Source organism: Aythya marila (genome assembly GCF_965140915.1).
Source record: "Aythya marila genome assembly, chromosome: 1".
NCBI classification, from domain to species: domain Eukaryota; kingdom Metazoa; phylum Chordata; class Aves; order Anseriformes; family Anatidae; genus Aythya; species Aythya marila.
In genome coordinates, this window is record NC_139042.1 from 175,667,680 (window position 1) to 175,811,858 (window position 144,179).

General features: G+C 38.5%; 1 protein-coding gene across 2 annotated transcripts; it reads left to right on the plus strand.

Annotated features, from left to right (window-relative positions):
- The first annotated feature begins 328 nt into the window (after positions 1 to 328).
- ADAMTS20 (ADAM metallopeptidase with thrombospondin type 1 motif 20) lies at positions 329 to 96,738 on the plus strand. Of its 2 annotated transcripts, XM_082781352.1 has the most exons (39): positions 329 to 492; positions 687 to 1,033; positions 14,157 to 14,319; positions 19,550 to 19,812; positions 30,014 to 30,097; positions 30,806 to 30,930; positions 31,831 to 31,871; positions 32,194 to 32,299; positions 33,330 to 33,476; positions 34,117 to 34,258; positions 35,470 to 35,574; positions 41,977 to 42,122; positions 43,513 to 43,694; positions 43,791 to 43,927; positions 45,171 to 45,288; positions 49,107 to 49,202; positions 50,850 to 51,016; positions 51,134 to 51,263; positions 52,333 to 52,459; positions 53,137 to 53,347; positions 53,902 to 54,066; positions 54,707 to 54,871; positions 56,664 to 56,786; positions 58,112 to 58,219; positions 59,417 to 59,581; positions 59,778 to 60,068; positions 60,434 to 60,595; positions 61,909 to 62,085; positions 81,318 to 81,485; positions 84,356 to 84,529; positions 89,003 to 89,173; positions 90,028 to 90,228; positions 90,362 to 90,491; positions 90,633 to 90,727; positions 90,816 to 90,910; positions 91,347 to 91,480; positions 92,035 to 92,126; positions 94,245 to 94,349; positions 95,016 to 96,738. In XM_082781352.1, exons 1-39 carry the CDS (start codon positions 402 to 404, stop codon positions 95,103 to 95,105), a joined length of 5,739 nt encoding a protein of 1,912 aa, XP_082637478.1. In that variant the 5' UTR covers positions 329 to 401; the 3' UTR covers positions 95,106 to 96,738. The 2 variants fall into 2 exon arrangements, with proteins under 2 accessions (XP_082637478.1, XP_082637479.1); XM_082781353.1 differs by lacking the exon at positions 30,014 to 30,097.
- Positions 96,739 to 144,179: the final 47,441 nt, after the last annotated feature.

Sequence of the window (144,179 nt, forward strand, 5' to 3'; positions counted from 1 at the left end):
CCCCGCCGGCCGGCCGGGCCCTGTCCCCCCTCAGCCTGCCGGCGGGGCGCGGGCGGAGGAGGCGCTGCGCGGCGGGCGGCTGCGCTCCGCCATTGGGGCCGTCCTGCCCCGGGGGCGGCCCCGCTTTGAAGCTCGGCTCCGGGGATGGCCCCCGCCTGAAGGCGGCCGGGCAGCCTCGCCTGCGGCGGCTGCGGCAGGGGCGAGGGAGAGGAGGAAGGCGGAGGGAGAGAGGGAGGGAGGGAAAAAGGGAAAGGCCGGGCCGCCCTCGCCCACCGAGGAGGAGGAGGAGGAGGAGAAGAGGAGGAGGAGGAGAGGAGGGGAGCTGGGGGCGGCATGAGGGAGCCGAGCGGTGGCAGCGGCTGAGGCAGCGGCCCCCGGGCGCGCCGCGGGCGGAGCGAGCCATGCGGGCGGCGGGGTGGCTGGCGGCCGTGCTCTGCCCCCTCGCCCTGCTGGGAGCCGGGTCGCGGGGGCTCCGCTTCCACCCCGGGCAAGGTAAAGGAGCGGCAACAAAGGAGGAGGCGGCCGGGGGGTGCCGGGGGGCTGCGGAAGGGGCCGCGGAGCTGGAGGGGGGGGAGCTTCTGGAGAGCCGTGCGGCTCGGTACTGTCAGCGGCAGGGAGCGGGCGGAGGTGGCTGCCGAGCTGCCCCGGGGAGGCTGAGTGTCCGTCTGTCCGTCTGTCCGCTGCAGAGACCTTGGTGAAGCGGCTGTCCTCCTACGAGATCGTCACGCCCGTGCGGGTGAATGAGTTCGGCGAAGCTTTCCCTCGCACGCATCACTTCAGCAGGAGGAAGAGGAGCTCGGAGGACCCGCCGCAGCCCTTGGCTTTCCGCACGCACTACCAGCTGGCTGCCTACGGGCAGGTCTTCCAGCTCAACCTGAGCGCTGATGCCGCCTTCATCGCCGCTCAGTACACCACGGTGCACGTCGGGGCCCCGCGGGAGCAGGTGACCCCAGATCTGCGCCACTGCTTCTACCGCGGGCACGTCAACGCGCAGGAGGCGCACATGGCTGTCTTCAGCATCTGCGGTGGCTTGGTAAGCGCCCGGGTTGCTCCCTTCTGTCTCTGTTCACGCTCTTTTCCCTCCCCAAAAGAAGTGTAGGGGGATGCCTTCGCCACGGAGCTGAGCTGTAAGTTCTTGGGCATCGCTCCAAGTAGTCGGTCGCGAAATGTCTTGGCGTTGGCAGTGTGTGGTCATGATGAACCGCTTCTGGCGGGATGTACAAACGCTGCTTTCAAAGGATCGGTTGCTGGCCTGCCGTAGAGTTGGTTGATGTAACTCTTGACACTCACGGCATTATAACGGAGGGAAAAAACCATGCATCAGAAGCTCAGTAAGCTATTGTTTTAGCAAAATGCTGCTGTGAGTTGGCATCAGCTATGTGTCTGCAGCTAGATGGATGTGATGTGGTTATGAGTGCGAAACAATGGTGATTGAGATGATGAGAGAAGAACTAGTATTGATATTTTTCTTCCTGTGCTTTCAGTCACCCTGTAGCCATGTGTCATGTTCCAGTAGACGCACAGCAGTGCTCTTTAATCATCTTTCTGTTGAAGTGAATGGGAAGATCCCTATTGACTTCACTGGGAGTGTGACTGTAAAATGCTTCTTTACTTAATTGAATTGAGCAAAGGAATCAAAACTCCATTGAAATACGTTCTTTACTGTACTTTGATAGTATCCTGTGTATTTTTTCCTAAAGGTATAATGAAGCAGTAGTACCACACAGCTGTCTGTCAAAGCCGTTGTACTGTGTTGGTGCATTTCATAGTTTTGTATCTAGAGACAAGACTTCCATGTGCCTGGTGACAGGACAAGGGGGAATGGGCTAAAGTTGCGCCAGGGGAGGTTTAGGTTGTATATTAGGAAGAACTTCTGTATAGAAAGGGTTGTTAGGCATTGGAACAGGCTGCCCAGGGAAGTGGTGGAGTCACCATCCCTGGAGGTCTTTAAAAGAGGCTTAGATGTAGAGTTTAGTGATATGGTTCAGTGGAGGACTGGTTAGTGCTAGGTCAGAGGTTGAACTCGGTGATCTTGGAGGTCTCTTCCAACCTAGGTGATTCTGTGAAGACATGATATCTGGTGCTTTACTGTATTACTGTTTATTGAAATGCTGAGGACAGATGAGTGACAGCTACAATTGTTGCCAGACCAGCCATTCCTTTGCAGTGCTTTAAAATAGTTGCACACCTTAACTATACAATGTTGTAAACTTTCCTGTGAATGACACTTGAGGTTGTGACAAGGTTTCTATTGCAGCCAATGAGGAATGTAAAGGTGCAAGACTTATTTCTGAGAAGTGAAAAAATCTAGTAGTATCATAATCTAGTTTCTTTTTGGTAGCATATAGAAGATAGAATGGAGTTGGCTGGATGGGTGTGGGCGAGAGAGATGCATATTAAAAGAAGGCAATGCATGTGGTGGAAAAGAGGATCAGAAATAAATGGTACTTCCAAGAGACACCTCTACTGTCTAGTGCTTATTCTTGGATATGTGGATAAAGGCCATCTTGTCTTTGAGTTTGAAGCCTTTAGACTTGGGCTATTCTGTGGAAATTACTGAAGAAGCAAGCATTCTAAACCAGTAATTCTGAATTAATCACAGTTTTGCCTAAGTACCTTTCTTTACAAACAGGTCTCATTGTTTCACCTGCTTTATACAAAACCCAACTAGAACCTATACCAAAGCCCTCAGTATGTTGTACGCCTAGCTCAAAGGGAAGTAGAAAAGAGAAGGAATCACAAATAACTGCAAATAGCTTTTCATGTTGTTGTTCATTCATATACCATGGGACTGGGGATAGCATCATACTCTGTAATAAACATGAGAAGCTTAAAATCTTCTCCTTTCATGACTTTTATTGCCTGTTTTAATCCTCTCCCTGCAAATAATCTCTTCTTATTGCTTTAAGGAGCCGCATGTGCTGAAAATCATTTCTCTGAGAAACACGTACCTACCACACTTCAAAGCTGTCCCAGCTGCCTATTACTTAGCAGTTCTCAAATCTTCAGCACAAGACCTTCTTAGCTGTGGTAGTTCAAACGTCCCACTTCTCTTGTCACTTTCTCCACTTCACTTATACTGTGGTCTGTACCATGCATTCTTCCACTCAGAAATCCTTGAATGCTAGTTAACTGAGCCTTTTCCTCTTCTAGATGAGCCTTGTAAGCTTTCACTGCAGCTTCCAGCTGGCCCTCATGTCCTTCATTATTGTCTGTCTGTCATTAGGAGTTCCTTGTCCGAACCACCACCAAAGTCCTTGTTGTCCCAGAGCTCCCAGGACTTTCTCTCACTGCTTGTTTCACCTTTTGCCCAGGCAGACAACTCCTTGGGGAGCACAGCCTGTGACAACCCAGCATTGTGCTGCCTTCCCTTTGCTAATGAACCTGGTAAGGTTTTGAGAAGATGAAGCAGAACTTCACATGGTGGCTGGTGCACTTCTTGTGGTACATGACTGTAGCTCCCAAATAGGGATTGTATGAGGACGAGGAGGTGTTGCTGACACGTGCACAGAGTATGCTCCTAACCTGACTCAGAGCTTTCAGTCTACTGTTCTTCTTCATCCAAAGTCAGGCACTGGAACGGGTTGCCCAGAGAGGTGGTGGAGTCCTTGTCCTCGGGGGTGTTCAAAGAAAGGCTGGACGTGGTGCTAAAGGGACATGGTTCAGTGGGTGACATTGGCGGTAGGGGGATGGTTTGCACCGGATGATCTGGGAGGTCTTTTCCAACCCTAACAATTTTTTGATTCTGTGACTACCAGGGGAGGGAACTTCTTTGAAAAGGAAGACTGGACATAAAAGGAGGGGGGCAGAGGATTTTTTATTTCTTTTTTTCTGTGAAATCTTGTCCCCCCTGAACACATTCTGCACTCCTGGGCACAGCTGTCCTCATGTTTAAGGACCGTTGTCATGGCTAGAAAATCTAGTGAAAAGATATCTCTCTCTTTTTTTTTTTTTTTTTTTTTTTTTTTTCTCTCAGGATTTTTGAAATGTGTTTGTTTTGTGCATTCAACAAACATACCTTCAAAAATTACCTGGTCAGTTATTTATCTTTTATTGAACTGCACCCTGTTTTGTGAACAAATGCAAAGATTTATGTGGTTTAAGGACTACAGTTGAGGTAAGATGAGGTATTTATTGTGAGTTGGTAGAAACTGGACTATAGTGACTCAGCAACCCTGTATTATATTTATCTGAAGTAAAATCCAGTCTCTTCTTAAGATCCATTTTCTCCCTTGCTAAGCTTCAGCTTGGTGTATAGAAATTAAAATAGGAGGGGTTGCTTAGAATTACGAGGTATAATTGTATCTTCCAAACTTGCATCTGTGAGGCAGTTGCTGTAGACCAATGCTGTAAAAGCTAGGGATGAAAAAAGGATTGTGGACTTGGGGAAAATATACAGGAAAATTAACAATGGAATCTTAAAAATTTGCTCTGAAGATCTGCCTGAGAGTGATCTGAAGTTAAACTAGGTACTTGCACTCGCTCATTGTATGCTGTAGGCACCTGTCCCCAACCTCTGCACTGCCTGCATTGGCAGCTGCACTGCTGGTTCCCAAGTTCCTTCTCCTCTTGTTTGCATTCTCAGGTTGTGTTCTCCCCCTCAAGCTCTGCTTTCCCTTTTCACCCTCAGTTAAGCCTTTTTCTGAGTGTGCCAAGAGCATGTACGGCCCAGAGTACCGGTGGAGTTTTGCTTAATGGCTCCTGACACCCTGTATGCAGTTTTGTTGTGTTACATTTCAGAGTGTGCCCTGGGTTCAGGGATGCAAATGGCAAAGGGAGGTTAAAAGGTCAGCGGGGAGCCTGTAGTAATTGGTAGGAGGGAGTCTGTAATTAGGGAAGTTCGGGAGGCTGTCAAAGGCAGAAGGTCATTTGGAGTGATGGCCTGAGTGCCTAGCTGAACATCTGATCACATACAGGCATATTTCTTATATCTTGAGAGTAATTTTTGAAATTTCAAACTCTATTTCACTTTATTTTCCTAAGTTCTATATCTTTTTTTGCTTTTACTGCATTGGTCAGCTTTAACTTCCTACAGACATGGGAAACAAGATCTGCTGAGGATGTCACTGGATTCATGTGGACTAAAGTGACCTCTCAAACATTATCCAGACAGCAAAATCAGAGGTAAAAACGCTTAATTTAACTTTCAATAACATAGGCTACAAATTGATTGACAAATATCAATGAGTAAAGTATCTAGATGTGAGGCAGATATAATGAGTTTTAACTGGAACAAGCCTTGGGTTAACAACACGCTCAGGAGATAAAAAAAAAAAAAAAGAAAAAAAAAAAGAAAAAAAAAAGAAAAAAAAAGAAAAAAAGAGCTTTTTGAAGTTATTTTGCTTTTTATCCTGAATGCTATAGAAGAAATTGTTTAGTCCCTTGAGAAGCCTGGTATTCTTCCTTGGAGGTCAGGGATGTGTTGCCAGACTCTGGGGACAGCTAAAATTTGTTTTTGTGAACTGGGAGAATGCCTAAATGCCAAAGGTATTTGATGTGATTCTACTGTGAGAAGGGAAGTTAAGTAAAGAAGAAACCAACATTTCTTTGGGTGTCTCTGGGGTCTAGGGACCCCCCAGTCTCTGGGGTATAGAGAAACATCACATGCTAAGTGACTGGCAAAAATTAGGAGTACATGTGCATTTTCTTCTTGCGTGGATTTGCAGATCAGCTTCCTGCAGTCCAGGAAGGCAGGGCTGCTTTGTTCTAATGTAGCTTCTGCAGAGTAGTGACGTCTGCATGACAAACTTCTTCCTCCCTCAGGAGTTCAAGGAAGCCCCTTTATTGCACATCAAGCTCATATTCTTGCCATTCTCCATGTAGAAGTGAACTGAAGTGGATCTTTAAAATATGCTCAGTACAAAAGGCTGTGCTTATTTTTTATTATTGGGGATTATCGGATCACCTTTTTGGGAGTTCTTGAAAACAATTCTGTCTGCTGCATATAACTACAATGGTCCTTTTTTTTAGGGAAAGTAGGCAGTTCTGGAATTTATTTTAATGAAATTCTATTTTTTTGGTTTAAAAAATCAATTGTGCAGGAGCTATAAACTATTACTAGTATAGTCAGCATATAGCTTCTTTTGCAGTTGTAATGTAGGTAATGTACTCCTCCTTCCCATTATCGTTCTGGCCTCCATTGTTTTGTGCTGTGTGGTACTGGTAGCTTCAGTGAGTTAAACTACAGTGATTTATTACCAAAGAGAACATTTAACACTTGTAACTGAAAGATATGCTTACCTTAATGCAACTTAGCAGCTGCCACTTCAAAAAAGTTGCCTTCTAAATCTGAAAGGCAAATTAGTTTCCAGCATTCAGGTCACGTTTATAAATCTTCGCCACATACTAGTGTCTGTAGATTTTATCTTAATGTAGAGATTGCATCATAAACAAGGAATAAGTCATGTTAAAATGTCAAGAGAATCACTTCTTGTTTGGACAAACCAAGTCTTATTAGTGCTGACAGACTGACCCGACGACTTCTACTTAATAGTTCTGGTTTCACTTGTCATATAGGTGTACAAGGTGAGTCCTCTAGCCCTGAAGCCCTGCAATGTAACAACAAAAAAAAATCAGTGCTACCACTATAGCCCCTTGAGCTTACTTTATCCCTCACAAGCATGAAATGAGTTCAGGTATAAGGACCTTCTGTAAAAGATATTTTTTTTGATTGTTCAAGTAACATTTTTTAGCTAAACAGAATGAAAACATATTAGGAAGTAGGTTGAACTCCACCTTCTCTACAGTGGAAGGATCTGTGTAGCAATAGAGTACAAAAATCTCTTCATTTTAACCTTTCTTTATTTTTTTATTCTCTTCTTTTCTCTCTGATTATTTCTTCTTTTGCTTTGGCTTTTGCATTGTCTTTTGCTGTGGACTTCATTTCATTGCAATTTTTGTCTTTCTTACTTTGGTTTGTTTTCTACACAGGGACCAGCACAGACCAGCAAATACAGGCAGAATTAATGAAACTTTAAACTAAGAAAACATATGGGGGTGGGAATTGTACAGCTGAAGGTCTGTCACAGAAAATGTTTATCAGAAACAGTAGGCTCTGAGTATGTGTGTGTCTACTCTTTTGACCAGCCGTTCTACAAGAACTTTCCTTCCTCTAGGTGTGTCCCAGGTGGCTTAGCATCCTTGACATAAGATGTTCAGCAATCTCTGTTCTGCCTTTTGCCCACATCCTGTGTCTGGAAGCCTTCTTTCCTGACAGCTTCTTGAGCACATTCTATTTGTCAGATAAATTTTTCTGATGGCTGTGGCCTCGTCGCACTGCTACTTTTTACAGATCACAATTTTTAATTGGTTTGTGTTTGTGACACAGGTGGACTTGCTGGAAGGCTTTGTGCAGTCACAGAAGATTGGATTTGCTTAATTAAACTTCTGGGAAGCATACAGAGGGTGTTGTGCATGAACATAAGCAGTTGGTTGAGTTAGGGGAGGAGGAAGGACACATCATGTGGCCCTCTGTCACCAGAAGAACTAAACCACTGCAACTAATGCTTCCACCCCCTGGGGCAGTCAACAGTTACCTGTCATGGATCCCAGGATTGTGCGTGCTTGGGGGATGTTGATGGGCTTTCCATGTGAGATATCAGATCTGCAGTAGCTTCAGTTCTACTTTAATGATCTACTTTCATGTAGAAAATGGCAAGGTTATGGTAGCAAAGTTAGACCATGAAAAGAGACCATACCTTCTGGGTGTACATACATTGACAAAGGTTCTCCAGGTAACTACTGCATAATCGACTAAAACAAGGTGAAAATCTAGCCTTAGCCATGTGTGCTTGAGTGATAACTGCCTGGTGATGTATGTGAGGTTGAGGTTGAAAGGTCCATTTGGAGCTATTCACCTCCCCAGGAGGGTGAAAGGTAGTTCTGCGTGTTCTTAAAACATCGAAGCTAGGACCGTCTTCCTAAACAGGGATAAATCTCAAATGCAATATTGCTTCTCATTCACTGAGACAGGCAAGGTTACATGGTAGAGTTTCCTTCCAGACTCTCGTGTGGAGGATCCCTTAGGTCTGTGTTCTAGGGGAATACTTAGCTTGATGATAGCTTATGATAGCTTATTCACGTGTGTTTAAAATAACTAAATCTGTGTATATGTGCACTTCACTTTCCAGTTTCACTGGATGTTACAGAGTAACTACTTTTCTATAATGAAATCTGTAATGTTTCAGTGGCAAAAGCTGTTACATTCTTAAAAAATCAATTTGTCTGACTAGTTCACTGTAAATTTTATATAAAGGTAACAATAAATAAACTGGCCCTCTCATTTCCTTCCACTCCAATGAATCTTGTTAGTTGCTGCGATCCCTGCAGGCTTTTCTTCCTGCTTTTTCCAGCTGTCCTTGAGATTGTTACTATAACACTCTATAGTAACTCTAACACTCTAAGTTCTCCGCTATTTAGTTAGTCTGTTACTCCAGACTGTATTTAGAAACTTCAGAAATGCCATTTTACTTGGCTTCAGCCAGGCTTGTTGTTGTCTGGAATAGTCTTACCAAGAGATGCTCAGGGTACCTACCACTGGGTTTTCCACTTCCCACATGTACAGGCTTTCCCCTAGGCTGTTATGCAGAACAGAAATTTGGTCTTATTTGTGTGTTCCTGAGTGGAAGTAACCTGTTGGGGGGCTGCTAGGGCACTGGGTCCAAGACTACAGTTTTCAGTATGGTTAGATCAGGCATGATCTAAACACACTAGTAGGTAAGAGCCCTTCAGGATTTTACGTGGATCTTAATTATGTAATTCCAAATTGGAATTTGTATTCAGCCAGTGACAAGGGACCTGTCTTCCCAGATGAGGATACTTCTGAGCAAGGATGGATGGCTTTACTAATTCTGTTTACACGTGTGATTTAGTACACCAAAGGTATGATTTCTATCTACTAATGAAATCCTAGTGTCACAGAAAACATTAGTGTCACAGAAATTTATGAGGAAATATAAAGTCAGATCATACAATTCAAATGATGATTAAATATTCTTCCCCATTCTTTTTTTAGCACTTTATTCTATCAGTCTTTAAGAGCTTGAAATGTAATGGTGCTTCTAATCACTCCTAAAAAGGTGTTCCACCAGATAACATTTTTTCACTGCTAGGCAGATTTTTTAATGTTGTTTAGATGGTATATTTTTTACTATTTTATTACTATTTCCTTTATTATCTGTAGTTTTCATAAATGAGCTGGCAACCACTACATCTTATTGTGCTTCTACTTTATTTTCTGGTAGAAATCTCTCTTCCAGATGTTGGCACTGTACCATGATCAGATAACCTCTAATGCTTTTTTTCCTTCAGTGAACTAATTAGGCTATTCTTCTCAAGTCTTTCATTAGAAAACGTAACAGTGGAACAGGCAGAGAAGGGTGAAGGGCTTCTCACATTATTCAGAAGAGTTTTGAATTAACACAACACTGAACGAGAGAGAGAGAATAATACATAAGAAAGGTATTTTTTAGCTTACTTTGACTGAGAAAGTACCTGTGCTGTAAACTACTTGCAGATTTTGAGCTGGAGTTGAGAAGCTCTGCTATGAGGGCATGGAAAATACTTAAGTGTAGGAGCAGAGCTCACCTGGGAGGGAGTCTGCCAGTTTGGAGTCATGTTTTCCAGAACTTCAGTCATTTGGTTAGCATTTTTCTGAAATCTTTCCAATTTTGCTGTTGGACATATTAAGATTAATTCCATGTTTCTGAAACCTGCTGTATATCCCTTATGTCTTCCATGTGTTCTTCCAAGTTGCCATTATGCACAAGGATGTAATTTGTATATGGGTATGGTCTGTACTTCAACCATAAATTCTGCAATACTTATTTCTACTACTCTTGGAATAGAGCAAACGCATTGATTAAGACTATGGACTTTTAAGCCACTTTAAACCATGGAGACGTACCATAGAGAGTGAGTAGCTGCATCGATCCATTGAACCTTGATTCAATATAATGTGTCTAGCTCATCCAGAAGATTTTAAATCCAAGAAATAAATTCTCTTTCTCATGTGGGCTTTCTCATAAATTTCCTCAAATCTGTGCATACGCACACAGCTCTGGGTAGTGCTCACTCTTTCCTACTTTCTTTGGACCACTTATTTATGATGTGCAAGAGACTGTTTTCAATTTTGTATTCCACTTCCACTGAAGAGATCTTTTAAATGTACTTTTCCCTCTTTATCTGAGAACAGAAATAGAATGTTTAGGGCAGATTTCTTGTTACATGATTTGAGAGGCATCTGTGGCTGATAAGTAAATCCAGTTCATTTCTGATTTCATTTCCTGCAAATGCTTGGGCTCCTGTTTCAACAACCTGCCTCTGTACATCTAAGTGACTTTGTTTGGTTTATTTGTTTTTACCAAAGTATTTTTCATTTGGATCCCACAGCCCTCTTCCTTGTGAGTCTAACTCACAGTAACGGTTCCATTTGTATCTGCAGGATCTGTCACCAGAAGAAGCATTGCTTTTGTGAATGAAGGACTGCACACCAGGCAGAACAGCGTAGTTTGTAGACCTCTGTGCTCGGCAAACAAGGAGAAAACCATGTGTAGCTAATCAAAATCCAGCTTTAGTTTAAGAATTGATATTGGTGGTTTTAAGCTTAGCTTCTCTTAACTTTTTCTTTTGACAGAGTTGCGTTCTGAGATGCTGGTTTCCACTCATTAATCTGACTGCAATCACATATGGGTATTGCTGTCTCCCAAAGCTTGGATTTTTGTTAGTTCAGTATTCCACTCCAAATTTATTTCACTGGTGTTTGTTAAATAAGTTGTGATGTTTGCTTGGGTTTTAAATTACAGATATATTACTCTGTTCTTAATTCAGATCACTTTTTTTGTCTCTTACCCTTTGTGTTTTCACTTGCAATACTAAGAGTTCACTTGAACTTGCACAGGGGATGTGCAACAAAACAGTTATCATGGGCTGCTGCTGGGAGGTGTTCCTAACCAGTCAATGGCAGTAGTTACTGCTTGTGTATCCATATCCTGTTGAGGAGAGAAAAAACTAAGAACAATTCTGAAGGCATGAAATGTAATGGAGGATTCCTCCCTTCCAGCTGTCTGTCCAAACTTCTTGGGTTGTAAGCTTATGATGTATTCTTTTTTTCTTTGCTGTTTTTAACAAAAGAGAATTTGTTCCTTTGCTTTCTAGGCATTTTCTCTATTTAATGTAACCTAGAGGTAAGCACAGTTACTGCTACTTCTGAGTAGCTTGTAAGAGGGAAAATTACCTGCCTATTTTCCCTAGATGTCTTCAATGTGTTGACTGTTAGGACAGGATTCTGGATTTCAGTTAAGAAGATACTTGTATGAGTTCTGACTGAAATATTTAAACTATAAGGTGATGAAAGTTATGCCCAGATGTTGCCAGGCATTTGATATTGTGTATTTATAGTTAGGCCCCATGGGATAGGCAGGCATCAGAGAGCCTTCTGAGGTGCCTGAGAGTCTGGTTTTGCAGTTAGCTTTTGCTGATACAAAGCTTTTTATTTATTTATGTATTTATTTTCAGGAGAAATCATTCTCTGTTCCCAGGTAACCCTTGCTATTTTGCTTGAAAAATAATTTTCCTTGATAGGAGGCATAGATTTTACCCAGAAAGGCGTCGGTGCACTTTGCATTGCTGGTGATGAAGTGCAGTGTGGGAGTGCCCGAAGAGAAGAGGGGAAATCAGCAATGTTAGACTGACTTGGGTTTGCCATGATGCCTCGTGCTGACTCTCTCTATGAACTGGGTAGGTCAATGCATTCAAAAATGTAATTCTGAATTCCTAGGTAGTGTGCCACTTGTAGCATTTGACTGAGTACAGGGTCAGGAAGCTGAGTGGAGTTTTCAAAGTTATTGATCTCACTCAAAAACATCTTAGTAATTTTTTATTATTATTTTTTTGAGTATGAAATAGTAGAGATATAAACCCTTGTTCTTGAATTTCTCTCTCTCTTTTTTTTTTTTTTTTTTTTTTTTGATGAGCCTGAAAATGCAGCACAAACTCTTTCCTTGTTAGTTCTGTGCTATTATTCTCATACTTGGTATGTTTGTCATAGCTGAAACCATTTCTTTGTAAGATCTGAAAGCCTGTTAATTGGAAAAGCCATGGAAGAAGCCAATAAAGAACCTGCTCTAGCTGTTAGGAGTAGGAAGAAAATAAAATGTACATGGGGGAATAAAGTAGCAGCAGTAAAGGTTTTGCTCTTATTAAATCTTAAAAATAATCATAATAATAAAAAAGACTCTGTTACCTAAAAATAGGGCTTAGGATATGCCAGGAGAAAAGAATTAATTAGCATGTTTGTTCACAAATCTTATGCACCTGAACTTATGCTGCTTGGGTGGTTTGGACTTGGACAATTCAAATAAAAGCATCAATGTGAGTCTTAGCATCCCTTCTTACTGCTTTGTCCTTTATGGATAGGATATGTCCCTGTCATTTTGCCCAGAAAGTTTCACCTACTTTGGTCTAACTGACAAGCTGTAGCATAGCTGTTTTCAAGAGACCCTAGGTTTTGGAGACCCTTCTCATGACGGTAGATAGCATTCCCTGTGCACTCAGTCTGCAGTCCTCTGTTAACAACATGTCCTGAAAACACATGTGTGAAGAGACTGTTCTGAACACATTCAGGATCCAGCATGAAAACAATTTAAATGTTTGAAACTGAGGGAGGGGGGAAAGGGTTTCTACTGAAATGAGATTTTTACAAGTCTTGAGGGGGAATATTTAGTGAGGTTGGGACTCTTTTCCATGCTACGACAAAGATGATGCAGAGGCTCCAACCATGGTGTGTTTACAATTTTGGATGATACTTAACAGGTAGGATTACAGATAGTCTGACATGTACCTGAAATGTAACAGTCTTTTAAAAACAGAAAACTGGCCACTGCTAGATGGGCCCTGAATTCAAGGGGATAATATAATTCAGGTGTAATGCCCTGGTTACAAAAGTAGCCTGCAGCAGATTTTAAAAGACTTCTGTAGGCTGCTGGAAAACAAAACAAAACAGTTCTCACATCTATTCTTACATACCTTGCACTGCCACTCACTCTTCATTTGCAAGGTTGACTTGAATACCTAATCTCTTAATCCATAAAATGTAAATGTTTGCTGTTCTCTTAATGGATAAAATGCCTCACTAGTACGACAAAACAGTCAGCAGGATGAAGTGCACCCACTCTTTCTGAGAAAAAAAAAACTGAAATTCTCACGTTTTTTCCTCCTTCTAGTAACTGCACTAGCCTCAATTGTGTTTTATAAAACTATGTCCTCATTTGTTGCTGTGTAGTTTCTAAGCAAGGCTTACTCCTGTCCTTGCCTCTGCTAGTTACACATCTTTTGTTTCACATCTTTTCATAATCTTCTGAAATATGGCACTAAAGCCATAGGAAACCATGATTTTTTGTTAGAAGTGCAGAGAGAAGGACGAGATTCCATGTTAGGGTTTTGTAATTTAATGGATTATGGGGTGGTGGGAAAAGGAGCTTAATTTCTGTTCTTTTCCTTTGTATGTATGCCAGTGCTTTGGTTGGTAATCAAGTTTCTTTGGTTCCCAGTACATAGTTAACCATGTGTGTCCCCTAGGAGGAAAAAAAAAAAAAGCGAGAGAAGAAACATATTTATGAAACTGTCAACTCTGAATTCCTGAAACTAGTTTCAGTCTTTTAAAAATACTGAAAAGAATAGCCGGTTAACACTGTTGCTAATATGTGGACAAAATGCAAGTTTAGAATAAAAATGTCAATGATATAAAGGACAGGAAGGCCTCATCTAGAACTCAGACAACACAAATCCTGAATTTCTTGATGGCTTCCACTCCCTTCTGCACAGTTTCCCAGGTGATCTTGCTTGGGTATGCCTAGATTGTTTTGACTTCTCTGATCTTTGTTGCATTAACTCTGTATAAAGTTTACATATGTTTATGTAATATGTAATACCTAAGGTAGTCTTTGTTATGGTTTACACTGGTGGGACCAGATTCTGAAAGAGAAACTTTGCCTTACTTCCAGCTTCCACCTCTACAGCTTTTCTGAAGTTTCCTCTGTCTCGTGCAAATTTATTTCTATTATTCTAAAAATACTATTTTAAATTGTTTACTTCCAATAGAATTGCTTTTATATTGGTATTTTAGTGCAAATTAAATCAATTACTTCTCTTACTTTCAGATGGGCACCTTTAAAACACATGATGGTGAATATTTTTTAGAACCTCTCATGAAAACGGATGGAGGTGAACATGAAGATGAGCATAACAAACCACATCTTATATACAGGCATGAAGAATTTAATAAAAAGTATCAGAAATCCCATAAACCATGTGAAGTTTCAGGTATAGTCCTACTTTAAATTTCAGTTTGACTTTTTCAAGTGTTTGTGTTCTGATATCAAAAAAAAAAAAAAAAAAAAAGATTGTTCCACTAGAACCTATGCTTTTCTTTCACGTAGGCATGGCAACAATTGCTTTTTTTCTTGCCAGTGGCTAATTTAGATGTGGGAGAAAATGGGTATGTTGAAGTGTATCCTGATGTTTTAAGGACTTCTCTGTGGATTTATTTTTACACCTGTGTGTCATATGTAAACATTTAAGGAGCAGATCCACAGGAGTTAATGTTGTTTATATTCACAAAAGATCATGAATTTATTACAAATCTAATGGATAATACAGAACATCTGTCCTCCTTAAAAATTGAAGTAAATATAATTTTACCCATTGATACAGGTGTTTTCCTGCATGGATATTTTAATAATGTAGTCATACTACAAATCAATGTTTAGCGTTATTTAAATTAAGTAGAAGCAAGGGGGTATAACATACAAGCATACTGTTAGGATGTGTCACAAGTGAATGTGTCACATTCTAAATACTGAAATGTCATCTGCTTTGGGGTGTTACGATGTAGAAGCCTTTGAAGACCCTGTCTGAGAAATGTACTTCTGAAGCTTTGCTAGAAGTGCCATTTTAAAAACATTTGTACTGTATCTGAAGGATTTCTCATTTTTTAAGTCTATTGAGAGAATGCCTTTCTTCTTTTAATAGATGCATATGGGCTTCATTTAGTGGGCATCAAAGAAAACACAACTGGGTGGAGACCCAAAATAGGAGAAAGCAGCTTCAATTTGGTTCAGCTTGGCATTTAGAAACATCCTGTCTAATTAAAATTCTCCACTTTACATGAGACTGAAATCTGCATTTCTTGCACTTTGAATCTACTTGCATTTCAGGAATGTTTATGCAATGCCGAGTACATCTGGAGAAAAAAAATCACAGTCTCAACTATTACTTTCTTTTAAGGAATATCTGACCAGCTGTTTTCAAACATCAGTTGCAAAAATAGTGGAGTAGCTTGTGTGGCTAGTGATGGAATTTTGGAAAATTCTTAGATTGCATTTTGTACTCAGAAAAATATGTTGAATTCTGCTTTTCTTTAGATGGTGTTTTTTTTTCTGGCCTTAATTATGATAATCTTCCATTGAACAAATTCTACTGAACTGTATTTATTTTCCTGAGTCTGTTTTTCTGGAAGCTGTTGCTATCTATTTATTTGTGGTTGCCATTGCAGAAAATGGTGTTAGTACTTTGAAAGCCAGGCAACTATCAATAGAAAAATCCAGGAAACTATTGATTAAAAAATATATTTTCAAATGATGAATGGTATGTACCGAACCAAAGAAGAGATCTTTCAGGTTGTGTTCTTTTTCCTGTGCTGCGTATGATAGAATATGCTTAATATAAGCAATTTAGTGTAAGAAAAGGCTTTCCCAGCATTAGGAATGCGGTCATTTTCCCCTTTTCATGTATTGTATCAGCTACAAAATACTCTGAGCCAGGGATTACTGTAACTTATTTTGAGGGGTGGTGGACATTGCACAAATATTTATGGAGAAAAAACTTGTGTGGTTATATTTCTATTTTCCTAAGAGATTTGTCTCCTTTAATGCTAGTCTTGCCTGGTTATTCATTTTTTTTTTTTTGTTGTTGTTCAAGGAGAAATAGAGTATATATAGCAATACTTGTGATTATGAGAGTTTGTTGTTCTTTAGTTAATGGATTTTGATGAGGGGATATGGAGAGGCTTTCTATTGGGAAGTAAGTTAAGCAGTGGATGTTTGATCAGGTTGTGATTTATAACAATAATGACAATAGTGACCCGTCTCATCCAACTCTAGACATTGTACATCTGCATTAGTCATCCTTAGCCCCTTTAAGATGAATATCTTTAAAGAAGAGAAAGAGTCACTTTTATTTACTATCATTCATATGCTTATTTTGGACATCTTCTTTTGGGTAAGATGATTTGTTACCAAGAAATGTGAATTTCGTTCCACTGATGGTAAGGAGAAGCTGGATGATAAGACATAGATGTTTAATATACTCACATGAATTCCATTATCTGTGTCTAAAGAAAATTAGTATTGGATATATCTAAATTTTCTTTGAATCCCTCATCCATTTTCTTTTGTTTTAAACTGTTTCTTACTTGTTCATCAATACTGTATCAAAATGTTAAATCTTGACTTGCCATATTCTGTTTTACCTTTACAGTATTTCCTAATCTGTGCATATATTATTTGTTTTCTTAAAATAAATTACAAGAAACACTGAAAGAAGGACTGAAAGGAAATAAGATTGCTTATGCTACTGTAGCAAGTCAAGATCAACTCCTCCTCCATTTCTAATATTCATTTGTCAGATCTCTATGGAAACTACAGACTTTCCTAGACCTTCTATCCCTGCACATAACTGCTTGTGAAATAAGGTTTTCCTTATAACCTTACCTACAGTTACCTTGTAACAATTGAAGCCCAAGAGGTATTCAACTGTTTTTCGGAGTTGATGGTGTATTCTTTTCCTTGCAGATCTGAAGAAGGTCTGCTGGTAACATACTTCTCTTTGGAGTAAAAATACCCCTTTTTCTAAACCATTCTGTATGGATCAGGTGTTCAGGTTTCTTCATACACTTGGATTTTTTCGAGGTTTTGTTTTGTTTTTGGAAAAAAAAAAAAGGCAAAATTAATTTAATAAATTCTTAAGCTGTTTACATTAGTTTAATTTTTTTAAAAAATAAGAAAATTCCCCAAACACAAGGTTTTAGCAGAAGCATAGCCTAGGCTGAACAGTGTGGAAGGAATACCTTAGATGCATATGGATAACGCAGCAGTTAATACATTCCAATTTAACTTATGTTGTTGCTGTTGTCCATGTCTGTCCTGTCTCTTGCCTCCTCCCCTCCCCCCCAAAAAAATAAATCTATTGTTTCAACTTGTCATTGACTATAATCTTCGAGATCCTTTGCTTAATAAAAAAAAAATATGCTTTTTAACTTGTCACTTTTCATCCCATGCATCTCTGGCCAAACGTAGAACTTTGCATTTGTTTCCCATGAATTGCAGCTTTCCTTTTTCTAAACCATTGCCTTCATTTTTCTAGATCACTCTGAGATCTGATGCTGTTCTCCAACATGTGTAGTACTCTTCCCAACCTCTGACATCTGCACATCTATTTTTTTCTTTGTGAATAAAATATTTTGAATAGCAGATAGATTTCAAAGGTGACATGTCTCATTCAATACATCTTTTTAGTTTGGAATCAGACCATGGTAATTACTTCTAAAGATGTCTAGCTAATCTTTTTCACACTTGTTTCTAGTTTCTTTTTAACTTGCTGATGAAAAGTTAATTGGAAACTGCGCTATAAGCCCTACGCAAGTCAGGATAAGACATCTGTTGCATTTCCTTTATTCATAAATTCTGTTTCCTCAGTACAGGGAAACTAGAAGAATTTATCATAACGTTTTTGATAAATACAATAGCTACTGCTAATCCTTTTGGTTATTTATAAACACAATTATTTTTATTTGTTCGAGTACTGAAGTTGTCTTGGCTGGTCCACAAATTTGTCTTAAACTCTCATTGGAAATATGGGTGATATTTTGCACTTTCTCCAGTACTCTAGAGTCTCAGACACCTTTTGTACTTTACTAAAAATCATGTGGATGTGAGACTACTTCAGATAGTTCTTTTTAATTGCATCAGGCTCAGTCAGTCTGAAAATACCTGATATGTGTAGATACTCATTGACATGTTCCTTTTCTATGCCAGCCCCCACATTTCTTTCAAATTCCCTCTCTATTGTTAGTGCCAATAGTTTTTGCAATTACTGCAATTGTATTTCGTGACTGACTCTCAGGTGACTACTCAGCAAACTTAAAGGTGCTCACTGTTGTCCCTTTAGCGTCATTTTGGACAAGAGGGAATGGCCTGAAGTTGTGCCAGGGGAGATTCAGGTTGGAAATGAGGAGACATTTCTTCTCAGAAAGAGCAGTCAGGCATCGGAATGGTTTGCCCAGGGAGGTGGTGGTGTCACTGTCCCTGGGGGTGTTCAAGGAAAGGTTGGATATGGTGCTCACGGACATGGTTTAGTGGGTGGCACTGGTGATAGGGCGATGGTTGGACCAGATGATCTTGGAGGTCTTTTCCAGCCTTACTGATTCTATAATTTTCTGGCTGTATTGTGCCTGACTTCAATGGGGACAGACAGTTTACCTGTCAAAAGTAGCTTAAAATTTACTGATGAGGGCTCTTCCACTGAAATATGGAATGCATAGATTTAAATCCTCTCCAACTGAGAATGACACTGAGTCAGGATCTTTGTAGTCAGTACTGTAGTCCTTAGTCATTGGAAGGATGTAGTTATTTACTGGGACTATATTCTATATATTCTATACCCTATGGCTATATTGTGAGCCATATTCTTTAGTAGCTGCTCATTAAAAGGACATCTAGCCTCCAGAAAAACAGTGAGGACTGCTGCTGAGTGGCTTGAAGTATCTCATTAGGTGCTCAAGTTCCTGAGAGCAGTGAGAATTCAGATGTGCTTCTCAGCTAAGTATTTTCATGGGCTGCTGCTGAGGTGACTGTGATCAATGCATGGGTTTTACCAGGCATCAGAAGTCCCTGATGGCTGGAGTGCATGCTATAATTGGGAAGTGTTGCAATACTAAAATGCCTCCAAACTATATCTTTTAAACCCTGATTCAATATGATGAATATTAATAAAGCTGTCAATGAAATCACTCTATACAAATTTAATGATACATAAATGAAAAAGTCAACAGGGACTTGAATTCAGGACTCAGGTCTAGTCATTGTTATGGCTTGCTATGGTTGGTTTTATTGGTGTTAAAGGTTTGTGTGTAAAAATTGATATTTTAATTTGTTTCCTTTCTTGCACTGCTTAGATTGTAGTACTTATCTCCTTCCAGCCCGCCTGTTTGGATTACACTGTGTTCCAGGAACAATAATACCACTGTCTAATTCTTAACCAACTTTCAACAATTAATTTGTATATGGAGAGAGTAAATGCTAATGTTCAAGATAGCTATTTTGATGTTCCTATTACAGCATTCCATGTTTAATTTATTTTTTTATTCTTGCACTGGTTTCATTGGAAGTAAGCTCATAATTCCAATTTTTCTTTGTCTATTTTAGGCAGAGTTTTATCTACATATTTTTAAATTTAAAAACTGCATTCTACATTAAATCTTTTTTTTGCTTTACAGAAAACAAGCTGAAAGAAAGCACTTTACTACATCCAGACTTCAACAATTTAAATGAAGAGAAAAATGTTTTACAGAAGTCCCCAAGTATAGAGTATGCTTTTAAAAATTTATCTTTAAAGGATGGTGGCAATAATCCACATTCCCGGAAAAAACGTTTTCTTTCTTACCCACGATACGTAGAAGTGATGGTTACAGCTGACACCAAAATGGTTCGTCACCATGGGCAGAATTTACAGCACTATATATTAACACTGATGTCAATAGTAAGTAAAACTGAAGTTCATAATTATCAGCAATTTGTTATTTCTGTTCTGGTGTTTTCTCTTTTGCAACTCCCCACTCTTCTGATTTGACTGAATTCGATATTGAAAGAAAGACTACGTAAGTAAAAAAATATAGGGCCCAAATTTCAGATTCTGCATGTTTCCAGCTTCATGCAGTAAGTGAAATGTGTAGGTGAAATACTCTGACCCATTTCCTGATTTGATGTTACATTAAAAGAATTGCTAAGCTTCAGTGAGTTAAACATACAGATTAATTACAGCAGACACAGAGGTTAAAAGGCATTGTGAAAAAATGCTTGATTATAGTAATCCTACTTTTTCAAGTAACTTCAAATTAATATGGGTCAGATTTTGAGTTGACATTTGGTTCAAGGAAGAATTCAACACAGAAAGAGCTCAACTAAAAGTCACCTCTTATATTGGTTCAGAACTCAATACAACATGATCTGTAAAATCGAAATGTTTATTATGACATCCATTGAACTGTTTTTCATTAAAACCTGTGCTAAAATATTCTCTGTAATTTGTGTCCAAATCTCTAGATTTGTATCCTTACATAAATTAAACTTCTTCAGTAGATGAAAGCTGCATGTTTTTGTTGCAAATGAAGCTTGTAAATGAAGATACCTACACTTAGGTTTCTGTGGAGGTATCTGGTTTAAATAAGTGAGCTCTTCACTTGACCAGTTATAGACATCTACTTTGGATGAACAGAATAGCTCAGTAGTTTCCACTGAGCTTAACTAATTGGCACTGGATACTTCTGCAAAACAAATTAAGATGCCATAGGATATCCACCTTGGCCCCAGCTGCTGCTTCACAAAGGCGTGCAGGTCTCGTGTAGCCTGTGTTATGCCTGCTAGTTCTTTGCAGGTGTAAAATATCTTAAAGCATCTGAAATGACACTAGATACAGGTAGGTAGGCAAATGAACCAAGTTCTTCTCACCGTCATGACCAGCTGACAGAGGTGCTGTCACCTCTTACACCGATGTAGGCATCAAAGTTTAGAAGCCTTAATGTGCCACATTGATTTTTACACAGAAAAACTGTATATAATTTTAAAGAATTATGAGGGTGGGAAAAGGGGATTTTCAGACTGTAAAATTTGTGTTTTCTCCCAGTTGTGCACCTCACAATGAAACTACAGCAGCACTATAATCTCTTGTTAAATGCTGCCTTCATCCTGTGTGGTTGCACAGTTTGTCTCTGTGTCTTACAAAGAAAACTGCGTTTTTGAAGTTTGGCTAACATCTGTACCATGCTTAAATATTATTTTATTTTTTTTTGTAGAGCTTCTTATGTAATTTCAGAACTCTGCTATAATTACACAAGAGTTAGATGGAATTTTCTCTGACCGTTTTATAAGAATTATGAAAATTAAATGTATGCTGAATCTCATTTCAGGTTTTTAATAATTTGATATAGTCTTTGATTTTTTTAGACAAGTAATGCTGTGAAGGTCTGAAAGGTCATGTCTGACCAAAAAAAAAAAAATCACCTTTGGAAGATGTTTCTCCTCTTTAGCTTACAGTACAAATTTGTTTGAAAATCATTTGGAAACAGTCAGTCCCAAAGATGTCATTATTAGAAAAACTTTTTAATACAGAGTTATACTTCAAATCAAAATGAAGTAGTCAAAACATTATTTTAAAATAGAATCTGTTTTTTCTACAAAACCTACAGTTCGATAAAATGATAGATATAATTTTTGTTTAGAACAAACACAGTTCCTGCATCTGTAGAGATCATTCATTCAACCACTGTGCCTTATGTTTGTTTCCTGTCTTTTCACTCACATAATTGGACTTCTACTAACTAAATGGGGTATTCACAGTATAACTGCTTCTAGAGAGCCTATATACACTGTTTTTAAGAGTAACATTTAACATATACGTGATGAATGAAGCAACACCAGTTCTTTGCTATAAATCTTGTGACTTCATTCTTGCATGCATCTGTCAATACCGTAAAACTAGGGCTTAGGTAACTTATTGCTGTCTTTGAGGTAATGGCACACAACAAAAAGGCACCTTTAATGTGAATTTAATATCTTTATCTATTACGGTTTTCAGTAAGATGTATAACTAGCATCTTTTGGCAGCTATTAGTCCACATGCACATCTGCTAGTTCTGAAGGCAATCTTGAAACAGAAGCTTGTTTAAATCTTTGTGTAGAAATACTTAGTATAAGTATTGTAATGTATAAATGCAATAATTCTTGGAAATACATAATTGGACCCTAGTTCTGAAAATCTTTCTTCACTGTCTAGTTAATTTTTCCCCCAAGAGTACATATCCCAGCTTAATGTCCTCTACTTCTTTAAGCATTTCAAATAGTCGTAGAATTATTGAGTAATATAAGTTGTAAGGAACCTCTGGAAGGTCATCTGGCCTAACCCTCTACACACATACATGTTGCTTTGTCAAACAAATCCAATATATGCATATGAAGATAGTATCTTCACTATCATTTCTTCCTTCTCATGCCCCAGCATACTTATGCTTCAATAAGCTAGTAATAAATGTGGAGAATAGGAAAACAAGTAACTACCACTCGTTGCTATGTAATCTATATCAGAATTCATCAGTATGCAAGTGGGTATTTTCTTGATGAACTGCCTATTCCTGTTTGAAATAGAACCCTTATTAGTCTTATTTCATTACCCACAAAGGGAAGAAATGAAACTATTAAACTTTATCCTTTCTACTATTATACAGATAGCTTTGATTATTAAACTTAACTGGTACTTGTGTCTGGTCAAGCAATGTCTACTGTTACAGGAAATTGGCAGGTTGCTGGCATTTCAAATGAATCAAGCATTATATTTTGCTCTTATCATTCTGAAACTTCTAAGGATATCCAGTTTTGGCTTGGATTTTAAAGAAACCTAAAGTTTAAGCGTATAAATCCCATTAAATTTTAATGAAACTTAGATATCTAGCTCCCAGAAGAACCTTTGAGATGCTGGCCCATTTTTCTTCCTTTTTTTTTTTTTTTTTTTTTTTTCTTATTTTAAACATCAACAAAACCAGAAGAGTAAACTCGCTGCTATAGAATACTCTTTCTTTTTATGGGTGGAAAATAAGAACCAAAATATACTGCTAAATATTTTTAGGGTTTTAAGTGTCTTGTCACTCATCCAATTCAACCTGAAAAGGCTTAACTCTCAGCATGTGAGTAATCCCATTGAACTGAAACTGGAATGCATTTAAACTGGAATGAGTATTCATAGTATTTACTCTGTCTTGGAAATGCTTTTTACTACTGGTTGAAGGATGGATTTGAAAAGTACAAAGAATAGCTTTGCCATGGAAAGGCTTAGGACTTTATCAAAACTTTTTATAATGAAATACAATAAACAGTGGCATTATTTAATGTGAAATGATTAATAAAAAAATCTGCATTCACTTAACTCTCCATGTTCCTTCTTGTTCTTCTGAATGTTGCATCAACATAGCAGGTTCTGTCTTAATAGATTCTGTGGCTGGAAGACTCTGTCTTAGGCAGTTAGGTTGCAGCAGTTCAGAGTTCCTAACAGTAAAGTGAGATCTTAGAAAACAATTGAGATAATTGATTAAAATTCATTAAAACACTGGAGTTTACTATAAAAACACCAGAGACTTGTCACATCTGGTTCCATAATACCTTTTGTGGCACCATCCCTTTCTCGATCATGCACCTTAGTACTGACCCTTTTAAAAAAATTTACAGTTTAAATAGTTATTTTGGAGACTTCTTAGTCTATTATTAGTCTGCTTGCAGCAAGACCTGTGTAATCTCGCCTTTCTGAAAAGAAAATGTGACATGTAAAAACCACCTGGGGTACGGCTCTGTTGGCCAGCTCCCATCGTGGACTTGGCTGCTTGTCTGCCCGTGAGTGCCAGGGCTGCAGTATGGCAGGAGGGCGGCCACGCATTCATGGAGAGGATTGAGACAGCATCAGTTTAGCTCATTTAACTTGCAGGGCTTTTGTGGAATCATAAAATCATATTATTCAATGGTAAAACAGGACCATTATTAAATGGTATTAAATCCTGGTATTTCTGTTTTCATCAAATTCCTAATGTAGACTGCACATCTCTTTGTGCAGGGAGGCTTTTACTCTTTATTGTTGTTTTCTTTGATCTGAATAAATCTGAAAGATTAAACAAACTGCCATTGATATACTACTGTCATTTTAATAACATTTTATGTCTACTATAATTTACTGAGATGTAAAATGTGAGGCACTGAGTAAGAGCTCTTAACAGCAAAAAAAAAAAAAAAAGCTTCTAGTTTAGCCTTGTTTATACCATTTTTCTCCCTTCTGACAGCATAGTGGCAGCATATCAGCAGCAGCATACACCCCAAAACATTTTCTGCGTGGAAAGAATCCATGCCTCAGCATGCTGCCCCCTTTCATTAAAAACCAGCTGAATGATTTTGTCCTAATATATACGGCATGCGTTTGAAGAATGTTTTTAGACTTTCGTAGCAGTCCATGCCATGCAACTGCTAACATTTCAGCTTTCCATAACAGCATGGGAAAATAACCAGATGCAGGCTAGCGTTTAGGAACAGCTAATGTTATTGAATCTAGCATACAGTCATTATTTTTAAAATAGGCAGTAGACTGAAATAAATTGTAGGTTAATCATATTACTTTTGTATGAGTTGGCATCTGAATGACAAAATACATTTCTGAGTTCAAAATCTTGTGATGAGTGTGTTTCTCTACTGCTGAAAGGCTTCTACACTTATTTTACTCTTCCTTTTCACTCAGACCAGTGTATTGCTATTAATGTTGCAGTAACATTCAGTGCTTTTTATCTTAAGATAAGTGAAATCTAGAAAGCCAGCACAGAGCCATTTGTTCTTGCTTAAGCTCATTCCCGTACAAACTATATCTTGACATACAGATATCTCTCTCTATAAAAACACTTTTTGTTTTCTTAACTGACAACCCTTACAGCTGTTCCAGCTCCAGGGTGCCTTTTACCAAATGCTGTAGTGCCTCATCGTGTAATACTGTATTTTGAGATCCATCAGGTAACAGAGAGATGGAAATTCTGCAGCACGTAAGCAAGCCCGTCTTTATGATTCACTGCTCTTAGTGCTCTTTACTACTATTGTGAGCTAGTGTTGTTATTGTTAATTAGATGTTTAGTAATTATTCCTTTAGTAAACTGAAAGAAACTACCTGAAAAGGTAATTTCACAGGGAAGGATGCTTTGACATCTGAGCCATACGTGTTGCTGTTTGATGTGATCTGATTATAGCCTTGATGTGTGTTTTCATTCAAAGACTGCAGCTGGTGATGACTTAGTTACCATTTGTCAAGTTTTTGCAGTATTAAGGGGATATCTTTGCAACTGTCTTAGTCCCCAAGTTACAGATAGGAAAGAGCCCAGGCATTCCTGACGGGGTGACTCACCCTTTAAAAGGGCTGTGTTCTTTCTGTTTGTTTTCATCAGAGCACAACAGGGAGTCTGCTGGAACCTCTGCTTGAATAACTCAGGGGATGGTAGATTGGCGAGAACGGTAGGAAATGGCAGGAAAAAATGGTTTCCCTGAGCTGTGTAGGTATATCTGTGCAAGTTTGCATGAGTTATTGCTACCAGTATTAGGTTCCTCCAAAGAAAACAACTTTGGATAGGAAAGGTGGAGGGAACAGAATAGGAGTAACACTGGCAGAAATAACACAGCTTTTTCTTATTCTCTCTCAGTGAAGCAATAAATGCTGTGATGACTTCTTTATCTCATGACTTCAGACAATTCTGGGGTCTTACGAAATATATGGCAGAATCAGGATATGACAATGGAAGAGGTGAAGGAGAAATCTCCCAGGTCCTGGATATCTCACATCCTTTCAGCACCACAATGATAAATAAGAGATTGTTGGAGCCTGCAGAAGACATGTGAGCTAAGAGCTGATATCATGTTTCTTTCAAGTGTTATGAATGTTTGTGTTCTCCTGCGATCATGGTTGCATGTAGCAGACAAGAAGAGAAAAAGAGGTCTTGTGATGCAGTATTCAGGGGAAAAAGATCTGAAGAAATTCAATTCTATTTAGATATATGACTTCTTTTCCAGCCTCTAGATGTACTTGCTCATATTCTAGCCCCTTTTCTGAACTTGACAGTTTGCAACAATTCACAGTTCCAGTGTTATGGACAGCTACAACAGGGACAGCAAGAGAAACTAAACTCTGCTGTGACAATGTCACTTCTAGTCACCTGCCAGCCACAGCTGAGGTGATGACATGATCTGACTTTAGTCTTTGGTGGGAATTTCTTGAAAATGAAAACTGTATCCTTCCGCTGAAGGATAACTACCTTCATTCTTGTGGTGTTTTTTTGTTTGTTTGTTTGTTTTTTTTGTTTGTTTGTTTTTGTTGTTTTGTTTTTTGTTTTTTCCTTTCTTTATTGTGTGGTCTGAGCTGTTGTACAGTGATGTAGGTGCCCATAGCAAGAGTCTGAAAAATCTCTTGAAAGTTAATTCCCTTTATCTTGACTGTTATCTCCCTCTTTTGTGAAGCCTGGATTTAGATCGCTATAATGCAAGTGGATCTGGAAATTGTAAAGAAATGGTGTGTTCTGTCAAATTCCTATCCCATTTCATCATCCTTTTTTATGAATGCTTCCAATAAGAAAGCATTGAAAGACGTGTCCCTAGAATACGGGGGCTAGGAGTGCTTATCCCTGTACTTCTTACAGTAAAACAAGAAATAATATCATATTCCAGGACTTTGGTATTTCTGCATTGATCTATCATTTCAAGTCTCAGCTGATAATTTTAGCCTGTATAGTTCCATAGGTAAATCTTTCGAGATTGGTTTGTTTTTAACTCTCAGGATTTTTCTTTTACCATCCTTTCAACCAGCTTGCAGGAAATACCATACATTGCTGGTAGGAGCATCTCATTACCAGCACAGAGTCTTGCTCCTTGATCTTTCTAAAGCAGTGACAGTAACAACTAAATGGTTGGAGGTCATGAAAGCACCCATGAGACAGAGGATCCGTACTTATGCTTTAGCATAGGGTTAATGAGAGCAGTGATAGATTACAAGTTTAGCAGGTGCTTATGTGTCTCCTTACAAGTGTAAGTACACCTCAGATTCTGGCAAGAACTGCTGGCCTCAGATATCTGAATGACAGGATTTCAGACCTCACCTGTGCTCTAAACAGAGGCAGCCAGTAGATAACTCAGATGTTGTTAAGGTCCTTGCAGATGTATGCCTTTCAGGTGTACAATGAGATATTCTTTTCTCTCATACTTGTCTGCTCATACATCTTCTCTGAGGTATGAGCAATTTACATTGGCTTTTGAAAAGTGCTTTTACTCAGATGTTTTACATGGATGTTGTGTCAACAGGCAGACAGGAAGGCACCTGGTTGGGTTTTGTGCTGGTTTCTTTGCATCTGTTGTTTTCAGATTTTGCTAGCAGATAACCTCAACAAACATGAGTTATACAACAGGAGCAGATTTTTCAGAAACCTGTTACTGTATCTGAGGAAGGATCCATGGACTACAATAAGAAACAAGAACAAGAAATGCCAAGTTTTAATTCCAAGAAAGCTCCAGTTTGGACTCCTTGCGCAAATCCTTCTTCTCACGTAGGACTAAAAATGAGCCTTCCTCTCGCATACCATAGTACTGGAGGCCTTTATGAAACCAAAGGGTAATGCTGCACTGAAAATTATGATAGTCCCAGTTTAGGCTCTTGTGATCTTGTTTCTCATCAGCTGAACCTAGTTAAACCCCATCCAGACCTCAATCACTTTGACTATATTACCTGAAATATATTCTTGTAGAACTGGACAAATCTTGTATCAGTATTTTTTGGTGTATCCACTGTCACTTTTGTGTTCTTGTATAGGTTTGTGCTGTAACAAATTCTCTGATTATGGTGTAAGTAGCTCTTACATCAGTTTAAGTGATAGGAGAGTCAGTCCTCAGGACAATTTTCTCCTTCTAGAGTGCATAAGCCAAAGAGTCTTGCAGGTCTCATCTCAGACTCCTCTCTGACAATATTTTGGAATGCTGTATCAACCAGTTTTCTGTTTCTTCTTTGCTGAAGAGAAGTAAAACTTGAAAGAGTTGGACTGGAATTAATCTCATACATCTGTTAGTTAGACATCTAGTCTCCCTCCATTGTTAAGTGGATGAAGAAATGAAATAATTTATTGTACTGTTTTGTTTGAAAATACATAAATCTAAATATGCCTCTTCAGATAGTCATGTCTAGATGACAGTTCATCTGTTCTTCTTCTCCATTAACTGTCCAGCGAGGTTAGGCAGATAGCTTAATGTTTGTTACAGGAGATGAATGTGATAATGGTGTTAGGTTATTTTAAGAGACAATTCATTTGGGAACGTAGCTAGGCTGTTTGTGATCGTTCACAAGAAGGTTAAATACAGAGAAATATCCTCACTAGGTTTATTGAAGTGGATCTCAAACTATAAAAAAAAAAAAAAAAGAATAAAAAACATTTGAGGCTGATAACTTGTGGTAGTTCAAAGGTAGTTTTGGTAGTAGTTAAATGGTAGTTTATTCCATTCAAACTCAGGTAACATCCTCTGTATAAATGCTTATTTTTAAATCTATAGTGCCTGAGCTCTACCTGTACAGGCACCTGTTCTTTCATAAAGGTCTTCTGAATGTTTCTGTTCCTAATTGAACTGTTCAGCATGTACTCGAGAGATGCTCCACAAAGTAATTGGACACTTGCTGGTTAGCAACCAAGGATGCAGTCCATATGGAAGGAAACAGGCAGATAGCTGGGCTTCTCTGAAATATGTTTTCCACATGGACTACAAGACTCAGCCTCCTCCCCTGATATTATAGAGTCCTCTATATCCGCCTTGTGTGCCAACAAAGGCATGAAGGACAGTGCTGCACATTGTACTCAATCCAGTGTACAGAAAGGGATGGTGTGAGTCATGGGGAGCCAGGGCTCTGTCAGTGCCAACTTTTAGCAGAATTACTTCGTCTCAGGTATGCAGGATTCACCGAAAGCAAGGCTGTGGTTTTGCAAGCTGTTTGAGCCAGTTCAAATGAAGGCTACCTTTGAAAGAAGCCTATTCTTCTGTACTGTTCCCTCCATCTGCACTTGTCTTGGAGAGGCTGCACCAGGAATGAGATCATGGTGATCAATATAATGTGATAGAAGAAAAAGGAAAGAAACAAAATACTGTTTTCAGCTACATCAGTTCCTTGATCCTGCTCCTTTTGTGGCCTTGCAGCCTTGGCACAAGCCAGAGGGGTGGAAGGTCAGGGCTTCTGTGTTTGGTGGCAGCTTTCATTTAGATAATGCTGTTATTCAACAACTGCTTTCAGCCAAATGGTGGAAACCATATGGATGGGTTCATATGGAAACAGTTGTTGAGAGTGAATAAAGATTTTTACTGCCTTTATGAAGAATAACTTACCAAATGGTTTAGTTTGGTGTATGGGAATATCTTACAGTTTTTACTCTCTGGGACAATATTATACAGAAAAATAATTGTTAGTTATGTAAGTATGAATAAATGAATGAATAAAGAAACCTTTGTGCAGTGTGTCATGGATGTTTTCAGTGCAGGCTTACAACTCAGTGCTGCCTCTATGAAAAGTAGAGGCAAAAATGTATTGGCTCAATGTCGCTCTCTGAAGCCTTCTAATATTTTAGGTATTAATTCTACAAATCATCTGTGTAAACCAGCTTATATCTATTGTGGTCCCAGTGGCATTACTCTTTTTCTGTCTTTGTTGTTTTATCAATAAATTCCAGGTCTTCAAGTGTGTAATAGGTGTACTTGCTATGCTAAGCTTGCCAACGTACTATCTAAGTGTTTGGAAATGAGTATGAAATTATAACTCTTTGGATATTTTAAAAATGCATTTTTAACATTTAGGAAAACGTTTGTAGGATAATTGCCTTCTAAGTGGAGAATAGTACTGGAAAACATCATGCATGTGTATTCTGACCTTCATGTGTGTAGTAAATGTGAGTTGTTCCGAGGCAGCATTTTAGGTTAAAGCTGGGCAGCTACTTCAGGTTCATTACCAAACCCTTGGGTAGAAAGGTACAGAAGGATGCCTGAGACATCTATTGTATAGAAACTAGATATTTTTTTGATAACTTGTTTGCATGTCAAAATGACATGATTTGTCAAATGAGTTTAATATTCTGATCTTCTCACTTCTTCCTCTTTAGGTTGCAGCAATCTATAAAGATTCGAGTATTGGAAATCTTATAAATATTGTTATTGTAAAGTTAATTGTAATCCACAATGAACAGGTAGGAAAGCTAAAATATTTATAGTAGAATTAAAAAAAAAAGCATTTTAATTCCAAACTTGAAAGTATTTTAAATACTTTTTTTTTTTTTTAATTTAACTCTATCATTTTATTCTAGAAAAGGGAGTGAATATTAAATATGCTGGTAAATGTGCTGGTAGCACAGTGCATATTTAATGAGTATATACAGAGGTTAACTGCAAAGCCTTTATTTAATGTGTTTATTTCACCATCTGTCTATAAGCACCTCCTGTTGACCTAAATGGGCTTAAATCAGATACTTTGTGAAAGCTTTTGACATAACTACTCATGCAAATATGAGTGGGAAAGGGCAACTTTTATAGAGGGTTTTGACTGCAAGTTTTCAGCAATAACAGCTGTAATATTTTAAATTTTAAGAAATACATATTTTTCAGAAATTAAGAAATACATATGTTTTCATATTTATCATTAATGTCTGCTACCCTATTTTTCTGAATCTATCACATGATTAAGAAAAGGGTTCTCATGAGTGGTGACTTTTAGCTAAGTTAAGATGCTGATTCTGCAAAAAAATCTGTGTGTGTGAGGTCCTATGTGGAGTCCTTCTGAGTTCCTTTCCACTCACAGTCATTGTTTTGAAGATTACAGGTACAATGGTCAAAATAATAAGTGCAAGTATGTGAATATTACAACCTTTTTTTTTGTTTCTTGGACATTTCTTGCTTAGGAAGGACCAGCTATCACTTTTAATGCAGCTACTACACTTCGTAATTTTTGCTTATGGCAGCAAGCACAAAACACTTTGGATGATGCTCACCCTTCTCATCATGATACTGCTGTTCTTATCACTAGGTATGGTATCTGAAATAGCCAGAATTACTCAGCTAGGTGAGACAAATGCTTCCATTTCTTTCTTACATCATCATTTTTAACTGTCACACGGACACTGTTAATAGTTAATTGGAATCAGTAAAGAATGTCTTGCATTCACCTAACCACAAATGATCAATACGTGAGCAATTAGTCTTACAGTGCTGTGTTGGTAATTAAGCATTTGACCAAACTTACGTTAAAGATAATGTAAATTATTTAGACCTGAAATTGTTACAAGGAAGCGAGTTCTTCAACCATTGAACACGTAAGTTGCATACAATGGAATCAGCTAAAGGATGCAGTGATGCAACTCTTTATAGCCCAGGCATAATTAGAACTGCCAAAAGCTTACAAATGGAAAATGTTAAAATATTAGTGTTGTACATTGATTTCCCCAGTGGAGGTTCTGACATTCATTCACTGAAGTATATTCTTTTTTTTTTTCCTTTTCATTAATTTTTTAGCTGGTGTTCAAATTGGACTCACTCCAGCACTTAAAACTCTTTGATATATGTCCTGAAATATGTTGTTATTTTAGCATCTGCTCCACTGCGTAAGGTATTTTCAAGTAGACTGGAATCTGCACGTTTTCAGCAGCATTTTATATGTGTGAACATAGTGGAGAAATAGCGTAGTATATCAGTCTTTATTCTTTGCAAGCTAGGTAGCAAGTAATACTGTGAGTGTTGTGTCATGAATATAAATTACTTCTTTCAGGAAGTAATAACAAGAATACAAATTGTTTGAATGGACTGCAAGACTGAAAATTGAAAATTGAGATTTGCAACTGCTGTAACTAATGTAGCAATAGTGAAATACTTTACATTGAAGTACTTTTTATTTGCTCCAGTAATTTCAAATACATTTTTTTCTTTCAAGGGAAGATATCTGCAGAGCTAGAGAGAAGTGCGATACTCTAGGTGAGTTATTCTTTTTTAATCAGTATGATCTTACAAGAGAAAATCTGTAAGAGAATTTTACTGTAGGAGATGCATGTAAACAGGAAAAAACAAACAAACAACAACAACAAAAAACAAACAAAAAAATTATGTAAAATTTAATTGAGAGACAAAAAAAAGTAATCTTTTCAATACTGTGATCTCAGGTGGAAGCTGGTTTAATGTAAATTTGGTTGCATAGTCATGCATGACTTTCAAGTCTTGCGCTTTAGTGTTCATTTATAGAATCATTCCTTAGTGAAAACTTGTTCTATTAAGCTTTTATAACAATTCAATTTTGCAGGTTTGGCAGAGCTAGGTACAATGTGTGACCCACTACGCAGCTGTTCAATAAGTGAAGAAAATGGATTAAGTGCTGCTTTTACTATAGCACATGAACTTGGACATGTGTAAGTACTTATTTCCCAGCGGGTAAATTTTTTTGTTTCCTTTTGAATACTACCAGTTTCCTGTGATGGGCTCTATTTTTCTAAGAGTGAGCAGTCTGCTACATCCTTTTAGAACAGTCATTGTCTTTGCCCTTTGCAAAGTCAGGTCTGCTAGCCACCTAGAGGTAGAGAATCCACGAGGTTTATAACCTGGCCACTTGCTAAATGTGGATGATTGGAGATACTGGCCATACAGCCATCTTCTGTCCTTTTGCTATATCAGCTGGTTGGGACAATGGGACAGGTATCATAAGTGTGAAACATAGCCCTGTTAACTCCACTTGCATTCTAGCCCTGAAAGGAATTTCAGGTAAGATATCTGTTAATATAACGCAGAAATATTCTTCCTTCTCTGTGATCCTTTCTGAATAAAATAGAGTAACACAGAGAAATGCTCTACATAGAAAAATAAGAGGAGATGACAGCATTTTATTTTATGAAGTGTACCTCATCAGTGATGGCAGAAGGATGCTATACTCTAGCTCCATGTGGTGGAGGTAACAAGGGCGTTACAGAGCTCAGTAGCTAGCTAGTTGATTTTCATAATCCTGGAAGTTCACTTATAGACATGCCATTTATCATATAATTTAAACTGAGTTATAAAGTATGGTAAAGTATTAGTTACATAAATATGATGTTGACGTGCTCTGCAGTTTGTTATTGAACAGTAAGAGTTACGATGTGAATGTTGGAGTAATCTGTTATGGTCAATCTGGATGTGACCTGTATATTCAGTTCAGTAGATGTGTATTTAAAATGCCATACTCCCAAAACACTGGGATTTTTCTGGTGAACTGAAGAATTATGCAATTGTAAAATTCTTACTGGATTCAGCATTATAGCCATAATGTCAGATAGCCATAATAAATGAGACCCATTACCATGCTGAGGCGTTTTCAAACTCAAAACTGGAGCTTTTGTTACTGTAAGAGAAGTGTATCAGGTAATTATTGCTGAATTTGTTTTGGAGTTTGTTTGTTTTGCTTTTTAGATTCAATGTGCCACATGATGACAGTTTTAAATGTAAAGAAGCTGGAATTAAACATCAATACCATGTGATGGCTCCAACTTTAAATTACCATACAAGTCCATGGACCTGGTCAAAATGCAGTCAAAAATACATCACAGAATTTCTTGAGTAAGTACCAGTATAAATGCTGTGCACTTTTGTTTTCTATTTTGTGTCAATCTGAAAAGCATTTTAAAAGTATTGCTGAAGTACCACTTTTGTGTTGTTGTTGGCTTTAACAACTGACTTGTAGGGCCTCAATCCTCCAGAAATGACAAGCATTTAACTGTTTGGATGATGATTACTTCCATGGTCTCAGTAAAGTTACACTCGAAATGTAAAGCTAAGAGCACATTTTAATTTAATTTTTTTAATATCATGGCCTTGATTATTGAAAAACTCTTTAGTATGATTCTAATAGTCAGGCACGCTTTATTTTAGAAGTTTATATTTCAAAAATATTAAGTGATGGATATAATTTTAGTCAGTAACATTTTTTCTTGTCAGATTGTAAAAATAAGAAATGACAGTCAGAAAACAAAGACCCTAAGCTATGTTTGGTGGATATAACATATAATCCAGTAAGGAAAAATCAAGTGACCTAGTTTATTTTATTAATTACAATTAATTTAGTTCTTTATATAATCAAGTGTGTGTGCAAACCCATAATTGCATTAAGATATGCATACATGTATGTAAGCAGTGTATTAATATGCTTCCAATTAATTAGGAATGATTAAATCACATTTTGTTCCTGTTTGTACAACAGTACTGGTTATGGTGAATGTCTTCTAGACAAACCTAGTGGAAGAATATATGATCTTTCCTCTCAGCTGCCTGGATCGATGTATGATGTCAATAAGCAGTGTGAGCTTATGTTTGGTCTTGGGTCACAAGTCTGCCCCTATCTGGTGAGTGAACAATGCACAGACTCATGCTTAATAGGTACTAAAAACTGCGGAGAGGTAGGCTTAAAAATGAAATCTCAGTCATTCAATTTTTGGAATAATTTTATTCTGAAATGTGTCAAAGTGCAAATTCTGTTCTGCTGAAGGGAAATTGTTCAGTGGAAAGCGTTTTCACATTGTAAACACTATATTACATTAACAGATTTCTTACCTGATTTAAGTACTTTTATAAATTTATAACTTTAAAATTTATATTTTAATTGAAATATTTGCTTCAAATGTTTGGTCCAAAATGCAGATTCCCTCTACTTTGTCAAGTATTTCCGTACATGTTAGAGTGTACAGTTTATGTACTTAACCAAAAATTCTTTGAAGCAAAATTGGGATCTGGAAAGAAAATAATAATGTAAAGAATTGAGTAGATAAAGACTGAAACTTCAGTTGCATTTTGAAAACTTAATGTGGCCCGTTTGCCAGTACAATGCATAATGACAAATATAGTGTTATGACTTCATTTGATTCTGTCAAGATGTCACACAGAGTTAGATTATGGACCAACTTGTTCAATACCTGTACTTGTATTGCATTGCTTGTTGGAGCTGTTTAGAGGAGACAATTTAAGATCAGATTCTGACTGAATTAAGTGAACCTGTTGTTGAAGTAGTGTTGTTTAGGAAGAGTCAGTCTTTATGGGATTATTATAGAAAAGTAAAGAGGAATTCAAAGACCTAGGGATGGTTACTGAAGACTGCTTTGTAAATTCAGTAAAACGTAAATGGTATTTATCCTTTAAGAGTCTTTTTAGCAATCTGTAAAGAAGGTTTTCTTCTTAATATTCTGGCCAGCGATTTTTAAAAAATAATTCCAATTAGTGTCTTTATCTGAATATTATTCTCAAACTGTGCTGCACAGTATCAACCATAATCTTGTACATGCTTTTTTTAAATTAAATCATCTACTGAATTAGAAAATAAAGTCATCTATTATTTCTGATTAGGTCTGTTTCAAATTTTCCACATTACTGCCTAGTGTTACATAAAATCCATTTTTTGGAGGGTGAGGGAGGAATTATGTGTAAAAACTAATAGTACTGGTAGTAAAAATTAAACCAATATATTATGAGAAAAACAATGCAAATATCCCATCTGATATCTGAGGTGGTGTTACAGGTACAACAAAGGTAATCTTGTTTTTTTGTTGTTGTTTTGTTTAAGAAACAATGCAAACGCTTATGGTGCACAAGCACAGAAGGAGTTCACAAGGGATGTCGTACTCAGCACATGCCGTTGGCTGATGGAACGGTGTGTGGTGTGGGAATGGTAAGCCTTTGTTTTTCAGAGCTTGCATATGGCAAAGTCATTGATGGAAACCAAACATCCCAAAAGCATATTCCCCCAATTTCTCTAGTTGAGGCTGTTTCACTGAGCCAGAACTAATTAAGTATGAGTGATTTAGGTATAGGAGTACACTTTTTTCGAAAAAAAGAGTTTGTATTAGACTCGTGGCTTTAGTAGATATTTGTGTATTACATTTGTTTCAGACAAAATGTGAAAGCACATATCAGTACCTTTTCATCTATTCCAGTAAGTACCTTAACCACACATAACTCATATTCTGCTTTGCCTACTGTAGATACTTGATGCTAAATTCAAGATACTTGGATCTGTTCAGGGCTAAAAAACAGAACTTCTCATCCGTTTACACCATAAAGTGTTTTATTTGACCTGGCTGTATGAGAGACAGATTGCATTAAATGAAGAAATAAGAAGGAAGAAATAGAAGCTGGACTTCCTATACTCTGCTTGTAGGTTTATTTCATAAAGCGTGTTTAGAGGATGAGAGAGCAGCTCACTACTTTGTCATATGGCAGATTATTGTGTTTTTTTTGAACGTAGATCTTGATCTGTATCCTCTGAGAACATAGCCTGCCTTGGTCTTGGCAGGGGGGTCATGAATAGCTAGTTACTAGATACAGTCACGGCACTTAAAATACCATGATAGAAACAGAAGTACTGGTGGATGGTAGTTGAATCCAGTGTTAACAATGAGGATTTGAGGGTCTTAGTTTTGGATTTGCATGTAGCTTGGGATGTGAACAGAAATAAGATGCTCGATTTCTTTGCTGATCTAGTCTTTGGCTTCTCCCTGTCTCAGTTCACTACCAGCAAACAAAAATATTTTCTCACCCATCAAGGGACTGTGAAAATAAATATTTAAATATTTCAGAGATTTTGACATGCTCGGAAATGACAGTGTTTATCTTAAGTCTGGCAGGTTTATTATGCTGAACTGTTTGTAATAGTAGTGTGCTTTGCCAGCTTCAGGGGCTGTGGAAGCAATGTTAATTTTTATCTTTTAATAGTTTTATACATTCAAAGATGTTTTTAAAAATTCTGGTCTAATTTCTATGTGTAATAAAGTATATTTTATTCAGTCATTATTAAATTTCCCCCAATAACTTTTAATCTTTAAAGATTGCTTATTTATTTGTTTGTTTCTTCAGTATTTGATAAGACATAAGAAGTGAGAAGTTTGAAAATACTGTCCTAAAGGTTAATAATTTAATGGGTAAACTGTGTCTCAGAAATTTCTTTTCTCTTGCAAAATTAGGAAAAGTTATTTGAAGGTTGCTATGGAAGCTTTGCTTGTTTACAGCTGATGATATAACATGGTATATAACATTAAATCCATTTTTCAGTCAGTGATTGATCAGAAAGGAAGTTCATAATTTATATAAACTTCATATGTAACATTTAATTCAATTGACTCTAATTTGCCAACATCAGAGCACTTCTTTTATATAAGAATACAAAAATCTATTTTATGCTATTTTATGCAATTACTGCAGTGAAACCAAACAGTTTTCTCTAGGTGAAGAGCTAATTTTCTTCAGCTTCTCAGTTTTCTCTAAGTGAAGAGCTAATTACAGTCATTACCTCTGAAAGATGTGAGAAAGAGTAGCAATTAATCTGACAAATTGTCATCTGTTTCTATCTAAGGGACAGTTCCTTTCAAGCTCAGTGGGTGAGTTTCTTTTGATTTTAGTGAGATTGTGACTAGTGACTGGTGACATGGTGACTAGTAACTGTAACTAGTATTTGTGAGCACGCTTAATACATTTATATTTGGTGCTTGTAGCATTTTTGCTGTGACAAATACAAAAAGATCTATTTAAGGCATTTGCAGTTTATTTTATTTGCAGTTTATTTTATTTGCATTTTAAGCTTAGATTTGACACATGAGTTCACTTTCACAGTAATTTTTTGTTTTTCTTCAATTTGTGTCTGATTAGTGGATCTTGCTTTATGGAGTGCTCTATAACAGTCCATACTTTATGTCTGTACTTTCCCAAAATATAAGAAGGTATCAGAGACTCTCAAGAGAATGAGCAAACTGCTCTTTCTGAGCTCAGTGGAATACCTTCTTGCCATATGCAACCTGTCAGCATGCAAGCTTTTTGAAAGAGATTTTTTTAGGACGTGCACTCACCTGTAGAGCTCAGTGACTTCCTAATTTATGTAGTATTGGTAATAGGTACAGGTAAGATTTTCTTGTACAACTAAAAGGAAAACTCAGCCTAACTTACTTCAGGGTCTTAGTAGAGAATAAAGAAAATATTTTCTTGGTTATTTGAGATATTCCTGTATTAATTCCATAGTTTTAATATTATTAATTATTGAGAATTCATATTACAAAAATAGAAACCATTTACTACAATTTGATGTCTAGTAAAACTAATTTGATTTGATCAAACTGTACTTTGTTCATCCTAGAGTTATCTTTAAAAATGAATTGTTCTTACTTGCTAGGCTTCTACCAAAGGTTGAAAATTTCTCTCTTCATCCTCCTCTTTATACATTCTGATTACTTAGATTTGACAGCAGCCTGTATGTAGCAATTCTTCTGGCTCTGAGAATGGTTTCTCACTCCATTGATACTCATGTATCAATTACATCACTTCAGGTGTTTTTCTTTGCTTTTTTGACTTCAAAGAGATCTGTAGGAAGTCTAAGCTTCTGCCAGGTTCTAACATCACACAGAACTTCTGAACTTCCCTGAAGCAGATGATGCAGTCTTTAAAGTCTTTGGCCTAATTGGTATTTCAGAGAGAAAATAATTGTAAATATATCTTCACATGCTGTATGTGAACATTGACGAATTTTGCAGTGATTAATTTCTGCAGACCATGGGAATACAGTAGTCATTGCTTGAAAATGTTTCTGGTGTGTTTTGTTGTTGTTTTTTTTTTTTGTGAGAGACATCCAAAGATCTCTCATTCTCTTCATTCCTGGATTGGCTTCCTAAAGGCAATAATATATACAACCATAACATATAGTTATTATTTAAATTTTGTGTTTAGTTAAATGTTATTTTTATTGTGTATTGAGGCACAATGATATGAAAACTATTATATGGTTAGTGCTTTTTTGTCTTGTCTCTGTAATCAAGTTACCATGGTTATGCTGTATTACTAGTCTGATGTAGGCTGCTCACTGGATGCCACAATGAATTTAGTATATCACAGAATCATTTGTCTGAGTGGATGTTCTTATTTTCATCCTTGCTCATTGCTCATGCTCATTCATGCTGAATCTGTGTAACTTCTAAGGTTCATACTCTTTTCCCATTTCTATGTAATTTGAGTCTACTTGAAGAGTGCTTATGCTCAGACTTCAGCTATAGGCCAGATGCTGCATAGGGAACAGATATTATGCTTCTGCATTGCCTTTAGTGTTCATCTGTTTTGTGGCACCAGGTACGCCCATTTTCCTTTCACACATTCAGTCCAGCACAGCTTTCTTTTCTTGTTCTATCCACTGGCTTAGTTATTCTCAGAGCTCTGTCAGGGTATCAGGAATGAAGAAATCATATTGTATAAGAAAAAAAAAATCAGAGCAATATAACTGGATATTTGGAAAGCAAAATACAAACCATAATGTCTACTTCTGCGACACTTTGTCTTTTTCATGTCCCCCAAATACTTTTCTGTTCTGTTCAATCATCTTCTTTTCTTTTAGCAGCATCAGCAGCTACCAGCAACATCCATGGAAACATGGTGGTGTTTCAAACCAGATAAACTATTTTTTTCCAAGCCTTCTTTTCTGCATGGCTACACAGGACTCCAATTCCTGAAACTATGTCCTCTCATACTCATTGTCTGTGTCTCAATCTTTGCCCCAAGGTCTTTAAAAGCCATGGCAGTAGCTCTGGAGAATACAGACAGCAAGAGTGAACTTGGAGTCCTTTTCCTGTTGAATTATACCAAGCTCTGTATGAAGTCCTTGATTTCTGAAGATCTCTGGTGCTGTTTTGTGTCCATCTATCATCTTGATTTAGTCAATGTTGATCATAGCCTGACAACATTTTCATGATTTCTTTCAAACTTTCTTTCCTGGTAACTTATCGAGCACAATAAGCGATGAGATACACTGGAAGTACCTGAAATTAGTTTATCCTGTCATAGTTTAATCCATAAGTATGAGTCAAGCTACTTACTGTAAGCAGGCAATGAAGAAATATGAATACAGGCACCTGTAGGTTCATTGATCCCAAACTTGAACCATTAACCCTCCCTCTGCTGTCTGCACATATTGCATGTGGATTTGGGTCAGAATTACTACTTTTTTGACAGAAAAGCTACTCTTGACCCTAGCTAAAGCAGAGTTGCCACTTGCTGCAATCAGTATGTTTGGAACTACAAGTGATAGCCATTTCATATGATGCATGCATTATATTTGCCATAACAAATGTAGGAAAAAATGTTAGTGATTAGATTTAAGTTTATGAGAGTTCAATGTATCATAGTGTTCTCAGTGAAGCAGTGATTCAAGGAAGCAAAGAGGAACATCTGGAATGCGTCTAGTGCCTGAATTTTCTACTGTGACTTCATCATGTTGCTTCTGTAGGAATGTAGCGAAATAATAGCTGAGACAAGTTTGTTGAATAAGCTATTAAAATCCCAGATGTGAACATGTGCTTTGCATTTTTATGGATCAAAATAATGCTGTTGTGGGTATAAAATTTCATTTTACAACTCTGTCTTTTTCTGAACTCTCCCTTCAAGTTATTGTAAATGTTTTTGTGGATAGGGGAAGAAAGTAAACTCTAGGTCCTGGTCACATATTTGGATGGGGTATTTCTTTTGTGAAGTGGGGCGTAGAATCCTCGGCCTATAGGAATCCTCAGCCTATATATGAAATATTATTTCATAAGGTGTTAATGAAAATTATTGGAAAGGCAAGATCTTAATGTTTCTTCATGTTTACCTTGCACTTTCACATAGTGTAGCCATATCTAGTACCTCCTAAAGGTACTAGAAGGTTGAAGTACAGAGGTACTCTAGAGGCATCTAGAAAAAAGTAATGAAAAGTATCAGTAACCACTGCAGTGATATGTAGATGCCCATGGAAAGCATGTTGACTTTTGTGTGTTAAGTCACAACATTAGTCTGAGCATTAAGTGAGCAACGTGGACAGTTTGCCGAATCATTTAAATAGTAGTATAGCAAGATAAATCTAGTTTTTGTTCCATGTTTGCTTTGTGCTGGAAGTCATCTTGAGTGGTAACATTCTTCGTTAGAGACATACTTGGGGCTTAAAAGACACGGCCAAAGTTCAAGAGTCAATGCGACCAAGAACTGTGCAGGCAATTTGGCAATTTATTTGCAATATTTGGCAATTTAATCCAATTTTATTGCCAAATTTGATTAAGAGTTCAGGCATTATTCAGAATGGAGAATCTGATTCTATAACAAATTCCTATTTGGAGAGCAAGGCCCTGGTCCTCATGGGGTTCTTCACAGGTATTCAACTGATATGGCTGGAGGGCCAACACAGCACAGCATGGAATCCAGGAGGTTTCTGGCATGCATTGATGATAACTTCCTTCTCCAAGTGATAGAGAAGCCAGTAAGGAGAGGTGTGCTGTTGGACCTCATACTCATCAACTGTGAAGGGTTTGTTGGGAATGGGAAGGTCAAAAGTAGCTGTGGCTGCAGTGACCTTGAGATGGAGTTCAGGATCCTCATGGCAGGGAGGAGGCTGAATAGCAAGTTTACAACCACAGACTTCAGGAGAACAGACTTTGGCTTCTTCAAGGATTTGCTTGGTGGAGTACCATGGGATAAGGCTCTAGAAGGAAAAGGAACCCAAGAAAGCTGGTTAATATTCAAGGCTCACCTTCTAGCTGAAGAGGGGTCGGTCCATCTTAAAGAATAGGAAGCCATGCAGAAATGCCAGGGGGCTTGCATGGATGAACAAGGAGATCCTGGACAAACTCAAACATGAAAAGGAAGTGTACAGAGGGTAGGAGCAAGGACAGGCAACCTGGGAGGAATACAGAAAGGTTGTCTAAGCATCCAGGGATAAAGTTAGGAAAGACAGAGTTCAAGTGGAACTGGACTGGTAGACGAGGGGAGAGCACTGGATATTGTCCAGCTGGATTTCACAGCAGGACTTTGACACTTTCAGTGTCAAGGTGGCCTTTGACACTGTCCTCCGTAAGATCCTTGTGAACAATCTGCAGATGTATGGGCTGGGTGGGCAGACAGTGAGGTAAATAACTAGCTGAATGGCCAAGCCCAGAGAGTGGTAGTCAGTGGCACAAAGTCTAGTTGGAGACTAAATGGCCAGACCCAGGTTAAGAATAGGGTTAAATTTTCTTTCATGTATAGTAACCTGTTGCTTGACTTAGAAATTTTGCTTTGTCTGTCAACTGTGCAGCACTGCCGCCATGGAATTTGTGTGAGCAGAGACATGGAGACACGTCCTGTAGATGGAGAATGGGGACCATGGGGACCTTACAGTTCATGTTCAAGAACTTGTGGAGGTGGAATCAAGAGCACCACCAGGCTGTGTAATAGACCGGAGTATGTTTTTTGCTGTTCTTTACATTAGATCATACTGAAGGTATTATAACATAATGGATTCGTTCAAAACAAAATGAAGGTATTATGGTTGCATAAATTTTTTCAAAACTCCAATAAGCAATTGCTTGTTTCATCAATGTTTGAGAAGAGGGATAAGTCTAGAGACTCCTAAATGCAGGGAGCGTTTAGATTTCTTTTGCCTCATCATTCACATTTATAGATAGATCTGAAGACTTATTTTGGTAAAGTCTTTTTTTTTTTTTTCTACATGTTGAGGGTTTATTTAAACTTTCTGATACTTTTTATGGACTGAAAGGCGCAAAATGAAAATACATGTATTGCCAGGTAATCTTTTTAGTGAAGCACTTGATTTGTTTAGCTTTGAGGCTGTTTGACAGCGTCACCACCAGTAATGTTCACAAGGAACACTGGTTACAGCAGGGTCATTTACAACTTCCCTTTTTAATAAGAAACTTCCACTGACTGAATAATTCCATGTGGGTTTCATTCTCTGTAACAAAGGTCAGTGAGAACTTTACCCTTAACTTCTACAGAACAAGAGCTGCAGCTATGGTTATGGTTTTATTTTTACGAAGTGATGTCATCTTGATATTATTGGAAGGATAAATGAACCTCAATCAAATCACCCCAGGTTATTTTATTTTTTTTCTGCTAAGTAGACTAGATTCCTATAAAATATGGCTGTGTCTGTCTTAGTATCTGGTAATATCAATATGCCATTGCTTTATTTGTTTTCTTTTCCTCCTCAATCCTCCAAAGAATCTGCTAATACCGAAGTATAGTGTTTTAAGTTAGGAAATGTATGTTAGACTTAAGAGTAAATGGGCTGTTGTCCACAATTCTCCCGTTTTGGATTTTTTGATCTACAACCTGAAACTGACATTAAGACTAAAGAGAATAGTGTAGCAGCTCTTAATTTTATCTTCTTTCTTTGTCACTCTTTAACATAATAATTTAAAATTATTGAGGGAGGTGCTGCTTCTGTGAAAATAGGACTGTAATCATGGCTAAGTTAATGGAAGCATTGAAGTTAATAACGCCTTTTACCAGGCAAAACATTGATGAGTATAAGAGAAATAAAAACATTTAATATAATAGACATTTAAGATATTAGACTTTATCATCAATAACTTGTTTACCACCTCCCCCAGCAATAATCTTTTATGTAGACTTTTTTATTTTCTTCATATGGGTACAAATGTACACCCAGTGCAATAGAAGATGAGAGGTTTTGGGGGGGAAAGACAGTACAGGACTGACAGAATGCTGCATGAGATTTTCCCTTTTACATCAGTAGACCTCTTTTCATGGAAAAAAAGGAATTTTAGAAACAGAGAGAGAATGTTTTACATTTAACTGTTTTTATTAGACCAAGGAATGGAGGAAAGTACTGTGTTGGCCGCAGGATGAAATTTCGATCATGTAATACTGATTCATGTCCAAAGGGCAAAAAAGATTTCCGGGAGCAACAGTGCTCTGAATTTGATGGCAAACACTTTAACATCAATGGTCTTACGTCTGCTGTTCGCTGGCTTCCAAAATACAGTGGTAGTAAGTGATTATATATTTTTTCAATTAACAGAATAAGAATGTTATTTTAACTAAAGTCCTAAAACAGTCAAGAAACCTGTTGGATTTTCTTTCCAGTTTCTATGAAAGATCGCTGTAAACTTTTTTGCCGAGTTTCTGGAACAACTTCCTACTATCAGCTGAAGGACAGAGTTGCTGATGGTACTCCCTGTGGAGCAGAAACCAATGACCTTTGTGTTCAAGGCTTATGCAGGGTATTTAAATCTAAACTTACTAATTATTAAAATCAATTTTAACAGATGGTTAAATAGTTACTAAATAAATATACATCCAAATAACCATTACTGAAAGTATGTAAAGCAAGATGTTTTGAATTTACTTCAGTTAATTTTAATCCCTACCAAATTAAGATCTGGAAATGGAGGCAATTAAGTGAAGAACATAGAGTTAAATCTGAACACCCATAGTCTTTCCTCATTAAGCCTAATGTGTGAGAGGGTTAATATTGTCCACATGAACTGAGAAAAGCTGGTCCAAAATTGACATTAAAGGGAGTAAAGAAGCATGCTGTCTGATTATTGCCATCATATTTCTGCTAGCAAAGAAGTGAAAAACTGAAAAATCTGAGGGTAGATAGATCAAGCATTTATGGTTTCATTGCAAAATCAGGTGGAATGGACCCCTGAAAAAGATCAGTTCAGCATCGTTTGCTTAATAGCAGTTAATAGAAGTACCACAAGACTTTGCTAGAACATGCATATTATAAAAAATCAAGACATTTTTTGTCCATCCCAGGTAGAATCATAGAATCATTAAGGTTGGAAAAGACCTTCAAGGTCATCTGGTCTAACTAGCAGTGTCACCCACTAAACCATGTCCTTAAGCAGCAGGTCCAACCTTTCCTTGAACACCCCTAGGGACGGTAGTTTTGCTGATTGCAGTGAAACTGGCTAAATTCAGGATGAGGAGAAAATTTAACCTTTTTCAGAGTATATATCAAGAGGAAAGAGGAAGTCCTGTTTATGATCATGTAAAAAAGAGAAGATTAAGTAAAGATACATAAATGAAGTGATCTTATGCTAGTCTACTTATTTTCCTTTTCTTGTTTTGTAGTAGTGACAGACTTTAATAGAACTGATGTCTGTATACAAATACATACTGATTTTAGGATTCAAAGACTTTTTTAATGCAAATATACCTTAAAGTTTATACACTATGTTGATATTTTTATACAAAATCTTTGCATGCTGTTACGCATTCTTGTACAGTTCTTGGCATATTAAGTGTATATGGATTATACATTCTTTGTACAACACAACTACTGTGTTTTGCCTGTACATTACAGCACCCAAAAACATAAAAGGTTTTTCATTAATTGCCAAGGAAGACTAGATATATACAGTGAATAAAAATGTTTTTGGGGAGTGGGAAATTTACATTGTATGTTTTCATTGTTTTACATTGAGCTGAATGACACGGGATTGTATTTTTTTGTAGCAAGCAGGCTGTGATCATGTTTTGAATTCCAAGGCGAGGAGAGACAAATGTGGAATCTGTGGTGGTGACAATTCTTCGTGTAAGACTCTTGCAGGTACTTTCAACAGTGCTCGTTATGGTATGTTTTGCCTTTTTTTAAATTTTAATGTACATTTTAGTGTGGCTTAGCGATTGTATTATTTGGTTGAGGAAGTGGAATTTCAGTGTATGTTCTTTAGGGCCTCTGCCAACAAATAATATCTCTGATTGTCAGTCACACGTGCCCTCTCAAGGATGCACAGGCAAGCGCTGTGACACACTGACCCATTCAAGTGGCACAAACCAATCTGCTTTAAGGTCAAAATAAAAGCCATTAAAAAAGATATGATGAGGGCAGAAGTACTTTAAAAGGAAGAATGCTTCCTGCTGTGCACATTGTGATCTCTGTTATCTGGAAGTATCTCCTTTTGGTTGTGTAAGGAGATATCAAGAGGGCTGTGGCGTGAGCAGCTGGTGAGATTTCTTTTTCCCTATAGTGAAAGCCTGTGAAATCTGACCCTTTTCTTTCCAGAGAATATGGGCAGCAACATTTATGTTCTTTTCTCTTAATTGGCATGTAAGGAATGAGAAAGTCTTCTGGAAAACTCTGGTACTTTATATTTCTTTGATTTAATTTCTCTAATAGAGCTACCAATAGTTCTCGTTCATGTAGTCCACTCTGGGAAGTACGGAGAGACTGTCATATGTATGCAGGTCAACAGTTAGAGTGTAGAACGTAAGGACAGAAGTCTCTGGATTAATATTGTATTCCAAAAGGCCTCTTCATGCGGCTTCATTGGATGAAAGAGACCACAGGCAAAGTGAAAATGATACCTGGAGAGCTGCCAAATAGGACCTTCAAAGGACAAAGGAATTGCTGGTCAAAGAGGAAAGTATGCCCAGTATCCTGGTGGATTTTTACTTTTTTTTCCTGGCAGAGGGCTTGTACCAAGCAAAAAGTACCAAGCTTAAGGGTGGGCTATAAGTACCCCTCCTGTACAAATACATGTCACTTTTCTTGTCTGTCCTGAGATGCTGGAATAAGACACAAATATTTTTATTGAGACTAGATTTTTGAATGTGTGGTCAAATACTGAAGGAAAATAATGCATTACTTTTGATAACTCTGAGTAAAGGACTATCAGTTTGTGTGTTTTTTTTTTCACTATGAAAGATATTTTCATTTACAGGTATCACATTAATTATGTCACAAATATGTTTGATGCAAATAAGCAGCACAGTGAAACTGCCATTCATTCAAATATGATTGACATTATCACTCTGTTAATCAGCTTCTTGTCATCTCAGATTTATTTGATTCTAAATGAAATTAATTCCACAAAGTAATAAAATTTTAATTTACTGTATTAACAAAATGATTCATCTAAAAAAATCCCTATCATTCTATATTAAATAGTGAATTATGAAAAATGGAAGCTCTTTTTTTTTTTTTTTTCTTTTTACAGTCCAAGACATAAGGTAGTCTGATTTGAAAGCTACTGTTGCATTTGTTTTCCCATATACTTTAACTGATATAATGTAGGACTATGTATTCTGAGGGAAAAAACTCAGGAGTTCATACTTATGCTGGGAAGCTAGATGACTGTATTCTCTGTGAAGAGTATGATAAAGCACATTTCCCAGCTTGTTAGCATAGAAAGGATGGAGGGTCCTGAGTTCTTTCCATACATTCCTTGAACAACTGCTGGCTGGAACCACTGCTGGGTGTCCTTCAGTTATTGTGGGCTCTTGTAATTCAATATGCTTTGTGTTTTGTTCTCTAAGATTCTGTATTTATGAATATTACCATCTTGGCTTTTTTTTTTTTTTTTTTTGCTAAAAAGACTCATTTGGATATTTCTGTGGCTTAGCTGGTCTTGCACAGGACATCAGAAAAAGATTCAGTAAGAAAAAGACAAAAAAGATCAAAAAAGTTTAATTATTCTTTCCTGTTTTGGGGGATCAGGAAAACTTTATTTTAATGTTTTGGTGGGGTTTGTATACATAGTTTTATTATTTACATTCTTTTTTTATCTTGGAGTTACATAAAAGATGATACTGAGTTATACTACTGGGTAGAAAGCTATAACATACAGGATTATGCACAGCTGTGCTCAGGCAGGAGTGCAGCACTGCAAACAAGAGGTTGTAGCTAGCCGACCACTAAAAACTCTGTTCATGGGAGGCCTATGACATCCCTAGGCTAATGACTGAAATCGCTGTCTGAGGAAGAGTCCTGAGTTAGGTGTCACTTGATAATAATGCCAGTCTGTGAACCTGGTCTTTTTCTTTTAACTGTAACTGGTCCTGTTCCATACTGTCACAAGCCATTTTACTGAGGCAGAATTTGGAATTAGACAAGAGCAGTCAGTGGTACAGGCTTGTATTCATACAGTTATGATGATTGTGATGTTGTCATTAAGTGTTTAAACAGCAGTGAAACAATCATAAGACACTCATTAAAATGAAACGCTAATTTGCTTAGCTCCCAGTTTAGGAAATGGTCATCTCATTATGTGCACATAATTGTTATGTTGTCTGTTACTGCATCAGACTAGAGTATGTGATGATTTCCTGGAAAATTGTCTTTCTTACTGCCTTAGTACATGATCTGGTGTCCTGTCCTATATAATAGGCAGTTTTATTTATAGTTTCCTCCCATATTTTGTCTTCTGTCTTCCTATTGCCACAAGGTTTTCAGTGTGTGTGGTGACGAGATTTTTATCACGTTTTGGTTTTCTTCCCATTAATTTTGGAAGATTTACCATTTATCCAGAGCAAGCGGCATGCCAATTTGCAATTGCAGTGCTGCCCCCAGCTGGTAACCGTGATGGACCTGTGATTAGATTAAATGTTCATTTTAAACGCATGACATAGTTGTATTAGATTAAAAACACTGGGAAGTTAGTGAATTCTGAAATTGAAAGAGGATATTGCCATTTAATTTGCATCCTACATATATGAGTCAACTAACTAAAGTTAAATTCAGCCAAGTCTTTAAAACACAGCAAAACAAGTGGCAGAGTTAGCAAAGATTATATTAATGCTTCAAATTGCATGTTTGTGTTTATTGTTTCCTATGTTTGCCATATTCAGTTGTTCTTAGACATTGGGATCCTTTTGAATTTATAATCATTATCTGTGAGAAACAACTTTTTTTTTTTTTTTTAATTTATGTGGATGTACAGATCGACAGTTCTAAAACATAGGTCTTCGTGCATCTATTTTGATACCTCAAGACCATCATTCTCATTGAAGACATTATAGCATACAATCATTCATTAGTGAAGCATTTATATTTTAGAGAGCACACACTAGGGTAACAATTTGTGTAGGAGAACGTGGATCTGGCATGGCTTGTTTATCCAATACACCTACATCAATTCCAGCACTGCAGTATTCGAGTATTTATGACTTGTTCCTTGGAGTGTTGTCATCTCTTGTGTAAGGTAGAGAAAAACTAACCCAATTGAGTTTAAGTGATTTATTCAAATATCATTCAAAAAATTTTGTGGTTAAACTGTGAGCAGACAACATGTTTCCTGAGTCCCACGTGATATACTTGACTGCTCTTTAGAGTACTGCTAGCTCTCAAGAGATTTTTCTGAATAGGTTTAACTCATGTTATTGTCGAAGAACAGAATTCACTTTGCTGAACATAGGAATGATTTTTTAACTGTCCTTTGAGTTATGAAAATAAGTTTCATTTCAACTGATTAAAAAAAAAAAAAAAAGGAAAGGAAATTTAATATACATAAAATACTCACATTTCCTTCCTAAACAAATGAGGGTATTCAACAGCAGTAGTTGCTGGTGCACTCTAGGTTTTTGTGAATAAAACTAGTTAAACTTATGCTCTTATCTGCTAATACTGAAGTATTTTTGTCTGCAATTAATTTGTGAATAATTGCATTGCAGGTTACAATGTTGTAGTAAAGATTCCCAAAGGAGCAACAAACATCGATATTCGGCAGCACAGCTACTCAGGGAAACCAGAAGATGACAACTACCTTGGTAAAAGCCTCCTGTGTATAATACTGATAGATAGTTTTTGTGCTTTTGCCAGGGGTCTGCTCTAAACACAGTCAGAAGTCTGATAAAGGCTTTAGAGTAAATATGTAATCATTATCATTATTTGCCTGATTCTCTCTGTAGATATTAGTTTTATGAAAAATAAGATGACGATAGGATTCTAATTCCTAAATGTGTGTATCAGAGAAGAATTAAAACAGATTGTATGGTCTTGTCAATTTTTGACTTTGTGGTGGCCATGTTAATGTTTCTGGAGAACAAGTCCTACGAGGAGCGGCTGAGGGAGCTGGGTTTATTCAGCCTGGAGAAAAGGAGGCTCAGGGGCGACCTTATTGCTCTCTACAGATACCTTAAAGGAGGCTGTAGCGAGGTGGGGGTTGGCCTGTTCTCCTACCTGCCTGGTGACAGGACGAGGGGGAATGGGCTAAAGTTGCGCCAGGGGAGTTTTAGGTTAGATGTTAGGAAGAACTTCTTTACTGAAAGGGTTGTTGGACACTGGAACAGGCTGCCCAGGGAAGTGGTGGAGTCACCATCCCTGGAAGTCTTTAAAAGACGTTTAGACGGAGAGCTTAGGGATATGGTTTAGTGGGGACTGCTAGCGTTAGGTCAGAGGTTGGACTCGATGATCTTGAGGTCTCTTCCAACCTAGAAATTCTGTGATTCTGTGATTCTGTGATGAGTCAACTAAAGAATAATGCAGGCATTTGTGTTTTCAAACTTTGGAAGCACGTGGTTTATTTACAGATGAAGCAGTCATCAAACATCAGTCATTTCACATTTCTGTTTTTTCTGTCATGTCTAGGTATAAAGATCACATTTTGATAAATTTCTTGATAAATTTTCAAATACAAAAGAAACAAAGAACAAGTGAACCATACGAAGTGAATTGTACCAAAAACCTTGGTTGTCTTATTTTGCAATATTTATGTTACCTCTTAAGTGCCTGAAAGTATATTGATGCTTAATTTCCTTCTTTCTTTTTCTATTACCATCTTACTCGACAGACTTCAGAGCATTCAAGTTTTTTTCTTACTGCCTGATGCCTTGCTGCTGTTTGTGCATCTCACAGGATACAGAAACAACCCTTACTCCCTGATACATAGCATGTCTTGACTAAATATTTTAGTTATTTTTACTTTGTTATTCATCTTCACTGTTATAATAAACTGTTTATTATTTTTTTAATTGTAAATGCCTAATAATTTACTTTATTTTTACTTTTAAATTTACTTTTAGTAAGTAGCTATTTAGTTAGCCACTTAACTAAAAATGCCTCTAGCAAGTACAAGAATGTGAACTGTAGAATTGGACACAAATATGAATAATACTTGTTCTCTTCTCCAGCAGAACCTAACCAAATTTAAGAGTGATGACTATAGTCAGCTTTCAGCAGAACAAATATCATTATAGTTAAGTGTTATTGCAGAGAAAATCCATGACAACTGCCCAGGTGAAAGTGACTGATGGTTGGGATTGAATTCATGCATATTAGAAACTGTTCATTAGAACTGTAAAACCTTACATGTGGACTAAAAGTGTTGATGCAAAGACATATTTTAGGAGTTTTGATTGATAGAACCTTTTAGTCAAAATAGTTGTTTTACTTCCAATATTTTATTTTACTTACAGCATTATCTGATATTCATGGCAATTTCATCTTGAATGGAAATTTTGTTGTAAGCATGTCAAAAAGAGAAATCAATATACAAGGAGCCATTTTTGAGTACAATGGCTCAAATAATACAATAGAACGAATTAACAGCACTGATAGAATTGAAGAAGAGTTAACCTTACAGGTGAATGTTTACTTTTTTTTTCATAAGCTTAAACATTTTCTACATGGTCATTGTATTCATTACCTTATGTCATGCTCAATTTCACTGAAAAACAGTTATCGTTTTATCTCAATTAAGGTTTTGTGTGTAGGGAATTTATACAACCCTGATGTGCGTTATTCATTCAATATTCCAATAGAAGACAGAAGTGAGCTGTTTACGTGGGATCCTTATGGACCATGGCAGGACTGCAGCAGGATGTGCCGAGGTACTGTGAATTCTTTTGTCAGCAGATCCAAAGACCTGATGGCATTTAGAAAGAGACCAGTCTTAAGCACTCAGATTTTATCACCTCTACTAAGGAAGAAACTCAGCATTCTCAGTAATTTTAGGCACACATTGCATTTAAGGGCTGAATAGCTTCTGATTTTGTTTTCTTGTTTTCAGTATTCATGCAGTACAATTCTATATCCAAAATTACATTTGTGCTCCTTTCTTTTTTAGCTATAGGACTGCTTTACAGAAAATAGTTGAATCGAGTATAATGTATCCTTAGTAAGTGGAATTGTCTATCTACTAAGGTGTATTAAGCTTCTGTTATTGTATTTCCAGATGGTGACTGAGTGGTTTGTCTAGTATCTTCCATATCTATTTCTTCAGCTTGTTATGGTTATCTGCTATTTGGAGTGAAGCTATTTGGGAATATTATTTTAAACTGTCATGCTATAGGCCATTACAATGCAAAAATGGAGCCACAATATGTATGCAGTATGTCTATAAAGTGTACATACTCAGATTTTTGATAAATTCTCTTATACAGGAGATAGAAATGCTTGTACTTGAGACAGAGAATGGTGAGTTTCTTTGGATTTTGAGTCAGGCTGTAGACATATTCATATGCTGGGGAAGCAGTGCACCTGTCAACTGCACTACTTCTCCAAGCACTCCAGTTCTTTAAGGTATGCTGCTCAAACTTTCTGCTTCCTGAAAGAAAGAATTGTGACCTTTTAGGTAATACAGTGGTGTTCAGTAATTTGGTAATTAGGAAAGAAGAGATGTCATGCAAATGGAATACTTAGCCTGATGAGTAGATTTGCTGTTGCACCTTATATCAATTGTAGTTTTTTGGAGTTTGATATCCTCATGAGACCACTGCAGTGTAGCTAGGAGATGGCAGTGGTGGTGGACATAGCTGGGACAAGGCTAATGTTTGTGCATGTATAAAAAGAGTAGTGCTAATGGGGTATCTCAGTTAAATTCCTAAGCGATTAATAGATTCTATTACCGTAGAAAGGCTCTCTTATTTCAGACCTTTTTTCACTTTTCTTATTTTCAAGGTATTCGAAGAAGGAGAATGACATGCATACGTAAAAGTGATCATGTGGTAGTATCTGATCAAAGATGTGAATTTATACCTCCTGTACCGGATGTCTCAGAAGAGTGTAATACAGAATGTGAATTAAGGTAAAAAGAGGTTCCTAACTGATGAAACGACTGTGGTCTTTCCTATTTTTGTTGGTAGAGACTGAAACAAAGCAATTGACTGGTTTATCGTCCCTCCCACCACCTTTTCTCCTTCCCTCATTCCTCCCTTCTCATATCTTTCCCTTCTTTCCTCAAATCTATCAATATAATTGGTTTATACATTTGGCTTACACCTTTGAAATTAAGTATAATTAATGTATTTTTCTAATTCTTATTCATGAAGTACAAAGTCTTTTGCTAGGATTGCGAATCTGTCCTCTATATTCTGTCACACAAAAATTGTATTACTGGGTACAATATATTTTTCAGCAGAATTGTACCCTCAACTGGAACTAATTTGAAACACAGACATGTGTTTTTGCACTCCAAATAAGCCCACACTGAAGTGTTCAGAAGATGAAGGGTTAGAATTATAACTTGCATTTTTCAAAGTATCCTGGGAGACTCCTGGGGGAAAAAAGGACCTTTAAATTTCAAAAGATGAGTCAAATTCTTTTATATTGTTCTGAAAATTCCAGTCGTGATACAGATTTTATAGTTTTAGCTGTTGCCTAAAATTTGTATTACAATTTTAGGTACATTCTTTGAGTGCTTAATTAACCATGGTTTTACTTTTTAAAACATAGTTAGCTTTCTATAACAGTTTGTCTTTGTAGGTGGCACAGTATTGGCAAAAGCGACTGCACATCAAAGTGTGGCCCAGGGTATCGGTCTATAGAAATCCGCTGCATGAAGTACTCTGTTTCAAAAGGACTCACTGCTCCAGTGGATGATAGGTACTGTGCCGATCAGCAGAAGCCACCAACCAGAGAGCCTTGTCATGGTGACTGTATGTTGACAAGTTGGCACTACACAGAATGGTCAGAGGTAAAAGTTGAAGACCTTGTAATTGTTGCATTATAGTTCTGGTTAGTGTTCATAACAAATCTTCATTTCTATATATATATATTTTTTTTTCAGTTTAAATAGCTAAAAGAAAATAATGATTGACAAATCCATTGTTTTTGGAGGAGCTAATATCAATCTCTATATTTTGGTACCTGCTGGATGTAATTCCTCGTATTTTTATAAGAAACTGTAGCTGTCTATAATAATTTCCAGCTTGAATTTGGACGTCAACAGAGAAGATCTGGGGGTTAAAAGTATGTGTTTTATTTGAAGTCTTAATAATTTAGTTCTGTATGGATTGGAGTAAAAGAGTTCAGCTTTCATCTTCGTTAATGAGTTTTATCTTGGAACTGCCAGACAAGGTGCCAAATTTATCTCAAGTTGACATAGTAACAGTCTATAGCTTAGATGTAGGATACGATACATCTGTCTAACATAATCTTTAATGTCTCATGTTTAAGTCTGACGGTGCATTTTGACCTGTATTTATCATGCTGTGTTTCCTGTTTCATAAAATCTTCTAAACACTGTAGTGTTCCAGGAGCTGTGAAAGAGGTGTCAGAACCAGAGAAGCTTTCTGTTTGAACAACTTGGGTCGTCATCTTCCTGACAGAGAATGCCAAGAACTTCCACGAGTTGTGACACAGAGTTGCAATGAATTCTTATGTCCAAGCTGGTCTGTTAGTGAGTGGAGTGAGGTAATGAAGCCTGGTCATTGCTATTAAAATAAGCTGCACTGAGCGTTTGTTTTTTGTTTTGGTTATTTTCCAAAGTAAAAGCTCTTTAATCCCAGGACTGTGCTGATATGCATCTCAGATGTACAATGGCATGAGAACTTCTGAAAAGCACACCTGTAACTAATTTATTCTCTGAAATGTTGTTACATTAATATTAGATAACAAAATTGCTTAATCGCTCTAGTCATACATATAAATTCATTTTTTCTGAAACAAAGAGAATTATCCCACCAACTGAAAAACAGAATTATATCCATTTTATTACAGTTTATGTATATATAATACGATGAATGATAGTTTAGACATGTTCTCTGTGATATGTGCACTCGCATCTTAACTAAGTATTTTTTGTTCTAATGGAAGTAAGTGAGCTGTACATTGTTTTGTATCTTATAGCTTTAGAAACTTAGTGTTATGTGTTTGCATAGATATTTACAAGAAATACAGAGTTCACAAAATAACTAGTTTTGTTGCATGATGAACACATGAAATATTTTTGTCATTTATGTGACCTTTAAAATCCAACAGATTACTATAAGAAAGTGAAGCAATTAACAGAAATTCATGTCTTTACAAACTGATGACTAATATTATTTTACAGTGCCCTGTCACATGTGGCAAAGGAATGAAACATCGGCAAGTATGGTGCCAACTTAATGATGAACAATTGAGAGACGATTTCTGTAATCCAAATGATAGACCAGGATCAGTAACACCATGTGAACTTCATGAATGCGCATCTTGGCAAGTAGGGCCTTGGGGATCAGTGAGTACATCAGGATTCCTGGCTTTTGGCTTGTATTTCAGACTATGAGTGATCACAAAACAACACCATTTAAATATTTTAATTAGACCTTAAGCAGCTACTTGGAGGTGAATTGGTTCGCACATTTGTTTGTTCCTATTGACTATCTAATCTGTAATTTAGAAACACCCTTATGTAAGTTAGATGCCTAAAACAGACACTGACTCTGAGCCTTAATATCAAAAATCGCCAATGCTATTTCACATGAATGTATTTAATTTCCAAAATAATGAAAATGTAGATAGCAAAGCATTCAAATGAATGAGACAGGTAAAAGACCAAATATTTATAGGTGTGTCAGCATATTTAAGTGATAGCTTTAATTAAATTAAGACCATTGAATTATACATGCTAATAATAGCAGACAAAAAGATTTAGTATTTGTTTCTTTTGTTTTTATCTTCAGTGATGAAAGAGTTTCTATATCTTAATGTGAGAGTGCTGTTCCTTTGTCTAATAATGCTCATTTATAGCAGAGGGGCTTCAAAATTCCAGAAAAAGCTGAATTAATTTTTGAAGGAAGCTTTTGTCACCAAATAGATGAGCATTAATTAAAAAATAATAAGGTACTCAATGCTGTGGAGCTTTCTTATAATCAAGTTGCCCATGCCAATAGAAATATTGGATAATTTGGTGTTTCTTGTTAGTGAGAACTCTTAACTGAACATCAGGTAATACTTATTTTTTACATATAACCTGTCAGTAAAATACATAATATATGAATCCTTTGAAAATGAAATATGTATTTAACTTACACATTTCTTTTGTATAGATGTTTTCTCATTTCATATTTGTTCATGTTAGAGATAACCACACTGTTGTCTAACACAGAATCATAGAACCAAAGAATCGTAGGTTGGAAAGGACCTTAAAGATCATCCAGGTCCAACCTCCCTGCCATGGGCAGAGACACCAGCCACCCACTAGATCAGGTTGCCCAGGGCCTTGTCCAACCTGGTCTTGAACACCTCCACGGATGGGGCATGCACAGCTTCTCTGGGAAACCTATCCCAGTGTTTCACCACTCTCATAGTGAAGAATTTCCTCCTTATATCTGATCTAAATCTACCCTCTTTCAGTTTAAAACCATTCCCCTTTGTCCTGTCCTTATCTGACTGAGCAAAAAGTTTCTCTCCATCTTTATGCATCTCCATAAGCCCCCTTTAAGTATTGAAAAGCTGCAGTAAGGTCACCCCAGAGACTTCTCTTCTTCAGGCTGAACATCCCCAGCTCTTTCAGACTTTCTTCATAATGTTGAATTCCTTTTGGGTAATCTTCTGGTTATAAGATGCTGGCATCCTGGCTCCCTACAAGTTAAATGCAAAGAAGGAATTAAATTTCTTTAATTTCTTAAAAATTAACCCACTCCACCCCACCCCCAACTTCTTCTCTTACCCCAGGTTTTTATTACTGAGCATGATATTTTATGCTATGGATAATCCCTTTGGAGAATTTGGGTCATCTGTCCTAGCTGCATCCTTTCCCAGTCTATTGCCCACCTCCAACATACTACAGCAAAGTGGGGGAAGAAAGTGACACTGTCCAAGCACTGTTGGGCAATAACCAAAAATTGGTTTGTTACACTGTTTTTAGCACCATGTGGTCTGCTGTGAAGAAAGTTAACTGCATCCCAGCCAGACCCAGTACGCATTCCTGTTCATGCTATAGAGAGCTTTAAAATATAAAAATTGTAATTAAAAAAATAATTTGGATTAAACATAGTGCTATTTCAAGTGTGTGAAATTATTAACAGTGTACTGTGACATGTGGACGTGGATACCAGATGCGTGCAGTCAAATGTGTTACTGGCACTTACAGAGTTATTCTGGATGATGACAGAGAATGTAATGCTGCTACTCGTCCTAGAGATAACCAAGTAAGTTAAAAACACTTCTCAGTTGGTTGTGTATTTTAGTTAAAAGATTTTAAAATGAATGTGGTCTACTGACTTTTTGGGGAAACTTGCAAGAAACAATTTCTAGAATGAGAAAAAAAAAAATGAAGCTGTCTGCTATTTTTCTCTGCTTCAAATTTGGCCTGGGTAATTAAATAAAAGAAAAGTAATAAGGAGATTGGAGATTTGAAAATTTGGTATATAATGACGGGGTCAAAGACCTTTCATTACTTGTAAATAAAAATTTTTAAAGACTCCAACATAGAATAATGTAAGGTTGACTGCTTGTCATGATGCTTAGTAATCACACCTAGCCGGCTTGATACTCTACTCTAGAATTCTGTTTGTTCTTAAATGAAAGTCATGGTTACTTGAGGAAAGCTTTGATGGTGGCAATAATGCTAATTTGAAACAGTATATACATTAATTTTATATAGTTCAGTATGGTATTAATGTGGTTCTCTACATTTCCTCCCCATCTCTGTTTGCTTGCTTTTTCACTTCTTTTAATTTAAATCTATTGTTTTTCAGAAAAAATGTCTTTAATACAGTCAAAGGGTTTATCTTTAACTGAAAACTATTAGTATCTAACATGCTATGTATATTGATCTGGCTACCAGATTGATTCTTCACATTTATATCCAGTTAGGCTGGTAACCACTTACCTCTCTGAGGGCAGGCTCTATACTGATCTATTTTTTGAGAATAAAAACCGTAGGGTATTGTGGTCCAAAATAACCTGGTCACAAGTCACCAGCCCTGTGAGGGCTTCTTGAATAAGTTTTCAAATTATAAAAGCCAAACAGATCAAGTACAGATTAATTTCCACTCCACTCTAAATTAGAGTATGCTTCTTATTTTTAATTGTGGTATCTATCTGTTGACTGAAATTGAAGAATTTCTTGGTTTTTGGTAACTGAAGGTATAAAGTGGTGCAGCCACTTTCTTCACTCAGTTCTGTAGCGCAGGAAACAGAACAGAGTCATGTTCATGCCTCTTGTATCCAGCAGGTTATCTGATACAGTTATTTCTTAAAGTGCAAATATTACTAATTATTACTCATACAGTGTTAACGTTAAATAAATTGTCTTAGCCTCACAATTTGAAATAAAATAATTTAATAAAAAGCTTTTAATAATGACAGAGAAAAGTAAAAGATGGTATTTACTGTTTAATTAATGCTGACTTATTGTGATAGTAACATCTGTCTGATTGTGGGAGCCATCTGCTTTATGTTTTTTTTTTTTTTTCCAAATCTTAGACTTTGAAAGCTTTATTTATTTATTTATTTATTAATTGCCCCACAGGAATGTGAATTGCCCGCTTGTCCAGAAACTACAAAATTATGGACTACATCGCTTCCTCTAATTCATGTGGGGAAGGCAACCCAATGGCGATATGGATCATGGACTCCAGTATGTAATGTAATGGTGATCACAGCTGGCAGAGAAATCCTCCATTCTGTCACCCCTTTTTCCATAAAGGTTTCATTAGTATATCTTTCAGACTGAAATCTCTTTGAGATGATCTTTAAGAAATTCTAATTTTCTTCAAGAACCTGTTTCTTTAGAAGGAGATAGACGCTCCCAGCAAATTCTGTGTGTTTCAAATCTAGCTAGGGAAAATAAAGGAAAAAAAAAGGATTTGGGGGATAGGAGATCTGAGTAGAACAGCTTTGATAGGACTGAGAGTGTTCGAGGAAGTGTGTTTCAAAACAATTTTTATCATTGTCTGAGCATGCAGAACATCTTTCATTTTAAAATATGATTTAAATCTTGTATGTGAATAACAATATTAAATAGTTTGGGTCTTTAAAGATTCAATTTCATGTAACTTACAAGTGTTACACAACAAACTGATTTATACACAAACTCTTATCAAAGAGTGTTTGATTTTTGATTTTCATCCTAATGAAAATTAGTTTTGTTTGACAGAGATATGAAAATTTGGAATAATCTATAAAAATGTAGGTATTTGTTAATCCCTTGAGGTTCTTAATTAAGCATATAGCACTTATATCTTTGCACAAACTGTTTTAACAAAATAGCAGTAAAGAGTGAATAGACTGGGGCTACTCAGAAGCCATTTACTAAATCCCCCTGGAACATTTTATCTATAATAGCATCAGAAGGGGCTCAATTTAATATGCTGATATGAACTAGAATGGCAAATGAATTGTGAATATCATTTTTTATTAATATCAGTTGATGTAAATATTGCATCACTGTGAAATAACTAAAATGTTCTGGAAGTTGCTCTCTAATGTGTCTATTGTTAAGAAATTAATAAATTCCCTTTGCAACTGTATAATGATTCCATATTATAGTTGAAATGCTACCTGTTAGATATGTTGGATTACTTTCCAAGAGTGAAGGCTATGCATGTTAGTTCCAAGCCAACAGGAATTCTTAAGGCCAAAACCATCCAGCAATATTTTGCTTTCCTTCTTGAGTGCGTGGCTCTATACTTGAATATTGGTCTGAGATAAAATCTGTTTCTCAGTGTTTAATTCTAAAGTTAAGCTAATACTAAGCAGTGTTAGCACTTTTGATGCTTGCATGGTCTTTTTTTGGCCTCATAAAGTGTGGTGAACATGGATTGTTCTCTGACAGTGCTCGGCATCCTGTGGGAAAGGTGATCGTGCTCGCTATGTGAGTTGTAGAGATGCTCATGGAGGAATAGCAGATGAATCTTTCTGTGCTCATTTACCACGACCAGCTGAAGTTTCAAGTTGCTTTAGCCCATGTGGAGAGTGGCAAGTTGGAAACTGGTCCCCTGTAAGTATTGCTTGAACTGTTTTTTTTTGTTTGTTTTTAGTTAGAAATTGGGACTTCATATCTATACATGTATTATTGAATTTTCATCCTTTGGTACAGTGAAGTATATGTTTCTTATTGCCAAAAGTTAATATAAATGTCTTTGGTTATTAGTTATCAATGTTCGATCACAAATATTGGGTTAATTTTTGGTCAGTGTACAGTTACGTGTGATAGTGGAACAGTAACAAGACAAGTTATCTGTGTCAACTATCATCAACAAATCAACGAGAATTACTGTGATCCTGAAGGCCGTCCCTCTAAAGAACGAGAATGTAACATGCCACCATGTCCACCAGTTTATCATCATACTCCAAGAATACATGACCGTCCAAGTAATTTTCCAGAAATAGGTTATCTTCCAATACACCATCCGCAAGACAATACAAACCAGTGGAACCATCCTTCTGTAGGAGGATATCAATGGAGAACTGGACCCTGGGGAGCAGTAAGAATTTATTTTTTTTACATATATATTAATTTGTTATCTCACTTGTGTGTAAACATTTCTAGAAATGTTATTGCAGTATGGATTTGGTCAAAAGAAAAGTACACTTAAAAAAAAAAAAAACATGAAAAATACATTCAATTTAAAATACAATTTTTGTGCAATTTCAACTTTAAAATACTTCAACAGTATTTATAAAAATATTTATATATTTTTATTTTATATTTATATTTATAAAAATTTTTATTTGCAAATTTCTGGTTTTAAATGATAACTCTTTTTTTTTTTCTAAGTTGTTGTAACCAACACGTTATATGTTTTTCTGATTATGTAATGGTGATATATATCTTTACATGTTTTGGTAGTGCTCTAGTACTTGTGCAGGTGGATTTCACCGTCGGGTTGTAGTATGTCAAGATGAGGAAGGACGAAGCGCTAGTTACTGTGATGAGGCAACAAAACCTCCAGAGTCAAGACACTGTGATTCTGGACCCTGCCCACGATGGAACTATGGGAACTGGGGAGAAGTAAGATCATTTCACTTTCAAGTGGAAACATTATTTACATAAGCTTAGATATAATAATTTAAATGTGAATGGAAACATTTTTTTTACTTATTTAAAAATAACAAGTTTCAAACTGTTTATCTAAAATTTGTTCTTTGTTGAAATTCAGAACTCTAGTGTAACTATGGGTAGTGTAAGTATACATCTAAAAGATATAAGTATTCTGTGATGCTAAAGGTGTACAAAATAATAGGAAATATATTATTGTATTTTTAAAAAATACTATAGTGATAACTTCAGGAATTCTAGTTTTATTAACACGTGGCTGGTATTTCTCAATCCACTGAGTACTTGCTGTAAAAGCTTATAATTGAATGTTGTAGTAGTATATTGAATCTTGAAACAGCCAATTATTTTCCTTTACAAAAAGATGAATTGTATGAGGAAAAACCTCAATGTAATAGCTAGCTAGAAACAAAAACAAAAACAAAAAACAAACAAACAAACAAAAAAAAAAACCTGCAAGCAGACATACTTTTTATGTGTATGAAAAATGAAAACAACAACAACAAAAAAACACCCCCTCAACCCCCTCCCAAAAAACAACCAACCAACCACCATCAACATAAAAGAACTCCCTCTTGTAACTAATCCCTTGATTGTAGTTAGAGATTCAAAGTATGAAGATAAGATCATGCATCTAAAAAGTGTGCCAGGGTTAGAATGTTTTAATGTAATGTTATACATTGTTGGGCAAAGAACAGTTTCTCCATTCTATTGTCATTTTTGACCATGCATTCTTGATTAAACACTACAGAAGATGTTAAAAATGTTTTGTCTGGCATTCATTCTGCTATAACCTTTTACAGTTCCTACCCTCTTCTCTTTCTCTTGATAAATCAATATCTAGATTTGATTTTTTTCTTCTTTTCAAAGAAAAATTGAGTGAATTTATAGTTATTTATTTATTTTCTATTTTGGCCAGATCTAGCTGTTTTGTTTTCACGTCCAGTCTCAGTGTCACATTTTTTCATGTTTAGTCTCACAAATAGCTATTTTTCCTTGAAAGAATAGGTTTTCTATAACTGAAACTTTTTATATTTTCCATAGTTTGGTAAATTATAAAAATGTTGCTTTGTAAATGTTTTGGTGAGAATAATTTTCTTATTATATGAAATTAAAGTGAAAGTTATTATTCTTGAGTTGGGCATCCAGGAAACATGAAAGTAGACATAGTAAACAATAACATGTGTTGATTATTGCTATATCACTTTACATCAGTTGTATTTGATGACCCTTAACAAAAAATCTGTCTATAAAATTTTGTATTTTAGTGTACTCAAACGTGTGGAGATGGAATAAAGACAAGACTGGTGATTTGTCAGCTTCCTACGGGCCAAATGTTGGGTGATCAAAACTGTGAAATTCTAGACAAGCCACCTAATATGGCACAATGTAATGTGCATTCTTGCCCTGGTGATGTTTCATGGCATCGGGGACCATGGAAATCGGTACGATAGCATTCACTAATATTTTTCACTCTTTGTTCTTTCTGTCATTCTATTTCTCCTTGCCTTTTAAAAATTATACAATTATTTTATTTGATAACAGTGGAATAATAGTGCATGTGGAAATATAGTCGCTGTATTTTTATTAAGCCATTGAATTAAATGGGAAATAGCCATTTACTTCAGTGGGAACAGTATTGTGCTCTGTAAAACATCATAGAGAATATTCTGAAATTTACCAGAAATCATTATAGCTAATAGTGATACCTATTAGGTTGTTCTATTTTGAAGGATTATGATTTGATCTGTGTTTTAATTTAAAAATATATGCTGTAATTTATACTGTAGTATTATCTACATATTTATATTTGTAAAAAAATCAAAAAAGGCTTTCTAGTGCATAACTTTTCACTAATAGAATATTTAAATACAAGCTATCTCACACATGTATATTACACTTTGTCATCAAACAACATATTACTCCATATTATGTGTAAATTTGTGTATAAAGGTTTATATTTGTGGTTTTAAAACAGTGACTAATTAAAGTTGTCTGTGTATAATTATGTATGTAACTATAATACGTTGTTGTCTATGTCACTGTCTATTAATGTATAAAAATGACCACAGCAATTACCATTAATCTTTAAAATTGCCACTAGCAGATAATTAACATGGAGAAATAATCATAGTATACTCTACAATAGAGAGTACATTATATTTCCCAAGCTATGAATTTGACAATATTTATTAGTTATTGTGCTCAATTTTAAAGAGATTAATGGCAATCAAAGGATGTTGGATCCAATTTTGGTTCCATTAGAAATCAGTTCAATACCTGTCATTAACATCACTGGGAGATGGACTGGATAACAGTTCTTTATTTAAAAAAATATATAATTTGGTTCTTTGAATAATCGTGGAAACATTAAAAAAAATATTATCCAATTTCAGCTTTAAAAATCGATTAGTTTATGTAATCTACTCTAATTTATTGCAAATACGTTTTAAAATGAAAGCTTGAATTAATGATTTACCACAGTTATCTTTCTTCCACTGGGCAAACAGAGTTTTGGTTTTGTGTTTAACAGACACCAGAGTTCCTTTTCTAGCCGTTATTCAAATAATTAGTGGTGACTTGCTAATACTTTACTAATGCATGTTCTTCAGGTGCTGAGGATGCAAGCAGGGCATTCGGCACATCATTGCCTTTGCATTAATAGCTTACCTGTAAGTTATTGCAAGGTATTGTAAGTGGCATATATGGCTTAGTTTTCTTGGTTGTTTTATATTTCAGTTAAAGCCAATGTAATCCTTCAAAAACTAAGTTTAGAATGGAATCTAGTTAGCGAGGGAAGAGATTGTAGCTTCTGTTTTATATGTGATTGCAAGTTCTGCAGGTAATCAGTAATAATATTAATTTCATGAGAAATTTCATCTGCAACGTGTCGTTGAGCAGAAACCAACTGTTGAGCAGAAACTACTATAAAGTAGTAGAAGCTTTAGTCACATAAATACTGTTGTACTTTAGCACAACCAGCTCTGTTTAGTCTTCACCTATGGTTGGCTGACTAGTTATATGACAGTCTGGCCTTAGATGATGGCTCTGCCTGTCCCATGCCTTCCTGAAGTACAGTATGCTCTCATGTAGGGTGCTGTTAATGGTACATTAACATAAATGCTGTACATTTAGATGTAGCTTTGTCTAAACCATGACTGAACTAAAATCTTTAGCTTACTGATTATTTCAGCTTTTACAATGGCTGATAGTCTCCTTTTGAATTTTATGTTCAAGCAGAAATGGATTCAGAAAAAGCTCGATATTAGCAAAGACTAATCCAGAATCTTTAGAGTCAAGAACCTGAGCCACAACATTGAAAGACTGTTCTAGTTAAGTAGTTGTCAGTGTCTTTTTTGTGGAAATGTGAACCTCTGATGGTGCTTGCCCTCTGTTTAGAACATTAAATTAATTAAAGTTGCACTGATCATTTTAGTGATGAATTTTGCTTAGACTTTTGAAGAAGTTTAAGGTTCAAATCACTGAAAGTTGGCCATGTACACTACAGTAGCTGTCCAATGTTCTCTCTTGAAATCTAATCAATTACATGTGGAAGTACCAGGTATTTGACCTGTTTTAGTCTTCGAATTGCTTCAGACCACGATGAGCTGGCATCTAGTGATTTGTAATGCTTGGCTGCTTGAGCTTGTTCAGTTCTGCAAAGAAAAGGAAACTGATTAAAATGACTCAGAATAAATTCTTCAAAATAATGTTTAATCTGTCTTCTGAAGCAATAAATAAAAGACTTCAGTACCCATTTCCTTATCTGAGTTTATTCATATCATGTGAAGATAGGGGAGGCAGGCAAGAGTGTTTCTAGTGTCTGCTCTGGGTGGAAAGGCTTTTGCTGTGTCCAGTGCACGCTTACAAACCATTTCTTGTAGGACTTTTTTAACAGGAAATATTGAGAATTAAAATTGTGCAATAGAAATAATGGTCCCAGATGCATAAACTAGTGTGACTACTTTGTATTTTAAAAGAAGCAGCTTCTGACCACTTCAGATAATTAGCTAATTATTGATTAAGTGTAATTCCGTAACTATTGATGTAATAAACTTACAAAGGCTGCTTGTGAGAGCATATACAGAATGGCAAGGTGAGGTTTGCAGCATGGTAATGTACAGTATCTTTCCATCTTCAGTGCAGGCTGGGTACTTCTATTTTAGGATAATAAGCTTGCTTATACTTAGGGATAGCTCTAACTCAGATGCAAGAAAACATTCTTCTCATGTGGAAAAGAATGTTAGTTCAGTTAGTTCAGGTCTGTTCCAAAAATCAGCAGTAAAAATGGTTTTGGTTCTTCGTCTTGATATTCTAGGCTGATACTTTGTATAGATATTTTTAGAGTTGTGAACTAGCATTAACTGTACAGCATGAGGGAAGAAGTAAATTATTTATGTCTGAAGTCTAAATTAATGAATGTCATTATCTAATTAATTTTAATCAGATTCAGAAACTTTGATTGTTTGAATTCTCAAAACTTTATTCAGTCCAGAATTTTCATATTCATGCTATCTGAGCCAGAGAAGCACCCTGCAGTTTTATAGATGGCTAGGAAACACAGCCTTTTGCTTGTAAGTTGAATTCATTTGACCTGGAGGTCATGGAGAGACTCTGCCAGTGATCTTTTTATCTTTAGTTTACTTTTTCTTCCCTGTTATTTTTTAGCAGAGACTGAATTCTGCTCTTCTTTTGTTCAGCCTCTTTATCAAATTCCAGAGAAAATTGGAGTGGGTTTACACTGTCCCTGCATCCTGAGGGATTTTAGATGATTGCCTTGTTTGTAAAAAATATTGGTGTCAACTCCTAATGTAAATGAGGTTGACAAAATATTATGTGAACAGTCCTGAATTCAAATGTTTTAAGATAATGTTTTAGCCTGATTGGCTTGCATCTAAGTACACTACCTCATTTTTGATACATGTAAATTATGATGCATATATATTTTGATGTGTACATATTTATAATGTGTTTGTAAGCTATTACTTACTTCAGGTAAATACATTCTTTGCTTACTTTAATGGAGTTGCACCACCAGTAAATTTGGCCCATGTGTCCTGGATATTTTTCTTTTAGGCTACTCTAGTTTCATTGGTGAAGGGATTGAGGCAATGATCCAAAACTACACGAAAGAATGAATAAATTACAAGCTACAAAGTATGGAAACCATATGTCACATTATATAATGTCAAGAAAAATTCCATAGCATTCTGACAGCTGGCTGAGAGTACTTTGTTCTAATACAGATTTTTACTGTGTTCCTTTCTACTTTCCACAGTGCATTGTTGGGTTTTTGGTTTTAGTCCATGCGGTAAGACTTGAGGGTTTTTGCATTAATTTTCATCATAGCGGTTAAGGTTTTCTGACCTTAATGACAATAAGTTACTTTTTACCCTGAGCACAAAAAGGGAGGGTATAACAAATTTGCCAAGATACCATAAGATTTTAAAACTGAACTATAGTAACTAGATTTAACAAATTTCTCCTAGAAGTGCTTTAGGATAATGTGTCTTTACTTAGTTCAATAATACTGATATTTTATTGAACGGCATCTCCTCTATCTAAATGCTTTAGTATTCTTAGCCAAACTATTGTCTCTTACCTGACAAAAAGTTATGTGGGAATATAACCAAATCAACAGTTAATCAGTTCAGTGGTTATGCTTAGATACACCAAACCTACAGTGCACGTGCTCTTTTAAAGCTCTTGTGGATACCAGTAATGTAAAGTAGGTATACTACAGAATAAAATACTATTTTTAGCATATAGTACACAATAATATGAAATGTAATTTTACTTATGAATCCAGTAATTGACATATTTATCACACTGTAGGAGTTTTCCGGGTCTAAGGACATACCTAGTGCTGACTGGTAGCTGATAGATTAACCCACTCTGCTGCAGAGGGTACCTGTATACAGCAGGTTTAAGGAATCCCCAGCTGTAAACTGTCTGTAAAATATAAGCTGTTCACCTGCCAGGTGAAGTGCAGTACTTGGCTGGGAAATAATTTGATGCAGTAGTAAGTTAAGAGATTTCTGATGCCAAAGCCCTGGCCTGGTACCCAAGAAAAATGTATAATGTGAAATACTTTTTGTTTTACTCTTCTTCCTTCTGCTGTTCAACAACTGATGACTTGTTTGAACAATTTGTCCTGAAACATAGCCATATACCAGTTGTGCAGTCAGATAGTAATTGTAGGATTATTTTCTTGTTTACTTTAAAGTTTAAAAAAAAATATTTCCTGTAATTAAAGGGACCTCAAATTAAAAGTGGATAAACAAAACTTTCCTAGGACTCCAACTCTTGCTTCTGCAGAGTGCTTTTACACCTGTTCAAGCTATTAACATAACAAAACACCGACAACAAGCTAGTCAGCTCAATTATACTTTGGTATAAGCCAAGAAATTGAGTGTCACAGACAAGTGTTTCACTAACAGTTCAAATTACATTTAAAAATGGAAATAAACAGTTTAGGAATATTAGGTTGTTGTTTTCAGAGGTCTTTCAGAACAATATAAATCTGTTTGTGCTGTGTGCCTTTATGGTCAGTGTTACAGGCAATGTTTGACCCTTACAGAAAATGACTATATTTTGTTTGTTTGTTTGAGCTGTTGATAAAATAAGGAATTTTTTCCTTACTCTTAAAGTTTTTACATCATTTTGTAATTTTGTATTATTTCTGATTTCACATAAATTTAGTCATAAAAAAAGTGGATCAGCTCATCTTTTAAGTGTCAGAAATTCTTATGTATTGCCCTTCAGATACATACTGTAATAGTCTTCAGAGTAGCTGTTTTTCTAGTTTTTCAGTTTTCTCTTGAATAATTTGCTTCAGAAGAATTTCTGTTTAATTCTGTCTTTGCACTAGTGGAAGAAATCTATTATTTCTTTTTAAAGTATAAATTATTATTTTTAAATTGATATCCCAGTGTCCTTCCAGTGATGTTATTGCCAGGCATCCTATTGATCTCTGCAGGAGCAGAAACAGCCTAAACATGCATAAGTAAATATTTATTTGTTTTCATTTTAATGCAAAAAAAAAAAAAAAAAAAAAATCTTGCTGTGTATGATAAGTGCCTTCATTCATTTTTTTCTAATGTGTAAAAAGTATTTATATCTTTAAAGATAATCTTTTATATTAAAAGGGAATTCAGGATCCGTGAACTTGGTTTTCAAAACCAGCTTCAGTCTTATACCTCTACTTCTGCTGCTGCCTAATGTCGAACTTCAGAATACCTCATTACGAGTACAGCACGTTTATTTAATATCCCACTGGCTGAAATCTTAATGTTAGCATATGCTATTCATTTTTAAAAATTCTGGAAATGGGGAGTGCCTTTTCAGAGATAACTGATAACATATGTCACTACCCAAATAATGTCATGAAACAGGCTTGGGACAGTGGATTTCATTTAGGGTAAAGCTGATAAAAATGAAAGAAAATACTTGTTTTCAAAATTCAAACACAAATATTTATGTGTACTGTTCATCAACTTCAGAGCAAATTTCTCCATTTTGGTGCTATGTTTCCTGTATAGCTTGAAATAATAAATAAGTTATAATGTATGTCTGATAATTTAATATAATGACTGTGACTTGTGTCTGTGAAATACAGTTGCATTTTAACCCTTCTTTTTGATGCATGTTGTGTGGCTTTGTGTTTATATTTAATGTGTCTTTTATTAAGCAATGCTAATGTTTAAAGTCCTTAGGGAAAAAAAAAAAAAAAAAAGGAAAGAAAAAAGAAAAGAACTAACTACTTTACTAAAAGTGTGTTTTTGTGCATTAAGTAATCTTTGGGTTGCACTGAACTTCATAGATATTTTAATGACATTGTTTTCATGGAGTAACTACCTTTAAAATTTCCTTCTGTAAAAGATTAAAGGTTGCTGTTCTGTAGAATTTGTAAAGGATCTTGTACTTGAACAACAAGAAAAAAACATAAACTTGCTTCTGATGCCATTGGTCAATTAGACTGAAATAGGTTGATGACTTCTGATCCCCTGTGATAAAGATACATGTCATGTAACGCCTTTTGCTGGAGCTGTTATTTTACAGCCCAGTCCTGCTCCCATGTAGTCAGTGACAAAATGCTGGAAAACTGAGGATCGTAACACAATGCTCAACTAATATAATCTCAAAAAGAGAACATTTTTTCACATTCCTAAAACACTTTTACATACATGTAACTTTCATACCTTTCATTTATGAAGAGGACAACTAAGAAAGGAACACAGTCAAAGTAAAAGTAAAGAAAGTTAAAAATAAAAAAGAGTATCATGGAAGGGGAAAAATGTGTGATCTTGGTGATCTTTAACACCATTCCTAAATATATATAGCCATTCACTGAAATGAATGTAAAGCTACTCATGTATTTATTTCTGTAGTGTATGAAATCTCAGAGAAACCAATGGGTTCTGGGTGGCCAGATCCATAAGAAAAACATTGTGAGCTGCCTGTGGCAGCTATGTGTGGCAGTTCTGAAAGTCCCAGACAATGCTCATAAATATTGCCCCAAAATGATTTTGAAATCCAAATTTAAAAGTTACTAAATGTAGATTGAAGTGTTAGCATTGTCTAAAATTTGTGGAGGTTACTACACATTTTGGTCACCTGGAATGTGTTAGGAAATGAAGAAGATGTTCCATAGTTCTCTATTATGACATTTCTTAGTCCTTTCTGTGAAATTATTGTCGGAGATAGTCTCCTCCACTAAAGCTATATTGATCAGTATATGAACTAGCATGAATATATTTATGGCCCTTGCACTTCAGTGAGAGCAGGACAGGATCAGGCACTTAGATTTCCTGCTCATGCAGTCATTCAGAAGCTTGGGTATACACTCACATTTATGCACATAACTGAGTAATGTTGAAAAGATTGGTCTGTAAGTAATTGAAAATACACAGAAGAATGGCTTAGGTTGAAAATAAACTGGAAGACAACATGCAAAGGTGGGTAAAATGTTGTATTTCTTATTTTCTAAAATATTAATATCTATTCTTACCCAATTAATATTTAAAATAATGTGTTTTTTTCTTGATTCTTTAGCTGATATTTAATTAAATTTTTTAGAAAGAGTTATATTTTTGCATGCTTCTAGAAAGTTTAAAAAAATGTGACAATATTGTATCATTCCCATAGTGTTCTGTTTCCATTTTTTTCAAAGTTTAAACTAAAAAAAAATCAAACAACAACAAAAAAAGTGAAGTGGTAGATTTTGTAGAACAGACAGACAGAAAAAGTTCATATCTATTTGGTATTGCTTTAATTTCTGATCTACTGTTTTGCTGCAGCTAACATGATTGAAAATGATAAACCAGAGACTGCTGTTACTGGGATCCAATGTTCCCTTCTGATCATGATTACCTTTTTGCAAACTCAGCTTAAAGTAATTCGTCTGCTATAGTAAGACTCCATTATGTCATTATTTCTGTACTTTGTTGGTTGAAAAGACCCCGTTTCTTAATATAAAAAAGAAGAATCCTTAAAATGAAGTTTTAAATTTTGAAAAGTATAGAAACAAATCATTTTATCTGTGCAATCACTCTGTGAAAATGTGGCTCCCACACCAGAGATCCTCCATCATATTAAAAATATAGTCCATCTTTTATTGTGAAAATCTCTATATAAAATGTCACTCTCAAGGGGCAAACACTTTTCAGTGGGAATGCAGATCATGTCATTCCCATGCCTTTGTTCAGTCTTCCCAAGCTTTGGAAGAGGCAGGAGGCTATATCCAGACTCCCTGTGATGCACTGTTAAATTGTTCAGTTGTTGGAAGTAACAATGGGTCAGTTTGGGTTTTACTTTTTTGTGTGTTTTGTTTGTTGTTGTTGTTTTTAATTATTATTATTATTATTTATTATTTTTATTGTTTTGTGGAGGTTTGTGAGTACAACTGCTACACAGACACAGGTACATCTGTTGTTCTCCCTTTGGAAAATATGTCTGGGAATTTATCCCTTGATTGGAAACAAACAAACAAACAAAACAACTCTTTTGCTGTCACCATATCTCCTATTTCCATTTCTGCCTCCCTTCTTTCATGATACTTTTGCTTTACTTACAATTTATCTCCAATGCTGCTGCCTTCATCTAATTGCTTTAAGGAGTAACTCTTGTTATATTCTTGTGGAGAAAAGAAAGAATAAGACTTGCTGAAGTCTAGCCACGCCAGAATTTTTCCATCTGCAATGGTGCAATGTTAAACTTTCCTGCACTAAATATTTTCTAGGAGATGTCCCAAAGAAGGCAAAGATCAGAACTGCTGTTCAGCCTTGTAAATTTGCCACAAATTTATACCAATAGATTAAGATTTTTCAGAAAGACCTAGTGAGGTTCTGTCTCTGTTCCTGTTTGCCATTGATTTCAGAAGGAGAGGTAAAGCAGAATTGTCTGGTTCTGTTTTTTAATTTCCCACTGTTCTTGTATTTTTACTTGTTGGTTAGCCTCAGCCATCTGTCTCCATTGTATATATCATCAACTGAAAGGTGATAAAAGTTAGGTACATGTACCAGATATGCTGTTGCAGGAATGCTTACTGAGCAATGCTGTTTATCAGTCCTCTCCCCCCCCAGCAAATAAATGAGCTGATCACACTTCTCATTGTTTTAATATATGTTCTGATTAATTACAGTGATAAAGTTGCTTGAATAAGGGCTGATGGTGAAGTTCTTAGCAGAGGTATATGCAGACCCTTCAGTGACACGTAAGGCCTATCTTCAGACCTGCACATGAGGTAGCAGAGCCTGCCAAATGGCTGCTGAAAGGAGACAGAAATACCCATTGTTTTTCCGATTCTCAGGTGGCAACCAGATGCAATGAACTCAAATCAAGAGCAAGTAAGGCAGGAAGTGTAACTATACAACCAAATTTTTACTGTAATAGAGAGATGAAATAGAACCTATAAAGGAAGTGTTAAATGAGATACCAAATGTGACATGTCATTACTGTTGAAGGCGATCGCATTAATCATCCCCTTGTGAAATAGTGACTGTTATTTTTAAATTTTCAAAAATATCAAACACATGTTAATAGCAACAGAAAATATCGTCAGCACAAGGCTTGTTTTTGCATCTCACTGGTGTTGCCATATAGCGGTGCTAGCATGTCTGCCACTGGGTGTCCTGTAGGTTACTGTTGTGTGTAATGGTGAGCTGAAACCTGGAAGAAAATAATATCTGGATGACAAGTCACGGCAGCTGAAAACAATTTGGGACTTCAATTCAACTATTCATGTCTGAGTTCTCTAAAGTATGACAGCGATCTTATTTTCTGTGAGGCATTTCCCTCTTATAACACATCTCATATTTTTGCCACTGTTCATCTTGCTTTCCACTCATCCTCTTCCACCATGCCACACAACCTTCTATCAACACACTAAAATATCTATAATCTCTTTGAACTGGCTTTTCCACAACATGGAGTACAATACAGTTGTTCTTAGTGCCTTGGATTATACTCTTATGGAAAATAGGAAGATGGTAGCCTCCTCACTATAAGCCATGTTGACTTATCAAAAATTGGAGTCAACTTTGTTCCTTGCTATGAAACTCAGAGTTGTGTATTACCTGTGCCCAGATTTTCCTTTTCAAATTATATGATTAGGATTTTGTAGGCTCTACATTGAACTTCTATGAAAGGCTGCTGTTTCATTAGTTCTCCTCAGGCTCAAGATTTTTACGTGGCATCAGGAATCTTCGCATTCCTTGTAGCAGCCTAGTACTGGAGTCACCTCCAGATCAGACATATCTTTCTTTTGAAAGAAAATGGGTCAGACTTTGTTTAGAAGCAAAATCTTGTACTCCTTTCGTGGGGAGAAACATCTGTTCAGAACAATGAAGTCACCAAAAAGATTCAGATGATGACAGTTCATATCTGAATGTGTATGATTCCGCTGCACATTCTCACATACTGATACTCTTACTGTAGCTATACATTTAATTTTTTATTTTTAAAAAAGCAGTCTCCAGAACAAACAGGAAAGCAAGGAGTATTCTGTCACCTCCTGTTCAGATGTGACAGGTCTTTTTGGTAGCTTAGTATGAAGAGCTTTGTGAACATTGGCTAACTCCCTGGGGAGCTAAGGAACTGCTCTTTAAGAGGCAATCTAAGTGTGCTTACATCAACTACTAAATCTCTACAGTAGAATTGTCCTCTATAAATTCTAAGCTAATTATTTTTTAATATATTTTACATTTTTAGAGACAAAATGTAATTTGAAAATTCAGGATGAGTAGTTATGTAAAGTGTGATCAGTCCTTTACAGAAAAAAAGTTTCTGATTTCTTTTTCTTTAATGAAGGAACCTGGAGTAGCACCTGTGGAATGTAGTACTTTGAGCATTGAATTATTATCTGAGTATTCCCTTAAAAAAGACTTGGGTATAAGTGACTACCCAACAGGATCTAAAGGTATAGGTGGAATAAAAGCCAAATCCCGTAGTTCCTCAGACAAAGTGGCAGCTGTTTTGTCTGTTCTGTTCTTCTTGTGTTATTGTACTAAGATCCTATTGGAGGGTTTAATTATATCTGGTATCTAGGTAAAACAAAGACAAGGTTGCTGACTGGAAAAGCTTACAATCTCATTATGAGATGTATGTAGACAAATTGGTAATAAAAGGCACAGTGAAACCCTGCTGAATAGCACCTGGTAGGTGGGGAACTGAGTTTATTTTTCAAATGCTCTGTAGTTAGCCTCAAAAATGATGCCAGGCTTTAGGCAGTGATGGACAAAATGGTGGTGTTCGTCCTGAGCAGGAAAGACTTGGCTGGGCCTTTGTAGAAGGACCTTGTTTTCTGATTTGGTTGTGCTGAGCTTGAGGTAATGGGCAGTGCTTTGATGAGATGCCAGAGACATAGGCCAAGTTAAAAGACTTACTCACAAATCTAACTAGAATAAATAAATGAAATTCTGTGGTCGATCATTAAGTGGAATTTCAAGAGTTCTGGTTTTGATTTTTCCAGCAGCTGCACAGAGTATGGTTGTTCATCTGCCATCTAGGCAGATTACTGTTTTGGTGAGAGGTATCCCTCATTAACACTACAGCCAGTTGCACAAGACAAAGAAATTCAGACCACATGGAGGTAATTCTAAATACTGTCTAAAATGCCTCAGTAATACCATCGGTAGAATTGGACTTGTGCAGACAATAAATCAACTTTCTTTCAGCATCTGTCCTGAATGGACTGGCTTTAATATACTGAAAAAGGTTTGGTTTGTGTTTCTCTAGTTGTTTTGTTTTGTTATTTAATTGGGATGTCTTTTAACACACACAGTCCTAGTAGATGCCTTACAGATTCTCTCATAGCAGTTTTAGCTTCCCACTCTCTACATCAACCCTAGAATGTTCTTCTTTATTCCTTCTTCATCTCTTATTTTTCCATGTATATAGGTGTATTTACTTAGTTTATCATTTATATCTACCTCCTAAATACATATTTATTCTACTTAGTGTTGGTGAAGCTGCAGCTGTGTCCAGTTCAGTCCTCCCTCCCCCCAGCACAAGAGAGACAAGAGACACGGGCATGGTGGGGAGAGTCCAACGTAGGCCATGAAGATCTTTGGGGGCGTGGAGCACCTCTCCTGTGAGGAAGTCTGAGAGAGCTGGGGCTGCTTAATCTGGAGGAGAGGAGGCTCAGGGGGGATCTCACCAATGTCCATAAATACCTGAAGGGAGAGTGCAAAGAACATGGAGCCAGGCTTTTTTCAGTGGTGTCCCCATGCCAGGACAAGAGGCAGTGGACACGAAATGGAGCACAGGAGGCTGAACTTCTGAACTTTTTTGCTGAACCCAGGCAGCACTTTTTTTACTGTGAGGGGGACAGAGCATTAGCACAGGCTGCCCAGAGAGGCTGTGGAGTCTCCTTCCTTGGAGATCTTCCAAAGCCACCTGGATGTGTCCCTGGGCAGCCTGCTCTGCATGTCCCTGCTTGGGACAGGTGAGCTCCTGAGGGCCTGCCAGCTTCAGCCATGCTGGGGTTCTGTGATATGATTCAACATGCCTGAGAAGCAATTATTCAGAAACTGCATTTTTCCGTTATCCTTCAGATTAAAGTTGAAACAAATTTATCATCTTAAAAAGAGACAGACAAAGGCTGCCTTTCTGTGGAGCACAGAGCACTTAATCCTGTCAGAAAGGATGTGGCTATGGACTGTGGACAGGTTAGATGACCTCAAACAAACTGCTGCTGTCTTTCACTGTTCTCAGCCATCCCATTCAGACTTACCTGTTAGGCCATTCTGTGGACATACCCTCCAGAGTCCTGTACTCCCACATTGGATTTGGTTTGGAGTCCACTGGTGTTCATGTCCCTGACACATACCATGGAAACCAAAGTATGGATGGTAGGAAGCTGCTGCGTGTCTGATTCCCACACTGTAATGCAGCCAGTCCTTCTGAGCCCAGTTTTCCTCCCTTTCATTTCTCTAGCCGCAAAGGCAACTATCTTTTTAGAACTGCGGTAAGGCAGATCTACACACCTCAGCTGCAAGGAGGACTTAGTTTCATCAAAACAAAACATTTTCCCAACATGAGAAATCTGATATAACACTAAACTTTTCAAATGAAGCTGTGCTTAATGAGGTGACAATGTCTTTAGTGCAGCTTCTGTAGTTAGCATATGTCTGACGCTACATGTAAAAATAAATAATACACATGCCTCTTGGAATTCAATCCACTTGGTGAGAGTGAAGGATTATTTGTTCTTATGTAGGCATGGTCCTTTCTGATTGCTTGAGCTAATGGCACAGGCTATATGTGCTCATTTTAGTGAAAAAATCTCTGAATCCAAGAATTCAGTAGGACCCCTTCTCAGAGTCTGTGTTACTTCTTGACAGTAGTCTACAAATGTAAAGGGAAGGACAGCTTTGTGAAAGCTTTCCTCTGAAGGCTTTCATTTGTACCTGTTTCATGCTCAAGCATCACACGGACCCCTGGGGAGATACAGCTAGTAGAGAGGAGGCAGGCACAGGAAGAACTAATTCTAATACAGCAAAGGAAGTGTTGAAACAACTTGCAACTGAGTAGTGCTCAAAGGCATGTTTTATGAGTGTCTAGTGCAATAGTGGTCCCAGTCTACCTCTAATATAATTTTAAAAGAGCCCAAACAGACTCTTGGACCAAACAGAGATGATCAAAATGTGGTTTGTCAGACAACTCAAGCAACTACTGTGTTTAACCCTATAGGACTGGAATTTTTCTGATATATTATCTTTGTCATGTTTTAAATTCTTCCTGTCCAGTCACAGAAGTGCCAGACAAAAAGGAAAAAAAAAAAAAAAAAAAAAAAAAAAAAGGAAAAAGAAACAAAAAAAAGCATTACATTTCTGTAATATTTGTTATCATTTTTAGTGGCAAAGCACTCTGTTTGATCACATTCATATATGCTTCTCATTTACTGGTTTGTTTTTCAGTCTCTCAAAGCCCGGTAAGCTCCAGCTAAGCTATGCAAAATGCTCCCTTGAAAGAAAAGGTTAAGAAAATTTAGAATGAAATCCACCAAATAATCCCAAGTCTTCAACCTTGAAATGAAATAATACCGATAGTAAAAGCATCAAATTTTTTTATTTTTTATTCTTTTTTAGTAAGACTTTTTTGAAACTACAGCTGTCAGCTGCAGAGAGAGTCTTAATTTGGTAGGACTTTATGATGGCATGCCTGCCTGAGCATCAGTCTGTGCTGTGGAAGGCACCAGGAGTCCTGTCAGGCTGATCCTTGTAGAATTTTACTGCTATGAAAAAAACAAACAGATGAATCCTAGTTACCAGTGTTATGGAATGACTTTGAACAATAGTAATCAAGTCCAGCTTTTTGCTGCAGTTTTATGTTTTTAAAAGAACCTGACATATGGGAAATATTACTTTAGCCAATGTTAAGACAAGTGCTAGAATTTCTGTATAAAATGATTACAGGATGTTTTTTCAACTAGTATTTAAAAAAAAAAAAAAAAAAAAAAAAGTTTGTATTTATTTTGAGATTTAAAGTTCTTATGGATTTTTATTCTACACATGCAATCCACATAAAATGTATGGAAAAAATGTCCTCTCCATGAGCCTTCAATCATGTGGAATGTGGTACAAATGAAGCCACTTTACAGATGTCTTGAATTGTAAGGACCAAGTTGTTCTTGGCCACATGCAAATTTACTGAGTAGAAGGAAGTCAAGCAGCAGGAGAGTTAAGTGCCATTATACTTCTCCCAGTCAGGAGAGTTAAGCCTTGGGAAGATCATTACCAGAGCATCTCTCAGAACAGACTGGGCACCCAGCAGCAAGAGAACCACATTCCACAAATGGCCTGTAGTAATGTATTAGGAGCTTCAAATATATGCATACAGGGCAAAACTCACCCTCCTAAGAAATGTACTGTAGTCTAGATTCAGTAAAAGGACATGAGTGGATTCCAGAGCACAGAATGAGGCCTTTGTCCAGTGCAGGTGAAAATCTGATGCTTTGTACTGGTGCGCTAGGTCAGTGTGTGCAATATGCAACTCTAAGGAAAACATAAATGATGGCAATGGAGCTAAACACAGGATACCTCACTGTAAGCTGTATGTAGATACTTCTAGACACTTGGGATTCCCAGTCTGGGATCTTGCATAGAACCTATGTTTCTCATGCAAAGAACTGAGCATCAGCTGTGATCCATCTTTACATAAAGCTAGAAGATGCATCCCCACTTTATATTGATTAAAGCTTTTGATTCATCATTTGAAATACCTGGTTTCCTTTCTTTGGTATTTACTCTCTGTGCTGGAGGACAGGCAACCCCCACCTGGCCAGGAGCTACCAGTGAGAAGCTGTGTTGGACGGGAGCAGTCTTCATTTGCCTTGCTGAGGGTGGGCCACTGTCCAGTAAGGAGCACACCTGAGCCTGCCTGCATCTGATGCCCAGGCATTTTGTAGAGGAAACAATCCTTCTAAAAAATATTTTTAATGTATTATCTATGGAATGAATCCAGAATGTGTCCTCTTTCAAGAGAATACTGTACCTACAGAGTAATATGCCCTCTTGAGTTTTCCATTGATGATCCTTGGATCATCTATATCCAGAGTGAGTGCATTTGCACATATAAAAGAAAAAAAAAAATGGGAGCTTTTCTCTTTCTTTCTTTGCATTAAATATTGTCTATCAGTGTGTTTTGTAAGGTGCTTGCTGTGCTACCAGTGTACTCTTAAGAGGAATTGCTTTTTTAGCCTGACAGTGTGGAAAGGGATAAAAAACTGTTTTTAGGATATTGATCATCCTTATGGGGATGTAAGCTGGTCAGTCTATTAGAGGATTGTAAATGGTTATAGAATTACTATAACAGAAATTTCTTAATGTCTTAGACTGGGGCTCAGGACTGCCTAAGTGATTCTGCAGCTGATGTGGATGCAAGACTAAGGATAACAGTTTTGAAAATAGTTGTCTAAATTTTATCCAGGCCCCACTGGAGTTACAAAGGGTCTGATCTGATACTTAGGTTTCTCTTCCTCTCACTGGTGTTGGTGGGAGATGCTTGCTGCAGCGCATATAAGAGTCTGTCTTGTGCTGGAGGTGCCAGCAGCTTCTCCATGAAGTACCAGGAGACACAGTACCCCAAGTGCCTGACTCAAGCAAAGCTGCTTGCAGTTACTTAGTTTTGTGGTTTACTTGTTTTTAAATTTGCACAATCATATTTAAGCAGAAGTTTACAGCTACTTACTGTCTGCTGTCTTTTTATTTGTGTTTTTTTACTAATAAGATATTTTCATTCCTTCAGTGAAACAACAACCATGCATTAACCTAAATAACTTAAACTTCAGCATTACTTCATGTCTTCTTCAGTTAAAAAAAATAATAATAATAAAGAACAAAACTTCAAAAAGCTCATAAGTTGAAACCCCTAGTATCAGAACACTAGTGAATTACCTCTTGCATGGTGAAGTTTCTGTTTTACTGTAAGATCTGTTAAATAGGAGATTTGGATACATGGAAATACAGATCTGTAATTTGATGAATATGTGAAAGAAAATGATGCCAAATCTGTATACTGAAATGCTGTTCCTGTATTTCTGGAAAGCTTACACTTTGCCCATAAGGATTTACTGCACTTTTCAGATTATTTTTTTCCCCCATAATCCTGACCTGTTGAATGTACCTTTTTAATTTATTCCATATAACATTACATTAACATGAAGTGAAAAATCTCCCTGGAAAAAGTATTATTCAAAAGTGGATAATTTTTTCCTATGAGTTGGCAAAATTCTATAACTTACTGTCTCTCAAAGCAACAAAAAATAAAATTTCAGATGATTTATCAGTTGCATTAACTGGAAAGCTAAAATGATCATAGAATCACAGAATGGGTTGGGATTGAAGGGACCTCTAGGACCACCGAGCTCCAACTCCCTGCCATGGACAGGAACACCTCCCACTAGACCAGGTTGCCCAAAGCCCCATCCAGCCTGGCCTTGAACATTTCCAGGGATGGGGCATCCACAGCTGCTCTGGGCAGCCTGTGCCAGGGCCTCACCACCCTCACAGTAAAGAATTCCTTCCTTATATCTAATCTAAATCTGCCCTCTTTTAGTTTAAAGCCATTCCCCTTTGTCCTATCACTACACTCCCTGACCAAGAGTCCCTCCCCAGCTTTCCTGCAGACCCCCTGTAGGTACTGGAAGTTACCCAGTATATGCTCTTTAGGTATATGGTCTTCCTGGAGCATTCTCTTCTCCAGGCTGAACAACCCCGATTCCCTCAGCCTGGCTTTGTAGGGGAGATGCTCCAGCCCCTTGATCATTATTGTGGCCCTCATCTGGCCTCGTTCTAACAGGCCCAGGTCCTTCTTGTGCTGGGGACCACAGGGCTGAACAGAGCACTCCAGGTGGGGTCTCACAAGAGAGGATTAGAGGGGGAGAATCACCTCCCTCAACCTCCTGATGAATTGAAAGGGGTTTTTTTGAGAGCAAAAATATTTAATTTAGAAACATTTAGTGGAATTGTCTAGCACACAAGTAAAAGGCAAGTTGTCACCAAATCAGCACCCTTAGCATTTTGCAAATATAATTATAGTTTCAAGAGAAACACTCTATCCATTGCATTGTGTGATAAATGAAATGTATTGCTTTATTCTGCAATGACTTAGTATTAAACACATTTGTGGTTTAAACCTTTAAGATTACACATATAAATGTCTACAAATATATAAAAATCCCTGTATATCAAGGGCAAGAAATTCAGCTGAGATTCGATTTAATGTAATGAAGTTACTCTTGTGAAAAATGTTTCAGTATTAGCAGGTTAATTTGACATAGTTGCTTGTTCTGTATTTTAAAAACTTATCTCCAGCCAGGTTTTGCCTGGCTTTGTACTGAAAGATGTATGTTCTGAGCTTCATTTCCTGAAAATAGATTTTTATTTTTTTATTTTTTTGTATTTTAAAGTGCTTGAATGTAGTAATTTAGTGTGTAATGCTAGTGACACGGAAAACAAATAAAAGGCAGAGAAGTATTTTAGGTGCTTGGAAAAGAAGTCAATATTTATATCTTTTTTTCTGACATCCATGTAGAAATTAAATTTTTATTTGAGTATCAATTCTGTAGCTGATTGTAAAGGCAATGTTTGTCCAAGTGTAAAAGTACAGGGTAAATTGTAGAACAAAGTAAATGTGTTCTCTTTCCAGACACAAAATGAAATGTCTCCATTTATCAAAACGTTTTGTTAGTATAACATAAAATAGACAGGTTAACAAAAAGAAAAAAGAAAAAGAAAAATAAGAAAAGAAAAAGACTTAAGTGCTTGCTTTTAGAAAGTTCATGATCCAAAATAATCCAGCTGAGTTGCCACCTCATTTGTAAAATGCTTCAGATACTCTTTGTTTGACTGAAAGTTCCCTGGGACCTGCAGCTCTGCTTTGCAGGTGACAGGGATAGCCCTGGTCTGAAGAGTTCAAGACCAACCTCACTGCAGCCCAGGAGGTTAGCGGAGTAATGGCTCATTCTCCAAAACAGAATAATCTGTCAGATAAGCCCTACTCATGTCAAACGCATACTGTTGGGATAGGCTTCATAAAATATGTCTGCAGCTCCAGTGGTTTTATGTCAGAGTGGGAGATGTCCTAGAGCTAGCCTGGCATATCATAGCAATTTTCTGGAAGAAACAGAAGAGCCAGGGAATATCAGGGGCAGGGCTGAATCTCCAAGGCCTGCTCTGTAAACTGGAAAGTTTGCTTAATACATCTTCTCTGGCCTCTGTGCCACATACAGTGAGATACCCAAAGCTCCTGGAAAGGTGTCAGAGCAAGCTTGACTGCATAGCCTAATGGTTGGAAACATCATATCCATATTTTGCATTTTTCTTTCTTTAAAGCTTATATTAAGCATGGTAAGCATAATGCGTACATGAAAATAGCAATATCCTTAGTAGGAACAGAAGGCTGATTGTGAGACTGGCTGGCATGGGAGACTGAGCTCAGATATTCATCAGTGACTATTTGAATGAAAGAACAATGTGTGATGGGGATCTGATCAATAATGCTAGGTACAATAGAAATGGCATAGAAATTTCAGATACATACAGTAGATATGTCAGAATATAGAGGCTTATTCATATAGTTGTAGAGTCCATCTGGGGCTCCTCCACAGATTCTTCGGATTTTCTTATTACTCTGAGATTTTTAGTGAAGTAATGAAACATACTTCTCTTTACAGTGTTCTGTTTCCTGTGGAAAAGGTTTGAAGTATCGTGATGTGCATTGCTTTAACAACTTCCAAGCTAAAATAGAGGAAGGAAACTGCAGACATTTAAAAAAACCACGGACATACAAAATCTGTAGAGCTGGAAGATGTCCTGCTTGGAAAGCGAGCAGATGGAAAGAGGTATGTGAAGTCTGCTATAATTATGTTCTTCTCTTCTATAAAAGTACAAGGCAATATCATATTCATAACACAGTCCTTCAATAAAAATAAGTGTCCGCAAATTTTTACATGCAAATCACAATTAAATTTGAATATCTGCAAGAAGTTCATTGCTTTTTTTTTTTTTTTTTTTAATATTTTACAAGAAATATTTCTGAAAATTTAAAGTATTTGGTAATCTGAACCTTGTACAGAATAGTTACTTGCAACTTTCCATGACTTGAAAATTCAAAATATCAGTAAAATTTAGAAGTTTACTTCTCACCTACACTGACAAATTCAGTAGTACTTCTGCTGTTGCTGTCATAGTCTGAATATTGAAGTAAAGCCAGGTCTGTGGGGGAAGGAGAAGAAAAATGGCTTGTGGACACAAATACATGGTCTCTCCACCCCACATTGAGGTTGTAAAATATCTCTCACCTTGTTAGAATCATAAAATCATTTAGGTTAGAAAGGCCTCTAAGATCATAAAGTCCAACCTAGTTAACCTAGCACTGCCAATACTATCACTAAACCATGTTCCTAAGGATATCTTCTGAATGCCTCCAGTGATGGTTACTTAACCACTTCCCTGGGCAGCCTGTTCCAATGCTGCACAACCCTTTCAGTGAAGAAATTTTTCCTAATATAAACCTCTCTTGGTGCAACTTGCTGTCATTTCCTCTTGTCCTATCACATTTTGTTATGAAGAAGAGACCAACCCCTCTCCTGCTACAAACTTCCTTTGAGGTAGTTGTAGAGAGCACTAAGGCTTCTCCTGAGCCTCCTCTTCTCCAGACTAAACAACTTCAGTGCCATCAGCCGCTCCTCACAGGACTTGTGCTCCAGGCCCTCCACCAGCTTCATAGCCCTTCTCTGGACACACTCCAGGGCCTCGATGTCCTTCTTGTAGTGAGGGACCCAAAACTGAACACAGTACTCGAGGTGTGGCCTCACCAGAGCTGAGTACAGGGGGAAAATCACCTCCCAGCTCCTTCTGGCCACGTTATTTCTGACACAAGCCAGGATGCCATTGGCCTTTGGCCACCTGAGCACGCTGCTGGTTCATATTCAGCCGGCTACTGACCAGCACCCCAGGTTCTTTTCCACCAGGCAGCTGTTGCAAAATTGTGTTCAGCTCAGCACATTGCAGTATTTTGCATTTCACTCGATATTTCCATACCTTCTCATATAGGAAAACACTCATTTCCATTTAGAAGTCTGCTCTAAAGCTGATCGCAGCTGATGCCTTGTTTTCTGTTAAATGCAAAAATACTTCTTTTATTTGAGAAATAGAAACCAGATCTTATTTTCAAGCAAATGGCATAACCATTAACCTACATGCTCATTCTCTTGCTACACAGATCTATGAAGAATTGCATGGAGAGTGAAATAGCTCTCTTCCATTTTATTTTCCTTTTCACCTGAGGTCAATGGGTACTATGTTGGTTTAACTCAAACAGTATGAAAGAAGAAGAAAATGTTCCAAACAGGTTTTGGTTTTGTCATTCATTTGTAGACTTTTGTTTTACCCTCCTGTATTAATCCATCAGTGTAACATTTCTGAATCACAATAGAAATTCCTATTATGGAAAAAAATGATCAGTCTCAGATGATTGCTACTAGCAGGCCCAGGACACCCTAGAGAGGGAGAGTTTATCTGTCAAAAGAAATGGGTGCAGTAAGGGCCTGGCTGCTGCCTAAAACAGGGGCTAGAGGTAGAGATTGTACAAGAGTCAGGAATGTCAATTCACATGTCCCGATAAGACCGATGCATGTAAGTTCACACATCAGAAAAACTGGTAGGCTATTACACTCAGATTGAAGAACAAGATTAAAAAACAACTTAATTTGTAAAGAGGATGTGAGTTACTACCCCAAGCATTAAAGACCATACCTGAGTGATAAGGAGTGTTGAAGGATACACAAAGGTACAGAAACAGATGCTCTCTAGTGTTATCTATCTTTAACCATTTGGTAATTCTGTGATTTCATTAAAAGACCCAGATTCAACCTTTTAGAGGGAAACATGGAAACTTTGGATATTACAGAAGGGGGTGATGCAAGTTCCGTTCCAAAATGGTGGTGATAAAATGCAGGCTGCCATTTATTACCAGTCTCCACAATTTTGCCACATCTGATAGAGCAATATCTGCTTTATGATTAGGTTGAGTCTTTAGGTATGTTTTGGGATCTAATTGTGCTTCTGACTGGGGTAAAAGAGAATGTCTATTGCAGCAAAGTCTTTGTATTAAGTATTGCTTAGTAAACTACCATTGCAGTTAACTCCTTTTGGCCAGAGATAAGGAGAAGAGACATATGGTAGACAGGTTTTGAACTATTTTAAGTTCATCATAATTTAAAATCCTTAGTACTACCTGCAAAAGAGAGACAATAGCCTCAAAATGCTGCATCATTTGCAAGATTTTTCTAGAATGAAATACTGAGGTTCTTTTTCTTTCAGTTTAATATTTGCATTTTACAATAACAGGCAAGACTGACATTCTTCAATTGAATAATGAAATAAGGTGAACTCAGTACTTTGAACTGTTTGATCCTGCAAACCCTTAAACTTCTGTTTTGCATATGCATATGCTGATTGTTCCTACTGTGAATTAAGATAAGCAGACAGATCAATCTAGGCATATTGGATGCATTTTTTTCTGTATATCTTAGAGGCTTTGATTTTAATTGTAACGTACATTTTCATCGTAAATTTATTCAGATAATATGGTGGGGTCTGCAGATTGTATTTTAAATAATATTCTAATAACACTCGCTAATGGAAACTGTGACACTTTCTGTTGACTGTCTCATTTCACACTGACATAACTAATTTTGATTCATTTCAGTGTTCTGTGTCTTGCGGAGTGGGGATTCAGCAAAGGGACATCTACTGTCAGCTGAAGGGCTTGGGTCAAGTGAATGAAGCTGTGTGTAATCACGCTGCACGACCCACTAGCCAGAGGCGCTGTTGGCTGCCTGCCTGTATGCAGTACCGCTGGTTGGCAGATGAATGGGAAGATGTAAGTAAGGCTTTCAACTTGTATGAAGTAACTATGAGTGATGTAATGAGTTTTTCTACTTTTTTCAGCTTTGGATATGTTTCTAGTAGCCTTTATGTTGCAGAATAACAAGTGAACATGCTGGATATTTTGAAGGTCAAATTTGCAAAACTGCTGTGGTAGGTCCCCAATGATACGATTGAGTCATTTTATTACAAAGGTCTTTATATATTGCAAAAAAGTTTTAATAAAACTTAATGATGAAATATGCAAAAAACACTTTTTAGGAAGAGAAATATAGATGAAACATCAGCTGGAAGTAAAAACCTCAGCAGTAAAATCTTTGGGATTTTTTTTGTTTGTTTTTTCAAGAACTTCTAAATGGCAGACTAACCAGAAAAGAAGCAACAAAAGCAAACATACACTCAAGAAAATCTAACGGTACTTTCAGGAAAGAACTTTTTTTTTTTTTTTTTTTTTTAACATGATTACTATTTTCTACATGCAAAAATATGCGTTGTATCCATGTATGCACACACATGCACATATAGGTCGAGGGAGAGAGAAAACAAAATCCTGGATAATACCTGAAATGGTGTACAGGAGAGCCCGTCTCTTACTGTAACATTAAATAAAAACTCAATTTGTACAGTTGCAGCATCTTTATTCTGCCATGTTACATTTTTTAGGGCAACCCTTCTGAAACTTTGAATATGAAGACTCAAAAGTGTCAGAGACCTAATGATGTAGAACAGGCTACTGCTGGTATATAAATTATTTGTTGGTGTTTTGCAAAAACCTGGATAATAATCATGCAATTCTGGCATACAATCATCTGTTAAGCCACACTGAGAAAGGTGACAATATAGGTTTCTTCCAAGTGTTCGCTTCTAATGTGAACTTGTTAAAATCAGGAATTAGAGCAGAAATGGCTCAGAACGTTCTTTTATCAGAAATGTACATTTTCAGAAAGTGAGGGTGAGTTTTCCTTTCCTTTCAAACACTTGTATATTCTAGCTGGGTATTAAGAGCTCTTCACTACAAATGCATTGTGTTTCACAACATCATCTGTCTACTTCCTAAATTTTTCCACATTTTTACTGCTGTTTGCTTGAAATTCCCATGTTCAATTCTTTTCCCCCCCAAGATTCATACATAACCCTGAGCACTGACAGTAACTCTTCAGGTATTTATCTGTATCCCCCTCCTGGTGCAGTATGTACTCAAACTCAGAATATTTTCCCCAGCTGTCTGTGCTCTGAGTGCTCGTGTGTCATTTTCTTGCCTCACCAGTCACAGCATATGAGAAAAATTTCCAGATCTAGCATTTGTACAGCTTACAGCTGGGATGCTGGCTATTAGAAGCAGCCAGCTTTTTCATACCGCATATGCATTTTCATACTAAAAAGAAGAATCTCTACTGGAACAATATATAAGGCATACTGAAAAGTAGTCTTTTGCCTGTCCTCATTACCTAATGATTGGGTTATTCCTCATGTGCCTAATATTCTGACCTACTTCACGCCATTAAAAGGTGAGATGTCTCTGTAAGCTACAACAGCCAACTGTATCCATACTGCACCCCTGATACAAGTCCACACATCTTCACTCTCTGAGTGATGGGATTTCTTAAAGGCTTAATGCACATATGGCTTCCACTGCTGAGCCCCATTCTCTTGTAGATCTTCTGAACAGGCAGGTAAGCTCTCTCTCTGGTTTACACCCATTATTCTCTCTGATTTCCCACCATCCTGCTTGTGGCCTCACCTTTTCAAGAAAGTTGGCAAGCACTCAGATGGCAAGACTAGGACATTATAAGCACTTAATTCCCTAATCATGAGTCAATACTTGAATTTCTCCTTCAGGTGTTAAAACCTTACTCCTACCTAATGCAAGTGAATTTTTGTCTTTTTTTTTTTTTTTTTCCCTCCAAAAAAGCCCGCTACAAAGAGTGATGAGAAGCTGATCTCAGATGGAATAAGGCTGTTGTTTTTCCACATCAGTAACATGATATCACTGATTGTTTTGCCTATTAATTTCTTGCTCACATGAAGAGAATAGAAGGCTAAAGCTTTTCATCTGAATGATTGTTTACCTGGGTCTCAGCTTGTTTAGAGCTTTCTGGTCAAGAGTGGTTTGTAAGCCCAGGTGTATATTTTGCAGCTTCTTTCAACAGTGTATTTATGTCAGTGAAATTTCTAAAGCAGTTGCTTGGGGCTCAGTGCTTGCTCATGAAGTTTGCAGGTGACACCAACTTGTGGAGATGGGTTAATATGCTGGAGGGCAGGGCTGCCATCCAGGGGGTCCAGACACACTGGAGGATGTGGTGGTTTTACTCAGGTGGGCAGCCGAGCTCCACCACAACCGCTCTCTCACTCCCCCTCTCCTCAAAGAGGAAGGGGGAGAAAATACAACACAGAGAACTTGAGGTTTGAGATAAGAAAGGTTTAATTAAAGGGAAAGGGAATGGGAGGAAAAAACAGAGACAAAAGAAGCAATCAGTCCGTGCAGAAGCACAGAGAGAGGAAAAATTATTCTCTACTTCCCATCAGCGAGCGGTGTTCGGCCACGTCCTGGGAAGCAGGGCCTCAAACGCGTAGCGGTTGTTCAGGAGGAACAGCCCCCTCCCCCACGAGAGCCCCCCCTTTTATTGCTGAGTGTGACATCAGGTGTTATGGAATATCCCTTTGGTTGGTTTAGGTCAGCTGCCCCAGCAATGTCCCCTCCCCATCACTTGCCCACCCCCAGCCTGCTGGCTCTTGGGGGCTTGGAAGGAGTCCTGATGCTGTGCCAGCACTATGCAGCAATAGACACAACACTGGAGTGGTATCAGTGCTGTTCCAGCTACGAGTGCAGAGTACAGCACTGTGTGGGCTGCTGCAGGGAAAAGGTGACTCCAGCTCAGACAGACCCAACACAGAGGAATGGGCCGATGGCAACTTTCTGCATTTCAACAAGACAAAAGCAAAGTACTGCCCTGGGAACGAAGCAACCCTGCAGCAGCCCAGGCTGGGAGGAGCAGCCCTGAGGCCTGGTGGCAGCTGAGCCTGGGCCAGCCATGTGCCTGGCAGCAGTGATGGCCTGAACCATACAAACAGAGACCTGACAGTACATCAAGTGAACTGATACCTTGTTCTCAGCACTTGTTAGACCATGCATAGCTTCTACATTTAGTTTTGGTTCCCCGGTGCAAGAAAGACATTGACAAATGGGAGGTTGGATGGGGGCCGAGCAACCTGCCCATGAGGAGAACCTGAGGGAACTGGGCTTGGTCAGCCTAGAGAAGAGGCGGCTTTGGGGAGACCTATCAGTGGCCTTCCAGTATATACAAAGAAGTTGCCAAGAAGATGGAGCCAGGCTCTCCACACAGTGTTGCATGGTGGGACGGCACAACAGGAATAAAGGGAAGCTAGAGGTTCGAGCTGGCTATTAGGAAAAACTTTTCCCCCATGAAGACAATTTGGGCAGTAGAATGGACTGCCCAGGGAAGTTGTGCAGTCTCTTAAAAGTCTTCAAGGAAACTTGATAAAATTAGAGGTTTCCTCTCACAGAGCTGTTCTACCTTACATCTGTTTTCTGTACTTCAGGTTGGCACTTGGAGTAAATAACAATAAAATTTGAATGATACATTTGGCCTATACATCAGACCTTGATGAGTCTCCTAATTGACTGTGGTTGGGTCCAAATCCATATAAAGTTATGCTCAGAGTCAAAAGTACCAAGTAGACAGTGGTATTGATTAATGCATCCACTGAGACTGGAGTTTATGTATTTGAGCCTTCCTTTATCACAGCCAATTCAAACAGGTTAGTTGAAGCATCTGGAGCTGGGGACGTGCTGTTGACCTGTATTATTACATAGCCCGTACCTCTGTATTATGTAGCCTGTACCTCTTTTCTGGATTTAGGTGGCAGCAAGGTTCACAGTCCATGCTGGCAGAGCTGCTGCTGATGCTCAGTCTCACAAACCTGCCATGGAAGGACGTCTAAGGACATGTGGGGCAAAGGCACAGTCTCAGTAGAGACTGCTGCCCAGAACTGCCCCTGGTTTTACTAATAGACAGTTCTGTTTTCTTTTGTTTTATCAGTGTAATATCATGTTGTCCCTCCAGGGATAATTTATGTTTTGTTTTCAAGACCAAGTTATTCTTTCCATATTTCATTTAAATCCTATCTTGACTGTTTCCTTTTCATGCAGAAGAGCTTTTTCACTCAACCTATCATCTTAGCCTGACATTTTTATTTTCTGCTCCATCTCACCCAACAATTGCAGTGTCATGCCATTATGTACTGTTGTTTTTGCAGCTGATTGGAGGTATCTGAGCAATGAAAATAAAGGATTTTGATTCAGTGAGTAATTCAGTCCAATTCTGATAACACGTCAGAAAAGTTTTGGCTATCTGAATTTTAGTGATATGTGACAATTGACAAATAGCTTTATTCTGTAAATGACCAGTTTTGTTCCACATACCGTGATTGTTTTTCTCACACTCAGTGCTCGACATCATATAGAAGAGAGGAAATACACCGAAAGGTTAAGTGTGTGGATGAAAACAAGATCCATGTGGATGAAAGCTTCTGTGATCCTGCCACAAAGCCTCCATCAACCAAAAACTGTAGGATAGCTCCCACTAAGTATATTGTGCTTACAGGAGACCTGTCACAGGTAAACTAACGATATTGCTCACATATTTTCATGTAATGTTACACTGAAGAGTATTTTACTGCTGTAAAATGTACTTTATGAGTGCAGAGGGAAAAAAAGCATATTTTCATCTGAACGAGGGTGCCCCAACTTTCTCTACAGTTAACCAACCATTGTTTATTGTAGTAACTCTGTCTACTACCAAACTCTGATTAGTAAGGGCTATGGGATAACAAGTTATTAGAAAGAAATAGTGCTTGGTTTTAGAGAAGCTTTTGCTCTAATGAGGGATGCTAAATAATGCTAAAATGAGTAGTGGTGGGAACATGAACAGGAAAAGGCAGTGCTAGGGACTGTTTGCTAAGTGTTATGATTAAGGGAGAGTCACCATAAATAAAATAATACAGGGGTGAAACAGAGAGTGTTACCTTTGCCATTTGACACTGACTGTCGTCTGGTAGCCTGCCTGGGAGATATGAACACCTGCTGGAGGACAGCTGCCCTTACCACCAGACTCCTCTGCTAGCTTGAAAGGAAATGTCCTTACAAACTGATCTCACTGAAGCAAAGAGAAATTCCTTCCTTGATTTCAGTGAAATGTGGGATCAGTCTCTTGTTTCCCTTGCACTACCTACATGTATGTGCACGTACTGCAGCTGAGAGGGAACTGCTCTGGAGCCTCCATGAGCTCTGAGAAGATCTCCTTGGGTGTGTAATTACTGTAGACCTTCACTTCTGCACACTGATTAACTGAGATGTCACACATAGGATTAGAGGCTTTTGCCCAAATGAGGGATGACTTACCTGTAGCTGCAATGCTGTGGGAAGGTTCACCTCTGCAGAAATAATGCTTGTGCTTGGGGATTTGATTTTAGTGTTCAGCCAGCTGTGGGGTGGATTACCGGCAGAGGATCACATACTGTGTTGGAATCCATTCTGTTCAAAACAAGCACGCCTACGGCCTTCGAACTGTGGCATATCGAGAATGCCCAGTAACACCCTCCCCATACATTTATACATGTAATATCAAAGGATGTTCACAAGGAGCTACCTGGAGAGTGGGGAAGTGGACCAAGGTGAGTACACATGTGCAAACTGATTTTTGATAGCTGCCTCAAACACAAATGCATGCCAAGATATTTGGCTGACAAACTTATGTTAATTATTTGCTACCTTCTAAACTAACTTTTGATTGCTATCCATGTCTAGTGCTCAGTTACTTGTGGAGTGGGAGTAAAGGAAAGAACAGTAGCATGTATGACTGAAAATGGCTTATCCAGTGACTTGTGCCTGCCACATTTAAAACCAGATACCAGAAAGATCTGCCATGCAGAAGAATGTAAGTGGAAGCTGTAATTTTAGGGTGAACTTAACGTTTTCCCAGTTTATTTATTTAAAAGCAATGATTATATTTGGAGAAAGTCCTAGAACTAAACTCTGATCAGGAAATATTAATATGATTCAATCCTTCACTTTGAAGGTGAAATACTTTCTACCTGCAAAGATATCCAGGTTAAAAAAGGAATTAGAAAAGACGGTGAATACCTACTCAACATTAAAGGACGGATGATAAAGGTACTCTTAATATTTATGAGCACATATTTTTATTAAATAATACTTTTTTAATAAAGATTTTGCTAAAGGGTTGTATTTTCTCTGGCAGATTTATTGTTCAGGCATGCATTTAGAGAATCCCAGAGAATATTTGACGTTGGTAAAAGGTGAAGCAGACAATTTTTCTGAAGTATATGGATTCAGGTACAAATGTGTTTTTTTTTAATTTTATGAAGTGCATTTATATCTCCCAAAATGAAACAATAAAATAATAGTTACCTGATAAGAGTTAATAATATTTATCTGATAAGAACAGATTAATATATATATTTTTTTACTTTATTTTCTGTTTTGGGTATCTAGGCATATAAATACGTGCAGAAATGTGGATACTTCCAAGCTGGGCTTGAGATAATTGCACTAAATGATTATAATTTTTTTTTTCTGTCTTGATTTTAGTAGAAAATGATTGAATCCACATTAGTATTTCAGCTGAGCCAAGGCTAATGGCTGAGCTTCTTGTTCAGTAACTGTCGGTTAATTTTCTATATGTGGCATAGTTCAATGCAATTATTTTTCACTCTGATGTTCTGTTATGGAAAAACGTCAAAAGGAAAACTAAATCCTTGCTGTTCTCTAGGTTACAGAATCCATATGAATGTCCTTTCAATGGAAGCAGAAGGCAAGACTGTGCCTGTCGAAATGATTACCTTGCAGCTGGCTTCACAATTTTTAGCAAAATAAGATTTGATGTAGACTCCATGCAAATTAGAAGTAAGCATTTTAGTAGTTTTAGCTGATGTGAGCCTTTGTTGATACTGTGCATGGTCGCGATTACCAAACTTTCATTTGAACACACTCATGGATCTAATGATGCAATTTTTGGGTGAAGAAAATTTGTTAGTTTGTCCCACATGGTCAAGTGGCATGAATTTTACAGTTTCATATTTAAGTGATTTTGTAAATATTTTGTTCCCATTATTCCATTTCCTTTTAGCCACTGGCACATTCTTCTTGGGAAAGTCTTGCCATGCCATCATTAATCCCTCTCAGACCATGGTAGAAAGGCCCAAAGGATGGGGGATCTTGCAGCACTTTGAAGCCCGTCTGAAGGTGGCAAGCTGAGCCACAGCCAGCTCACGTGGACCTATGTCAGTCTTCCTCCTATCCCCATCCTGTCTCAGAAAGCAAACTGGGCTTGTAGATTGGGTTGATGTGGCATAAAACAGAATGTCAAAAAAGAGAAATAAAAGATTGTTGTTTCACACAGTTTTCACCTGATCTTCTAATGCAGCACTTCTAGTGTTGAGTAATTTTCTGTTTTCTAGCCACAGATTTTCTTTTTGCTCAGACTATACTTGGGAGAGCAGTTCCGTTTGCTACAGCTGGAGATTGCTACAGTGCTGCCAGATGTCCTCAGGTATTTATGATTCCTTCTCCCCTTGAAATGTGCACAGAGGAGAAAAAAAAAAGTCTGTGTGACTGGTTTAGAGCTGTAACTCTAAAACACCTAAAATCTGTTCTGTCTGGTCTTTGTACGACTTTATAAGTGTTTGTTGTTTTTTTTGTCTTACTGCTTTCTCTCCTGTTTCACCATCTCTTTTTTTTTTTCTGTTTCTACCGCAAATTGTTTACTCCATGATTTGCCTCTAGGCTCCCTGTAGCTGTATCAATTTTTGTACTGCTTTCATGTATTGCTCTCCCTCCCTCTTGAATACCTGGATGTGAGGTATCCTTTGTTTTCCCTTCTCAGTCTTCCTTCTCCTTTTATTTAACCCTGTGATTTTTTTCTTTTCTAATCTGTTTCTTTCCTGACTCTGCATAGCTTTGAAGGCTGCCAGAGAAATTGATCCTGTTTAGTACATGAATTCAAGTTATACATCTATTGGTGTGTCTACGTTATTGTTTTAGTTTGTATTGGCTGGTGTTTCTTAAGCAAATCTCTCTTGTCCCAGTTTACTGTTTGTAGTTTTGCAACATGGAGCAGTCTTGGGACACATGAACCTCCAGATGAAAATAAATCAAAGCTCCAGACTGACCCTAGTGAATGCCAACTGCTAATGTGTATTCAGTCTGTGGGACTCGATGAGAGTTAGCCCAGTGTAAAACCCTGATTTGTGTATTGCATACTGTACATTAGGTTCTCTGACCCAACTTTTTCACTTTACAGATTTGCTCATACTTCAGTGTAGTTGATAACACAGACATAGCCCTAGTCTGACCTAGTCAACCTAGGCTGCCCCTGGAGTCCACTAGCAGAAATGGGATCCCCTAGAACACAGTACCTCTAACCTTACCCTATTAGACATTTTATGGTTGACCATCCTCTGGAAGCACATATTTCTTTACTCTGATTATAAAGAGAGTTACGACTCACTAGCTCAGACTTGCATGGATGTGAATCCCTGTTTTCTGTCTAATCTGGGTGCCTAAAATTGACAGGCTATATGCATGGATGCATTCAAGGGCTGGTAGGACCTACAGTTTAGGTACAAATTAGAGTACCTAATTTAAAAAGTACCTAATTTTAAAAGTACCTAAATTAGACAAACTAAGTCCCTAACATGGAAACAGTTGGAATTCATTACAATGTTGGATGCCTTCAACCTGCAAACTCTTCAGGCTTAATGCAATACATGTCTATCTGCAACCTGTAATTTTTGTTGGAAGACACTTTGCTCATGTGTTTTTCACTGCTGCGTTTTCATCTGTGAGATGGGCATTGAAACTACTGCTCTGAGTCTGTATGTAGATAAAAAGCCTCAGTTACTTCACTCTGTCCTTGAAATCTGTTCCTGGTCTTGAGTTTACTGCATGACAGACAGCTGTTATGCTGTCATTGTAACTGCACATAGCACTTTTAATTTATTTTTACAAAATGATACCCCTGTAAAAGTAGTCACTTTGGGCCTGTTAATTGTGGAAAGCATTTCACACTATTTGAATGAATATCCCCCAGCTGCTTTATTCGTTAATAGAAATCTACAGAAACAATAAAATACAGAAGCTACAAAATGTAATGGAGATTTTATCTTTCCTTAAACTTTGGTCTTGTGTTTTAAGCAATTTTAACTAGGTCTGAATACAGAAATACAGGCCTTCAGTGAACTGGATGGGGGTTTCAGATTACAGTGTTGCCTAAAACAACAGTTAGGCTCTTTGTGGAGCTAACATATATTTTAAGCATACTGCACTTCTGTGTGAATGCAATTTAATCATTTTCTGTACCCCAGTTTGTTTACCAAGCTTAGTTCTGTTAGTTCTGTGTTCAGGCTCTTCAAACAGATACTGCAGATCAGCTGTTTCACAGGTGCTACTTACTGCAGAGTAACTTGTTCATGCATCTCTGTGTCCCGAGAGTCAAAAATTAGGAAATATGTGATGTAACAAAGCCAGGTTAAGCATGCCTCTTTGAGTACTTTAGGTATAACTAAATATACCCTAAGTTATGTGTGTAGCTATGCCAAAGTAAAGTGTTTTAGTGTTTTGAACTCTGTTCAAAAGCTCTGTGTTTTACCTTTTGTTTTTGTTCTGTTAGGGACAGTTCAGCATTAATTTGTCTGGTACAGGACTGAGATTATCCAGTACAGTTAGGTGGATTGCTCAGGGCAACTATGCAACTGCTGACATACACAAATCTCACGTAAGTCAATGTTGTTTTCCTTTACCTACAATTATGGCTTGGAATATGTCTCAGGAGGCGCTGCTGATGACATTCTAGTGCAATGCTAGTTATGAATCAACTATAGTGCTCAAGGTCTCTGATCTGTCTAAATTTTATTTCAAGTGCAGTATGAGACCTAAGCCTGATAATTTCATTTTAACAATCTCATGGAATGTTTAATAACACCTCCCAGAATCTAATTCAAATCAACACTGCCTACCTAGCCTTCTCTTACTGGTTTTAAGGGCCTATTTCCATATTAATTAAGTTCATTAAAAAAATTGGAGATACCTACTATTGCCTCATAAAAAATACCATTTTATTGAAGATACCTACTACAGAAGATTCTTACAGATTGCTTACCTCCAACTTGATTCATATGGGAAACCAAAAGATCTGTTGAAAAAGAAGAGTAAAGATGCATAATTTAGGAAAACATTGGATAGTAAGCTGGGAAAGAAGGTATACAACACTAACGATAAAGGATCTCTGTGCCTGTTCCATTAATTTGATGCTCACTTGATTTAGTGTTTGTAGGTTTGATTTGTCAAAAGGTCTATTGTGTGCAAACCTCAAGGATTTTTTTGTACAACTATGATTTCAGTTACTTCTCTTGATTGATTGCTTTCTCTGTCTCATTTCCAGGATGGTACTAAAATATATGGAAGATGTGGAGGATTTTGTGGGAAATGTATTCCTAACACAATTACTGGTCTTGAGCTTCAAATACAGTGAGAACTCTGGTGTGGTAAGAACATCAAAGTGCAACATCTGTCATTTAGGTGCAAATTGTAGGTGCTGTGTATATATGTATTTTTTTAATTTTCATCTCTGTAATACTCATTACTGTAATGCTCACTGCTAAGAATTCCGTTCTGTTTTCTTCAGTGTTTATTTGGGGAGGTGCTACCTGTCTGTGAGCTAAGAAGTATGTAAATCACAATCATAAACCTTCAGGTTTTCATGGAGAGGCATTCATTCAATGTATAGTAGGTATATCAACTAGTAAATTGCACTGAGATTGCTAACATGGGTAACACCTTGAACTGTGCCATAATTGCAATACATTACCTACAACTTATTGGTGCAATTCTGTATGCAATATTCAGTAAAATACATACTGTACTGATTTTCTTGATCAGCTACACTAAAATGTAGAAAAGAAATAAAAGTCATTCCTATATAGAGAAAAGAGGTAATAGTTTCAGATCTTTCAACTTTGTGAAACCTGTTAGGAATTTCTGTCAATTTTTTAATTTACAGCAGAAAACTATATAACCAGTGTATTTTCCCCTGAGATCAATAGATCTGTGTTTCTCTGTCAGTAAAAGCATTTTTCCCCATACCTGTCATTATATCTATTGTGGTGCTCAAATACTAGCAGCAATGCTGAAAGTGTGGTTTAACCTCTATAGTCTCTATAGCACATTAAACATCTAGGCTTAGTTTTTTGTGGTTACAGAAAGAGATAAATAAGGAGAAAAATTGCTTGGAAATCTGATTTTAAACCCTGCCTCTCAGCAAAGAATACTGTAAAAGGAGCATGTTTTGTTTACATACCACTTGTATGTGATTGTATGAATATGCATTTACTTAAACCCTTTCCATATACCCCTTATTCCATTAGCATATTTGTAATGGCTGTAGCATGCCTCCCTTTTATATTCCAACTCAATACAGTTTTCAGTAACCTTAGGAAAACTCTGGGGCAGAGGCAGCGTGGCTGGTGTCCACCTTTGACTCCGTTTGATATTTTTGAAAGGCTATAAGTAAAGCTCTAACATCTGCTAGTTAAAATTATGTCTTCCAAAAAAGTATATGAAAGAGTTATACAGTTTAAAAAATTATCTAGATGGTTGATTTGTTGTTTTGGATTGCATTACAGTCCAGAACCATAGAAGTATATGCTTATAAAGATAATGCGTTTCAGGGCCAACACTCAGGTATTCTGAATAAAATTTACTACCTGCATAATAACATGTATGATGTACTGGATAACTAGACATTTATTTTTCTTTCTGACAATGTGCATTCTGTAAACCAAATATCTGTTTTGCATGCCAGTAAAATTGTTAGATCAAATGGCAGCTATATCATATTTCTACCCACAAGGAGTTAGCCATGAATTAGCAATATGTATTAATTAAAACCAAGACTGTACCACATAAGTCTAAGCAGCTACTTTTAGATAACACATGTAGGTAATTATTTTGTGATCTCTGCATCAGAAATGTATTTTTGCACTATGTGCCTTATATTAGTTGTAAACATTAATAAGAATATAAAACATTATTTTCCTAGAAATGTTTACATTTATAATTAAAATCTTGTAATTTATAAAGTATTTATATAATAAATATGCTTGTGTGAATGGTACTTGAGTCCTTTTGCTTTTTTTTTTTTTTTTAATCAAATAACACAGAACATTGCAAAAATGTGTCAACTTGTTTATGCACAGAATAACTATGATATTAATACTGCCTCACCATTATAGATAAAGACTTATACTGGAATAACTGTCATATAGGCAAGTTGTAGTCATACAAACATTTTCCATGGAAGCAAATACAACTTTGGAGGTACAAACCACATCTGCAGGCTCTTTCCAGCCCCTACCCTTGTGTTCACCTATACATTTCTTGTGGGGTTGCCCCATAGATCATTCACTGAAATGAATCCACTGGTCAGTTCTTCTAATTATTTAATAGCATGGTCCCTCAACAGCTGCTTTGGCAGAAGGTGAACTGAAATCTGCCTCCATCTACAGGAGGATCATTCTCTTTTCAGCCCTGAAACACACTGGTCACAGGCTGGGAAATGCTCAGCTCTTCTGCTGCAGAATCAGTCTGCAAATCCACTACCAGATCAAGTGACTTTAATCTGATACTCAATGTAGCATATTCTTAGGTAATAGTAGTGATTTTTGAATAAAAATGTTTCTATAATTAAAGTATACCCTGTGACCACGTTAAATTTTTGCATGAAACAGCATTGCATCATATTATTTTTTTCATCCTTTCTTTCCTTTTTTTTTGTTTTGGGATTTCAGCCCTACTCTAGGGAGACAATACTTGTGTGTTCTGGCACTATATTATTTTCATGTTATGATTCTGATTTTATTGAAAAACAGGGCTTAATCAATCCATTTAAACTTCCGATAAATTTAATCTTGTGGGCAATTTGAGGAAAACATGAGCCTGATGAATTTGGAAACTTGGTGATGCTGACAAGTTAAAAGGTTTAATAAAAGGAGAATCATGTGCTGTACTTACTGGGCTTCTGTTTCTTTTAACTGACGTGCCCAGAAACCTGCATCACAGCCCAGCTGGGTGCCAGCACAGCCGGGTGCTTGGTGAGAGGCTGAAGGCTCTACCAGGTGGGTCTGTGCCTGCCGAGCTGGCACCACTGGTCACAGGCAAGTGGTTCTCCAGCCTTGGCTGATGTCTGGGAAAGGAAACATTGAACTGTCCCATCACTCATCCATACAGAAAAAAAAATAAACTAATTGAGGAAAGATAATAGTTAAAGAGGACTGTAATGATAATTTTCCCCTGGATGTCTTCTAGACCACGTTCAATCCCATCAGCTACTAGGTGACACAACTTGTTTGTGTATGCACACACACACACATCGAGTACTTGTCTGAATGTTGAAGAGGGACTATACGTAAAGAAAACAACTCCTGTAGCCTTGAATGTGGATAGCATAACTTCTCAGATTTGTTTACTATCTGAAATAAAAATTATGCATAACTAGGAGGGGTTTTATGTCTTAACAGTTTTATTGTGGTAACACATGAGATCCTTGAGAAATTCCGAATCTGAATAAAACACTACAAGTAGATTCCTGAAACTTGATGACTTGTTGTTCTGTGGCTGTCAAAACCGCATGTGAATGAGAAGTGAAAAAGAGATACGTTATAATACTTTAACCTCACATTAAAAATTAGAGAACAGAAAAATAACACACAAAAACAGTCTTAAAGCATGATAATTGAATTTTAATAGGAAATAAATATTAAAATGAGGAGTATATATATACATTACAGTTGAGATTCCATGCTCACATAAATCCATGCTGAACCTATGTATTTATTTATAAATTAAAACAATTCCGAGTTGTACTCTAAAGAACCCCACCAGAACCTTTTCCAAAAATTAACTTTCATACCATATACTTCCCTGTTTCATTTGTAGATGTGGTACTTGAACCATGAAATGTCACAGGCTAGCCTTAAATGCCTTTATATTTGCTCAGGTGTTGAACAATTCTGCAGTATTTTGCTCACTTAACACAGGTAAGAGCAGCCTGGCAGAACTGGTAGGAGATAACATCCTCAAAGCTAGAGAGTGGCAGCCCTGGGGAAGAATTTGCATCCTATGGACCAGCTCCTCGTCTTGTTCTTGTAAGGCCTGCTCTGTTCTTCTGGTCATCATCTCCTGAGCCTTTACATCTTTTCAGGATGGCCTTGTTGTGGTTATGCATTAACAAAAACTTTGAGGGGGGTCTCATGAGCCCCCTGTCTCTCTCTGGTGTGCTTTGGAAATATGCTGAATAACTCGTAGAAGAACAGTATTGCTTTTAAAGTTCATTCCTGCTTCACACTACTGGCTTAGAGCAGTAACTAGGATAAGAGCAAAGGAAAATTATCTTCTGCATTATATTCAAACAGAAGAACAAGATATCTGACTTGGAGCTGAATCCGACATTTACCGTCATCCACAGAAGGTGGGTTTCTTTTGCACAATTAAGTTTATTTTGCAATACCACAGCTTGAGAGGCTTTTCTGGGCTATGTTTATCCTGGCCTTAGAGAAGTAATCTGTGCTCTGTTTCTGATAAATTTCTTCTTGTGTTCAGTTATGACAGATATTCCTTTGAATTGGCTGTATAAAAATACTGTAGCAGCAGAGCAGAGCAAAGATCTAACTGTATTTATGTCTATATTCTGTCTTTAAACATGAACAGCTGTGCATACATTCATCTGTCTCATGTCTGACTCTGTGCTGCCATCCAGAACCTTTTCCTTTTTAATAAACAAATGTTTCCTTCTTTAATCTGTGTGTGTGTTTTTTTTCTCCGTTCCTGCAACAAAATTTTCTTGTCTGCATATGTTTTTCAAATCTTATTTGTATAATTAAACAAAGCATGCAACACAGAGAGCCCACTTGGCAAATGGTCGCTCTCTACTCTCTCTCAGAGCAGCTGAAATAAAATACACTATTTCTGTCTTGCACACCATTACTATTTTGTTTTGGAAAGCAAAATCCTGCATTTATGAATACTGAAAGACTCTTTTTGAAATCCCTGTATGGTCTTATTTTACAGTCTGATTTACAGAAGCAAGGAACATTCAGGGAGAGCTCATGAATTTTCCATATGCAAAAGGCTGGGGTGATTCATAGCAGCAACAGATATTCGTGCCTGGTGGGATTTAATCTTTTTTTGCACTTTGGTTGTCTCTGGTGGTTGTTCATTGATCATGATAATGATGTTCCTGGTCAGTTCATCACTCTCTGTGAGTTTTTTGATGTTCCTCTGGAAGCTGGAATAATTAAAACTGTGGTTGCACGGACCATATTTACATTTGTGCTAGTAAATACAGGGGGCAGCATTTTTATTTTTTTTTAATGCTTTGTATTTAAAATGTCCTGCAGAAAAGGCTTATTGTAAAAATATTTATTTAACACGTCTGTAAAGAAAACAGCAGCTCTGCTACTATTTGCGTTCCTTGAAGGTTTGCAGCTCAAACAAGGCCAAGACAGCAGCCACCAGTAGCCCCTTTCATCAGGGTTTACAAGGTATTTAGCTAAGAATTCTTTTGCCCTTCCATTATTGCTTTCTGTCTCGAGTTTATTACTACTCTTGCCTGAAAAGAAACATCATCTTCAGCTCCTCAAACAAATCCCTGCTAGCAAATTCTGAGCAAAAGGAAAAAGAGGAATCAATTCGTAGTTGTTACCTCAAAGGGAAAACACACAAGTTGTGGGTTTTTGTTTGTTTGTTTGTTTTCTTTTTTCAGCTAACATAAAAACAGTAAAGAGTACCAGAAAAAAAAAAAAAAATTTTTTTTTACTTCTAGAGCCACATCTTCCAGGATTAAAGATTCATTGCAATTCCTTCTTACATGGTTGGGTGTATTTTTGGTACTCTTCAGCCAAATATTTACTCGGAGGGATTATTCTAAGATGGATCTATGGGGGAGAATGCAGATAGGCAGGCTTAAAAGAGGGAGATTGTCTTTGGGTTTGAAGTGCACTCTTCTGCAGTGTATTTGCCTGGCCAGCTGTCGACAGCATTGCCTCATAAGAAATTCAACATTCAGAATATTTTCGATGAAGCAGAGGAAGTGAACTCTGGAGCAGTGCTCTGAGCAGCAACTTATGCCCCTGTTTAAGCAGAGGCACACAGAGGACTTTTTCTCTAAAATGGAAACAAGCTTCTGGCTATCTGAAAAGCTTACCTATCCCATAATCAAACAAACCCCCCACTATTGTTACCAGTGCTCTGTGTGGTCTGCTGTTACTGCCCTAATAAATTATATATAAACAGTATGAATCATGAAATTTTAATAAAAATACGTCTACAGGCAATTCTCTGCTGTGCAGTGTCTTTTTCTTTCTGTGTGTTTTGTTCCATGTACCACAAACACTGTTTCATATCCTTTGGATGAACCTGACATTTCAAGCCAAAACAATGTTCTTTGGAGGAACTAGTTCTTCAAAATGCTTCTGCTTCACTTCTGGAAAATGTAAGATAGCATATTCTAATATTATTGCCCAGGGAGCAGATATTGAAACAACCACCCCACACACGTACACTCCTTATCAAGCCATTGCAATGGTGCTTTCTGTGTCAGAAGAAAGAAAGAATTTGGCACAAGCACGAAAAGAAACTTGGCAAAGAGGTGCTTTTTTTTTGTTTTGTTTTGTTTTGTTTTGTTTTGTTTTGTTTTAAACATGGTACAAGATTTTATGTGTGCTCGTGGTTCAGTACAATAAAAGACTTCTGATCCCACTAGTCACCATACCATGTATTGCTAGCCCTTTATGGAACCCCAATAATACGCAGCACGTAATTTTGTGCTGGTGCACAGATCTAGTGGGGGGATCCAGTTCCATGCACTTCAGACCTTAGGCTGTGGGGGTTGTTTTTTTTTTCTTCTATACATATCTGTGTGTCTGTATGTAAATGTATATACACATATATATCTGTATAAACATTAGTGTATATACACTAATATATACACTATATATTATAAATATATGTACACACACACATCCTAGTAGCTACTTTTGCAATGAAGTTTGTTCCTGGTTATGTGTCTTCCTCTAGTGTTTTGTCCAGGACAAAGCATGTGGTTATTTTTCATATATATTTTTCAAAATATATTATTACTAATAGGAAAAAGGGAAAAATTAAGTAATACATTAACTCTTTTTGTTTGCTTTTCATTTCTTCTATATATTTATTTTTAATCATGAGTTGCTATTTAAAATTTTAATTTCTAATCTTACTAGGAATTTTGCCAATTAAATTCCCTAGAGCTACTCAAGAGTAACTCACTCTGAAAAGCGGAATTTCATACAAATCTGAGGGCATATTTTGCTTTAAAGATATATCTAGTTGTACGCTGTGCTGCTAATTTACACTGACTTAACAATCTGAGCCAAAGCTAAATGATGTGATCAATGCCATCCCAAATATGAGCTAAAAATATTAGCATATTAGATATGAGGTTATTAAAATGTTTTTCTAGCACACAGGAGACCAGGCTGCCATTCCTACATAGCTACAACTATCAGAAGAGTCTTAAACCTTGATCTTCCTAAAAAGAATATGCTCCTTATTGCTGAATTTCAGAGCATAACAAAGAATCTCTCTTGCATATATTTATTTGTATATGTAAATACATGTATAAAGCTTGTTAGACTGGAAAGTGATTTAGTTTTTTTGCACTGAGTTGACCCAGTCCTTGCTCTGGTGATGCTGCACTGATTCTTTATCACTAGGAAAGGACTTGTCTGTGAACCACAGGAGGAGGGAGTCTCCTGTGTGGACTTCAGTGGTCAGCTTAGAGCTCACAACTTAGCATTTCCTAGAGGCAACATGGGTAGCTTGTGCTCCAGCTGTGCTGGCCTTCTGTCAATCTCATGGCCCTAATTTTCCCCCAGGTACTGTCAAGGAACATCCCGCATGCAGCTGTGGCTCACACAGCCTGGCAGAGCACCTCAGGGCTCAGCACTGGGGTCCCTGTGGTGTTCCTCTCAGGACGGATCTCCTTTCATCCCTCTGAAGTTCAGGAGTCACCTGTCTTTCAGCCTGTTGGAAAGAGCAAGACATATAGAAGGTGAAAGGTGTGCTCTTCAAATTTGTCTTAGGGCTTTTGACTGTTCTTAGCATTTATTGTCTGTAGTAAATTTCACAGGTCCATTACAGAAACAGTAAGAGGGCCCAGTAGCTCTCAGTGGTCTATTTTATAAAGTCCTGTACAGCCAGCTGCCTTGGGGCTGAAGGACAGTAACAATGAAAGAAGTAAGGTGACATACGCTGTTGAAAATTGGGAAATAATCTGTTTCACGATTTCCTATCCTGGTCACTGTATACCTGCATTAGTGTCAAAGGTGCTTTTTAACAGGGACATGTGACCGTCAATCCAGAAAAGAAACATTAAACAGCCCTAGCCTGGCATCAAATAAAGTCTTGCCTTTGAGGTTATAGCCATCCTACTAAGCAGTGGCATAACACAGATCACCTCTGTGGGTGTGTAGGTACGAGAGCCCCCACCAAGGCAGGGGGCCCTGCTTACTGCTGGGAGCCCCTGGCAGGAGCAGCTCTGAAACATGTCCACAGCTCATCTGTGGGGTGGCACAGGCCACAGCAGTGCCAAGAATCATGGCACAAGCAGCGAGACAGTGTTGGGAAAGCCCACAGAAGCTCCCCTAGGGTCCAGTTTAGGTGTGGAAAGCCTGAGGTGAGAGCTGAGTCCTTTCTTGCCCCTCTGTCATGCAGCTTATGCTCGTCACCTTGGATGCAGCAGCAGCCTTCGTATCAACCTTTCCCTTTGCTGCAGAAACCTCTAACACCCCAGGCAGGGATGAAACACTTGCTAATGTGTTCCCATGCATGGAGCTGTCACGCTGTTTCACTACCACCCTCCCCTCTTCTCATTATAAGCACAGCTAAATTGCATTGCTAATTTTCCCTGGGTGCATTTTGAAGGAGGAGGATGCTCATTTGGGGAAAACATCTTGAATTTTTAAGAAGTTGCAAAAGAGTCTGTAACTCTGGCAGATTGGGAGGGAGAGGAAATTTGTGGTTTTGAATAACATAACGTGGCGCCAACTCCTCTACATTTATTCCAGGGGAAATTTTATTAACGGTTGGGAAATACAATCTGACTCCAGATTTCCCTATCTCGGACCTTTCTGATAGGGTGTCCTGCCTAACGCAACAGCAGCACGGGGGCTTTCTGCAGGGTACCTGCAGGTGACACAGAGGGATTGCAGTCATGAGCCCATGAGGGCTTGGCACCTCAGTCAGCAGCCCACAGAGTGGTGTGTTTGCTTGTTATGGATCCCTTTTACCATGCTAGGCCGTGTGCAGTGACCCTGGAATAAGTCCACTCTGCATTTTGGGGTCAGGGTGCTCTTTCCAGCAGATGCTGCATTGGGTCTGGGTGAAGAGGGGTCTGAGGGTGAAGGGGCTGTCTCTGTAAGCTGCCACTTCGCAGCTCTGCAACCAGCGTGCACCGTCTCGGGTTGGAAACACAGGACAGGTCACAAGTCAGATTTTGGGAACATCTGGTTCGCATTTATCCAGAAAAATTTCCATCAGACACCAATGGCTTGGACCGATGGAGAGAGGGAGTGTATTTCTCAAGCACCTTCAGACTAGGCAGAGTTTCTGAACTTGAAGCAATAAATTAAGGCTTAAGGAAAACATTTAATACCCAATGGCTGAAACAGACCCATTCTCTGAGAAGACATATCTGTTTATGTTACAAATCTGGTTTCTCTTACATCTCTGTTGTGCCAACTTTCATAAGAATCTACACTTAACCTTTGGGAGAAATATTCCGCCTGCAAATTGGAAAGTTTGCTGAGCAGCACAGTAAAACTGCAGGAACTCCAAAATGCTCATTTTACAGTATCATGCGCAGCGATACCACTGCAGCACTTAGAGCAATCACTTCCTCACCGTTTCTGGAGCACATATTGGGTGCACAAGTTGAAATCAGAAGCTTGCCAGATGTTACCCTAATGTCCCACAAGATGGTGACAAAATAATTCTAATTACATAACACTTTGATTTGTGGTACATGCAGACTTGGTGACTCCGACTATTTTCTTACCATGCAGTTGCATTAGACTCTGCTGATATAACACACTTTGAGCATATTTTAATGTCTTACTCATTTGTAAGAGGTTCGTTCTTTCAAGTACTTTTTTGATTGTATTTTAAATTAACTTCAGGACTAGATAGAGACTTTCAGTCCTCCCACATTAGGAGTCACAAGTTCCCTACACGCTGGAGAAGGAAAAGCAGTTTTATTGCTTCAGATCTATCCCTTTGCCAGACTGCTTCCCTTCTCCTCCCTCTGTGTTTTGTGTGTGTGAGATCTCATGTTTCATAAACTCTTTCCTTTCTGAATTAAACATGAAAAAAACTGCAGTAAGTGAGGCATAAGGAAAGGGATCACTGCAGAGCAGGTACATGTTCTCCAGAGGCAAGTCTGGGAACAAACACGGCTGGGAAAAACTGAGGCTCCTGAAATGGGATGGCTGGAACTTCTCTCCCTTACCCTTACTCACCCCGATAGATCATTTATTAGACTTTTTTATTGCCAGTTTTGGCTGTTTCCTTTTTGGGGCAAGCAAGTTGAGAAGCCTGAAAGGGCCCCAAACTGCAGAATTAATCTCTGGAAAATCATGCCCTCAAACTGGGCACTGGAGTGGAGAGGGAGCAGGCATCCACATCACCAACAGCTTGTCATTTGGGGGTAACTGCATTGTCCTATATTAGAAACAGTTGCTTCCCTGGGTCCTATTGTTTTAGAAACAATAAAGGTGACAAAGCTCCAAAGCTCCTTTTTTTTTTTTTTTTTTTTTTTTTTTTTTTCTTTTATAGCCTGTCAAAGGACAATAAAAACAATCTGTAAATATACTGTAAATATTAGCCCTTTGTTTTGGTGAAGACAGGAGCTGATTTTCATAGACTGAGTGGCTCTGGCCCTTCAGTTGCCTGAAGAAGACTGTAAAGAAAACACATTCCCAGCTGTAGCTGTGGGTTTCTATCAATAGATGGCAAGATCAGACTAGTCCTTTGGCTACAACTTACAAACGCATTTTGGTGACTTGAAAGCCATGGGACCAGATTTTCAGAGGTGTTAAGACATCTAATTCACAGTGATTTAAACCTGATTTTGGTGTCTGAATATGTTCAATTTCTGTCTGGAAATATCATTTTAAAATTACTTAAGCGTTCAGGAGCCAGTGTTAAATGCAAAGCTTGTGTGATAATGTGCAGAGATGCCCAACTCGTTCTGAACAAGCTTGTTTGGCTATTGGAAGTGGTGTGGCCATGTGAGCACGGCAGCCTGCCCAGGAAAATCATTCCTGCTGAGGCATGTACTCAGATCATCTTCAAAATCTCAGCTCCTGCCTTCAAAGGTATTTGCTGTAAATTTCTTTCCTAAGGATTTTGACCAGAACCAATACAGGATGACTGTGATGCACTTGTAATTTTTAACACTACACATGAGATTCAATTGGATTTAGTGTAGCATCATTTAGCTTCTACCCTGTGAGACTGGATGTAGCCAGCTGGAAAAGCAATCTGATGGCAGCATGAGCAGCAACAGAGGGATGGTTTGGACTCAGGGACAGCCATGTTCTCAGCACCGGTAGTTTACTAGGACTTAGGAGGACTTTTTTTCCAACCTTAATTTTAATTTTAAGGGTTATTCTCTCTCCCTGCTTCTTTTTTTTTTTTTTTTTTTTTTTTTTGTAATGTCCATCCTGGACCTTCTCAGTGATGACTTCCCACATGGGTTCAGCCTCACACCTCTGCTATTGTCTGATGCTTCATTTGACACCTGACAGCAGAAGAAACCCTGCCTTCCTCTGCTGGCACAGCCACATTGAGCAACTTCATGCTGTCTACACCCACTTTTAGCAGGTTTTTACATATAAGCACAGTGAATAATAACAAGCACAACCATGCTTGTCTGGAAGTGGGCTATTCATGCTTGCTGTATAATTTTCAAATAATAAGCTGAATGCCTAAACCTATGTTCAATATATAAATAAACATGACCCAATTTTAAGCATCTGCCATTCCCATGGCCTTTGCAGACATAAATTAAATGTGCAGTCTTTGGCACCCAACTGGGAAAGTTTTGGTTTATATTTCCAGGGGCCCTCAAGAAAGCTCATTTGTGTGCCAATACTTTAAAGGCATAAATACAGTGACTCAAAAGCAGGGCCTTTGGGCTTTACCATCAATCCCGGGCAAAACATCAGAGCTACTGATAAAGAGTACTTTTTGCAGGAAAATACTATCAGCAAAGACAGTCAGCAGAGTTTTATGGAAAAAAAAAAAAAGCTCTTGTCGGATTCACCTAATATCATTTTTCACACTGTTTTAACATGGGTGTTTTAACAAAATGAGGTTGGTTGATAAAGGTTTTAAACTGATAAAATTCATTTATACTTCTGCAGGGCATTTAACATGATTTATTGTGTGTTTTTTTTCATTAGTGGAAGAACCAAAAATCTAACTGTAGAAGAGAAAGCATCCTCAGATGACTGTCTTTCTAGTCAGATCCCATTACAGGTTCTTGGCTTTTTACAGCAATTAAGGGGAAAAACCATTAAGCTGTGAATCAAATATGCTGCAGAAAATATATGCCTCCCCTGCCCCTAGTTGGCCATCCAACTAGATCACATTGCTTATCTCCTCACATAGAATCATAGAATAATTAAGGTTGGAAAATACCTCCAAGATCACCTAGTTCAACTGTCCCCCTACCACCAATATCACCCACTAAACCCTGTCCCAAAGTGTCAGGTCCAACCTTTCCTTAAACACCCCCAGGGATGAGTGCTCCACCACCTCTCTGGGCAGCCCATTCCAATGCCCACTCCATAAGCTTCATGGGATTGAGGCAAAAATGACCCCTTTAGCCTCAGAATAAAATTAAATTCTGAATATTTCTCTACACCGAAAAGAATCCGGTCCTACTTTACAGGTACTAAAGAGGTTATGATTAGTAAAATCCCAATTTATGGGATTTTAAGACAATTACATGGGAAAGTTGGGCCAGAGTTAGGAAAAGACATGAATGTCCTCTGTCACTGCTTTATCTGTAAATATGACCATATATTTTGGGGGCATTATACCCTTCCCCTCTTGGTAGTGTGATATGTAGTCCATTTATTTCCAATGGATGTCACTCCTAATACAACAAACCTCCATCACCAGAGGTATATTTCAGCTGTAAACTGCTAATAAGAGAGGAAGTAGGGGACAACAACAGTCTGTGGGGAGGTTATGAAGCAATTTAGCAATTTTTCAAGCAAACATGCAACTGCAGCCCCCAAAACCCAGTGCAGCAGGATGGGCTGAGGAGCAACACATTTCTCCAGGCTGCATGGCAAGAAGGAGCAGTTCATCTTCCTCTTCTGTGCTGAGCATCCTGCTAAAGAAACCATCCTCCTCCTCACTGACTGAGAGGCTGGGTGTGAAACGTAGGCCACCCCACTATGTCCTGTACCAGAACTGGGCCAGCTGGTGGAGGAAGGGGAGGCCAGAGTGGAAGCAGGGAAGCTGTGGCCTCTCCAACTGCCTTATCAGGACCCATCAGAGCTTCTCTGCAGGAGCCCTTTGGCACAAGCAGAAAGCCCAGTGTGAAGCAGTGGTACCATTCCCTCCATGTCTTCAAAGCTGAGCTCTGCCATCACTTCTTCCACTTCTCTGGAAGATGCCTTCTGTCAATCCTGTCCCAAAAACCTGAAATGTTGCAGCACTTGGGAACACGTAAGAAGAAGAAAAGCTCAATGCTGGATTAAAGCCACTTTTGGCACAAGATAAAAGACACTCTCTCTTGTGCGCACACACATACACAGACAGGAGGAAAAGCTCCCAGGGGCACCATCAATTACAGCTCTCTCTCTTCTGGACCGTCAGAGATAGTTACTGGCACAGGCTCTGCTGGAGTATGAACCAAAAGGGATTTACAAAAACAAATCCTCAGCTGGTGTATATACCTTGTACACCCGCATGGCCCGCAGCAATTTGTAGAACAGGAGAAAGAAGACTAATATATGATGATACACAAGCACAATGAATATTTTTCCCTTAATTGAATTTCCTCTGGCCTTCTGTAGTGAACTGACTGAAACAAAGGCTTTGCTGTTTCATGCTGCTCATGAAAAGTTCAAAATTTTCAGAAATCTGACTTAGTCCCAAATGGGACAGACAAAATCTTTAGATATAGCTGGATGTATTAATGCAGATACAAAGCAGGAAATTCTACAAAGGCTTAACTTGGAAAATCCAAATTACAGTGTGAGAGACAGACCTGCTGATGGTGTATTGGCTTGTACATTTTGCAGCTGCTGGTAGTGTCTGTAAAACTAGCCAGAGTATGGTTAGAAAAATCATAGAAGTGTCACACAGGAAAGTAACCTGAAAAAGTCACCAGGCCTTCCTTGGCAGAATCAGCAGCATGTGTTTTATCAATTACAACTGGGGAATACAGCTTGAGTGTAAATATTTGCAATCAAAACAAAATTAAATATTTGTTCTGTGATCAGGTAACCATTGCTGGGTCACTATGACAGCCACATAGATCCAGACTAATATGGCTAATATGTATGATGGGGATCTGTGCTCCAGTCATGTAGGAAAATGCTGTATTGACTTGTTCTGGATATAGAAAACATTAGGATAAACAGCAGGAATACATGCATTCAGTTTAATGTTAGAAGGGGATTAAAAACAAGCTGAGAGTCTGATGTGAACCTGTTACTTATTTATTTTTGATGTTACACTCAATGCATCTCATACCCTTCTGAAATTTTGAGTTCTGGCCTCATGGCAGATTTCTGTGATCCAACTGCCAAAGTGCCAGGAGTGGGTGAAGAACAGACAAATTTGGGAGCCTGGCTTGGGGTGCAGCAGGCACCCTCTCACTTAGGGGGGGCCATGGAGCTGCTTTGGGTTTTAGGAGCTCAGGACGCCCCAACATGGACAGTAGAAGTGCAGTAATAAATAAAAAGCTCAGCCTAAACAAGTTTCAAGTTTAAATTAAAAGCCTAAATCCTACTCTCCAGCTCTCCAGATCTGGGGCAATAATTTGAGCCACGTCTGATTACAGTAATGGCATGTGTTAATGTTGTTTGTAACCGAGCACAACCTTCACCGCAAGCAGCACCTCAGAGCCTGTAAGCAGCAGTCTCTGCGTGTGGGGATCAAGGGCAGGATCAGGCCTTCCCTTTCTGGGCAGGGGCCGGAGGTTTCAGCAGTTGTAGGGAGGAGCGGCTGGGACCATTAACAGCCTGCTCAGTGCTGGGCAGGTATTTCTGGGGGCTGGAGACACAGGCTTCAGCAGCTATCTTGAACACAGGCTGTGCCATGCTCCTGGGAGTGCTGTTACCCCTGTCACCCTGCTCTGCTGTGACCACGCAGGCCTTGCTAAGGAAAAGCTTGCAAAACTGCAAATCCAAATCTAAGCTAATGGTTAGTTAGGGGTAATATGTACTCTCCTGGACACAGCACCTCGGTGTGCCTCTTTTTGTGTGATCACCACAGAGTGGGGCAGGAGTAGTACAATTCAGACAGGCTATGGAAAAAATAATCAGCTGAGGTGTGCGGAGAAGAAGAACTGGAGAGGAAGGCTATTATTATTATTATTATTATTATTATTATTTATTTATTTATTTATTTATTTTTTTATTTATTTATTCTGTTTTCCTAAATATTGTGGAGCATGTTGTGGGAAAAATTTAGCCATCTGTCTAACGGATATTAGTGAAGTGGAGACTGTGTTAAAAATAAAGTGCCAGGTTGTCCTCTGCAGAAAGTTAATAAAAAGAAGGAAGTGAAAGACTGCTCATTATTTTTAATGACTCTGCTTTCCAGCAGAGCGCCTGTATCTCCCTGCCTTTACATTCTGCCTTATTTCAGTTCATTACGGCACATTAAACTGCTCAAGAGAATGACGGCTTTGTTCTAAAGCACTGAATTTATCAGGAGGCCCCTGGCCCAGCCTGGCCAGGCTGTTAATCACAGCCCTGGTGCCAGGAGGAGGATGCTGAGAAGAGCCCGGCAGCCTGTCCGCCCCACAGCGAGTCCAGCTTGGACGGCTGGGTGCTGGTGCTGCTGAACACCGTGCACGACCCCATCATCGGAGTCGATTAAGCTGTGCTTGATGAATGCCTGAACATTTTCTGCATGCACATGTCCACATTTGTCTCTCTTACTGGCTCTGTCTGACATGAACCTCTCATATCCTGTCAACTGATATTTGCTTTATTAACTTTAAAATATAGGACATGTTCAGCAGTCCCGAAGATGAAGATTCATGAGCGTGCAATTCAGATCACAGCACCACGCAGAGCACCCAGAGCATTCAGCTGTATCTGCAGGCTCCTTGCAGGGAGCAGACAGCAGGTAGGAAAGCTAAAAGCAGAAGCTGCTTTTCCAGATTTGAGAACCAATAGTTTTTCTCAGCCTTGCTTGCAAAAATACATGCTGTGATTCTCTTAATCTGAAACTCTTCTACTATGCTCTTTGCATAAATTGTGCCACATTACAGCTGGGTGTTTGTAGCACTACATTTACTGTGGGTCATTAAGAAGCATAAGACATGCATTTTCTAGGACTCAGAGGAATGACCTAGAAGGGGTCCTCAGGCCCCAGGGTATTTCCAGGGTTTTGTCTTACAGCTCCTCACAAACTCATTTGTCAACAGATTTTGTTGTCATGTTCTGCCACCACTTCTTGCTTATTGATGGTTGTGGCCCTGAAGTGATTGGGCACAGTCAGACATGCATCCTGCATCTCATACATAATGCAAGCCCACAAGTCCTACACACTACGGAGGAGCATCTATGTAGCTTGGGGCAGTAGCAGGGAATGTGGGGAAACCTCACACAGCTGTGGTGACAGCAGGAACATGTCTCTGTGCCCTGCTCTTTCCATGAGTTTCCTGTGACTGCTGCTCCACAGCCTCAGCTGCCTCTCCTGGTGGTACAGAGACCTGTGGGATTTCATAATGCCAAGGGCCTTCCAGTGCAAATGATGCTCCACTGGGACAGTGGCTTTCAGGACCAGCCTGGCCAGTGGGATCAAGTTTTCCTGGAGTTGGGGTAGAGTCGGATGGGATCGGAAGGAGACAGTGTTGATCCTTTAAATTGTAGGCTTGGCAGGCTGGCTGATATTTTGAATTTGCTTATCTTTTAACACAGAACAAGGCCAAAAGTGATTTATACTCACAACTACATTTTTTTTTTCTGCCTGTCTTAATCCAGGAAATGAAAACCGTGACCAGAAGTGTATTCCCCTTGTCTAAACACTGGCATGCTGGTGTTTAGAAGAAAGGGCTCCACCATGACTCTTCCCAAGTGCCTGCAGAGTGAAATGAGAGCTACAGCCAGGGAGAAAAATGAGCTTGTTCCTGGGTGAAAATGCAGCACAGAGTCAGGCAGAGCTTTTTTTCTTTTTTTTTTTTTTTTTTTTTTTTTTTTTTTTTTTGGGGGGGGGTGGAGGGGATGACGAGGGGAAGGTGGAGGAAGAGATGGGGAGATATATATGGGGGACTGTTTGTTTTCCAGCTCTGCCAGACACTAAACTTGGCAGAACCCCGACAAGGCGCTACAAAGCACCCTTCTGGCTGGTGCTGTAAGTTAACAAGAGAAACATTTGATAGATGCCTACTGGCAAGCTAATTAGAGGAGAAGTGATTTGCTGGATTGCAGGAAAAACAAAGGAAGGAGAGGAAAATGTTCAGGCAGATCATTTAAGGTCCTCATCCTGGGAGAGAGGGAGTAACTGGTTTCATTTCCCAGAGGCTAATCCTGCTCTAATTGACTTATTATTAGACTCCAAAGGAAAACAATCCTTGTGGCCATGACAACATACCCAGGGAATGCGTGACTGGCTGCTCTGGGGAAGACACATGGGGAGACAATAGGTTGCAGTGTATGAAGTGGCACAGGATCACATTTGTCATGTGCAGATCTAGGCGGCATATTAGCCCTAACTGGGCATACTGGTTAGCGTTACACTGTGGAAGGGGAATATTAAAGACAACCTTGTGATTCATTGTGGCTCATTTGTCTTCCATGAGAAAATGCACAAGCTCTTTCTACACACAGACCAGACAACCAGGGATCACACGTTACAAAAACAGACGATGTGGTAGCTGTAGGTTACTTGTGAACTACAAAAAATAAATTACATATTTATAAACCAAACTCAGGACAGCAAGATCCTGGTACTGTGAGAGGTGCTCCTACGGACACGGTACTGTAGAGCTTTAAGAACAAAGATGCATCAAAATACACTAAGTCTGGGAGCTGAGCAAAGGCTTAAGAGATTTGCATTTTTCAAATTGGGAAAATCTGGTGTGCTTTCCATTAGCACTTTGAAAATTATTTTGAGTCACTAGTTTGCATAATGCAAATACATAGCTATAAAATACATAGTTCAAATTTGTGCTAAATTACATTGAGGAAACTATGCTCAGTTTTGATCATTATGTTTGACACGGACTCTTTGGTATTAGAAATGCACTGAAGATATACTATTACTAAAATAAGAACTATTACAAAATGCCTAAGGGATACAATTCATTATCCAGATAAACTTTCAAATAAGCAGACATAAGTGCATGCTAAATTACAATAAAATTCTTGTGGAATTACATATTTCTGCCGTAACAGGCCAGATGATCTCATCTCGTGCATGTTATTACTATGAATACCAAAGTTCTTCAAGGAATCTCAGAAGATACAGTGATGTTCAGGTATAGTCAGATAATAAGTATCCTGTAAATTAAAGAAATAAAACACAAAAGCAGAAAATCCATAAATAAATAAATAAATAAATAAATAAACTTTGTAGAAATATACCTTCCACCTTTCAGAAAAAATCTAAGATGTATTTTCATTCCCAAAATTAGTGGAAATGCTTTTCCTTCAGAAGGACTTGAAAAGAACAAGCAAGTTTTGAAAAGATCTCATTAAGTATTTGATTCACGACTCTGGTATGGCAAGAAAAGTGTAAAAAACTGGTAACTTCTGTTGAACCAGGTTTTCTGAGATTTTGGGCCAGGCTTTTTGGGTAAGGTTTTTATTTCATTGTGTCCAAGAGGAAACTGGTAAAAAGAATAGCCTAAAATTAGGAGACCAGAAGTATTTTATGTTGCTGGAGCACGTGTATGTCCAGGCAATATGCATTGCTAAGTAAACCAAAAGCTCATCGTAAAGCAAATAGCCAAGGCATGCCACTCATTGCCTGCCACTGATGTTTGCAGCTTCACCTGGGATACAGCTATAGGGAGACAAAAAATAAGAAATTCCTCTCCAAATTCAGCCCATTGCAAACAGAAAAGAGACATGTCACCCAGACGAGTGCAGGGGCTCATTTTGTTGCTGTGGGAGCACTTTTGCAGACACCTGTGGCTATGCTTGGTGCCTGGGTCAAATGTTTGTCCTGCAGTTTGTCAGGGAGGGTGCACAACTCAAAGCCTCACTCTTTTTTTTTTTTTTTTTAGTTTGTCCTACAGAGAAAGACATACACCTGCCTGTTTTGATAAAGTAACCTGAAGTGAGAAAATTAAGAAATTCTAAAAAATCCTTTAATACTTCAGCCTTACTACAGACTTCTTCCTGTGAAAGAACCAGCTGCTGTACCATACTGTAAAGCAAAATAAACAAACAAACAAACACAGGTGGTAGTGGCAGTGAAAAAGATCAAGGAGAAATTGGTGCATTTCTCACTTATTAGGACATTTCCTTGATTTTAAGCATAATTTATTCTGTTTCAGCTGCATGGTTTCTGCACATTTCCTTTGAAACACCTGTAATTCTTTCTGGCACAGATCAGAGGCAATACACTCAAGTCTCATCTGGGAACAGTATCCTAGGAAAGTGAAAATACCCCAAAGCTGTACAGAAAGTAAAAATAATAAGTTATCATTTGAGTTCTTGAATGAAAAAACAGACTAAATCAGAGGCAGGTGAATCTCATCACCCAGTGACTTAGGCCACATTAACAAGAAGGTTGATATCAGCCCACCCTGTGCACAGGCAGGGCTGGGAGAGCCATCCTTGCTCCAGGCTCTGGGACTCATCAAACCTGGTTTCTGGTGGACTTGTTGTTCGTGGCTGACTGACTTTTCAACTCAGTTTTAATAAGAGTGAGGTATGCAGATCTCCTCTGTGGAATCTACCTCAGAGACAGAAACTGTGACTGAGGAGTCAATTATTTGGAGGCTAATAAGGCAGAGTCCTTAAATGTGCTTTCTGCAGAACCCTCTATGGGCACTCTCCCACCTTAAGGTCTAACTCCACAAGCAGCAGCTGACCTCCACCCAGGCACCCATTCCTACAAACCCCGTAGAAACTGAGTATCTTTAAAAGCTCCATCAGCTTACGTGAGACAAGGCAACAAGTGCAAGGAGACCCTCCATGACAGATGCACAGAAGGCATGATCTCAGAAACCTTGCTGCTGGGGAAACACACTAAAGCTCGTAAAATTTAAGGTTGAAATTTAAATGGAACAACCTACGGTTTTAACCAAAATTCATGAATTTTCACCTATTTTGTTTACTAGCTATAGGTTTCTACAGGTGAGTTAATGTGCTTTGTGGGCTTCCTGTTTAATGTGCCACCAGAGGGGATGTCAGCTACTCTAGGGCAACTTGACCCACCTTATCCATAACATCTCCGCTGCGAGTCAAAGACCAGACATGAACTTGCTACTACTAGAGAGGAGAGACTGGCATGTATGAATACCTTTTTTATGAGGTAGATGTATGCACCATGGTTGCCATTTGGGCCCACAAAGAGCTGTAGGATCATTCACTTCCCAGTAAAGAACACAAACAAAACACACAATCATTCCTTGGTCATTTGACTAAATCCTAGGGTTCAGCAAAGTCTTGACAATGAACAAAGACTACATCTACCATGTCCAGTATGGCACAGAGTGGGATCTCAAACAGCAGCAAGCTGGCAGGTCTCTGTGGCACAGAGCTGTGCCCTGCAGAGGTGCTCGCTAAGGTCCCAAAGCAGCATGACCACATCAGCATAGCACCCTGCCTGGCCTAATTAAAGAAATGGAGCTAATTAGGCCAGGCACTGTGCCATATTGATTAGACAATATAGACACAGCCCTAATACCTAGACATGTTAGCAGGATAGTATGGCCCTTGGCTTGCACGTTACCCCGTTAAATCAGAGCCTTTCTTCCCTGTAACTGTCAGCTTGGCACTGCTTACAAGCACTGGCTTCACACGGGTTTTAATGCTGCATTGTGTTTTGTTTTTCTTTAATACTACCCAGAACTCCACAGTCATCTCCCTGTTTTGCAGGCACAGTTCCTGAAATAAGATTAGCTTTGTCTCAAGGGGTCACTTCGCAGCGAGCAAACCAAAAGCAATGCAGGAAAATGGAGACAAGACAGAGAGACAAAAAATCAGGTTGCATTGCAGAATTTCAATTGAAGATGAAAACTTTTCAGGGCTCTTTATGAGGAAATGAATAAACCCACAGTTTTGTGTTCAAAGAGCCCTCCATATTCATCTAACTGCAAGGAGCTGGAGGTTTCCCTGCATGCTTAGGACTGCCTGTCCCTGGGTCTTCAGTCACACAATGCTTAGACATGGCTTTGCTGAGCTGTGGGCTGGTTATTCTTTCTAATTTAGTGAAGACCTTGCTAAAACAAATTGGTGAAGAGATAAATAAGTAAATAAAGCCCCCCATCAACACTCACAGAACAAAACATGGACATACAGACCATAGCATGGACCCAATTCCCCATAAATCCTGTCGTACAGCCTTCTTTGTGAGGTTGTTCATCTTACCCTGACAGCAGCCCTGCTGGTTTTGCAGAATTCCTTAAAATGACAGTAAAGCTACAGTAACAGCAGATGAATTCATCCTTCTAAAGAAAGAAAAAAAAAAAAAAAAAAAAAAAAAAAAGCAGCTAATTCTTTTCTTGTGGCCTTCGTTTGCCATTTTAATGCTTATCATCTAGGAAATTTCAAAAGGATTGACATATATTTTTTTCTAAATTATTCTAGAGGGGCTCTGAGATTCTTAATATTTATGGGTCTGACTATCTGGGAAATCAGACTTCATATCACAGAATAACCATTTTGAAGATCCTGTTTCAAGGAAAAGCGAATCCCAAGGTTCAAGCAGGGCTGAGAAAAAAGAGAATGTTTTATTAGCTATGATCTCTCTGATCAAAGCAATACCAAAAGCATTTCTCTGTCTGCAGATAAAACAATGAAGAATGTGGAGTAGGCAGAAAACCTAATGCCTGTGCTATGGTACATATGTCTATACTTCTGAATCCCCTCCCACCAAAAAAAGAACAGCACAGCCTTTCAGCCTGCAAGCATGTGCACAGATCTCCTTTTATCAGGCTGTGAACATCTCTATTTTATTCCATTTCAATCTGTAAATAAATGCAAATTGATGGATTAAGTAAAATGACTTTATTCTGCTTTCCTTCCACGGCAAAGGTGGCTGAGCTGTTTGACTTGAGAGCAGACAAGAGGGGGCACTCATGCATTTCCACATTACAGCTTTTGACTTAGGCTAGTTGGTTGGTAGGAAATGTATCTGACGCAGACATCCGAGTTGTTGAAAAAGGTTGCAGGAAAAATACCGAATTAATACAATGACATTAAGAAGCAGAAAAAATGTCATATAGGGAAAATAGAAAAATGGAGGCAAGAAGGCATCCAGGCTGGCACCAGGCTGGGAGGTTTGATTCTGCAAATCTGCTTATGAGGAAAGAAAAAGTGTTGTAGGAACGGAGGTAGAAACAAACTCACATGGGGGCAAAAGAAAGGCTGGATCATAAGAATACTCCACAGCAGTAAGCTAAACTTGGCCTCAGGCCCCTTGCAAGCTTTTAAATTTTCAGGATAATGAAAAAGGGCTGAATAGGGTCTGAGAACAGCTGAAAGAGATACAGCCTGAAGGGTAGTCCTCATTTTACTAATGAAACAGTTTGGACTGCCTACAAAGGGTCACTCAGGAAAGCTAAATAAATCAATCAGCTAAAGGTGTGAAGTCAATTTATATAAGCTATAGCATATTAAAACTCTGTGTGAATAGTCTCATTCAGGGTAAATAGCCCTAGATTACTACAGTTTAAATTTCTAGATTAACAGAAACAAAATATGTTTTGATAGCGAAGTAAAACAAGATGGAGGGAGAACAAACATCCAGTTAGTAAATTAGTTCTACATCCATGGCCCGTCTTAGTTTTTAGCAGCAGAAAACCCAAAGCTTCTTAGATGGGAAAATAAAGTTTAGTGTGCTCTCTATAATCTTAGTAGCAAAAGGCTGAGAGTAGCAGAAACTCTGATAGTGCACCCAGGTACAAACCTCACAGCGTTGGCTGTGCCACCATGAGTCCCTGCGCTGCCCAGCTTTCTCTGTGAGCCTGTCTGGCATATGGCTCATGCATACAGCAGTCAGTTAACTATCATGTAACTCCTAACTAACAGAATTTAACTACATTACTGAAGAGTAATATTACCAGAAAAAATAACTCCGTAATTCTTTTATTAAACACTACATTCACTTGCTCAGTTAAATGAAATATCAGTCGATCAAAATCTCTGCCTCGCTTGGTAAGGCTCCCATCTCTGTCCTTAGCTTTTCATCAGGCTCTGCTCAACTTTTTCTTTTTGCACTGCTGTAGTAAGTCAAGCTTTTTTTTTTTTTTTGTCTAGTGTAGGCTTCTCTTGTTACTCTCTTCCTCACCCCAGGCTCTTCATGACATTTACTCTGCTGTATGAATGAAAAATTTCTTATGCTACAACTAAATGAAGCAAAGCAAAAATAAGGTAATGGGCTGAGGTCAATATGTGTTTGTGAAGCACTCCTTCTTCGCAGGGAAACCTAAACTGTAAACAACTTCTGCAGATCAGCAGTCTCCCACCACAACTTTATAGAGGTGTTTATTAAAACCAAGGTTGGGATTCTGTAAGCAAGTGAGCTTCACTGCTCACTTAGTGACTTGTAGGTAAATCACTACCTGAGGATGAAATTAAATGAAGCAGGGAAAGATTGTACAGCTTAGATGTGATGGTGTGACGGGCCTGAATTTTTGAAATTAATGTCTGTTTGTGAAGGGATTTTTCATTGAACTACTGTATTGTTGAAAATAAGGTCCACCACAGACTTTTTCTGTAGAACATCCTAGCTGCAAATGTGTTACCTTCCTCAAGGGTTACATTTTCCTTTTGGAAAGAGGAAAATATCAGGATTGCTTTAGAAAATTTCTGACCTATTTTAACAAGACAGGTTTGGAAATTTAACTCTAAATTGATTATTTCTCCATTTCCACTATTCTTAATTGAGATTCCACAGGAATGTGAAAATGGGAGGAGTAATCCAATGAGAAAATGAAAGCATGGAAGTAACACTAGTATGTCTATGGCATTAACTTAGGAGGAAAAAAAAAAAGAAAAAAAAAGATAAACTTCATGCTTGGGAAGAAAAGGCAGGCTGAAATCTGAAATTAGATACTTAAAAGTTACAGACTCCAAATGTGGCTTAAGAGGTTGCAGAACCTCAAGCTGCATGATCCTATCCCCAGTTAAAGGCAATGTTTACTCTCTGTATATGACATTATCTGGGTAAGGCTGATTAGATACCCTGCATAAAACTAAGATATTTCTAAATCATTTAAAGAAACAACAACCAATATATAAAATGAGAATCTTATGATGGTTCTACGTAGTTTTTTTGAGCAATTTAAGAGGAAATCTGTTGTTTTTCCTCAATTCAACTCTCTATCCGCAATAATCTGGTAAAAAATGTTAAGCAATATGCATCATTTATACAGTAGAGTACAATTGGTTTGAGTCCTGTAGGCTCTGTCACACAACATAATCAATAATTAGGTGATTTCTTCACCTTTTAACAGTTCTGTGCTATCTTTGTTTTCATTGTAAGCTCCCAATGCCCTGGAAGCACAGAGTAAACAACTGCAGAACCATTGTTTCCTTCGCTACAGGGAAACGGTATTTGAAATTTATTGGTGAAAATTCTTCAGATGCTTTAGCAGTGCACTTGCTTCTGGATTCAGAAAAAATTTGCTCAATTCAGGAGCCAAATGGTTTCCAAACCATCTTAAAGTCTGGGAAGAGCTCTTGAAAAGCCTTGATGGGATGACTTCTATCTCATCTTTGAAAGAGACCAAAACCAAGGCCACACCATATTAAAGAATCAAGAGGCTTTTTCTGGTGAAGAGAAATGACATTTACTGAAATGTGTCTAAGGTATGTAGTTAAGAAGGACCAAACCAGAAATTTTACTTCGTAAAACTTTAGACTGAAATGAGTTTTGTTATGTCTGTAATGGTACTTGTAGGAAATCAACAAAATAACTACATCTAGTAGTTTTAAGGACATTTGGTTGCCATTTGAAACAAAAAGTGGTTAGAAGCACTTGTAGCCTATGCAGAGGACTCACCTAGAATTTTACGTGTCTGTTCTCAAGTAATTGTTTTTCTAAAGTTCTCTCTTCAACACTTCAAGAGATTTTCTTTTCTCATCTCCAAAATGCATTTTTCTTCAGCCACTGTTCTTTTAGTGGCTTCAAGGCACCATTCTCTGTTTTTCTAATTCTCTAACACTTTAACTACGTTCTCAGTGTCCCCAAGATCTGGTTTGCCCAGAATCTATCAGTATATGCTTGAAAAGCTACCAGAAGCACAAACACAGCATAGTGTTCACCAGCCACCAAAAGACAGCCTCCCTCGGGAGCTGAGAAAGGAGATGCCTCTTTTATCTAGGAAGGTTTGTATGCTAAGGTTCTGAAAACACACACACAACCCACTTGGTGAAAGAACCACAGAGACCCATTCCTGCAAGGTACTGTGAGTGACCCGTTTTCAGGCAGAGCTTAGCATTACTCAACCCCTTCCAGCACCAGGCTCTGTAAGAGCCTCCTTAGAGCTTAAATGTACTCCCACGCCTATTTTATACTACCCTACAAATTAGACACATTTCAAGAAATTAAAAGGGTGGGGGAGGGGGGAGGAAACAATTAAGCTCCTGAGAAAAAGACAAATGCCTCTAATACAGAGAAATTTATGCATACATTTGCTCATTAACAGCAGAAGGAAATTTCTAATACTGCACACAATGTTTTAAAAGCCATTGGGAAAGCAGACTCAGAAGGGTGAGGGCAAGATGTTCAGCCTCCTTAAGCAGCAGCTGAAATGGGCTCTAAATTAATCAGGATTCTTAGAAACTCTAATAAGAAGGGGCTGATGAGAAACAGCTGCACCCAATCCCTATAAAAACCTTCAAAAAGAAGGGAATTAAGTGATAATGTCAGTGGAAGAGAATATCATCACAGGATGGTCTCCTGCTGCTACAAAATGCCAGTGCAAAGCCAAGTACTTTTCCAATGGGAGATAATTATGATGAGTCTCAGTCTTGTTTTCAGTTCCTGGACTTGATTTCCACTCTACGGTGTGGCGATGCAGCTACCCTTTAGAAAGACTTTAAATTTTATCAAGCTTGTGATTAAGAACATCTAATTCTAATGTTTATCAAAAATGGTATTCAAAACATCTACTCTGCCCCCACTGTAGACAGCTGTGTAAGAAGAAGTATGTATAACCAAAGCATGACTTTGTAAAGGAGGGGAATATGAGGCAAAAATAAAATACATGCTCACTATTAATTGTTGAGAGTCTTCAGTATCATAGAGTCAATAAAGTTAACTTACAGCCCACTTCTAAGAGTCTTCCAGGAAGGATGCACATGTAGCTGCAGCACCGGAACACAGAGTTCCTAGTCTCCACAGATATGCAGTAGCTTTTTTCCCCCAAACTTTGTAGGATTTGGGCAATGCCAACAGTCTTCAGCTTCAAAATCTCCTTTATTAAGGGGACAGTTGCAGCATTGACTCTACAGATTTAAGCATCTGGATGCTGAAGTCTGCATTTTGCTTCCAAATGGGCTTTTGGTGACTGGAAGAAAATATTTTTGTGGGGGAGTTTTCAACTCATTGTTTTCTCTGGAACAAAATGCTTAATTTTTGTCTTCTTCAGTTTACATGTTTTTAAGATTGTCTTAATGCTGTGGTTACAAAGGAGACTCAGTGAATGAAGATTCCAGGGCTCCCCTATAGAAATGCTCTATTACTTCTGAGCTGCTGCTACTTCTCTAACCTGAGTCACCACAATAGGAAATGACTCCTCAGTAGAAAACATTAGATGTAAACTGTAACACACTTGTCTAACGTTGCCACAGAAGCTCAATTTTTTCTTTCTCAACTAACTGTACAATAAAGGTTGATCCCATATTCAGTTATCTGCACAGAAAAAGCAAGCTAAAGCGGTAAGATTTCTGCTTGCTCTGGCTGAGGAGAGGGAAAGGGAGGTACAATCACTGCGGAGGGGCCATCAGGCAGTACTCACCCCCACAAGGAGGTGTTACAACAACCTCTGCACCAAGTCTCGTCTCCCTCTGGTTCCTGGCTTGTGCAATCCATGAGCCTATCATTTCCCAGCATAGCTGAATGTCAAATCCCGAAAAAAAGGTTTGATAATACAAATGTATTTAGTAATGATGAGCCATTCTGAGGACTCTAAGAGTCATAAACATGTTTGTTTTATCAAGGCAGGGTAGGGTTTGTAGTGCAATAGAAGGATGAAAACAGCCCAGATTAACAACTCCTCTCATCTTTTGCTCTGACAGCCCCTTTCTCAAAGCACCAATATTAACCACTTAGAAAATGGATTTATGCCAACGTTTAAAGCACTTCTTCTTCTTTCAGCACACCAGATGGTACTAAAAATTCTAAATATTTCCTACAACAGCTGTATCTTTGACAACAAAATTAATACAAGTCGAAATACCATTGCTGTGTGTAGGCCATAATGACCAGACTCTTCGGTTTTATGTCTAATGTAAAAAGGCATTTTATAGCTAAAAAATAGATCTGATCAACCCAGTATTGCGTCAATCATGTGACTCTGTCTGGGTTTTCAAAATCAGATGCAAAATTTAGTGCCTTTATAGTTTAACAGCTGGTCTGATAAGAATGTAAAATACACCTTTCCCTAGAGCTATAATAAATGTGTTAACACTTTCTTACAACCAGCCCTTTCCTACAACCCATCATTTTCTTGCCCCAAGCCCCGTCTTTATGTATTTGATGACATAAATCTTTTAAGCAGGTTTTGACCAGAAGCTAGCTTCCCTTTCTCTCTGATATCTGGACAATAATATGTTTTTGTTTTTGTTTTTCCCCCTCTGGTGTTTAAAGAGGAGGAGGAAGGAGGGGAAGTGCTTTCAATTAAGACAATAAAAAAAAAATGCAAATTATTATGCTTACAGTTTTTGTCTCTTTAACATGAATTTGTATGGTAGGATTTTTTAATGATCTATTTGTTAGATCATTAGTTAGATCATTAGATATAAGGCAGGCAGCTCTCAAAGTTTTAGTATTTTAAACAGTGAGGTGTCTTTGGCAAGCCCTGAACAGTGAGCAATAAGGTCAGGAAACATGAAAACAAAACTCAAGCCAAATAATTTGCCCATCAAAAGGGTGTAATCTCTAAGCAATGTAATGAACATGATTTTATTATCTGTATATGTTTCTACATGTACGTGAACATTCTTGATGGTAGCATGTGAACATCTGTTAAAAAAATTCAATGACTTAACAGCGCTGTGAAGCAAGAAATGACTGTCAGCTCTAGCTGCCTACACAGAGAGGAAGGGCAGTCTGGTGATTATTGACACTGGACTCTGCCTAAGGAGGAACAACTTCATGTCCCTCCTCTGTCACATACTTGTGAGACACTGAGCCACCCCTGTGGGGAGCCTTACATCTCAAAGTTGTCTAAGACATGGAGAATCTATATTGGGAATAGATATTACAATGCCTGCACCTCACCATCCTTTTCCAGGTCAGAACTTGCTTTTGGTAGGTGAACATCACCTTTCCCACATCTGTTTGTTGTTTGGCTCTCTCCTGCCAAGCACAGCTCCCCGCTTTCCCACTGGCACCTTCCCTGCACAAATCACTCCTCTCATCTTCCTGCAGTGCAATTCCTCCCCTCATTTGTGGGATTCCCTTTCCTCTAGTACTCTATTCCTCATTCAGCACAAGTGTGCACTTGCACAAGGCATCTGGCATTGAACTGATGTGGTTGGCCTGGCATTGTCATGCTTGGACGTGGAGGTGATGAGCGAAAGGTTGTTATTTGCGGATGTAGAGCTACAGCTATTTTTAACCATCTTCCTTCTGCACAGCTGCAATGCTGTCATATTAGTTCAGCATACTTGAAAATTAACATTCACAAAGCAATAAATGAAAGGGTGTGGATCTAAAAACTATTGATAGAGTTTGTTCAGATTTTAAAAAGTGAGACAAATTATTTTGGAATGTGCTTCCTTTAAAAATGTACAGCCCCTGTGCTCAGCTGCATTAAGCATAAAACACAAGCTGGAAGTGGAGAGAAGGACTATAAATCACGTGGAGGTGGAGAAACAAGACAGCTCACATTGTTCAGGGCTCCCTGCAGGTGCCTCCTCAAGCCTATATACTGCCTCATGACCTTGCAGGAACAAGACCACAATAGCAAGGTGGGCAATAGCTGTGCTCAGTGACTTATAAAGGCACTTCATTAAGATAACACGAAGATAGGATTGCTAGTTTTTATTTTGTTTTGCTCTATGAGTGCTCTCATTCAAATTTTTAGTTATTTTTGCTCTTCAAAAATATAATGACCGAACTGATGGTCAGAGAGGCATCAGGCAAACAGATGTGACATTAGCAAACTTGAACAGGTGATTTACTGAACTTCAGGCTCTAAATACCACAAAGGGGATGGCTTCAAATACAGTGCGTTCCCACGACCAGCTCACTCAATTTCAAGATGAACAATATATATGACTATATATGACTATGAACAATATATATGACTTCTATGCCCTGGTGATCATCTTTGCAGGCTCACAAGCAGCCAGGCAGCCAGGCAAGGGCTGACCCACTGCAGGGACCCCTTTTAATCTTTTAATTCGGGTGAAGTAATTTTAAAGCTATATTTAGGAGACATTTTCTAAAGGAAATATTGCATTTTGAAACCATAGCATCACCCTTAATTTCTGAGGGGAGGAAACTAACAGTCCCTAAGCATTGCAAACTGAGCAAGGTTTTCTGAGCGCTGTTGGCTCATTTTGCATTTGGCCAAGATTTACTTAGAGTTGTTTATTTCCCTTTCCATTTGCAAGAGCTCGGCTTTCCCTCGCACAAATTCCTGTTAGTGACACACATCCATAGCTCTCTGGAAGCTGAAGGACTGGCCACACTGTTGGTTAAAACCACGCTTAGCTGCTGATTTGGAGCCAAACTAGCTGCTAAACCTCTGAACACCGATGCTGCTGAACGCTTCTGTGGTGCCCACTAAGCAAGCAGGAGCCGAGCATTAGCAGGGGGACAGCCTGTCCAGGAGATTTTCCTGTGCGCACTGTGGACAGCAAGCCCTGCTATACTTCAGCAGATAAAAACTAAGTTACCTCTGGACCCATTTTCAGGTGTATCTATTTCATTCCAGTGCAAAACCAAAGAAGTTAAAATGGTTAGTGCCCAGGCTTTAACTAATCCATTTGTTTTTGCACAAGAATGAAGGATAGCTGAGAACAGTTATTGAAAAGTTATTGAAAAGTTATTATTTGCTCTCTTTCTTAGTGACACTCCTTTGTCTTCTGTGTACTCACTTGGACAAAATCAGAGTACATCGTGTGATGTGTTGGGCCAAGGCTTTGGCCTCAGGCTTGGGACAGAGAAACTTTTTGATCATATTCTTGGAAGCCAAAGCCTTCATTAAAATGACTTCCTTCTTCAGCACTAGCTCTGCTAGCTGCAGTGAAACATTGTGCACTTGAGTGATTCCTAGAAGACCATCTGCGCTTTCCAAAGCCTGTCCCTGTAAGTCTCAGCTGCAGCACACACATAATCACTATGGCTAACTGATTATTCTGTGAGCGTGTGTGATTCCCAACCTGTCAGATTTTCAAGGTTTGAGATGTTGACATACAGCTCCAAGCTGAACACTTTCAGCTGTAGGATAAAGCACATAAAGGAAAACAGGGTCAGTTTGGTACACCTGTTCTCCATCCATCCACAGAGAACACACTCTTTAAAAACTTGAGACAAATTCACCATAGGCTCCCAGAGGTAAAAGGCAACAAATGAAGTCACTCTTCAATATTTTATTGCTGCTAAGATACTGAGAGATTGAAAGAAAGCTGACACCGGGAAAGGTTACACAGACATCCCAGGAAAGTGCTCAGGAAGCAGTGAGCACCTCCCATACACTTTTAGTGCATTACTAGCTAAGCTCTGCACATTTAATAGCTTGCTCTTCATCAAAAAGATTTATGATGCTTGATAACAGAATGATATTGCCAAGAGACTGTGCTGCAGGAACGCTCTCCTTGCGGTGGCAAGCAATGACATTGCTGGAATAAATGATCTCACTCCCTCGCTGCAGTAAGTGGTCACAGTCTTTCTGCACAATCTGTTTGCTGAAAGAGAGCTGGGATGCAGGTCAATGCACACCGCGTCTGATCAGCAGCACAGAGACTCCACACCCTGTCTCCTTCTTCTGTGAGGGATGGAGTCCCTGACTTGGACTTTCACCTTTCTGCATTGTCCTGAGGAGCTCATGGTCTCTCATTCTGCTGTCCAGGTCCAGCCTTCAATATACCTGGGGATTTCCCTTCTGCTCAAGTGCATTTGCATTCCTGTAAGTCCCATGACTTGGGAAATATCTGTTCTTTGAAGGGAAATTCCCATGTAGTGTGCAATATTTTCCAGCCACCTCTGTACAGCAGCACGTACCTCCTTTGTCATTGCCAGGACCACTGTGTGTCCCTGCACGACACTCCACCTGCAGTCTGTAGGCACATGCAGTGCTGTCCTCGGGCACTTCTTTGACCCTCCTGCTATCCATTTGTGCTCAGAAAGATGCAGTGGACTGGAAAAACTATCAAGTGACAGGGGGTGTTTTGAAATATCACTGTAAGTCTGTGACACAGTGCGTGGGCTGTGCTGCACCCTCATGATGCACATGGAGCCACCTGCAGACACCGTGGTCAGAGGGCTGGGGATAAGAGAGGACCGGTCTTTCCGGGATGTTTTCAGTATGGAGCCTGTAGCTGCAGGCACCAGAGGGGTGGGAAGATCACTGCCATGGCAGGGTAATGTCTTCAGTCACTGCATTCACCCTCTGGCAAAAGGACACTCCTGGAGTTGTTGGATTTGTTTCTAAATAGGAGTAAATGCTGGGAAGTTTTTATCACAGTAGGTTACAGTTGGCTTCTCCCCTCACACACATATTGTGGTCTCTTGCAGAGATACAGCCCTCAGAGCAATGTTCTGAGTTTGTGAATTTATCTCTGGGTTTTGATGTTACTTTGGTAATTAGATCTGAAATCCATTTTGAAAAATGAGAAGCAACTACATGCTCTTTAGATGTCATCAGACAACCGCAGGAGCCTCTGAGGTGTGAACTGCAGACAGCACTGTGTCTGTCTTTATCTTTATGGCTTGCTGCTGGCCATTTATTGCTAGTTTTTCTCTTGCTCCTGAACATATTCTTTCTTTTACCATTCACTCTGTCACACTTTGCTCCAATTATCTGGTGCTCACTGTCCCCAAAGCCAGGATTCATCCTCAGCAGTGACAGAACACAAAGTTTCCCTTTCTGTGTAGCCAGAGCTATCTCAAAAAGGCTCTGTCTGTAGAAAATAACATGCAAGCTGAGACGGATGTGAGGTAGGTACATGGCCAGTTAAGAACCACTCAGGCGTGAAATGTCTTTTCAAAAGTACTGAGGAGAGGTTGTTGCAATGATGTGGTCATTTGTACAGGGTGAAAGACATGGTTATTTTTCCTAGTAACTGGCTGAAAGAAAGCAACAGCATTACTGACCATGTATCAGCAGCCTCTCCTGATAGGGAATGTGCCTGGGAAAGGTGCTTTCAAGACACAGCATATCTCAGCAGTGATTCACCGCGAATGACCCCTCACATTCCCCAGTAGCAGGTTAAGTCATCATGACAGAGGTTCACACTCTCCAGCACAACCTGACAGTATTTATTCCATATTATTTTATATATTTTGTGTGCTAATGTGGACAGTTGACTCATTTAAACACATGGTCATCCTGGGACCCCCTTTTTCATGGCATTCCCTGAAAAATCCCAGAGCCTTGTGACCCAGTAGTCACAGTACAATATTTCAAGTTACCTCTACTTCCCCGCAGTGACCTTGGCATATCCTTAGTCTTGCTGTGATGATCACACAAGAGGTGGGTATTTGCAGGTCCGACTGAGGATTTGGGAGACAGTCTATTCTTAGCTCTGTCACTTGGCTTAGTGGGTCACCTTGGAGGAATATCTTCCCCATTGCTTGCTTCAGTCCCCTCATATGCAGGAAGAGCTATTTAATGTTTCTGGAAGAAAAGTGATTAGCTAAGCTCTAATACAATTTCCCTTCCTAGTTATCTGTCAGACTGCTCTCTGCTGAGAGAATGCTAGATCTGTGTGCTCTCATGCTTGCAGATGTCCCAAAGCACTATTTATTTTCTTTCTTTTTTTTTTTTTTTTTTTTTTTTTCTTAGCCTCTCTCATATATTTCAAGGGCACAATCTTTGTGTCTCTTACTCCTCAAGAAAATGGACTATGACATGGCCTATGGCCTATGGACTATGGCCATCCTAAGTCCCACCATAATTTCCTTGGCAGGCAAACACACCCTTTGCCAAAAATTTAGCATCAGAGTTTTAATTTATCATTTAGCTCCTAATAGAGGCTTGATATTTGAAACAACATGATATTTGAAGCAATGTGAAGTAAGCAATGGCACCCAGGCTCTCCAAAGGACTCTGGCACCATCCTACCTGAGAGCAGACAGCACAGGAGAAACAGAGGTCTTAGCAAAGGAACACCTGAGACTCTGCACCTTGCTGGATCTTTGGAAGCTCCTCCAAACATCTGCTAGGACAATGCATGGTATGTCTCCACTCTCTGGAGCATGAGCAGTGCTTTTCATGAGTGCATGTTCATAAAAGGCATATTCAAGAAGCCCAGTGTTTCTGGAATACCCCTGCCTCACAATTTAAGTGCTGCGTAGTCTGTTTGGCATGTGCAATGGTGTTTTGTTTGTGACTTCTGGAAATCTGGCAATTCCATTAGCATTGTTTCTCCTTCTCTTTGCACTGCCAGACAAAAGGACAAAAAACTTCCTTTCTCCTGATAAAGATTCTGGGTAGAGAAGAAAAAAAGACATGTCTGGGAAAATCCAGAGATGTTTTGGTTGAAGACCAACAGTAAGCTCCTCTGGTTCAAGACCAGCATTAGTTCCAGAAACAGTCGTCTTCCTTACCCACTCCTTCTTCACAGATTTTGTATGATTTTACCCTGAGGCACACAATCTCCTGCCCTCTCCCAGAGTCCACTCCTCTCCTTCTAGGTTTCTCTTTCATTGGATGATGGTGCAGAGGAGAGAAGTCCTCTCCAGGAAAGCATGCCCCTTAGTTCCTCCTTTTTGCCCAAAGCCTTCTCAGTCTTCAAACCACTGCTCTATCACCTCTGCCCCTTTGTTCTCCTGCTTAGGGATTTTCCACTCCTCACCTTCCTGCTGATAAAGTTAATCAAACTAATTTTCCCACTCAGTCACCTCCCTTATCGCAGTCACTGCTTGGCCAGAGCCCAATGGATATGGTTTATGAGCTCTGTTCTTTGTTCTGTAGCTTTTTCTGGCCAGGGTGAGTGATATGTCCTGGGGTCTGTGTCAGCTCCCAGCTGATTCATAATACTTTGAGACAGCTAGCAAATACATTTTGGACCATTTGGGGGAAATAACTGGAATTCAGAAATTCAAATAATTTCATCATCAGGCAAAGATCCAGGTTATTTTTTTATTTTTATTTTATTTTTTCCTTAGAAACTCTCAATTCTTGTGCATAGCTGCCCATATCCAAGTGATGACTGCCACTTCATTCAGCTTCTGTGTCAGTGATGAGAAAAGGTAGAGAACACAATTTATTCTGCCCTATCCTTGCTTGTGTTGCAGTACAGATATTTTAAAGAGGCAGAATGGGAATGCATGTGAGAATCAGCTGGAAGCTGTCTCTGTCACCTCTGGCAGATATCTCGGCTGCTCTGCTCTCCTGTAGTTGGTGGAAGAGCCTATGCTCTCCTAAGTATCTGCGGGGTGTGGGGGAAAAGCCCATGGCCCTTCAGCACCCAGACCAAGTGCAGACCATGGACACAGACCAAGTGCTTCACTCCAGATTGTCACAGGTTTGGGGAGGTGACTCCTACCAGGCTAGTCAGAAAGATTTTTGGTCTCTTTCTCATGCTGTTGCTGCTCCAGCACCACTCTTATAGTTATCGCTGAGGACAACATGTGAGAGCCAGCAGCAACATTTTGGCATGTTCGTCAGTTAATCTGAGCAGGTGTGTAGGGGATTCTTATGCTCAGAGTCACTACTAATCCCCATCATGTCATTTTGTGCCACTGACTTTGTCCAAGCCTTCACGGCAAGACTTTCAAAAACTTGGCTGTCAGCATCAGGGACGTCTGAGGAGGTCCTCACAGCTCAGTGGCAGGAAAATCCCCGAGCGCCCAAGGCTTGTGTGGGCTATGAAGCTGTCCCAAAGGGATCCCTCTCTGCACATCACTCCTAGTGCTGGGAGACATCTCAGTTTTTCACAGGTTATCCTGCTGGGGCAAGAAATAAAACAGGTTTTGTTCTGTTATTCTAAAAACTTTTATTTTTAAATGTTTAAAGTCTGCTAGATTTGGAAAGCAGGTGAAAAGAATCAAAAGGCAGATCCTGTTCTGACCTCATACACCCCATCCCCTTGCCAGGTCCTGGTTACTTGTCTTTGTATACCCTGATGAAGCTTTCCATGAGCTGATGAATCAGCAGAAAGAAGGCAAGGAGAAAGGGAAGAGAAAGCAAGGAGAAAGGCTACCTCAGGTTTCACTGAAGCCATGTGGCTCAGAAGGATGTCCTGTGGGTGCTGCGGCTGGGAAAGGGAGTGGGGAGGAGTGGAGTGGTGGATGCAGGATGGAGCCTGCCTTCTCTATCTGCAGCAAGCTCTTTGCCAGCTCAAAGACGCATGCAACTGCACTCCCAGGCAGTCCCATCCCTCCAACATCAAGCTCCTGTACTCAGGGCAAAGCCTTGTGAACCCATCCTCTTCCTGGGAATTCGATAAAGTGTATATGCCACACGGGGGATTTCCTGTAGCCCAAAGACTGGATAATTAATTTAATTGGGATATCAATTTATGATCTTTCTAATGAAAGTTGGTTGATACAATGTTAGCTTTTGATATGCAAAAATGCTTTTGAAACTCTACCTCACCCTGGGTGGCCCAGAAAGCGTTATCATTTCACTGTCAATAGATAATTCATTCATAAGACACGCATGTATCCCTGCCTGACAAATGCTGATGGTACGTGTTGAACAGTCTCTGAGGTTATGGATTCATGCAAAGTTTTCTTTTGTGACAGTGTGACAGTTGTGACAGAAAAATTATCCATTTTTCAGGCTCTCCCCAACCCCAAGCCACTTCAAGATCACTTCACTGACCTTGTTTTGGACCTACAAATATTTCACTCAGCCTACTGAGGGTGCATGGAGACAGGGACAGGGACAGGAGCAGTGACGGGGGGACTAGGACTAATATTGGGAAAAAATGTAACATGAAACTAAAACCTTAGTTGGAGTGACTAAACTTTCTATGCCATATAACCACAGCAGTACCTACTAAGCAAGAACTATGGTGGTTGTAAGGTATAGATTATCAGTAATTTTGCATTGGTTTTTATCACAAGTGCTAGCAGGATGAACTGTAAGGTACTAAATTCCGATTTGTGGAAGATACCAGCACAGCAAGAAAGAGAAGGCTGCCTACACTGAAGCACGATATAGTGTTGGTAGCATTTCTCTGTATTTGAAAGGCCCCAGTATTTCCATAAATAGTATTTTACTGGTGTGGTAATGAGGATAGTGGAATATCTGAGGGATTTCCACTTATCTCATATAATTTTAAATAATGCTCAAACTGTCTCTCCGCCATTTGTTTCAGTATTTTCTGCTATTTTGATTTAATTTAACACGATTTTTTGCAGAGCCAAAAAAATTTCCCACTCTCATTTCTTTTGGACGGATTTGCTCATGGGGCACGTTTGTTTTTATTTCAATTATGACCCCGTTAAAATGCAAACATTTTCAATGTTTAAAAAATCTGCTTTGAACAGCATAGCATTCTTAAATTAACATTAGCTAGCCATGCACTTTTCATGTTATTGCACTGATAATCTGGAGTGCTGAGCCTGATTAATTGCTGTAAGTGCTGCTAGTGACTTCCCAAATCACTTGCCATGTTGCCAGCCAGTGCACCTCCTTGTTCAAAGACCAGTCATACCCTTGACTTTAACAAATGTGTTTCCATTTCAGACTGGCTTCCTGGGCAGCCTATACAGTTCCTGCTCTCATCAGTGCTGGCCAGCTTCTGTGGCTAACCTCGCCCTTCCGGACTGGCACCAGAAGACACCCATGGCTCACTACAGAGCATGGTGGTTGGTGCAAGGCCCGTGCTGCTGTTAGATGGTCAGTACCACGCTCTGATGCTCACATTAGGAAGAGAGGCCCAGCTCAGGAGAGATTCTCTACATGGATGGAAGAAGAGGATGGAAAATAATGAGCTGCAAACTATTGATCCTCCCATAGTTTCTATACCTTTTTTCCTGCCCTTGCTTTACAGACATTACAGGATGACTTCCAGAGGTCCCAGAGGTTGGACCAGATGACCTCCAGAAGCACCTTCCAAGCTCAACCACTCAGTGACGCAAGGAGGGAGCACAGCCAAGAGGAACTGCCACGAGGAATCCTTACTCATTAATATCTCTGGCCACATCAGGAATGCCCCATTGCCCCTGGCCCCAGGGTTACAGTAGTATCAAGTGCTTCCAGCCCCAGGTCATCTTCTGTGATAGCCACGAGCAGTGTCTGGTCATGGAGGGAATAAGCAGGCTACCAGGTTTGTACAGCTGGTTGCTACTCTGGCAGGTTTGATGGTGCGTGTAGATACGGGCTTTTGAGCTGTGTACTGTGGGTGTCTTGCCTGGAGACAAAAAGGTGGTTTCAGAATTGTGGAAAACCACCGAGGAGAAAAAGCTTGAGGGAGAGTTGGTGGGCTATGTGACACAATGTAATATAAATATTGTGGACCCCTGTCAGAGAGAGTGGCAAAGCATTGTTTGAGCACTCTGGGGGGATTGAAAAGCTCCTCTCAGGTTGGTGGTAGACTTCTTGTGTTTCTACTAAACCCTACTTAGTGTGCGTCTCCTGACCCTAACCTTACGTCAGCTTTAGCTGATGAAAATACCCTCCCAAAGTCCCAATTCCTGTATCTCTGCTTACACCCTCAGGTGAGGATGAAGGTGTGCTTTAAAAGCTGACACTTTTAAAGTGGTGGATATGTCCTACTGCGGGAGTATTGTTTCCAAACTGCCAAGAATAGCTATGACACTATGTATTCCCTTAGAATTAAGGGTGTTCTGTATGACAGGTGGAGACTTAAATCATGCAAAGAATGTGAGGAGAGGGCCAGATACCTAAACTCACGTGAAAAGAGAAAGAAAATAGGAAGAAAAGAAAAGAAAAGAAAAGAAAAGAAAAGAAAAGAAAAGAAAAGAAAAGAAAAGAAAAGAAAAGAAAAGAAAAGAAAAGAAAAGAAAAGAAAAGAAAAGAAAAGAAAAGAAAAGAGAAAAGAAAAGAGAAGAAAAGAGAAGAGAAGAGAAGAGAAGAGAAGAGAAGAGAAGAGAAGAGAAGAGAAGAAAAGAAAAGAAAAGAAAAGAAAAGAAAAGAAAAGAAAAGAAAAGAAAAGAAAAGAAAAGAAAAGAAAAGAAAAGAAAAGAAAAGAAAAGAAAAGAAAAGAAAAGAAAAGAAAAGAAAAGAAAAGAAAAGAAAAGTTTTGTTTTGCACTCATGCAAAACAGGCATTTTAGACAGCTGGAGACATTTCTGCATCTCAGTCTGGATGGTGACCAGGTTAGACAAGAAGCTGGTGCCAGCAAAGAGATGAATGAACTGCAGTAGCTTTTTCAATCCTCCCCGTATGGCTCCTTTTGGGGAGATGCAGTCAGGCCTTCCTCTCGGTGATATGAGAGAGAAACAAATCTAAATCAAAAGTCTCCCTTTTACTCACTAATCTTCATTTGTGAACCTCCAATGGGAAAGGTGCAACAAAACAGAAACCAAAGAATACTGAAGAAAAGGAAAAGTAGCACTTCAAAAGCAATCCAGAGGGGGAGTTACTTCAAAAGGAAACCCTGGAGTGAGAAGTACTTCAAAGGGGAAAACTTCCCTAGGGAGCCTGTTGCAAATTATTTTAAAGTAGGTCCTACCATCAAACAGATGTAATTAGTTTTATTCCTATTGCTACTGTCGTGAAATCTTCTTCATTCAAAAACACCCTGAACATTTCATATGATGGAAGAGCACTTGCTAAAGGAAACCTGGAGCTTTTTTATCATTGCCAAAATCTCAGCATCCTACAACGGTGGGCAATAGGCTGCAAGAAGCACATGCTTGTCAAAGCTAGCCAAAGCTCAGAAAGGTCTTCCATAGCAGATCTGTCCAGTAGTAACTTGGATTCACTTGCTTCTCATCTTTTCACAACAGACTTGCACAGCATAAATGACATTTGTTGCTGCAGCAAAAGCTGGTGCAATTTTCCTGCCTCTCATGTATTTCCATACACTTTATATAGTTTGATCCAAGCACTCTAAAACTACATGTACTTTTTTATTCAGCTACTTCATTGCCTTTAAGGACATGCCAATCCAAATGCTATGACCTGCATGTACCGTCAATTAATTTTCCTATTATCATAGTCAGTGTAATCACAATAATGACAAATAATGACATGTTCTAATCCTCCTATTTTATCTCTTTATATCTTTCTTGTCATTTTCTTCCTTCTCATCACTTTGCTCCCTTCATCTTCCATTTACCCCTTTCCAGGTGTTTGTTCTCACCACAAGGGTACTGACTCTCCCCAGTTCTCCTGGCTGCTGCTGTGTCCTCCCTTGGCTAGATTCCACCTTAGCTGCTGGCCCTCTCACTACCACTGATGCTAATGCTAAAATGTCTGTTTTCTTTTAGAAGTGCAAACTCTGTTCTCTGTGGAGAAACTGACAAGGCGAAGAGGGTTGTATCAGCAATGTAGGTCAAGCATGAACAACAGCTTCCAAAGAGAATTGAGGTATATCAGGATTATTAAGTTTCAAAGTGCCCACAACCTAACCTGAGGAAACCTCCCTCAGTTCTCAGTGTTTTGTTTCCTCGATCCCCTCCCAAATCCCCAGACATTTGTTAGCTTCTCATTGACTTGAGAACCAATTAGTACCTTTGGATTAATTAAAATTAATGCTGTATGAAACCACACCCATGCCTATTCAGGCACCTTGTTCCATTATATTTAGACGGATACACGAAAAAAAGAGTGAATATGTATTATCATGGTGTTAGATATAGCACATATCAATCGGAGGCTCTCTCACACAGACACCTAGAAAGCTTACACATCTCTTTCTTCTCTTTCCCATCAGAGTATGTCTCTAACTTACTATGCACCTTATTCAACAGTTTAACTTCAATAGAAAGTATGTTTGAATCTCCCTAGGTAGCATTTGGATTGTTACCCTAACTCAGGCAAAGGTGGATCCTTCTGTTTCTTGTCCTCTGTGGTCAGGCAATGTTGTGTAACTGTTGGAAAAGGAGAAAAGGGTGTAATGAAGCTATTAGGTTTTTATTTTTTTACTAAGAAACAACATTTAATGGCCCAGCCTGAAAGTTTAGAGGTGGTTTTTTCTCCTTCTCCAGACATACTGTTACACTGTATTTTCAGTTTCTAATTCCCATACTTCACGTTGAGCAACCTTACTTCAGCAAATCATCCCCTTTATTGGCTGTGAGATAAACCTTGCCTTCAAAGACAATTAACCCATCCACATGATTTTTTATGTATAAAGAAGATATACCTCCCAGTCTTCTGTAGACCTCTCAGGTGCACCAGTTTTCTGGATTTCAGCAGCCTGTGGTGCTAGACATACAGAGAAACAGCTCCTGTAAATGCAAGGATCACTCAGTTATGGTGGCGATATGTACACGATGGGACGTGTCAGACCTCCTGCCCTCTGAACTGCTGGTGCCAGCAAGTCACTTTCTCTCAAATAGCAAGCTTGGCTTTATCGGAGGATGTTAGAGTGTATTCAGCATATTATGAACATCTTTATTTAAGATTTTAATATTAACACTGTTGTGGTTGAGACTTGTTTTGAAATTTGTCTCTTAGCAACATCAGGGTTATTTACAGTAAATCACATCTGAATTGAGATGAAAGAATTTCACCTGACTTCAGAAAGAAAAATATACACAACTTGTGTTTACAAGGCAACCCATTACATGTGCATGCCTTGATGGTAGCAACTTATGGAACATCCATATGTGCTTTTGGCATTTGTAAGGTGATGAAACAGAATGCAGTTTCTGATATCTGAGCTGCTTTTACTGTGGTATTTGGGTGAAAAAAAAAAAAAAGGAAAAAAAAAAAAAAAGCCCAATTAAACTAAACCTGGAATTTATAACAGTTGATTTATGTGAAAAACAGGAGCCAAACCATACTGTTTATTAAAATAAAGTTCAAGCTCTAAAATCATTAAAAATAATTGTGTATTTTAGTAGATATGCTGACCACTGTAGAGCAACCTGACAAAGTAGTGGTGCCTGAGGCTACTATTCTGAGCTAAAAAGAAAATTACAATAAAGTTGTTTTTGTTTTAAACTAGGAAGGAAAGAAGCTTATGGAGAGCAGTTGTTCTAACTCTCCTGATTTCTTTATCACAACTCAAACAAGAAGAAAACAGAGAAGAAGAGTTGGTTTAGGAAATGATGTTTTTAACATCAAATATTATGCTAGTATGCACATTTTTCTACTTTGTGTATGGTTTAAACCTCACTGCTAAGTGTTTGACTTTGTAGTGCTGCATCAATGTTACCTTGGATGGTGCAGAGAAAGGGAAGAATTCATGCTGTAGATATCACATTAAGCTAATTGAGAAAATCAATTAATAAATTAAAATTAAACAGTGTCCCTAGTTCAAAGAACACGTTAAGCCATTCTTTAGATAGTTGCAGCTAACAGTCTTGAATATTAGAAAACAAGACATTCCTATTGGAAAAAATGTGCAAAATTATGTTCTGGGCTCACTCCTGAAAAAGCGGAACCTACAGATTAAGTTAGACCCATAGGCTCCTTACAGTGTAATGGAGGGCTTAGCACTGAAAGCAGAATGCATCCTTGCCAGCTGAGCAGGGAAGAGTTGTCTTTGTCAGTCACGTCAGGCTGGAAGTGTTTTGGAGGACAGCATGGCTTGGGAGGATCACATCTTGGAGCAGAGACTGCAGGGAAGAACATCTTTTCACCAGAGTGCAGCTTTCAAACGTGCAGTTTGAAACTCCTAGAGTTTGGAACTCTTGCCAAACCCTTCCTGTAAAGCAAGCCAGAAAAGGTCTTCTCTCCTACCATCTCCCTTTCCAAAAATTTAGGTTTGCATCCTTCCCTTAACACAAATCAAATTCAAATCTCCCTTTTCCTTAAATCTTCCCCACTGCCCTTCTCTCCCACCTACTAGGCTGTAGTGGTCTGGGTTGTAGGCCCATTTTCATAGGTAAATTTGCATGGATTAATTACATGTTCATTATAACTACCTTGGTTCAGAGAAGATTTGAATCTGGAGATTAAAAATGTGAAGATTTGAATTTGAAGAGGACATCTCTTTTCAGGGAAGGGAGGTAAATCTTTGTGTCTTCTGTGCTTCAGGTGAATGCTGTGGTCACTCAAACACAGTGGGGACTGCCCTCCCTTTTGGGGGAGCTGACCAGAGGGAGCTCAGCAACCTGGTGCAGGGGGATGTGCGTGGTGGTATACCTCAAGCAGGCCTCAGGCCGAGGTGGACACCCAGCTGGTTTCTCCACTTTGTCACATCTTTAGGCAATTTCTTTGTGTGCCTCAACAGGAAATTCAGACTCTCTTGGCTTTGCTGTTAAAACTCAGACATTTACACAATGTGATGGCATCAAAGAAAAGCAGCCAACAGGGCTCTTGGGGAAACCCCATTTTTAGATTGAAATGTGCCTAAATATCTGGCAGTTGGGTGTTACCACTTGACTGGCATCTGAACATCAGGCCGTCTCTCTTTCCACGACATTTTTCCCAGAACGGGTAATTTCCTGGAATGAGGAGACAATATCACCCTCCAAGAAATAACAACCTTTCTTTCCAAAACATTTGAAAATGTTTTCTAATCCTTCAAAATGAAAGCAGCAACTGTTTCATGTCTTATTTCCTGTACAAGTCAAAGATTGCCATCTTTATTTTTGTGCCTTTCCTCAGCATGCAGCTGTCATTGTAGTTCATTATCTTGTCAGAGGCATTTGCAATATGGGGACTATTGCTTAAATATTTTCAGCTGTTTGCATGCCATGGTAGCCTATTTTGGTGAGTGAGAAGTAGGAATAGGATGGAGTAGCAGAGTGGCTGAAAAATGGTCACGTTTGGCAATGAACTGAAAAAAGAACATAATGCAATAGGGTTAATTCCAAAAAAAAAAAAGATACTACGGTGACTGTAATAGCACAAGAATAGGTGTACACCTTTAGAAATGGCAGAGAACAAGTACATTGCTTACTTTTGATATAAGTAAATGGTAGTGTGTAAGTAAAAAAAAGGTAATTTTGAAGTTTGCTCATGATATGCAGTCACTTCTACCTGCATGACCTAATGCCATTGCAATGACATACCTGTTGGACAACCTAAGCCTTTCTGTTTGAGGGCTTTGTCAGGCCCAGCTTTTGTACTGGTGCTTGAGGAGGGGATACTCACATTGTGCACCCGCTGCATGTCTCTTAAGAGACATGGACACGTTTTTTTCTGGCAGTCAGCTACCCTTCTCCTGATGGGACCATGTGAAAAAGGGTTAGGAAGAGATGGCCTTAGCTGTGGAGAGGGCAGCAGGGACACTAGACTAGTGATCCCAGCACATGCTATATCTTTTCCAGGAATGACAGTGAAGACCTAGCAGGTATAGTATCGCCATGATTTAGTGATGTTCCGGGGTTAAGAGGACTGCTAGACACACAATGCCTCCTGGGCCTCCCATCTGGGTGAGAGAGTATCCATTATGTTAGAGCAGGCACATAAAACACAGGCTGACACATAGATTAATGGTGATTACCAAGTCTGGACTTCGCTGCATCTCCAAATATACAGCTTTCTTTTAGGATGACATTGTCTCAAACATCTGGCCAGTGGGGAACACACAGTAAATTTCTCACATGCAGAAGGGGAGAAGTGTTAGATTATGTCTGACAAATAAACAAACCAAAGAAACCTGTTCCACCTCAGCTAGAGAGCAACAATTGCCTGGATTATCACTGTCAGCACTTGAGTAGATTTATTACTTCTTATCAACAGCTAGTTAAAAAAAAAAAAAAAAAAAAAAAAAAAAAGCCAAATAAGGGAACAGGGAGGAAAATCCTCCAGACCATAGTCGGCTGTTGATGCTCACCAGTCAATCTGACTTGCTTGACAATCATGCTATGGCTCTCAATAAGGATGAGCTATGCTACTTATGCAGCTGTAGCTATGGCAAGTGTGAAAGTCAGCTTTTTGTAGAAGACTTTAAAAGAGAGGTTAGTAGCATATACAGGAGCACGTAGCCACTTAGGTTTCATGACTGAGGAATCTTAAATACATGGATTATGCAAATACTAAAAATATGGCTGTTTGATGCACTTAAAAATAAGGAGCAAGGTCTTCTTTATATATACAGCAGGCAGGTTGCAAAAATAATTCTCTTCTGGTCTAAAACTGCAAGCAAGACAAGAATATGTCTGAGGTAACCAAATTTTATAATGGAGGCGACATGATTATAATAATAGTGCTTAGAGTGATGGCTGGAGTTTGGTTCATCTTGTTCTGTTTTCATATACTAAATTCAATTTATATCTGTCACCTGCTGGTAACTTGGATGCTCAGAAGTGTGCAGGTTGCTGAGTCCTCTATTATTAAGAACATAGGAATTTGATATCTATCTACATAACAGATTTGTAAAATGCTCTGGCATTTTACTGATGACATTAATATGGTGCTATCACAGATCTGCATAGAGTAAGAGACAATCAAATGAAGCTGTTTTATTTTTGAAACAGAATTGCTACTGTTTTATTAATTTATACGGGAAAGATCAATTCAAAAACAAGTGAACGTGTGAAAAATAGGTTATACATAAAGAACACACCTATATATCACATAGTTCCTTCCGAGTGTGTATGGACAGAAAAATTAGAAGAATTTTCCTTTTTTTTTCCTACTTTGTGAAGTTCAACATACAAAATATCCAAGTCTTTATGAATATAAATTATAACTTTTATAACACAGAGGAAAAGGAGCTTAAATATGGATGTGTTTCTAAAACTAAAGAAATTCTATACCTACAAATAATTAAATGCTTATCCGTATAATCTCTGATTTTAATGAGTCTTTAGTGCTTCTTTTCTATTCCCGCTTACACCAGATCATATGGGTAAGATGCACAAATAAGTGAGATCTCAGTGTTAGAGTGACAATGCACAGATGGTTTTAAATTCTATGATAAACTCACAGTCTGGACTTTTTTTATTTTTTTTTTATAAAAGTTATTTATTGCAAAATGTCCCTAGATTTACTCTGAGGTGTAATGTTCTGCCAGCAATTGCTTTAACAGCTATCCAACAAAAAGACCCAGGGACTCACTTTATCTCCGGTTTGTATTTTATTAACTCTGTAAAACGATGTCATTTCTTGTCTATGTCCACCACTTATGTTTAAGACTAATTACACAGCCTGCAACAATTACTTCATACATAATGGATATCTTTTGTTTGAAAGCAAAAAGGAAAATTCCAATGACCAAGAGATTTCATTTTTCTTCACACGTGACTGTTCTCCCTACAGAATTTTAAGGTGTTTTTGTGAAAGACATACTGTTGATAATCTGTTCCTTTTTTTTTTTTATTTTTATTATTTTTTTTTTAATCAGCTAGAGGAATCAAAGCAGGAATGGCTGAAATGCAATTGCTTTTGTTTCTGCAGATCCCACTGTCTCCCACAGCAAACCACCTAACAGCCAGATGAGCAAAAACAACTTCCCCACAGGTCTTATGTCAGCTTGCGGGGACATGACAGAAAGGACTAATTTGCAATTGATCCTTACATCAAAATATTTTTTAAAAAAGCTCTTCCAAAGCTGTTTTTCTGTGGCCACTGGTCTCAGAGCACACAGAAAAGTTCCTCTAGGAGGGAGGCAGTCACAAGCCCGTACGTCCATGAGGCACAGAGGTCCTGCTGTGTGACAAGTGTGCTGATGTCCTGGCTGCTCTTCCTCACGTGGAGCTGCTGCCCAGCTGCTCCAGAAATTATCTCACTACTCACTTGACAAAGTTATGTTGCAACGAGGCTGTGGGGAAGGCACGTGACAGGAACGCTGACATTAATTTGGGGATCTGGGCCGATCTTGGCTAGGAAAGTCTCAGCTGAAAACAACATATTTATTGTGTTGGAATAGTTTCTTCATTACCTGGAAATGGCTCATAAGCTGGAGGCTCGTCTGACATTAGAAGAAACATCTCCACATAACACATTTGTAGGAGCTCACAGTTAGTTTCACTAATTAGCTATTTTGTAATTGCTTTGGATAAAGTAATTTTACCCTCTTGAAATGTGTGAGCATCTTTAGCAAATTGTCTCAAAGTGCCATGTAATTAGTCTATTTGTGATGGAGTTAAAGTGAAAAATACCGCTTGCTGTTTTGCTCCCAAATCAATAAGCAACTTATTTTGCTGGTGCTAGAGACATGAAAGCTGTAGAAATGTGACCGGTTTTCAGAACATGGCTTGTGTAAAAGTGAAATGTGACAAGGCCCAGTAAGAGCTCAAGTGAAACCTCAGCCTTATCAGACAAAGTGCTGAGCAGACAGGGACCACGAGGCTGGAGGAACGTAAATCTAAACAGTCAGAGCATGCAAAAGAGCAAACGTTAAACCTATCTTGCAGATGGGGAGCAAAGGCACAGAGCAATTAATGTCCTGATTCAGGAAAATACTTAAGAACATACATGAATCCCACTGAAGTAATTAAGTTCAGTTCCTGGGGAATGACTTTAATGAAATGAGACCTGGGAAATTGCCCACAGCCACTCGTAATCTTATGAGTGAGCCAATGGCTGATTCTGGCCTCCAAAGCCCTGTTTGGGTAACTTAAGCACTGTCCTTTCACTGTCCCTCTGGGATCTCACACCAGCTGTTCCTGATCGGGGAGCACTAAGGGAGCCGGACAAGCGAATGCAGAGCCCAGGAAAAACTGGTGGCTGGGGATCCTCCTGGTTTATCAGAGAACATCAGCTGATTTTCAGTTGCTCTTATGTGGTTATTTTGTTATTTTCCTTCTTTTCTTCTTCACTGTCCTTTTTTATGCTGTGATTTTATCTCTTGAGGGGGGAGGAAAGACAGTGGTGATCCATCAGGATCATTCAGGTCTCCCTTACAACAGGGGATCACTGGACTTTCAAGCTAGGTTGGATGGGAATGGTTAAAAGAATCATTGCAGCTGAGCTTAACCTGAAAAACTGTAACACAGTTTTGTTTTCTTCCCAGGTAAAATTACTAGGCAGTGTTATTTCAGCCAGGTAGATTCAAAGGACCCAAAGTGAAACATCTTGTAATACTGCTTGGGTTTCCTACTGATGTGTATTTCATGGGTTTCTTTTCTTTAAGAAAGGTTGATTTCAAAATAAAGCACACCATTTCAGATTGAAGCATCATAGTATTTATTTTTAGTCTCTTAAAATAGGGTGCTCAATTTTTTTCAGCTGAAGCTTTTGACTGAATGAGAATGGAGGTCTCCCCTCTTCCTAAAGAGCAGCATCAAAGCATTTATTCTCTCTTCATTCCTACACATCACCTCCCCTCTGTAGTTTTGCAGAATTTAAACTGTAGCAAGTTAATGACATTTAACATACTAAATATTTTCGCTGGACAGCCATATGCAAGATGACTAATATCTCTCAAAAACATTGCTTTAGCTTCAGTTAGGCCAAGGGAGAGGACCCAGTATGTTTTCTGGCAGCAATCACTCCAGCAAGTGTTACCTCTTAAATCACTTCTTTGATCTAGTGAAAATACAAAAAATGAGTTATGATGGTTGAACTGGGATGCTGTTACAGCATGTGCTGGGCTAGTTGGTTTGGGGCTGAGAGGAAACTATTTGTTTTTCTTGGTACAGCTGTTTTGTCCCATCTGTAGTAATTTGGATGTGGGGTATCTCAAAGTAATCCTCATCCCTGGAAAAAAGACCTGTGTGTTTTCAATGAGTCGGGTTGATGGCTGCTGAGGAGGTTCTTGCCATTTTGGAGGCTGACAGTTACACGTGTGCAGAATGTCTGTTTCTTAAACCAACTTTTGTCTCTCTCTGGTCAACAGCATTGCTGCTCCCCTGTTTGGTTTATGATCTGTTGCTAGGGTGTATTTCCCCGGCTGGGAGCTGGCCGCATTTTACTGATGTCTGGCATGTGCTTCTCTGCTTTTTATTCATGTAATTGTTCAGCAGGAAATACCTATTAGCTTGTTATCATCTCGTGTTGAGCAGGGCCCTGGTGAGCAGACACTGAGGAGCTGCAGCACAGTTGTTTCTGCTCACACACATCATTCTCCAAGCTGTGCACAAAGCGTCTGTGTTTTCTTGTTACGCAGAGCACGAGTGTAATAAGTACCACATCATGCGATTTCTCTTCCTTTGATTAGGCTTGCAGGAAACTCACCTCCTCCTGCTAGTGAGATCCACATGTTCATCCTTCCCTGGCTGCATTACGAGACCTTGCTGTAAGTAACCCTAGATTTCTACCACAAGCATAATGTATTAGCTTGTCTCTGTTTCAGGAGACTCTGTGAATAAACAAGCACCGGTGCAGTCCCTGCCATGACTCCCACCCTGTTCTGCTGCCAGTAAGAGACCTGGGACATAGTTTCCAAAGCTTCTGGTGGGCTCAAATGCACCAGTGACTCCTTTCTAGCCAGGAGCTGTGTTTTCCCAGGACAAGGCACCTGGCAAACTCTCAAAGCACAGGAACTCAACATCAGAAAGAATTATTTCTTATTGTGGTGTTTTACCTCTCTAACATGCATCTAGAGTTATGACACTTAGGGTTAGACCATTTTCAGGGGTAACCTTTCAAAGCTTTTCTGAGAAGGCTTCCTCCCAGTAGCTGCAATAGACTGAAATGGGCACCTACAAAGAACAAACAGAGCACCTAAAATGGGGGATTGATTAGTGGCTGCAGACTTCACTGCAAGATTTCCCCTGAGTCCCTCTGCAAGCTAAGGTTCTGCAGGTGGTGTGG

Excerpts from the sequence above, each read along its gene's own strand:
- ADAMTS20 (XM_082781352.1), top strand. The coding sequence starts at position 402 with ATGCGGGCGGCGGGGTGGCTGGCGGCCGTGCTCTGCCCCCTCGCCCTG. Across the intron at positions 34,259-35,469 it reads CACAAGTCTGCCCCTATCTG|AAACAATGCAAACGCTTATG; the intron begins GTGAGTGAACAA and ends GTTTTGTTTAAG. Across the intron at positions 59,582-59,777 it reads AAGTTGGAAACTGGTCCCCT|TGTACAGTTACGTGTGATAG; the intron begins GTAAGTATTGCT and ends ATTTTTGGTCAG.